Raw genomic sequence first — 144,179 nt, forward strand, 5'->3', positions numbered from 1 at the left:
TGATGCTCGGATGGCCAGCCGCATTGCTCCCTGGGCAGTATTGAATTATCCACAGCGAGGCTTTGGTTGCTACCCAGTTCCTTTGGATTGAATTTTCTGTCTCTAATATCCCTGATATATCTGTATTGAATTTGTTGCTCGTAAAAACAACTTATTAAATCAAATGTTTAGAGATGTTGGTAAACCATTTAGTTGGATGGTGGTTTGGCTCCAGATTTCTGAGGAAATAGTCGAGTTCACCTCACCTTTCCCCCACCACCTCCACCTCGTCTCCCCTTCTACAGATGTACTATCTTTGTGCATTCAATTAGATCAAATGATATCACCGCATGATGCTTGCCATTCAATAACTCAGACAAATGAAAAGCACTCCCACCGCTAGGCAAGTAGTCATTTTTTGTGTATCGCGGTCGATAGGGTGTGTGTGCACGTGGAGCTGCCCCATTGTGCCCGTCCTCGGCTCATCCCATGCGCAGCTGAGGCAGCCGAGGCTCCTTCTCCCCATGTCATCCATCTTTGTAATCCCACTCATCTGTAATTAATCCGCAAAGACAGGGGGCCAGATACTGGATTTGTAATGGGAAAAGCTCTATTAAAACCGTCGCCCCCCTGCTGAAATTGTCAATGAGCAGGTTTTTGTCCCCCTAACTGGATTCAGCCTGTTATTTCATTTACAGACAGTGGGGACTGATATAGCTGCGCCTTTTGATTTGCTGACACCACTTTTTCTTTGAACTGTGTCTCTCGTCCCCTTCGGGTAATGGCCCTTGAGAGATTTATATTAAGATGTGAAAGATGCTATTGGGAATTGTGCCATATTGTTAAAGACCTTGATGAAATGAGGGTGCATGCTCTGGGGATTTGCGAGTGGTTTACTGTGGTCTCTGTGGAGATGTTACTATAACCTGTACAATAGAATGTCCCATTCTCACTTGTGTTGTCACTTTAATTCTGATGTGTCATTCTGAGTCTGCATTACCTAAACTTTATAGAGATTCTCCCTATGAATACTTACTTGATCCCGGCAGCTTAATCCTTCCTCTTTTGCATTTAAATGCCTTATCACAGATGGTATACGCCATGAAGTGTGTGGTAAACATTTCTTTTCTTCATTGTGTCTTCAAAAAGCTATTTCCCGACAACTCAAGTATCATCCAATCCAGCATTCATGTTAGACATGCAAACCTCCTCTGACCTTTATTGGATACTATCTCACTATCTGTCCCTCATTATTCTCTCTCACTCTCTCTCTCTCTCTCTTTCTCTCTCTCTAGTCGCCTGCACTCCAACAGCCTGCACTGCGACTGCCACCTGTCCTGGCTGTCTGATTGGCTGCGGCAGAGAAGGGGGCTGGCCCCTTTCACACAGTGCATGGCCCCCGCCCATATGAGAGGTCTCAATGTCCCTGATGTTCAAAAGAGAGAATTTGTGTGCACAGGTATGACACTGAATTTACTTTCTCTTTCAGAATGTCCTTCTTTTGTCTCCCAACTCTAATGTTTATTATATTTATATTATTATAAATTATAGGTAATTTAAGACTGCTTTTAGCACCATCTTTTTATGTTTTAAATTTTTTTCATTGTTATATTATTTACATTGATGTTAATAACTAAACACAAATTTTCACAAATTTCCTAAATTCTCACCTTATTGCAAAAAATATGTCTAAGTCAGTATTGCAATACGATAATGAGAACCATGGCACAATATCTATTAATTTATTCTGTGAAAAACTAAATTCAGTCAGACTAATTCTACCATTATAAATACTCCTCTGACATACTTTTTTACATTATAGTACTGACGGTAATAGTAGAAGTATTATATATTTAACATGATAATAATTTTAGTTGAAAAAATCAAATGGTCTTTAAATAATAATAATAATAATAATAATAAGGTTAATTTTCTTAATATTGGCTATTTAATACAAGTGAACACTGATGACCTTTTCATTGTGTTGTTTTATAAAGCCACTTTATACATTTTGTATCTTAATGGACCTTTGGGTTTCATTGGTGAAAAAGTTCACGTTCAGCTCTTGTTAATTAAGCCCCCTTTTCCTCCCCCTCTGATTAATCAACTGATGAATATACTCCAACACAAACACAAAACAAGCTGCAAGAAAAGGCGTTTCTTAATTAAGCTGCACACAATAAAACAACAGGGAGCCTGTTCTTACTGATTATGTACTGTATTAAAAGCTATTTTCATTATATATGATGAATTAATGCTAAATTTACAGTCCTGAATGGAAGCTACATGACAGTTATAATACTATCAGAATTTGACTCAAAATGGTGTTAATGTTCCCTGTGATCTCCGTTTGCATTCTTGTGTCAGTAAACCTTGTTGTCTTTAGTCAATTTTCCTCCTGATATGTTATTTTACCATCTTTTCCTCCGCCCCAGGTCCTACTCAGACAGAGCCAAGGTCATGTGCTCCCCAGGTGTCCGTCTGCCCTGCCGCCTGCACCTGCAACAACAACAACGTCATAGACTGCCGTAGAAAAGGCCTGACGGAGATTCCTGCCAACCTGCCTGAGGGAATTATGGAAATGTATGGATTCCACTCCTTAAAATCATTTCTCTCTTCTATGTGTGTAAAAATCTTCCAGTGTGATTAGTACCTACCGCTGGTATTGTCTGTGCAGTGATCTGCCTTCTTCCTCCTGTCATATAACAAAGGCCATTAGCAGTGCAGTGTTGCAGCCTCATTAGCGAGTGTGTTAACGTTGCGCCGCAGTTGCAGATAGATCTTGCTCAGTGCTACTGGAGGTCTACCAGCCTGTCTGCTGGGTGTAGCCAATTAGAAAACCAGTCAAGGATCAAAACGTGACAAGTTATACAGAGCCCGATCTAATGTCTTATCAGCAGATTCAATCTGTGCTCAACCGAAGTTGTCTGTGATGTGATGGGATGTGGAATTGCACACTTTTTAAATATTAAGTATATACTTAATAAGTAGCCTACTCTTATACCAAGATTTTAATAGGATCTATGGCATTTCACATCAGCAAAAGCCAATATGCTAATGAGCACACCCCAATATTAGCTGTTACAAGTTCCTATTCAAGTAAACATAGAAATAAAATAAAGAGAAAGAGCTAGGGACATGAAGTGTTTTTCTCTTTTTCTTGTTAATTATTTGGTTTAATTAATATTAACAACATAATAGTCAGCAGCAGGTTTATTAGGTTGCATTTACCCTGCATTTAATATACATTGACTTAATACATAACTCACTGTTTTACATTACATTTACATTAATATCTCACCAAGATGTGCATTTTAATCAAGACCTAGAACTGAGTTGGCTCTCGTTACTGCCAATACTGTAGAATGAAGTTATTTTAGTACCCCAAATGTGGACATTTCTACACAGTCTTGCAAGGAAACTCTGCTCTTGTGAATGTTCATTTTAACCTCATTTACAGGGATATTCTCTAAAGCCTTGGTTGTCTTTGGATGTCTTTGATTACTGTGGCTTTTCGTGTGATTTGGTTACTTTATATGAGAAACCACTGTTTTTCTAAAGCAGCTATTAGATTAATGTTATTGTCAATGTTTCTGCCTATTAACTTTTTTATATGACCTTTACAACATTATGCTGTCCATGTTAGCTTGTGTAATGTTAATGTTATCTTATTAATCTTAGCTTTCCGAGTTAAAAGCAATCAAATTAATGTAACTCATACATTACTGCCATTTTAAATCTGACCTTGTTGTTGTTCCAGCTACTTCTGTATTCAGTGTCCTTCAAATACAAAAGAACATCCAAAAGAGGTTTAACGGTATCCTCCAAAAAACAAGGACGTTTTGGTTGTGCATGGAAAATTTGCAAGGCCGACATTTCCATTGTGCGAATAGGCTGGGACGTTGTGTTTAATGATCATATAGCAGTGCGGCAGGACGCTCACACACATGCATACTATTACAAAGAAAACACTCAAGTTTTTCAATGTGCTTTGGCTGTCTTGCCTCAGGCTTGAATGTTCTAGTGCTTTGGAGAATGTCCATATCGTCTTGGTCAGGGTATTTGGTGTCCATATTGATTCAGAGATCCTTGTTTGCACTAAAGGACAGGTAGGTAATTGCCCTGATATGTGCTGTTCCTCGCCGTTGTTGTTATGTCAATAGTGTATGACCTTTGCATAATAAATGGATATGCAGGCTAGGACACATTAGCCAAACCGAACCCATGGCCAAAAACAAATTGGGCTAATGAAATGATGTATAACCTGGAGCATGCAGTAGAGCTGCGCTTATTTCTCAGGGACTTGTTGTCGGTGCACTCTTATCCCAGAAAGCCAAAACACAAATTGAACACTTAATGTACAGGCTGCCATAAAGCATTTATTGATGGCTTTCTCTGTAGACCTCCTGAAGGAGCATTAAGCACCAGCCAGACTCTCAAAAATGAAAGGTTCTTCAATGAAAGACTCTTGTGAGCTCTTTAGGTTCAACAAACCATCCCTGTCTTGTCAAAAACAATGTTTTACTGAATGAGGTTCTTGCTCTGTGGTTCTTGGGTGATTTAAATAGAAATGCATTATGTTCTTCTGATTCTTCAGCATAATGGTTTCATCTATAGATATTTATATGAAGAACTAAAGAACAAAAGTTATTTGTGGAACTTAAAATCAGGCTTTTTGGTTTTAATTGGAGCGTTTCATTTTTAAAAGTGGGTCTACACATGCTTTCAGACTCTAAGAAATGAATTACCAACAGATCTGTGTCGAGGGGAATAAATGTTATATGTACTTTTGTGGTACACCTACAGGAATATTATGTTGTTTTCTTTTCTGTGCTGTGCCATATTTGTTTTGTAATTTTATTATATGCAATTACTTGGAAAATGGAAAATGGAAAAGTCAGTGTTGTATAACAAAACGTATCCATCTGTCTCCGTGTAGCCGTCTAGAGCAGAACATGATCAAGAGCATCCCAGCAGGAGCGTTCTCCACATACAAGAAACTGAAGAGAATGTAAGATCTTCCTCACACAACAACACAAACTAATACAAACATTCTGTTAAGAAACTCTAGATGGCGCTGTCTGAAGGGTCCTTAAATCAGCCTGTATGCAATCACATCATTCTCTATAGGGCGCAGCTGATTGGTTCCTGCTGTATCAGTAGCCAATCAGCTCGCTGCTCAACTTACCTGGTCTGCATTTGCTGTAGCAGTTGCAGCATGCTTTCAGAAACCCTCCACCTTCCCCAGCTCCACCTGTATAGATCTGCTATGGGTTATTCATGTATGCTATATTGTACAGAAGCAGCATTTCTTACTTGCTCAGCATATTAGAATGATTTCAGAAGGATCATGTGACACTAATGATGCTGAAAACTCTATTCCATCACAGGTTATTTTAAATTGTAATACAATTCCACAATCATAATATTTATGATTAAATACTTCTATCAAAATCAGTTGCACTTTATTTGACAGTAAATGCACTTTCAGTGTACTTTCCAAGAAAGTACTGAATAATTTAAGGTAACTACATGGGCTAAGATTGGGTTTAGGGGTATGTTCAGGACTAGTACCTAGTTATTACCAGTTATTGTTATTACTACAATAAGTAGACAGTAAAGTGCTACCAAAAAATCCGACTGACCCTAAACTTTTGAATGATAGTGTACGTCCAAAAAGCAATTTAAAATCAGCTTAACATTTCTTTTTTCATTTCAATTTGACAGATCTAGAGATATACACACTTTGTCTTTTTTACCCTATGAATGAACTCTTGCTGCAAGTGATCTCCTGTCAGACACTAGAAAATATAGTAGAAGGGTTCATAACATGCAGAGAAGTTTCTAGAGGGATGTCACCCTGCTCATCAAATATATATTTTGGACACAAATTCAGATATTTAATGAGAACTTCTCACCTCTGCTTTGGCAGTGATTCCTTGACGTGAAGAGTTCAGCATTTTTAGGAATATATTGAAAGAAATCCGGGCCTCCTGAGAAAAAAAAAACTGAGAAATAAATAAATAAATCTGTGCACCGTTTTTGACAACCACTTCACTGTGGAGTTCATTTCTACCCCAGCAACCTAAAATTGAGAAACACTGATACAGTATCTAGTATACATGACAGAAGACAAATGATTAGTTAATCACCCTCATGTAAAAATTAATAACTGGCCCACACAGCTAAATTGCTATATTTCAAGTCATGATACAGCTTGTGAGAAGAAGTAAATGGTTTTCAATTTTAGTTGAACTATCCTTTCAAAGATTAAATGCTAATGATGGCCACCAGTTTCTTATGTTCTTTTCCCCTCAGTATCGAGTTTGCTGGGTATTTATAGAGTATTGACGTCCTGTCAGACAAATGTGCAAACCATCCCTTTGTTGGTCTAACAGTCAACTGCATTATCTCTATTTGTGTGTTTTATGCTATTACAGAGACCTGAGCAAGAATCAGATATCCGAGATTGCGGAAGATGCGTTTAGTGGCCTGCGCTCGCTCACTTCACTGTAAGTGTTTCTCACACAAACATATTCATATTCATCGACCTGAGCTGCATAGCAATACATTTACAAAGATAATAAGCGTAAGTAAATGTAGACAGTCAGGTGAAAGGACAGGTGTCGAATAAATCAGCTGACAGGAGGCTGACAGAATGGAGATGAGACAGCCCACTGTCTGCCTGCGTGTGTTTCTTTCACCGTGTGTGTGTGTGTGTGTGTTTACTGACATCTGCAGCAGCGTGAACACGAGGGAGGACTTTCATTTAAATCACCTCAACAAGTCAGAATGAGACAGAAGACTCAGCGTGCGCATATTAATTTGGTCAGATCTATTTCCCTGCGACCGGCCCACACAGCTGTACACGAGACAGAGCTCATTTACACAAGCCGTGTGATTAAAGAGACGCCGAGGGGAGGACGATGGGCTCTAGTCTCTCAGGGAATAGGAATAAAGCAAAGAGGATGCACAAGTTGTCATAAACACACAACCACACATTTGCTTGGAAATTAGAGTGTGTTGAAGAAATAGTTCAGCCAAATGTGAACATTGTTCAGAACTTATTTGAACTCAACTCATTCTTTGTTCTGTGAAACACAAAAAGCAATTGCTATGAATGGAGACTGTCGCATTCAAACTTCAAAAGGACACAAAAACATCATAAATTATCACAAAAATAGTCTTTATGATTCATGTTTTGTGTCAGGAACACAGTTCGTTGTTGCCGGAAAATGTTGACATCTGCATGGCATGTTGATGAGAGAAGTATTAATGTGATTTTTTTTTTTTTATGATTTAATAATTAAATATTTGTTCTTAATCAGACCTTTTCAGTGGTTCACAAAACCAACTGATTTGTTCATCAATTAGACTGATCTGGTTCATGATCACATCTAACAAATAGCTCACTAAAGGTTAACATTATCAGTAAAACTGACTTTCTGACTTACAGCTATATTGTATTTGAAGTCTTGGGTTGAGTTTTATGAACCACATTTGATGATTCTTTTTTATGATTTTGCCTCTTTTTTTAAACATGAAAGTCCCAGACAGACATGTTCATGCTTGATGAGTTGCACATGGGTGACACATATTGAGACATTGTGGGTTGATTCATTGTTTTCTATTTGCATTGCATCTGTGTTTGTCTTCAGGGTCCTGTATGGAAATAAAATCACAGAGATCCCAAAGGGACTGTTTGATGGCCTGGTCTCCCTCCAACTGCTGTGAGTGTTGCATTTCTGACTCAATAACCTTCAATGTCAAGAATATTGTGTGTGTGTGTGTGTGGTCCTGGCCAATGTTGTGGGGACATTTTGTCTCCGTAAGTAATACCAGTCATTTTGGACCTTGTGGGGACATTTTTTTTGGGGTCCCCGTCAGTAAAACGGCTTATAAATCATATGAAATTAAGTAATATAAAAATGCTGAAAGTTTTGTGTGATGGGTATGTTTAGGGGTAGGGTTAGTGTAAGGGGATGTACAGTAATATACAGTTTGTATAGTATAAAAATCATGGTACTACTTTACTTTGTCCTGTTCCCTATGTACATACAATGTACTTATTACATGAACAACTCACGAACACGATGTTGAAGGCAAATGTAATCTTTAATAAATCCACAGGAAGATAAATCACACGAAGAGAACAGCTTACAACACATTTCACGAGACCCGAAAGCAAATTAATAGTCACAGAGGACTTATGCATACAAGCAAATGAGGATAATTAACGACACACACACTCCTGAACTAAATGACAACTAACTTAGTGGAAATGACGCAAACGGAAAGTCCAAACTAAATAAGAGTGTGACAATAATCAACTTGGATGTCATTTCAACTTTAATTACATTAAACTGACTTTAAAAAAATGAGTTGAATCTTTTATAACTTAACTTAACTTAACTTAACTTAACTTAACTTAACTTAATTTGATGAGTTAAAGCAATGTAAAAACATATGTTGTCATATCTTATTGATCAGTTTTTTACAATGTAGTTACCCAGTATTTCCTTAGGTAAGTACACTGTACACGTACTGTAAAATAAAGTGCAACCTGAAATCATTATGTCTATGGAAAGTCCCCATAAAACATGTTTCTGTTATTATATACTGTAGATAATATACAGCAAGGGTGCCTAGTAGAACTTTTACAAAAGATGCTGTTCTTTTGGAATTTTTATTCAACAAAGAATTGATGAATATAATAAATGTTTCTTGAGCAGCAAATCAGCATATTATTATGATTTCTGAAGGATTATGTGACACTGAAGACTGGTGTAAAGATGCTAAAAATACAACTTTACCATCACAGGAATAAATTACATTTTAAAATATATTCAAATAGAAAACAGTTATACTAATATTTCACAATATTACAGTTTTACTGTATTTTTGATCAAATAAATGCAGTCTTGGTGAACATAAGAGACTTATTTTATAAACATTACAATATTTTTACCAAACCCAAACTATTGATCGGAGGTGTACATTTATTTTTAAATAAATTTAAAAGCGCTTTATCGCATATAATTTTAGCACCATAACAATTAGGTATTTTCTATTTGTGGAAGACCTTAAAGTCAATGTTATCATTATTTGAGAACGTTTTATCAGTGACAGAGAAATAATGCAGAATATTAAATATTTCTTATTCGTTTTACATCACGCTCTACAATGTGTTTAGAGAAGAAGGTTTAACTATAAATGAAGGTACTGTAAAGCACTAAAAGAAGAGAGGAGAGCACGTACTGTTTTGGCTGAAGGGAGCATTTATTTTCAGTTCCTCATGGGGGAACACTCTCGACATCATTAGTATGTAAATTGGACTTGATTGCTAAACATGTCCCTCACACCTACTTATGTTTGTGTAGACATGGAAACATTGCTCAGACATAATTTCCGCATTTAATGGTCCAAATTGAGGTGAATCTGTCGGCTCTAATGGACCTGTTTCAGCTTATTCTAATGATTTGGGGAAATTCTGATGGCTTCTGATTTTCTTAACGTACACACTTCTGCCGCAGGCATAAACATAAGTTCACATTACCTGTTATTACGCTTCTAAAACACCATAGATTCACTGGAGCGGCCGACCCATGTTTTCACCGTCAACTGCCATAATGACACAAATTATCTTTGTTTTCAGCAATTATAGTTCTTCATCCTTAATGGATTTTCTTAATAAGACCCTTTCAAAGGAACACCTCAGGGCATTCCAGCCATTTCGCTTGGCTATTTTTGTGTTTCTGTGGTTCTTTCTGTTATATATGGTTTTATTCAAGCTTTTTTATCTTCTTTTTTTTGAGATACTCAAACCTAATTAGTTCACCCTGTGAGTAGACTAACGATGCATGCGTTTGCTCCAAGACAAAACCTCATTACAATGGCTTTCAGTAATTAAGCACACCACTGCGTTAGTCAATTGTCAGGCGGCCTGAACAGGAAAGACGTGAAGGCGGCTGGAAGTCAGGGAGGAGTGCGTGACATGACAGGAGTGATGGGTGCAACTCAGCAGCTGAATACTCCAGCGATTCATCGACAGCACATTCACTGCTGTTTTGATCACTTTTGTGATCTGTGAACCAAGTAAATTACAACTATAGATTTGAATATGTTTCTGATACTAACATCAAGTCCCACAGCTTTGAGCACTTTGTGGTTCCCACACACTGACTCAGGGACTGCACTGAAAGAGGGTTTAATATGGTCACTGAGGACTATGCAACAGCCACACATGCTCAACAGAGTTTACATGTAATGCCTTCTGTACAGAGCCTTCTGTAATGCAATTAACAATCATCAGTCATCAAGAACAGCATAACACAATGGCAAAATTACAGAAACTTAAAGGATTAGTTCACTTTTAAAAAAACTTTTGCTGATAATTTACTCACCCCCATGTCATCCAAGATGTCCAAGTCTTTCTTTCTTCAGTCGAAAAGAAATTAAGGTTTTTGATGAAAACATTTCTCCATATAATGGACTGCAATGGGCCCCAAACGGTTCAAGGTCCAATTGACAGTTTCAGTGCAGCTTCAAAGGGCTTTAAACGATACCAGACGATGAATAAGGGTCTTATCTAGCAAAACGATCTGTCATTTCAAAATAAAATAAAAAAGTTTAAGTTTTATAAGCAGAAATGCTCGCCTTGCTCTGTTCTGTGATGCGCTTTCGTGACTCATGTAATACGCAATTACGTTGAAAAGGTCATGCTTTTCGGTCCTGACGAAAATTTTCTTTTAGGCTTTTTAATATTAAAACATTCAGGATACGCATACGAAATGGCCATTTTAAACGATAAACTGACACAAAGACATTTGAATATGTGTATATGGTCCTCCTTCCGCACATTTGTAAACACTGACTCGGTAGTTCCGCCTACGTCAAGCGTGACTTTTTCAACGTAATTGCGTATTACGTGACGTCACGAACACGCATCACAGAACAGAGCAAGGCGAGCATTTGTGCTTATAAAACTTAAACTTGTTTATTTATTTTTTAAATGACTGATCATTTCGCTAGATTTCCCTTATTCATCGTCTGGTATCGTTTAACGCCCTTTGAAGCTGCACTGAAACTGTCATTTGGACCGTGAACCGTTTGGGTCCCATTGCAGTCCATTATACGGAGAAAATCCTGAAATGTTTACATCAAAAACCTTAATTTCTTTTCGACTGAAGAAAGAAAGACATGGACATCTTGGATGACATGGAGGTGAGTAAATTATCAGCAAAAGTTTTTTAAAAGTGAACTAATCCTTTAAGTATTTACGTTTTTTTTTTTTTTTTTTTGCTTTGCTTTTTGTTTCTTGTTTTGTTTTGTACTGCTTTACTTTTTTGTTTTGCTTTCATTTGCTGTCTTGTTTTACTTTTTGGTTCTTGTTTTGTTTTTTGGTTTGCTTTTCTTTAGTCTTTTTTGTTTATTTGTTCAGCTTTTTTGTTCATTTGTTTTGTTCTATGCTTTGCTTTGTTTGTTTTGCTTTTTGTTTCTTGTTTTCTTTTGCTTTTTTGCTTTGCTTTTCTTTTCTTTATCAATTTTGTTCGTTTGTTTAGCTTTTTTGCTCTTTTGTTTTGTTCTTTGCTTTTTGTTTTGCTTTGTTTTGCTTTTTGTTTCTTGTTTTCTTTTGCTTCGCTTTATTGCTTTGCTTTTCTTTTGTTTTGCTTTTTTGTTCTTTTGGTCATTTTCAATTGAATTTTTTTTCAATTGAATTTATTTATGTGTACTTTATTTTTTATTTTATGAATTAACAATTTTGACAGTGTCAGTATTTATTTCACAATATATTCGTGGGGGTTTTGTGTCATTTGAACAATACGTGCATTGTACTGTAAATCACTCTGTGAAGAGTGCAAATTTAAACAAATGTTATGGCAAAGCTTAATAAATATTTGTTTTTATTTTCCACTTGCTATATAGAGCTAAAGTGTGTTTATACTGATGAATAAAGCTTGTCATCGTAATGAAACTTCTGTTTACTCTTCCAGACTGCTGAACGCCAACAAGATCAACTGTCTTCGGGTGAACACTTTCAAAGACCTGCAGAACCTCAACCTGCTGTCCCTCTACGACAACAAGCTTCAGACCATCAGCAAAGGCCTGTTCGCCCCTCTGCGTGCCATCAAAACACTGTGAGTTAACACACACACACACAAACCCTCCATCCTTCACACCCACACTCAGTCCAAGAGACTCCGGTCTCTAAGCAACTGTTGAGCGGGACTGCCTTCACCTCGCAATTAATTAGCTCCAAGTAGACGGCAAAACAACAACACCATTAACAGCAGCAAGATAAATGTGAACTAAACAAATGAAGACCTTACACTGAAAATAGCAGTTCATGTTTATGAGTGCATAGCAATCGTATTGTTATCACAGGATATTACTGTTTGATTGCACAGACTCCCTCGACTCTAATTAAGCGTTTTGAGTTATTGTTATGTTCGCCCTCCACAGACACCTCGCTCAGAATCCCTTCATGTGTGACTGTCATCTGAAGTGGCTGGCCGACTACCTGTTTGACAATCCAATTGAGACCAGCGGAGCTCGATGCAGCCACCCGCGCCGGCTCGCCAACAAACGCATCAGCCAGGTCAAGGGCAAGAAGTTCCGCTGCACAGGTAGAGTTACACACGTGTGCACTGTTCAAAGAAGACTTTTTATTTAAAACAGGCCCTTTTACTTGGTATTTTGAGCTAAATGGGACAATATGCAACAGTAATGTGTGTAGACATACTTTAACATTCACAAGACTCCTTGATTAGTCCACTCTGAAAAGAATTTCAGACTAAGATGCAAAAATATGTCGTTGAATATGTTTTTGAAATCATAACATGATTGCCCACATTTAAATTCAGTAATCAGCTGTTTGGTGGCTGCTCATTTGTCAAAATATACTACCATTCAAAAGTTTGTTTTAAAATAATTTTAAAAGAAGGCTGCATTTATTTAATCAAAAATACAGTACAATGTTGTGAACTAGTATTAAAATTGAAAATAACTGTTTTCTATTTGAATATGTTGTAAAATGGAATTTATTCCTGAAATGACAAAGCTGTATTTTCAGCATCATTACTCCAGTCTTCAGTGTCACATGATCCTTCAGAAACCATTTCTTGTTATTATCAATATTGAAAACATTTGTGCTGCTTAATATTTTTGTGGAAACTATAAAAAAAATTTTTTTAGGATTCTGTGATTAATAGAAAGCGTTCCGCAGCATTCATTTAGAATGTAAAAGTAAAAGTCTTTACTGTCATTTTTGATCAGTTCAAAAGGTACAATACATAATGTATATAAAATCAGTAGTACAGTAACCAAAAAGCCGTGTTCTCAACTTTCAGTGAGTGGGTGGAAAATGACCCACTAAGTGATTGTTTTTGGTCCAAGATACATTGACTGACATTATAAGAGTACTTGTGCAATCTGAAAGACAGTCAATCAAGTGAATGAAGCAGAGTTCAGCTACTGCCGCCCACAGTGAGTCTGCAAGTCTCGTACACAGTGACTTGTTGATAGCTTGGGGTTCTGGCCAACCAATTGCTGCTCACATACTTCACACTGAGACTCCTTACATTCAACTACATACCTTTCCTTTTCTTATGTGTGTGTGTGGCATACTCTGGCCTGGAGCAGTTCTTCTCACACACTGCCAGGTTTCAGAGTGCTAATAGGACAATGCTGGCTGTTCTGAACCAGAATGAAGATGCCTTGTTAGAAGATGCTTTACGAGTCGGAGCTGGCCCCCACACGCAGCCAAAAGCGGGGGCCCCTTGAGGGAAATTATTTGGTGGGAGAAGTGCAACGGCTTTTTTCTTTGATATTAAGCTGCAGGTTTTTCTCATTAAAGTTCTGTCAGTATATCAGCACAATAACAAGTGCAACACCAGACCCCTAGTGTGTGTTTCCACAGGCGTTACAAGTGTTTGCACATGAAAATCTGTGTTTATGTGTGTGTACGTGTAGTGGCAGAGGGCTTTGCTCCACTCCTTTCTCCTCTGTGATGTCTTTATGTGTGTGTGTGTTTCTAGTCCCTGTCTGTCTGTCTCTCTGTCTGTCTTTTCGGGCCTTGTATTCCCGGTGGGCTAATGCCCCCGTGACCGTGCTGGGACGAGGGAAAGGGGCCGTGTGCATGGTGTCCCAGAGTTCTGGGCGGCTTCCTGGCTGCTGTGTCCTGGCTGTTCCCTCCTCATCCTCCTCCTCCTCCTCCTCCTCCTCCTACTCCTCCTCCTCTCCGTCCCGCTCCGCTCCGCTCCTCCACTCTGGCCTCTGGTGCAGCTGTCTCTTGTGCTTGATCTAACCATGTGCCGCCGCCTACACAAGCCTCACATGGTTCCGTCAAGCACCAGGGACCGCTGGACACACTCGCACACAGCATGGCATTCTGGGATATGTGCAGTGGCACCTTTCTTAGCCACCATGAGGAGCGAAGGTGGCGTTCTTTAACCCGGGAACAACGGATCGCTTGTGAAGAGCTCTAGCTATGTTCTCCGTCTGCATTTCAAAGGGCGTTTTTTGAGTTCGCTCTTGTAGACATTGGGCTTTGGCTAGAAGCATCAGGGCAGCCGAACAGAGATGGTGGGAAGAAGAAAAACAGTGGCAGGCGAGTGATGGCTGATGGGAAGCAGACTTAACGCAAAGCGGCCAGAACCTTGTGTGTTTTCCTGTCAAAACACTTCTTAGCGCCAGACCTCCAATACCTCCATTACCTGACCTGAGACGATGAGGTTGTGTTCGCAAACAAGTGCCTGTGAATGTTGGTTTATGTGGACCTATTTATTATGTGGGTCTCATGAAAACATGTCCAGTTTATGATTCAGGCCAATATTTGAAATCTGAACTATATTTGCAGCTCTTTTTTTATATAAATATCTGCATGATATGTACACATGTGCATATTTTATATAGAAAAAGATAACGTGTCCATATATTTTGCATATTTTTATAAAGATAACAGACTTATTAAGACAATTAAGCTGATTTCCCCCAATTTATCATTCTTGTAACACATTTCAGACATTGTATTGGTGTTTTTTGTAAGTCTCATTATTTGAAATTTGAACAGTTTAATATTTGCATGCTATGTACAAATTTGAAATTTTCATCTAGAAAAAAATATGTAAAATTGTGGTCAGATATTTTACATATTTTTATAAAGATTACTCATACTGTAATAGATTTCAGACATTTCACTTTGAGGTTTTTGTTTTCATTCATATTATTCGAAACTGTATTACAATCGTTTTTTATCTAAATATTTGCCTGATATGTACAAATTTATGCAAAAATGTGTTCATATATCTTGCATATTTTTAAAGATTACAAAGTCATTATTAAGACAGATAATAATTTTCTCCAATTTCACATTACTGTAATACATTTCAGATGTTTTTATTTGAGATTTTATTCTCAATTCCTATTATTTGAAATTTGAACAGATATTTTTTATTGTATTACTATAAAAATGACAGTATAAAGTCAGTACAACAAAAACCATGATGTATAAATATTGTACCATTTATTTTTGTACTATTCATTTTACATTACAATATGTGAATGTGGGGGGTACGGAGCCCCATCAGGAAAAAAAATATGAGATGGGGAAAATTTTTTTTTTAATTATTATCAATGCTTTTGCGTTTCCCCGAGAAACTTTGCGTTCGCTCACAAATAGCTCAAAAGGTTTTCTTGGGGGAATGCAAAATGTTTTGCGAGCGAAGGCAAAAGCATTGACTTATTATTTTTCCTCGCATCTCATATTTTTTTCCACCACCATGTCCCTTTATGGGCTTCGTGTTATGCAATTATTATTATTTTTTTTTTTTTAGGTGAGCTGGACATGTGATTGAGATTTACCCGTGTGTGTGATGAGTTGAATTAGCGGTTTGAATGTCCTTCTTTCTCTGTTTGTGTCTTCTGTGTTTGTTAGGTGCGGAGGACTACCGCAGCCGTCTTAGCGGCGAGTGTTTCCAGGACCTGGTTTGTCCCGAGCGTTGTCGGTGTGAAGGAACGGTGGTGGACTGCTCGAACCTCAAACTCACCAAAATACCCCCTCACCTACCCGAGCACACCACTGACCTGTAAGAGACAAGCATTTCAGCTTACAAACACACCTAGCGACCCCATCAATCATTCTCGAAAACATTCGTCTTTTACAATCCCACCTCACTAATTCTTTCGGTGTCCCTCTGTCCCAGAGGCCTCATCCTTCTCTCTTGTCCTCTGATTACGGGGTCTTGTCCCCGGCTGAGTTGTGGTGAATGAATCTCCGAGGCCTCTCCCAGGCCATTAACCACTCAGCTGCGTTTTCCCTGGGAAGAGCTTGTCAGGGTGACAATGCGTTTGTCCTTGTGTTCATGTGTAGAGGACACATCAGGGTTTTCCCTCTGCAGTCCCATCAACTCGAGTCATCGGTCACACTCTCTCTGTCTCTCTCTCTGTCTTTCTGCAGCTCAGTGACTACAGCTTGCACCCGCTAGCACAGCTGCTTATTTATAGAGCTCTTGCGGGAATGCTTGCAACTAGGAACCAGCACTTTATGTCTGATGTGCTTTCCCATGGCAGGCCCCGCTAGGGAAACCAACCCTGGGGGAAGCAAAAAAGACAGCAATGGTGCATTTACTAGACTCTACTCTTAATAATGTTTGGAAAGTCTCTCTCGACCTGTTCTAGACTTTCTTTGCACCTTGGTTTGGAATAGGAGTCTAGCATACTGCTAAATGCATGCTGTGCAGTATACTGCAGTCTACTTTATCTTTTTCTGGTTATACTCTACATTTGGTGCACTCAAGCCCTCCTGAGAAGTTTGTATTTATAAGCTGAGAAGTTGTATTTATGAAGCTTTGTCAGAGCATAATGTCGATGTACCTTTGCTACATAAAATTCATTTTAAACTTACAATTTGATGAATAAAGAATGCCTGTTTTTGCTTTGTTTATATTTAATTTATAAAGTTGCTGTATATTATATTGTTATATATTCTATTGTAATTGTACAATACTATGGTATTTTGTACATGCAACTTTTATTGTAAATGAAAAAAAAAAAAAAACATTTATTTGAACAGATGTACCATTAATACAGATGCTGCATTAATTGCATCCAAGTGTGCCGCACAAGCAGAAACATCCGTCTCTGGGACATTTTGGTTTTATTTTTCTACAGTGGAAGAAAGTGGAGACACACTGTACATATATTTTTACAGTCTTTGGGCCCTATCTTGCACCCAGCGCAAATGACTTTGTACAACGACGCATGTATCATTCCTATTTTGCACCCGCGCAAAGCGCGCTTTTCCCTCCACAGAAGCACGACGCTAAACTAGGGAATGAACTTGCGCTCCCTGGGCGGTTCAGCGCAAAAAAGGAGGCGTGTTCCGGCGCAAACATTCCTTCATGCTATTTTGCAGGTTTAGAAAACAATTGCGCCACTAACCAGGAAAAAAATGTTTAAAGCCAGTGCAGTTCATATGCTATTTTAAGGGCGCATGCTTGGCCATAATTAATGTAGCGTGTGCACAACGCGCATACACTTTGATTCTCTCATCTACACAGAAGCAGCAGTTTTCATTTTTGCAAATCATACATTATTACGATAGATAGAAGTTAATTTGGGTTGGTTTCTCCATCCCCAACATCCCAGACGATAGCGTTGCTCTCCTCGGCTGTGAACCGCTCCTGGCGCGCGCCTGGCAAATCCGCCGTTATAATAGAAATCCGCTTTAGAACAAGCGAGTCTGCTCTTAAAGGGAATGTGAGATGATGCTCTGATTGGTTTATTTCACGTTACGCCAAAACCACACCTATGAATAATGAAGCTACTTCAGACCAACCCCTTTTAGATTTGCGTCGGGCGCAAAAGTCATTTATCCCGCCGGGAAAATAGCAACAGCACCAAGACCCGCCCACAAAGTTACTTGCGCTTTGCGCTTTGACACTTGCATTTCAGATCGTTAAAATAGGGCCCTTTGATTGCGTCCGACATGTTTTCTCACTGACACGTCCTCACCTCAAAACTCAGGGCATGTAGAAAATCTTGAGCGTCCCACACGTAATTACAACTTTGTGGTTACATACACGTTCAACTCATAAAACAAATCTTGCCAACATGACTTGAATGCACCAATTTTGGCAGATGTGTTACATAACATTGTAAAAGCTTAAGCGTACTACATTCATAGAGAACATTTTACAGTATACAGCATAGTAGAACAGGGGTTTTCAAACTCTATATCTCTATGAATAAATGCCCAATTATACAGTAAGAATATCTGAAAATATTTAATTAATTCCTATTGAAATTACTGGAATTATTTTGTTTTATTTTATTTAAAATGTTATTGTATTTAAAATTTTATTTCATTTAAAATTTATTTTATTTTATTTTATTTTATTTTATTTTATTTTATTTTATTTTATTTATTTTCCATGGATCCCCCAACTCTTCCTTGCAGCCACAGTTTAAAACCCCTGATAAAAAGTAGAATGCCATTCCAAAATACGCCATATGTTTCTGTCATACTCTTTGCCTTCATTTATCTGCATAGCACAATAGCCCGTCTTCCACATGCACTGTTATTATTTGCAAAAGTGTCTGAGTATGTCCTTCATATTGATGTCACCGGTGATGAGGGGCAGATGAATGTGTATGAGAGTCACATATCCAGCACTCACACCAGAGAGAGCGATACTGATTTTTCATTACGTTGACATCACAGTCCTGATTATACAGCGTCTCCCACATAAGAGACTTGAAGACTGAAACAGAGACATCGTCTGAATGATAATCACTTTTAGCTCTTTTGTCTCCATCTCACTCCTACATGCTCCAGTGAGGTTTACTTTTTGCTGTGAGACTGTCTTATTATTATACCTTGTGAGGACTGTTGAACTATTAACCTCTGTCTCTCGATCTCTCTCTATTCCAGACGGCTGAACGACAATGAAATCCCCATCCTAGAGGCTACAGGAGCCTTCAAGAAGCTCCCAAACCTGCGCAAGATGTACAAACTGGTTTATTTCTTCTTTTCGTTTAAAGGGTTTTGGCTGCTGAATGACATTTGGGTATTTGGGAAATTCAGCTTTGTATGCAGGGAATGCTATGAACAATAGGACAAGAAAAGCTTCTGGAGTATTCCAACCTAGTGCGCAAAAGCATGCAGTGATTTACTGTCAGACAATATTTGCAGCTCACTCCAAAATTGGAAAAAGCAGTATTCGCTCAGGAAGAGGACCGGTGATTTATCATGCATGAAATTGCTTACTATCTAGCACAGTTATAAATTGGCCAGATCTAAAAGACTGACCTTACATTTTACTGTAGCATGGTTTAAAATTAAGCTGTGAATCATCATAAACGTGCGTTTAGGATACAACCACAACCTATTTATATGATGAAACAAAGAACTTTGCACTGTACCATTGCAACCTGTGCTTTCTGGCATTTGTCAAAATAATAAATAGTGCATTCGGGACACATTAAAGGGATAGTTCACCCAAAAATGAAAATTCTGTCGTCATTTACTCACCATCATGTCGTTCCAAACCTGTATGAGTTTCTTTCTTCTGTTGAGCACAAAATAAGAAATTTTGAAGAATGTTGGTAACTAGACAGTTGACGGTAGCCATTGACTTCCATAGTAGGAAAAAAACAAGTAATAAAAACTCAGTGAGTGTTTAAGCGCAATTTTCTGACGTCATGGGATCACAACACTAACGCCGCCTTCACACTGGCAGTTGAAATCAGCTCCGATACGACAGCGAAACGAGCGGAAGTCATTCATTTCCTATGGAGATTCGCAGACCGCATGCGAATGGGTCCGAACCAGGTGCGAACGAGTGCGGTGCGAAAACAATCGTGTCCGTTGGCCATCGGGATGCGTTCAAAAAATTGAACTCTTGCGAAAGGCTACGGACGGTTTCTATCTGAAAATCCCAAAGGAAGTTAGCGTTGCTATGGTACTGATAAACAAACCTGGATTTTTAACTTTTAATAAAATAAATAATGATTTTATAACGATTAGTTGTCATGTCATTTTTTTATTTTCGTGATGTTTTAACGTTATTAGGGCAGTTAATACAATTAAATAATTCAATATTTAAATATACTCGCTTCCGAGGCTTCCGACCACTGATCTATATAATGACATATATATATATAGGCCTATATATATATATAGAGAGAGAGAGAGATTAGACCTTCCTTAACATAATGCCGAAAACCTGAAGTCTCTAGGTGGTCTGGTTGAGGAGTAGATAGAAGTACAAGTTTGGTGCGCACAGACAGAACAGAAATCATGAGTTAACAATCGCAATTTTGTCCGGTGGAAAATTGCGCTAAAAATACTATGGAAGTCAATGGCTATCGTCAACTGTTTGGTTACCAATATTCTTCAAAATATCTTTTTTTTTTTGTGCTAAACAAGAAAGAAACTCATACAGGTTTGGAACAACATGAGGGTGAGTAAATAATGACAGATTATTTTTTGGGTGAACTATCCCTTTAAAAGAAGTGCTTGTGCGTCATGGGGAGTTGATGTTTTTCTTGAATTCCGTGTTTGCAGAAACTTGAGTAATAATAAACTCCGGGACATCCGTGAGGGGGCGTTTGATGGGGCCGGAGGTGTTTTGGAGTTGCTGTTGACCGGAAACAAGCTGCAGTCAGTCAGCGGACGGATGTTCAAGGGTTTGAGCGGCCTAAAAACACTGTGAGTATCACACCCCCGTTTCACGATAAAGCTCATTTTTTCAAAATCCAACCCTGCTTCTCCTGTTATCCTGCTCATTAAAATGAAGACATGTCTCCGAGCCACGTTCACCTTCATATATTCACACAACTCTGAATATAAATGCACAAAACATTAGTTACGGCATTGGAAATCTGCTCTAAGGAATTGCTCTTATAGGCTTATTAAGAAACAAATTTTCAAGAAAAATTGCCCACTCTCAGCAAAAACCAAACTGTGATCGTCAGGTCTAATCAAGATGTTAACCGGATGAAGTTATTCTGAGAAACTAACGGGCATAGACGTCGTCTATGCTGGTGTGCTATCGGGAACAAAGATGCTAATACAATGCACATTCTGAAGCCTGGTGGTTAAAAAAAAGCCTTCCGTAGGTCTGCTGTCGCTCTAATTAGCTTAATTGGAGAGAGAGGAGTGCACAGGAGCAAATGAATGGAATCATGGTCCTGCAATATTGGATTTAGTGGCTTTCAAATCCCAGTAGTATGTGTCCAAATTGAGTTTGCTCGTCTCAGATCCCTGTTTGTCAGAGTTTAATGCCGAATTTGCTGCTTTCAGGTTTTCATCACGGCAGACTCTGGTTTGCATTTAGCCTGTTTGTGCTGCTGAAGGCCTTTAGGAGACCCTGATTGTTTTGGGCTCCTCACCCCTCCCCAACCACACGCACACAGACTCATCTTATCTCGTGTCAAGCAGTGAGCTGCCTCAGCTGGCCACGTCTGCTGCACAGACAGAATCTCAGAGAGCAGACGCACGTGGTTACGGCACTGGCCGCGCTCGAAGATAATCGTCACACACAGACGCGTTTACATAGCAGTCTCACCGGCCAGAAAGCCTTAGACTAAACCAGAGACTTATGCTGTTTAAATAAAGCTGATTGTAATTAGTATACACAACCCAAAGTCTACACCTAAAACAAACCTTTTTTTTTTTTTGCATTTTCACAATAATAAACTTTTAAAATAAGAAAAAAACACGTGTAGATTCTAAGATAGTTAGATTAGAAACACCAGGTCCAGTTCATGGGCTTATTAGACCATGGGCTAGCTGGATTATGAATTTTTTTTGTATAGTCTATATAAAAATCAATGTGATAAGTGGGTTCTTCCTAAAAGGAGACACAAAAAATGTAATGTAATATAATATGTGACCCTGGATCACAAAACCAGTCTTATGTTGCACGGGTATATTTGTGGCAATAGCCAACAAAACATTGTATGGGTCAAAATTATATATTTTTCTTTTAAGCCAAAAATCATTAGGATATTAAGTAAAGATCATGTTCCATGAAAATATGTTGTAAATTTCCCACCTTAAATATATAAAACATTTATTTTTGTGAATGGATGCAGCACTATCGCCAATAGAAATGGACAACTTTAAAGGCGATTTTCTCAATATTTCGATTTTTCTGTACCCTCAGATTCCAGATTTTCAATAGTTGTATCTCGGCCAAATATTGTCCTATCTTAACAAACCATACATCAATGGAAAGATTATGTATTCAGCTTTCAGATGATGTATAAATCTCAATTTTAAAAAAATTACCCATAAGACTGGTTTTGGGGGTCACATATAATATAATATAATATAATATAATATAATATAATATAATATAATATATATAATATAATATATAATATAATATAATATAATATAATATAATATAATATAATGTAATATAATGATATAGCCTATTTAGGGTGCTCTGGTGTAAAAAAAAAATCTATATTTTATGATAATATATAATTATTATCATAATGTAGCCTCTAAAAAGTTATTTATAAATAGATATACATATTTTTAAATGTTTACAATATACTGTATGTAACAGACTTTTAAATAAAGGCTACAAATGAATAGCTCATTACTGTTGTTTCTCACAAAGTGTCCAACACAATGTAGACACAGCTTGACACAAACACACACATTGCCATATGCAGATCTTTGTCAGTTAAGCAATGTTTCACTTGAATACTCTGATACACAGTAAGTGCTTTCTGCTGAAGCCACATCAGATGTCCTTCTTATAATCTCACAATAAAAAAATCACTGCCAATCCATCATGCAGACTCACTTTAGATTCCTGTCTCTGATACAGCTACTTTCCTCCTTTATACTGGTGACTGTGTTCCTACCCTGCATGCATGGCACATCATCTCAAAAAATGTCAGCAATGATACCATAAAACCACCATTGACTTAATGCATAACAGCAGCCACAGAGTCTCATAAACACTATGTTCCTCCCTCCCCGTGAGCTGTGTGCTGCTGTCTGTCAGGGTCAATGTGATCCAACCTGCCTGTGTGTTCCCATCAGGATGCTGAGGAGTAATCAGATCAGCTGTGTGGATAACGCCACCTTCACTGGCCTGAGCTCCGTGCGCCTGCTTTCCCTGTACGATAACCGGATCTCCACCATCGCCCCTGGAGCTTTCAACACCCTGCATTCCCTCTCCACCATGTGAGTCCTCCACCCTCTCTCACACACACACACACACACACACACACACACACACACACACACACACACACACACACACCCCTCGTGTCATGGGTTCATTCTATCAGTTATGCATCCATAATCAACTGAATACTTTAGTGCTAAAAAAAAAATTGAAATAATAATACCTAAGAATTTGCTATTTGAAGCGAAACTATCTCTACTGCCTGATAAAAATATTCACTGAAGTTGCTGTGTCTGTACCAAACCCACAAACGAGTTAGTTCAAAAATTCACAAAGACGCAGGAAATCAAACACAGTCCGTCGGGTCACGCACCACCACCAATCAAGCGCCTATTATATCTTCATATGCAAAGCGGATGAGGATGTGGTTCAAGCAAAGAATTCTTATTGTTTGCAGATGTATTTTCAAAATTATGAGGTTATGTTTTCTTGTCTGGGTTGAAAACGGTTGTTCTCGAACCTCAGATGAGAACATTTTGGCTTGCCCCCCCCCGGGCAGGGTGAATTATTCAAAAAAATTGCTCTGCTGGCTAAAAATGAACTAAGATTTTGTGCAATGAGGTTGTCCATACAAAGGCAAATGTAAGGAATTAATTCTTCTGCCATCTCATTTTTGCTTTTGATTGTATGCTGTAAAAAAAAATAAAAATTGGGAACAGCTGGAGAAAATGAAGTGTGGTACATTTTTAATACAGATTAATATCTGCATAGCTTTTTGCAGGGGATGTAAACAAAGAACTGATAAACAAAAAGTGAACTCTAGTGTGTCACAGCCCTGAGGGGATGACAAGAAAGAGAAGGATCAACGGGGAAAACTGAAAGAGATCTCACAGATGTTCATAGATAAACAGATGCTGTTAAGCATTCAAAATAACTTCTGGTGGAATCATAATTTAGAAAAAAAAGAAAAGAAAGAAATGATGACTGCCAACACAGCAAGCATCTGTAACCATTTGAATTATCATATCAGGCTTTATTCTTGGCACACGTTACACTGTGCAACAATACACATGGTTCTCTTTTTCATTCTGTGAACCCTGCCTACTAACTGAAATATGTGAACAGATTCTGAGCAGAGACACTCAGACTGTTCTGATTTGCATGAAAGTCATTCCTTCCATTCTGACCATCTAATCAAGTTTAGCATGCACAAACAACAGAAAGAATTTACACAATGAAGTCATCCAATCAGTGTAACGTACATCTTTTTTTGTCAAGGCCATAAACAACCTTTAAATCCTCAAACCATACAAGTGCTTTTCGTAGCTTGCCACTATCATTACTGTTTTGCTTTGTGTGTGTGTGTGTGTTTATATATATATATATATATATATATATATATTTTTTTTTTTTTTTTTTTTTTTTTATATTTCCAACTACCTAAATTTATAGTTGTGTATATAGTAGTGCAAATAAATAAATGCACTAGGCTTTGTAACATGAATATTCAAAAAAAAAAAATTTTTTTTTTACAAATGAATCCTCCATGCACAGTGTCAATACGGCTAAGTGAACATAAAGAAACCTAAGTAATTATTTACTCAAAGCCTTTATATATAATGTTGCATTGTATGGTGTCATAAATAATTGTAAAGACAGTTATAACACATTATAATACTTATCTATTCATTGAACACACCTTTAAAATGTATAATGCATTAAAACAAATGACAAACAACAAATTTCAGATGTAACAAGGAATCTGTAAATATAATGCATTTTAACTTTGGTTATGTATGAAAAAATATAATGCATTATAACGTAGGCTACATTATGAATACCTTTATAATAATGCATTATACATAAAGGCTTCAAGTAAAGTGTTAGCGAAACCCTATTGGAAACTGCACAACACATTCAAGTCTTCCTCACTTCTTATGCCATAAGGCAACTTTTCCAATCAATCGGTTGTGCTATTTCTTTCAGAATCTTTATTTTCGTTCTCTTTTTCCTTTGCCAGCTCTCTAATTAGCCAGCGGCTGACACAGCCATGTCCATTTCAGCACAGGGCAGCTAAAAATATCCAGAGAGAGAGAGAGAGAGAGAGAGAGAGAGAGAGAGAGAGAGAGAGAGAGAGAGAGAGAGAGAGAGAGAGAGAGAGAGAGAGAGAGAGAGAGAGAGAGAGAGAGAGAGAGAGAGAGAGAGAGAGAGAGAGAGAGAGAGAGAGAGAGAGAGAGAGAGAGAGAGAGAGAGAGAGAGAGAGAGAGAGAGAGAGAGAGAGAGAGAGAGAGAGAGAGAGTAAGGCCTCCCCAGCTATTCTCTTCCCACAGTAGTGCAGCAGACATGTTGGGCACACTTCCCTCCTTTTTCTCTCTCACTCCATCATTCATCCCTCCACCTCCAAAATTAGAGCAGAGCGGGCGAGTGTTTCCGGTAGGAGAGTTTGCAGGGCTAAAGCGAGCAGTCAGGACAGAGGTTACTTTTGTGTGCTCGCATTTGTGATTATCACAGTAAAAATAGATGTGTTTTTGTTAGCAATGTCCAATTTATTAAATTTAGCAGGATAAGTAGTCTCTAATGTCTAGTTTTGTGATATCATTCCCAAAGCAAACGTCTGCCTCGCTTTTCTCTCTCTCAACCTGTCTTGTGTTTCTTTACCCTACCTTCATGTACAGGAATAATTAAAGGCAAACACATTTCTGGTGAGGGATATAGGGTAGTGTTAACATGAGCCCACCCCCTTAAGCTGCAAAGCATCTATTGGCAAAGCAACGGAAGGTCAACACGCTCAATTAATTTATCCCGCCGGCTGTAGTGTAGCAGACACTCTCAGCTACTGTATTAAAGAGCTCCTCTGTGCCTGTACTAGCACTGCTGCTCCTGCTCGTGTGTTTCAGCAATGCATTAGTAAGACGGCCTTCTGTATGGGCCGTCAACCGGTTCCCTGGTGGGCCTTCCAGAGTCATTGCCGGTGATGCTTTCAACTCAAGGATACAATTTTATGATTTTGGTCTGCGTGCCACCACCTGAACTTTCAGAACTCAGTAAGGACACATGAAAAATGAGCCAGTACGTTGATTCTGAAGCCTCTGATCCAGCGGTCCCAATAGCCATTGGTTGATGGATCTTTCTGTACCCAAAATGTGTCTGTGTCTTATTCTGAGCCTTCATCTTAGTTTTTTTAAAGCACTTTGCCTTTAGTGGCTGTTATAACAGTGTTATTGCAGCGTAATAACATGTGAACTAATGCAAAAGTTGCTATTGAACGTTGCCAGCATTGCAGGTTGCATCGCAGTCATAATATGCAATTGTATTGCTATTTAAATGCAAATTCACCCATGCAGTTCTCCTGCTGTGTTAAATGGGCTGAAGTTTGATTGTTTATGTGGTAATTTAACCCTGCTGATTGCTTTCCATTGTAATTTTACAGTAATGAGGGTTTTTTTCTTCTTTCTGTTTGTGTACAGTAACCTGCTGTCTAATCCCTACGTGTGTGACTGTCACCTAGCCTGGCTGGGACTGTGGCTTAAGAAGACCAGGGTGGTTAGTGGCAACCCACGCTGCCAGAAACCTGCCTTCCTGAAGGAGATCCCTATACAGGATGTAGCCATGCCTGATTTCTCCTGTGAAGGTACAACTCTCCTTTGAGCAACTTCCTCTTGTACAATATGTTCTGCTTGCTCTGTTCAGAAACTCAGTTAAAGGGATAGTTCACCCACAAAATTGTAATTCTGTCATCATTTACAAGTTGTTCCCACCGTGTATGAGTTTCTTTCTTCTATAGAACACAAAATAAGATATTTTGAAGAATATTGGTAACCAAACAGGCTCAAGGTCCCATTGACTCCCATCAAGTCAATGGGCTCCGTCAACTGATTGGTTACCAACATTCTTCAAAACATCTTCTTTTGTGTTCAATAGAAGAAGGAAACTCATACACGGATGGAACGACTTACTTGAGGGTGCGTAAAGGATGACAAAATTGTCATTTTTGGGTGAACTATCCCTTTAATGGCTGCATTAAAGAGTGCTTTAATGCAATAAACCACAACAAGTTGTGCATCACAGTGTTTTTACCATAGTAAAGGAGCATGGATAGCCTAACTCCTTTAACTGTTGTGCAATCACTGTAATTATATTACATTTTATTAAGTTATTATATTATGTTTATGATATAATTGTCATCATAAATATTTACATATGTATCACTTTGGGTGTTACTGTACATATACAGACTTAAAGGAGAACTCCGGTCAATTTTAACATTGAGCTCATTTTTTTGTACATTTGGAGTGCTGTCAATACAGAGAACAACGACAAAAATCGGTGTTGCCTACACCGAGTTATTCTATTTTTAAAATTTGCACCCTGTTGACTTCAATGGGGCAATGTTTAAACCTGCTTTTAGCCTCTTAACATCCTTGATGTGTCATTACAAGTGCACAGAAAATGTGAGTGATTCCTTCTGAGTGAACACGAGTGGATCTGACTGCAGTAGATTTAAAAGATATGTATAAAAATTATGTTATTTAAGCCAGCGCAAATACCTGTTTACATCCTGTTTTTCGGTTGAAGTCCAAAGTAGTCGATTGCCGAGTTCACGCGCATAGGTTTAGTTACCAATGATCACGCGCGTGAACTCGGCAATTGACTACTTTGGACTTCAACCGAAAAACAGGATGTAAACAGGTATTTGCGCTGGCTTAAATAACATAATTTTTATACATATCTTTTAAATCTACCGCAGTCAGATTCACTCGTGTTCACTCAGAAGGAATCACTCACATTTTCTGTGCACTTGTAATGACACATCAAGGATGTTAAGAGGCTAAAAGCAGGTTTAAACATTGCCCCATTGAAGTCAACAGGGTGCAAATTTTAAAAATAGAATAACTCGGTGTAGGCAACACCGATTTTTTCGTTGTTCTCTGTATTGACAGCACTCCAAATGTACAATAAAATGAGCTCAATGTTAAAATTGACCGGAGTTCTCCTTTAAAGATATAGATATATAGACTTATGTACAATGAAACCCAAAGTTACAGGGTAATGAACTCCATATATACAATGTATCTACAGTAAATTTCCCTCTGAAAGAGGTTTATCACCTTTTCCTCAACTACACTGAACATGGCATATGCAATGAGATGTTTTTAATATAAATACAAATGTACCAATCTATGCTCCCATGTCTCCATCAATACAGTGTTGATTCTCTTTTATACTCTTCAACTCCTCTGTTTCTACACTTCCCTGTTTAGAGGTTATATACTGTACCCCCTTTTGAGCAGTCCCTCATGAACCAGAGGCACATTGTCAGGACATTGAATAAGGGTTTGCAAACCTCAGCTACTATTTGCGCTGTAGCCTTTGCCATCCACACCACATCCATCTCCAGTTCCCATGAAATCACACTGCTTAGATCAGGCCACTGAATCAGCTCCTTCCAGACACCATTCCAGACCGAGGCTTGCTCTACGCTCCATCTCCTCGGATTTCCCACACCTTCATCCCCCTCTCCCTGCTTCCCAGCGTCAGGGTAAATCACACCCGGCCAACTTCCCACAAGGCCGCACCGAGAGGGCACCACGAGGACAAATTAAATGCTGAGCGTGGAGGCCTAAACATTATCTTCTCCCACTCTGGTTTTTATAGGGAAGAACTCGTGTCCATAAAGACAGGGGAAAACAGAACCTCTCGAGACTGACATAAAGTTTAATGGAGAAAAAGAAACTGCGGTTTGGCTTCTGTCTGGATTGGGTCCTGTGTTTCAGAAGGCCTCCCTGTCAAAGCTAGGGTGTTCTGGGTAGAAACAGCTCTTTTGCTGCTCCAGGACTTCAGGGAATATCGTGTTAAGAGAGCCTGCTCAGCTGTAGACGGCGAAGCACTTTGAAATAAAGAGGTTCAAAGTGAGAGAAATCACCCAGGCTCGAGGTCCATTAGTTAGAAGAGGCTGTCTGTCAGGGCTCATGTGTTGTTATTCCGCTCATTTCTTCCTCCTTGTGCGGGGCGCCGTCACTTCACCTCCAAAAAACTCACCAGCACAACATCTAGCTATTTCAGTGCCCTGCAATTACATTTAGAGTAACAAAGTCAAGCTAAATTGATTTACGGGAAGATATTTTTGGTTGTTTGAAGTAGTCATTGTAAAACAAGCCCCCTTGGCACTTCTGCATTTGCAGGCACATCTAGGTCCAGCGTTCCCTTTTCCAGACTCGGTCTGTGAGTTATTCTTGGAGCATATCTCAGTCTCCATTACCTCCCATTAATGGCTTAATTCACTGTTTCTTTTTAATCTACAGGGTAATTCAGCATTTTACAGATAGCATCTTACAGAGCTTGGATGAAAGCAGCTCGGGAGGAGGCTACAAGTATTGCTTGCAGGAAATGTGGAGCAAGCGAGGCCAAAAGCAATATTTAGCTGCTGATTTTAAACTCCTGTGCACTGTTTCAGTTATTATGAGTGAGCGTGCTCTGTAATAATGATACCCATGTTTGGAGAACACACTGGAGAAAGGGCTATTTTCAGAGAGGGTGCCATGCATTTCGGTGCTCACAGCACCTGTGCTCTTTCATCTATTCTCCCTCTTTCTCCATCCTCCATTACTCCCTTTTAAAGAATTGATGAGTTTCTATATTAGATCTTTTAGCAACGCATATTAAATTTTTCTCTTGCATGATGTAAAGGAGCATAAAATATGCATGTATTTTTCTCTCAGGTATGGAAGAGAATGTCTGTCTGCCGTCGGCCCCTCGCTGTCCGGATTCCTGCACATGCTCGGACACAGTAGTGCGCTGTAGTAACCGAGGGCTGCGTTCCCTGCCTAAGGGCATCCCTAAAGATACAACTGAACTGTGAGTTTCTTCTTCTAACTCCCTTTATTTTTACCTTAATCACCTTAGGACAGAATCACAGCTGGTGGATTTTGTTGCCACAAAGTTCACGTCACATCCAGTGTTCTTTTTCTACTTGGTCAGTTTATTAAAATGGTAACAATCAGCCCAATAGGTTGAGTTACAAGAGTTAAAATTGGGGTCAGATTAAACTGTGTGAGGTTGGGAGTGTTTAAATAGAGGAGACGTACAACAGTAATAAAGTGAATAAATGAAGTTTATTTACAGCATGAAACTGAATCATAAAACAGTCCTTAAGAGTCCATGGGCCCTATTTTAACGATCTAAAACGCAAGTATCAAGCGCAAAACGCAAGTAACTTTGTGGGCGGGTCTTGGGCGCTGTTGCTATTATACCGGCGGGATAAATGACTCTTTCGCCCGGCGCAAATCTAAAATGGTTTGGTCTGAAGTAGCTTCATTATTCATAGGTGTGGTTAGGGCGTAATGTGAAATAAACCAATCAGAGAGTCATCTCACATTCCCTTTAAGAGCAGGCGCGCTTGTTCTATAGCTTGTTCTCGCGCCAGGAGCGGTTCACAGCCAAGGAGACAGACGTTCTCGTCAGGGCCGTAAAAGACAGAGAAGTGACGTTGGGGATGGAGAAACCCACCCAAATTAACTTCGGTTAAACAGGCGTATGATAATTTGGGTTAATGTGTAAGCTAGATGTATTTATAATAAACTATCTATCTATCTATCTATCTATCTATCTATCTATCTATCTATCTATCTATCTATCTATCTATCTATCTATCTATCTATCTATCTATCTATCTATCTATCTATCTATCTATCTATCTATCTATCTATCTATAATAATGTATGATTTGCAAAAATGAAAACTGCTGCTTCTGTGAAGATGAGAGAATCAAAGTGCGCGTTGTGCACACGCTACATTGATTATGGCCAAGCATGCGCCCTTAAAATTGCATATGAATAACATGCGCAATGCGCCACTGACTTTAAAATAGTTTTTTTCGGTCAGTGGCGGAATTGTTTTCTAAACCTGCAAAATAGCATGAAGGAACGTTTGCGCCGGAACACGCCTTCTCTTTGCGCTGAACCGCCCCGGGGAGCGCAAGTGTATTTCTTAGTTAACCGCCGTGCGTCTGTGGAGGGAAAAGTCCGCTGTGTGCGGGTGCAACATAGGAATGATACATGCGTCGTCAATTGCGCTGGGTGCAAGATAGGGCCCCTAGTGTGTTGAATGTGTCCACCGGTGTATATACTGTACAATCTACAAAAGTGATAATCAATAAAGTGTGCTCTCTTGAAAGGTAAGATTTAATCCATTGTCAGACAAATTGATTGATGGGATGTATTTGTACAAGAAGACTAGAACAAATGCACACATAAACACTTTTATCACAGCCAAAAGAATTCATGATAACTATATTATTGCAATATCTATAGAAATTGAGGGTACGTTTACACGACAATGATGTACTAAAAACAGAAATGTTTTTCACATACAGACAACAACGTTGTCAAAACTATCCCAGTTCACACGGATCCGCGAAAACGACTAAAAACGCTGTATTATTAGGGTTGCAAAGGGGTGGAAAAATTTCCGGTAAATTTCCGGAAACTTTCCGGTAAATTTCCATGGGAAGTTAAGCTGGGGAATTTTGGAAATATTCATTACCACGGCAACCGCTTGCGCGTCCACTCTGAAAGTAACTCTACACATAAGAGACGGATAAATACATTATTTAAGGTTCCTCTTGGTCTTTCTTCATGTTTCTTTGACAAATATCAGTCTCTCAGTCTCACGCACACTGCATGTGAGTTAACCACGCCTACTTATTTACATGTTGCGGTATACACAGAATAAAAAAATCTGTTACGGATGACATTTTCTTCTGCGGTAACGATATATACCGTCATTCCGCCCAGCCCTACTTATGTGGTAAATAAAGTTATGCTAGCTTATTTAGCATCTAACTTATCAGCTTGCTATCTACTAGATGAATACATTTGTATGTGATATTTGCAATTTAAACATTTAATAAATATATTTCCCCATAATATCATCAAAACTTACTTTACTTTTAGTCCACAGGCTCAAATGTGTGCCTTCAATAGTCTTGTGCTTTGAGCTTCTGTACATGTGATGGAGGCATACACAGTGCCAGTAGGGGGTGTGGTCTCAGCCATGCAGTAAGCAGTGTGCTATGTGCATGTGATTGAGGAATGGCATGGATATTCAAGTGTATTTGAATGGCATCTGTTTGTTTTAGTCAAGATTATGCTAAAATATACTTTCCTCAACTATATTTAAGTTCCCTATGAAGAGCCAACCTTCAACTATGAAAATTCCCAGTTTATTCCTGTTTATTCCCATAAATTCCTGTTAATTCCCTTAAATTCCCTTAAATTCCCATTAATTCCCATGGAAAGTTTCCATCTTTGAAAATTCCCAGAATTTTGCAACCCTATGTATTATTCATGCCAGGCCAGTAGTTGGCGATGTCACTTTGTAAAGAAACACTACACACCTATGGACTGAACACATAATACGCATGACGTCACAGTTTTCACAAATTCGCGTTTTTGTAAAACACACTCGTTTTTGTAGTTTACACGGAGATTATAACTTTTATTTTAAAACTTGCACTTTGAAACCCTTTTTCAAAAGTTTGCGTTTTCAGGCCCCCAAAACGCTGAAGTCGTGTTAATGAACAGCCAAAAAGCATAGAAAGTTTTCCATTTTTAGTTGAAAACGGTGTCTTGTAAGCAGCTCCTTTGAAAAAAAATATATAAATAAACAATACTATCAGTCAAATTCATCGTAAACTTTATTTTTTGTGTTGTCTCACTTTTTTTCTCCAATGAATCACACTCAAAATATGAATGTAGGAAGGAGGAGAGAGAGTTTGTATGTATAACTGTACAAAAGCACACAAAAATAACTTACTGTTGATTGGCACTTCCTGCAGACTGGGGTGTCTTTCTTTTATGGAATCCAAAAAGATAGCTAACAAGTTAACTTTTAAGTTTTGAGTGGATGTATTACAACATCTTGTAAGAGGTGTGTCAAGGACACAGTGGTAATATCTCATGGCTTTATACACTACATCACACAACCCCGGTTTTCAAGCTGTCGTTAGATATATTGACAACTTTGACAGTGACAGTATTGACCTTCATTACAAGAGTCTACATGTACTGTGAATCTGCCTGCCATGAGCAATACAGTTTCTGAAACATACCCATTTTTAAAGAATAAAAAAGCCCATGAGATGTCACGTGCTGGCCATGATCCAGCTCAGACTGTATGAGGGTCAATGAGTTTGATGCACAGTGTAAAGGTGTCCGTCATAGTCTAATGGACCAGTCAGATGAAGAGAGAGTACAGCGCCTTCATAGAACTGCTGACACACAGGCTGTTTACACTCGACAAGAGCTGCTCACACTCCCACTTAAACGAGTGAGAGCGAGAGACGGGGAAGCAATAGAACAAGTCGACAGCGACAAAGACGAGAAAGAAAGCACAAGATATCAAACAAACGACAAAGTGAGACTGATATAACAAGCGGTTATATTACAGAGTGTAGTGAACCGGAAAATCTTGCTGTTGGTTTTTCAGCAGAAGGACAGTGATTGGATCGTACAGGAAAACTCCAGAAGGACCGACCTCTTCTTCTGTGTTGTAGTTTTGAAGACCGTATCACTGATCACTGACAGACCCCATTATCAGCTGGCTTTGATAGCAGACCCTGAAGTCCCTATCAAAGCGCCATCTATCTGTGTCCTGTCGTCTTGCATTGGTCTGGTCTGCTGACGTTCTGCTGGGCTCAACTGAGAACAGCCTTCACATCAAAAAGTGGAAAAATAAGGATGAAAGAAATGTTGTAGATAAGCAATGCAAGCAGCTACACTTCAGGCCTGATCTTTAGCTCTTAAGCTCCTTTAGCTCACTGAAATTTCTCTGAATTTATAGCCACTTTGAGGTTATAAATGTCTTCTCCTTTTTTACTTTTTTTTATACGCATGAAATGAAATTTAAAACGAAATCTGGTTTTGCTTTGTACCTTGTCTGAGGAGTGAAATTTGTCTGTTAACAGGATTTTTTTTACCGTTTCAGATACTTGGAAGGAAACCTCCTCACATCCGTGCCCAAAGAGCTTCCTAATCTGAAACAACTGACACTGCTGTATGTATTTCTCCTCTTTTCTTATTGATTGTATTCATTTGGCATGCACATTTAGACAAAGGAACCTACTGTGCATTGAATGTCTTCATTTGTATGTATGTTTTAAGCATTCCCATTTGTGACCCTGGATCACAAAACCAGTAGCACGGGTATATTTGTGGCAATAGCCAGCAATACATTGTATGGGTCAAAATTATCGATTTTTCTTTTATGCCAAAAATCATTAGGATTTTAAGTAAAGATTATGTTCCATGAAGATATTTTGTACATTTCCAACCGTAAATATATAAAAAATTTACTTTTGTGAGTGAATGCAGCATTTTTTTGTCATCGATTTTTTTGCACCCTCAGATTCCAGATTTTTAAATAGTCAAATACTGTCCTATCCTAACAAACCATACATCAATGGGAAGTTTATTTATTCAGCTAAAATAAATTTACCCATGTGACTGGTTTTGTGATCCAGCGTAATTTTTCCTGAAGCTGAAGGATATATGAGGCACCTCTGTACAATACAAATCTCACACTGTAAAAATAAGTAAATAAATAATAACCTACAGTAAAAACGTCTTAATTGATTAACTGGAAGTTACCTTACCTACAAATGTATGGCTTTTGCAAGTGAAAGCTATGAATTGCTGTATAGTTTACAGTGAAATAACATTCCCAGAAGTGATGCATCACATACAAAATTGAAATGCATTAAACATCACAAACCAGTATTATTATATTTTATTTAAATGAATAGGTTTCTGCTAGCTTTGGTTGTATATTAAGGTGTTTTGTGTTAGATTTTATGTTTTAGGTCATGTTTTTTGCATTATTTTAGAATCATGTTTGCTATCCTGATGGTGTTTTGTCTCTGTGTGTATATGACTCTATGTATGAGCATTGGCCATGGTTTATGTAAAATTCACCAAAAAAAGTCACCAATATAATTATAATCCCATAATACCTGAAACATTTTTACTATATTTTTCCCCAAAATGAATATCTGGCAACCGCAACTTCCAGTTCTTTAGCGAAAATTTAACAGGATACAGTTTAGTTTTTATGCATGTTTTAAGCCATTTTTTATAACCATTTTTTTTAACCAGGTTAAAACTAACTAAGATTAAATGTCTTTTCTAAGAGTAAATTGGCCAGGGTTGTGAAGGTATGTTGTATACTTTGTTCTGAGGGTGTGTAATTGAATCTGCTGTGTGTTTGTGTGTGTTTCCTCTGCAGAGACCTCAGTAATAACAGCATCAGTCTTCTTGCCCCTCTCACCTTCAGCAACATGACGCAGCTCGCAACCCTGTAAGTTAACACCATAATCCAGCAATCAAACACAGTTTCTATGTCGACATTGTTCCGTCATGCGAACATTACTACTACTGACTAAAACATTTTGGCAGAATTGTTGACATTAAATGACAGTTTTGTCTCCATCTGTCTGCAGGATCCTGAGCTATAATCAAATTCGCTGTGTCCCGGTTCATTCATTTGATGGCTTGCGTTCTCTCCGCTTGCTGTAAGACTCCTTTTTGTATTTTACCTGATGAACCAGCGATCTGCTGCACAGCAACATCAATCTCTCTCTCTCTCTCTCTCTCTCTCTCTCTCTCTCTCTCTCTCTCTCTCTCTCTCTCTCTCTCTCTCTCTCTCTCTCTCTCTCTCTCACACACACACACACACACACACACACACACACACACACACACACACACACACACACACACACACACACACACACACACACACACACTCCCCATGCACCACAACACCTCTCTGAGATCCCAATAACCTGACTTATGAACTTAACGTCAGGAGATTAGTGCCTGAACAAAGCAGCTTTAGAACAACACGTTCACAGCATCAGCAAGTTTTGAAGGAACAAAGCTTTTTTTAAGAAAGCAGATTTTAAGAGCTCTTTTAAGTCCCATGGGTTTCTTTCTTGTAATTAAAAGTAACAGATTTTAACTTTATATATATATATATATATATATATATATATATATATATATATATATATATATATATATATACATATATATTGGAAGCTTTTTACCATACCCTCATCATTTATTTTTTGCTACCATAACCCTTATCCCATTCTCAAACTATGAAAATGCCATTATAAAATGTTAATTATTGCTATAATTTAAAAGTATAAAAAGAGTCAAATAAACGTAATTACTTTCAGTATTTATTATGTGAAAATAAAAGTACATTTCAAAAGTTTGGAAATAGAAATCTGCTGTAACATTATCAATGTCTTTACTGTCACTTATGATCAATCTAATAAAAGTAATTAATTAATGAAAGGTAATGTACTATATGTCCCTCAAATTATTCCTGTCCTTTAGTCAAGACAATTCCAGGTAAATATCAATTGTGAACAAAATATTTTTTTATTGAGCTGTAATTTTGTTAAGATTGTCTCAAGTAAAAAGTGGTAAATATTGTGCATTTGTGATACATATTGTGATACATTGTGTATTTTTTATACATAAAATGTTAGATATGAAATTAGTAAGACAAAGTCAGACAGTTTATATTTTTAAAATATCATTTCTACCCCATATTTAATGGTAATTTGAGATGTGGTAGAAATGACATTTGTCCATGGCAGGTGTAAAAATTGATATATAAAAAAAGACAGTTCTCCTTAGATATTTGTATAATCTCTCTTGCAATTTATTAGTAGACAAGTAAACAAACCATTGTGTGGCCATAGTTGAAGAAACAACCTTAAATGTCTCTCAGCATATAACTAGATGGTTAGCTTTGTGGCTCTGGGCAGGATAGGTTATCAACACCCTGTGTGCACAGATATGTTAAACAGACCAAAGGACGCCCACCTTATTCCGGCCTCTTCATGTTTAGTCTGCCAGGCAGTCATCATTGTCACTTTTTAATTTCCCAGAATGCCTCAGGGCCACCGCTGACTTGGCCTCATGGGTCTTTAGCTGTCCAATCATGCTCTCAGGTTGCAGTCTGGGTGTATATGTGTGGGCCGAGCGCCCTGTAATAGAACAGGATAAATTATTAAACAGAACTGACACAGCATACAATGAAATCTCAATGCAAATCTGCCGTTCCCACTGGTGTCTCACAAAATTGGCTGAGGTTTTCTATAATTCGTGCTAAATGCCTTGAATGACTGACCCTTTCTTTCTTTCTCTATCTCCCCTCTTTGATTCTTTCATCATTTATAGTGCGGAAAACAATGAAACCAACTCCCAGAGCTCAGTGCTTTTTTTCATTTTCTTTTCACTCTTCTCTTTCAGAACCCTCCACGGAAATGACCTTTCAACTATTCCGGAGGGAGCCTTCAGCCACTTGACATCTCTGTCTCATCTGTAAGTGTGTGTGTGCGTGTGTGTGTGTGTGTGTGTGTCAGTGTGAGAACGTTCTCTCTCTGCCTCTATTATTGATGGACTCCCAGTCTCAACCTTAGAGACCAACTCAGGTCTTTAGACTCAATGTAAGTTTTACCTCATTACCGTGTGCAACCTAGAGAGAGTGCAGCCTTGTGCTCCGCGCTCGGAGACCGAGCCCCACAGGAAATCTTTGTAAATTTTATTACTGCTAAAAGGCATCTATTATGAAGGCTTATGGCCGTGTTGTTTTTTTCCTCTCCGGCTGTAGTTCCTGTTGCCGGTTTGGAGTGGGGATACTGTAGCTCCTTGTGTCCTCATTGAAAAGAACTGTCAGGATAAAAAATCCATTGAGGAATAAAGGCCCTGTTGAACTGAAGGAAGTGCGATTGGGATTTCTGTAGTAAATTAAGATGTCAGCTTTGTAATGTACTGTAGTGTAGTATGGTGCATTCAAGTCATGTCGGAACAATTGTATTTACGAGTTGAACGGACATGAACGCCACCACAAAGTCATAATTACAAATAAGGAACTCAAAATTGTCTTTGAGCTCAGAGTTTCAGAGTTGGGGGATTGTGGAAAACATGTGCATGTTCTCATCTACCATCTCTAGTTGATGGTTCCAACTCGTAAATACGAACTTCTCAGGAGGACTTGAATGCACCACTAAGGAAAAAACAAAAAGTGTTAGGGCTGTCCAACCCTGCTCCTTGAGAGCTACTGTCCCTAAAGTTTAGCTCCAACCCCAGTCAAACACACCTGAACCAGCTAATCAAGGTGTTCAGGGTTACTTGAACATTACAGGCGTGTGTTGGAGCAGGGATGGAACTGAAGTCTACAGGAAGGTAACATTCCAGGAGCAGGGTTGGAGATCCTTCTTTTCTAACAAAGTGTAACACTCGTCTCCCCTCATGCAGGGCTCTTGGAGCGAATCCCCTATACTGTGACTGCGAGCTGCGCTGGTTGTCTCAGTGGGTGAAGGCTGGGTTTAAAGAGCCTGGCATCGCCCGCTGCACTGGACCACCTGACATGGCGGACCGACTGCTGCTTACCACCCCCCTCAATCGATTCCAGTGCAAGGGTGAGTCTCATTTCTGCCTCGTCTTCTCTTCTGCTGGTTAGTCTGCTTCAGACACATTGAGCCATGACGCCCGCATGGGAAATGCAGATTCGAATTTGGTCTGCGTCATTTCCTGATCTAAATCCCCCCCGCCCTCTCTCTCTTTCTCTCTCTCTCTCTCTCTCTCTCTCTCTCTCTCTCTCTCTCTCTCTCTCTCTCTCTCTCTCTCTCTCTCTCTCTCTCTCTCTCTCTCTCTCTCTCTCTCTCTCTCTCCCCCCCTCCCCCACTTCCTAAATAATATTCTGTCTCCTTCTCTGTTGTTTCTATGAGTAAAAATTCTCCAAAAATCAAAATTCCAAAAAGAAAGTGTGAGAGTGTTTAATGTCTAGCATCTCAGCCAACACTAAGCGGCATTTACAATGGCATTGTCTCTGTAATAATTCATATTTCAGAATGATATTTGGGAGAGTAAAAATTTAGGGTGGGACTTTGTGTTATCCGATCAGAATTGATTGGATCATGAATAGTGTTATGATGGAGTTAGGGTGAAGGAAAGAGGTTGAAAAGTAAGAGCAGTTTTTTTGGTTACACTTTATCTTAAGCTAAATTATAGTTACATTGTACTTACTCGTATAAGTACTAAGTAATATTAATTAACAACATGTACTATAGAGTTACGTAATTATGCATGATGTACTGTTATTACTAGTAAGTAAATGTAGTAACGTGTAACTACTGTACGTCACATTAAATTAAAGTGTTACCCCTTTTATCACAAACTAAAACTATTTTAAATTGTTTTTGTTAATTGTTAATTCTTTTTGTTATTTGTTAATTTAAATGAAGCTTAAATAAAATAAAATACAAATATTAAATGCAAAACTTTAAAAATGAAAATTAGATGTTGCCCTGGCAGCTTAAAGAAAAAACAAAATGTTGTACTAAAGTAACTAAAGCTAAAACTGAAATAAATATAAATTAAAGTTAAATAGAAATATTTATTATAAAATACTAATAGAAATATTAACATTTAAACTAAAATTAAAATAAAAAAATTAATATAAAAATAAAAGCTAATACAAAATATTAATAAATAAATCATATAATAGTATATAAATAATAAAAAAATTAACTGAATTTCAGAGTTAATAAATAAATAGATAAATAGTTTCACAAGTAAAGGGTCAGCTTATTTTTCATGCTGACCTTAATGTCACCTCCATTCCCTTTGATTTCTCATTCTCCTGCTTTCTTCTCTTCCACACATTTATTCTTCACATTTTGTGTCGTGTGCGTTTCAGGTCCAGCTGATTTGAATCTGATGTCCAAGTGCGCCCCCTGTCTGGCGGCTCCCTGTCAGAACAACGGCACATGTGTGAGTGATGTCACAGGCTCCTACCACTGCACCTGCCCTTTTGGCTACAAGGTGAGTGAACAGCCAATGGCCCACATATATCATCGGGTAGCATCTATCCTGTCCTCCTGCACACGTGTGCAGAATATACAGAATATTCCTTTGAGTTATGTGCATCATTACATGCAAGAGAGCCTCATCATCCATCTTCCCAAGCTCAACTTCCTGTATCTGAATTTCTTGATTAGTTCCTATTGTACTCAAGGCAGGCGTTTGTGAGGCGATGTTTGCGTAGCAGACTCATACTCAGCAGGAACCGTATGACCTTGGGGGTGAAGCCTTGGACCGCATTGCAAGAGATGTGAAGAATGTGAGCTGCTTTCAAAGGCAATTTATTTCCAGACAAGAAGCCATGAGAAATGAGAAGTGTGACAGAGAGTGTACAAAAATGCAAATCTTACGGCATCAAGCAGTTCCTTCCATGAGCTAAAACAAACTGCTTTTATAAACATACCATAGTACACATGAACCAAATTTTAGACCACCTTTTCAAGCAAATTGGGCTGCAGATTTACAAAAAAAAAACACTTGAACAGCTTCGAAAACCAAGTGAACCACAGTCTGACATCCAACAGACTCTGTTCCACACAAAAAGTACTTTGAGAATGTGTGTGTGTCCTGACTGCGGTGTGAAATCATTACCCTTTTGTTTGGTTATGGGATTCCTGTCAGTGTTGTTCTGTTGAAAAACAGATAAGAGCTTAACCCTTCGCCCTCTACAAGACAGAACCGATGGGCTGTCTTTTAATTAAAACCGCAGCTCTCAAGGTCAGTTGCAGGTGTGTGTCTGTCCTCGAAGTAAGTGAAGATTAATTAGAATGTTCAAGAGTACTGAATTAAATGAAACATGGGAGGAAGAAAGAGAAAAAACAGAGGGACACAGAGAGAGAGAAAACAGAGGCATATGGGCCCTTTGAGGGGAGCAGAGGAAACAGGCATATCAGTGGCAAATGCCTTTGTCTGAAACTGAAATGGAGAATGTTAGTCATGGAGTTACAGCCCCGGAGTGTAAAAGGATCAGAGCACGACATACATCTTCCATAAACCATGGTATTAAACTAAACCTGGCTCTGGGCCTGGATATAGAACTAGTAAACAAATAAGATTTATATATTTTCTGAAGAAAATGTGAGTGGTGCTTGTCAGTGCAAAACTACAATGTTACTAGTAGGTGATTACTAGGCTAAACAGTTGCTAATATGTTCTAAATGTTTATATTATTTTGCTATGTGGTTGCTAGGGTGTTCTGGGTGGTAGTTTACTATTTATGGTTAAGGGATTAGAATAGATTCCTAATTCTAAGTATGAGCAACAAGAATAACCATAGCAAGCGCCGCTAATCATTGCCCTTAATGTCCACTCCTTAACCCTGTTTGAATGGTAAATTGCGGTTAACATTTACGTTGACATTTTACTCAGAACTCATTATGTTATATTGTAGATGATGCTTTTATTCCTTTCACCTCTTCATCTTTTAAAGTAGCCATCTGATTGTGATGGCTCAGGATCTAAGGGTCAGACATGTTAAAACCCAAGCTCTTTCTTTCTTAATCTATGCTCAATCTTTTCTTTCCTTAGGGTCGTAACTGTGAGATTCCCATTAACGCCTGCATCAGCCTGCCGTGTATTAACGGAGGCACGTGCCATCTCACACCTGGACTGGACGGGCATTACAGGTACATCCAGACCTGTACAAATTATATTTTGTCATGTTGAGTTGTGGTGCTAATTCTGGTAACATAAGTCTGAATGTAGCCTGCACAGTGTTTCCACTATCGCTATGAATACAAGTGTCAAAAGGATATAAATAATACATTTAATTTGAATGTCCTATGTTAAAATGCACATCTGGACAAAATCTGTGCATTAAAAATTTAAATCTTGTAATACCCCTAGACATTTGAAAGAAGCAAGAGGCAGGCAGATTGTTGTAATGGCACAATAAATGTCCCCTGCGCCCTATAAATCACCCGGCAACTTTGGTAATGTCATATTAGACCATTTTTGTAGGGCAGCCGCTTCACATCCAGAAGAAAACAGAATTGCACAATGACTTTACAAAAAACAGCTAGCAAATGAGCCCAGAGATTTGTGTGTTTTATGTGTCTGTGGGTGGAATATATCAGTTTCTGGCGTAGCCCCTGAGTGTTGGCAGCCAGAGGGCAGGGACTGGGTGGAAGGGTACAAACGGGTGTTGGTTCTGCTAAACGCTGAGATAAGTTTTACTGCTATTGCTCAACAAGTCACCATGGAGATGGAGGTTTATCAAACACTGAGCCTCAGTCACTGATGGGTCAGACCCACAAGACTTACGGATAGCAACAGAAAGACAAAACAACAGAGAAAAAATACATATATTAAGGGCTGCTTGGGATTTCAGCAGGTGATGTAGTCGAGACCAGCTCATTTGAGTTTGAGTCAAGACCGAGATCAGAAGAGGGTTGAGTTTGAGTCAAGACCGAGTCCTTGTGCTCTCAACAAGACAAGACCATGAAAATAAGGTCTTTGGTTTGGACTTGAGGACCAAGACCATGAAAATATGGTATATATATAAATAATAGGAGCATGTGGACCCTGTCTTACCTCAGACTCGACCCTTTTCTGGTCTCGATCTTTAGACTACGACACTGGATATATGAGCTCCATCTTAAAAGAATAACAGTGCTTCCATCATCTGCTCACCATCATATTGCTTGTTTTTTGGTGGAATGCAAAAGGAGGCATTTTGCAGAATATTAAGGCTGCTCTTTTCCTCAAAGAAAGTGCATGGTGACCAGAGACTGTCCAGCTTAATAGCTCAGAGAAGGACAAACCGTTCCATAAAAGTGATCCATATAACTAATATGCTATATTCCTTCTGAATAAGTCTTCTACGCTCACCTAAAGGATTATTAGGAACACCTGTTCAATTTCTCATTAATGTAATTGAATATCTAATCAACCAATCACATGGCAGTTGCTTCAATGCATTTAGGGGTGTGGTCCTGGTCAAGACAATCTCCTGAACTCCAAACTGAATGTCAGAATGGGAAAGAAAGGTGATTTAAGCAATTTTGAGCGTGGCATGGTTGTTGGTGCCAGACGGGTCGGTCTGAGTATTTCACAGTCTGCTCAGTTACTGGGATTTTCACGCACAACCATTTCTAGGGTTTACAAAGAATGGTGTGAAAAGGGAAAAACATCCAGTATGCGGCAGTCCTGTGGGCGAAAATGCCTTGTTGATGCTAGAGGTCAGAGGAGAATGGACCGATTGATTCAAGCTGATAGAAGAGCAACTTTGACTGAAATAACCACTCGTTACAACCGAGGTATGCAGCAAAGCATTTGTGAAGCCACAACACACACAACCTTGAGGCGGGTGGGCTACAACAGCAGAAGACCCCACCGGGTACCACTCATCTCCACTACAAATAGGAAAAAGAGGCTACAATTTGCACGAGCTCACCAAAATTTGACAGTTGAAGACTGGAAAAATTGCCTGGTCTGATGAGCCTCGATTTCTGTTGAGACATTCAGATGGTAGAGTCAGAATTTGGCGTAAACAGAATGAGAACATGGATCCATCATGCCTTGTTACCACTGTGCAGGCTGGTGGTGGTGGTGTAATGGTGTGGGGGATGTTTTCTTGGCACACTTTAGGCCCCTTAGTGCCAATTGGGCATCGTTTAAATGCCACGGCCTACCTGAGCATTGTTTCTGACCATGTCCATCCCTTTATGACCACCATGTACCCATCCTCTGATGGCTACTTCCAGCAGGATAATGCACCATGTCACAAAGCTCGAATCATTTCAAATTGGTTTCTTGAACATGACAATGAGTTCACTGTACTAAAATGGCCCCCACAGTCACCAGATCTCAACCCAATAGAGCATCTTTGGGATGTGGTGGAACGGGAGCTTCGTGCCCTGGATGTGCATCCCACAAATCTCCATCAACTGCAAGATGCTATCCTATCAATATGGGCCAACATTTCTAAAGAATGCGTTCAGCACCTTGTTGAATCAATGCCACGTAGAATTAAGGCCGTTCTGAAGGCGAAAGAGGGTCAAACACAGTATTAGTATGGTGTTCCTAATAATCCTTTAGGTGAGTGTAAAGCCATACAATAGCTTTGTTTTCATTGTCCTCCATAGTTATCATGGTGCATTTAAGCCATGTCTCATTTCGAAGGCGGAGTCCTCCGGAGGTTGCATTGCATTTGTCGGCCGCATTCGTCATTGAGGCTGCTTCATTCCAGTAAACTGACCACTACATTCCAAAGTCATTAAGAAATGACAGCGATTTATACTTCACTTAGAATAATAGTTACTGTTCCGCATATGACGTATGCAGCCGACAAATGCCACCTCCAGAGGACACAGCCTTCGAAACGAGGCATAGCTTTAGAGACCAAACAATGAGACATGAATAGCAACAAATGACACTGGTATTGCTGCAGGACTAAAGAAAAACAGTCTGGCAGGTCTCAGGGCTAAATCACTGAAACCCATGTGTTTTCTTTTGTTCTAACATTTGAAGTATTGATCATTGTCTTCTGCCTTAACATTCCTGTAGCTGTGTGTGTCCACCTGGGTATGAGGGCCAGCAGTGTGAGCTGAATCCTGATGACTGTGAAGACAACGACTGTGAGAATAACTCCACCTGTGTGGACGGCATCAACAACTACACCTGTGTCTGCCCTCCTAACTACAAAGGTACCAGTTTAACCTCATTGAACCAGCCTGTAAATGCACTCAGTGTCTCAGACTCTGATACAATTTTCTGAGTCATATTACCCTATTTGTCTGTTTCAGTCGTACCGCAATGAGGCCATTTCACTGGCCAGACTGAGCCAATTGCATTTATATCCTCCAGCCACAACTGAGGTGGCTAAGAAAACATTAGGAAACCAAAATAATATACATGTTAAGGCTGGTTGAGGGCAGTTTTACTAAACAAACCAGCTTTTGACAAAGGTTCTGACTCAGCGGATTTAGAGTTCAGCTGTTGTTAAAACTGTCTGTTCATTTCCACTTCTGATCTGCCAAGTGCTGAGCAGTGGCACCACTGCTCTGGTCCTCCCTTCTTTTCTGCCCTCCGCTCTTCTCCTTCCTCAAAATAGGAAGTGCAACTGCTCCTAGCGGGCCCTGTCATTATAACGGCATTCCTCTTTGCCACCTCCCCTGGAGCGGGTACATTTGGTGTGTAGAGAGTGTGTACTTGCTGCGGTCCAGGCCTGGCCACATCCATAAGCTTGTAGGGCACAAACAGCTGTCTGCTTAAAGGGCACAGCCTTAAACTGAGTTTTAAACCAAGAAAGAGAAAAATTTTATTGCTCAGAGGTTGATCTTAGTGGAGTTCTCAGTTAAGTTTCATGTAAGGATCAACTTTAGCTCAGAGGTTTCCCCTGAAAGTCCTAGGAGTTAGATATAGGAACTCTAGAGGAGACGTGTGGGATTACTGAGGTCTTTTAAAGCTAGAGTCTTCATTTGCTCCCAGAAACAACTGTGATATTTGAATAAAAATCTAATTTGAGACTTTTCTTGCATGCAGGAAGCTGGTGCTGCTCATCTTACTCTTTTTGTCTGTCATCTGTAACAGACTGGCTAGAGCTCATCAGCAAATATATTTGTTAGTACTTTCATATAAAAAGTGGAGAGTTGGAGATTTAATAGACTGGTGATGTTTTCTCTCCTTTTTAAACATTGTGTCCATTTACAGTTATACTGGGACTTACACTACCTTTCAAAAGTTTGTGGGCAGGTTTTATTTTATTTTATAGAAATTAGAACTTTTATTCATCAAGGATGCATTGAAATGATGACAAACAGTGACAGTTAAGTTAATGTTACAAAATATTTTTATTTCAAATAAATACTGTTCTTTCTATTCATTAAAACATTCTGAAAAACAGCATCAACGTTTCCACATAAGCAGCACATCATTGGTAATAATACGAAATGTTTCTTGAGCATGAAATTAGTATTAATTAGGATCATGTGACACTGAAGACTGGAGTAATGAATATGAAAATCCAGCTTTGTCACAGGAATAAATTACATTTTGAATATATCTATTTGAATTTATTTTAAAATGTAATTTATTCCTGTGACGAAGCTGGATTTTCATATTGTGAGTGTCACATAATCCTTCAGTGTCACTTGATCTCTAATATACTCATTTCACAATATTACTGTTTCACTGTATTTTTGATCAAATAAATTTAGTTTTAAATCGTACAGAACCCAAACGGTAGTTTAAAAGTTAGCAGACCATCAGAAAAATGTCCCAAAATGTCATTATCCAAACTATGCAAGGCAACGTTGTTTCAGCCCTCGTTTAATGTGGTCAAGTCTCTTAAGCATTCATTCCTTCTCCATTGTCATTGTATTTCTGTATCTCTGTGTGCATTTTAACAGCTGTTGCAAATTCTACTGAAGATTGTTCTGTATTAACCTCAGTCTGTACTAGTCTTACCAACAACATTCAGATTTGATTTAAAACTCTACAGCCTGAGCTGTTTGCCAGATCCCAGCCTGTGAGGTGCATGCAGGAAACACAGGCAGTCGTGTGTGACCTGTAGACACAGACTGTACTGATTCCCTGAAGAACACACACAGTTGCTGCAGAAAGGGGTCTAGAGGAAATTGGCCTGGCAGCAGACCACCTAAACCTCGTCTCGAGGGCCGGAGCACAGAGAGGGTACATCTGTTTCTGAGCGGCTGCTGCTGTGCCATGCAGCCAGCAACACCAACACAAGTGTGCTGGACAGGAAATGCTAGGAATCCGGGTGAATGAGTACAGGGATGTGGAGTTTGGATCAGACCTAGCACTGCCTGTTGCAAAGCCGGACGTCCTACAGCAGGTGGACGGGAACAGGCAATGTATTGAAGGTTCTGGTTGGCAGTGATTTAGTGCCTTCGATTGGACCCCGCTGAGCTGAGTGCTCAAGAAAGACTTTGCCATCACACAAAGATGTGTTTTCAGTTGAGCCTGTTGGAGAAAAGCCTCACAGTCTAAATGCTGGCAGATGGTGTGTGGGGCGAAAACACCTCAAGGAGGGTCACACATGCTGAATGTTCAGTCAAAGAGTTCCTTTAGCCAACTGTGAGCTTCACCCAGTAGAGGCCCTGAGTGTTTCAGCATGTGATCAAATCCGGACAACTGTTAGAGTGATTTGTTCCTTTTCTTTGTGTGTCTCTTAGGTGATCTGTGCGAGGAGGTGGTTGACCCCTGTCTGCCTGGGTTTGACCTCTGCCAACATGACTCCAAGTGTGTTCCTCTCAGTAAGGGCTACAGGTGAGTGCCTATGGGAAGTGGAACATGGGAAAACACAGAATATAGCTCATAATTCCACAGGAAAGTCAACATGACCGGCCTGTAATGAAATAATGGCCTATAGTTGTAGTCAGAAGTGTCATTATCACTACCAAGTAGCATTTAACTCACCTAGTGCCAGAGCTGCCTCTTTTGCTGGTCATCTCTAGCATTTAAATCGTTTTTATTGTTTTATTTTTCAGGTGTGAATGTTTGCCAGGTTATGTTGGCCAGCAGTGTGAGCAGGATTACAACGACTGTCTGGAGAACAAATGCCAGCACGGGGCTGAGTGTGTCGACGCCATCAATGGATACACGTGTGTGTGTAGGGAGGGGTTCAGGTGAGACACGTGCATTGTTCACACTCAGGTGTGTTTACTTTACCTATGTAAGGAACACAGCATAGACGTCTGTTGTTTGTTAAGCTGATTATAACTACTATAATAATTGACAGATGTAGAACTGATGAGAACCATTTTGGTCTTGAATAATAATGATAATAATGATGATAATAATAACTATTAATTAACATTTTTATTATTTTAAATAATACATTAATATATATTAGATATTATTATAAATGTAATTTTTTCAAAGTTTCAAATATTATTTATTATATAATTGATGCCACATTTTTTCTTTCTTTCTTATAAAATATCATTCAAATATAAAAACTACAGATAAATACTGATCCTGACATTTTTTAGCTGTCAATAAAGAGGCCATTTAATCAGGTACACGCACACACACACACACACACACACACACACACACACACACACACACACACACACACACACACACACACAGCTTCTGTTGGTGCTTTATTATATGCTAGTGTAGATGCACAGAAGATGAATCTCCTTGTGTCTAATTATAACACTGGCATGTATGTGTGTGCATGTGTGGCAGAACAATCGCTCTCTCCCCAGCATCCCTCACTCCAACACAGCTACTGATTAAGGGCCTGATGGTGTCTTGAGCCCAGCATTAATCTGGCTTACCACCCATCCTGACACTCTATCAATATTCTAACACCATCTTCTTCTCCTGTGTGAATTAGATTTAAGAAAGAAAGAAAGAAAGTTCAATTAAAAGTGCTTGAAAAATTGTGGTTACCCTTTATTTGACGGTGTCCGTGTTACAGTGTAATTATACATTTATGTACTTTGAGTGTAATATTAATTAACTACATATTTACTAAAGGGTTAACGTTAGGATTAGGGTTTGGTTCATGGTTAGTTGTATGTAATTATGCAACATTTTTAGCAATTAATATAGAAACTACATGTAACATGTATAACAAAGACACTGTAGAATAAGTGTTACCAAATTTGCTTATATATTCCTGTTCAATAATATACTGCAGTATTCAATTATGATTTCTGAAGGATCATGTGACACTGAAGACTGGAGTAATGGCTGCTGAAAATTCAACTTTGCCATCACAGGAATAAATTTCATTGTTAAACATATTCAAATTATTATTTTACAGTATTTTGATCAAATAAGAGCAGCCTTGGTGAGAATAAAATACTTTGAAAAAGACATAAAAGACAAATACTAATTATTCCGTACTTTTGACCGGTAGTGTAAATGCCTTATATCTCTATTTCCTTAGCGGGTTGTTCTGTGAGAATCATCCACCAATGGTATTGCTCCAAAAGACGAGTCCATGTGATCAATCTGACTGCCAAAACGGAGCCCAGTGTCTGGTCGTGGAGGGAGAGCCCGTGTGCCGTTGTCTACCTGGCTTCTTCGGCATCAAGTGCCATAAAATGGTCACAGTGCACTTCCTCGGCAAAGATACCTACGTAGAGCTCTCCGGCGCCAAGATCCGACCACCCATGCACATATCCCTCCAGGTACACCTACAACCACTTCCTGCAATGCTTAACAATAGGTCCCAGATCAGTTTCTGTAATATAGACTTAACATATCACTAGCCTCAGGACAGTCCGCATATCAACCAAACTCTCATCAGCGGCCATGAGAAGCGATCTGCCTCTCTGTCATCTATTCTAGGTCTTTTTTTTTTTCATCCGCAGTGCATGGTTTAAGCCAGCTTTGGCCTCTCTGACATTATGCGAATGTCACCTCTTGTCCACCTGTGTGAATAATTCCTCTCCTGAGGACATATATTATGGTAATAGAGGTTGAGCTGGGCTGTTATCCGTTGCAATCAGGGGTACTGCGTGACCGCTAGATCTGCTACAAATGAGCCTATATCTTCTCACTGTCGGGAGGGCACACTAATGTTAATTAAAGTAGGAGAAATTAAAAAGAGCTCAGTAGATGTTTATATCCTTGTGAGAAATAGTGCATTGGTTATACTCTGTGTTGCTTTCTAAACCAAGTCTTTGTCAATTTTTCGCAAGAAAACATGAACAATGAGGTTTTAAAATGAAACGGTGCATCTGTATGAACATTTTTACACTAATTTCAAACTGCAATGTTACATTGTTTGTTTATTCAGAAGCTGGGTCAATTTTTTCATTGTTCAGATACTCACAAACCATTCAGATAAGTGATGCCAGTTTTCAGGAATTTTCATAGATGATTTGAAAATTAATGAATTACTTAAAGGAACTGTGTGTAAGATTGTGGCCAACACTGGTACTGCAATCACTTTCAAATTACTGTAGAGCGGTGTGTCCCCTCCCCCTCCCCCCTGACTCGAGGTTGCCAGTTAAGCCCCGTTCACATTACAAGCGACTTTATCGCTGCATGTCGCCAGTGGCTGGCGATGAGGTCGTTAGTGGGCGTTTTCACTTCTGGTTGCCTAGGTAATGTTTGTGAGTGACATTCACGGATGTTACGTGTTGTAGACAACAAATCTGTTTTCTTGCACTACAAGCTAACATTTTGGAAGGTAAAAACTAAATATAAATGGGATCAGTACATAAAATGCATAATATTAAAGATGAATGAGAAACAGCGAGTGCCCTGTGCTATCGTGGCTATTTAACTGCAGAAAATGGGCAAATACTGGTATTTCTGAGTTCCCGAAACCATTCGGGCTCGGAGTCAGCACGGCGAGTACCACTGTATGTACAGAGACATATCATAAATTATTGGACAGTTTCTGACTGCTAAAATAAACTTCTCATTCATCTTGCCTCGTCAGACGCTGCACTGGAGAGTGACGGATCACGTTTGCTCCACTGACTTCACTCCTATTGGTTGTCGCTCGCGAAAGTCGCTCCTCATTTGCATAAAGTTAAACATTTCTCAACTTTGTCGCGTCGCCAGACACGCCCCATCCAGTCGCTAACGGTCGTGACCGCGCGTGTCGCCGGAAGTCGCCCGCTCCCCATTGAAAATGAATGGTATCGCGTCGCTTGGTCGCGTGTAGTGTGAACGTACCTTTAGGCTGCAGGATCCAGCAGGAACGTAGGCTGACATGTTTTTTATCTGCAGCTGTGGTATCTAGAGCAGAGCTGGCAACCCGGATGCCGAAACACTACTGAGTTTGTGATTGGTAGATAGGTGGAGGGTGGGGCATCAGGCCAAAACACAACATGACAACATCAACATCAGTTGAGGGCTGCAACTTCACTTTTAAAATGACAATATCCTGGCCGGACTACTGTTGTCAGTGATATAGGTATTTGAAATGAACATGATTTCTTAATGTCTAGTGACATATCATGGCCATTTTATGATTAATTGAAATACATTTCTTACATACAGCTCCTTTAAGTCATTAATTATGTAAATTGTTTGACGGAATCCAAATACCATGTGCACAAAGCCTATTCTAACAAAACGCATTTTCACTTTCCTCTAAATTTCCATCTTAATTTACCTTTGATTGTCAAAAAAACAACAAAAAAAACGGATTAAATATTAAATTGTTGTGTGGATTAAACATTTTGGACTTTTCCATTAAGTCAAATCTAAGAGAACGACATTATTTCATCTTTAGACTTGATGCCAAATATTTCAGAATATGTTACACTTTCGCTCTCTTCAGTCACATCAGACTGAGCGTGAACGGGCCCTAAAAGGCAACACGCAGAGGCTGGGCACTTGGGAGCAGCAAATATAGAAAAGCAATCAAATTAGGTTAATTTTTATTATCAGCGTTCTTAGTAAAACTGTGCTAAACAGAGTTAATGGCTTGGTCCTCCTGTGACATATTCACTGACAGAAACCGAATACAGGGACACATTAACTGCTCATATGCCTCCAGGCTATGAGTGTAAGCAGTCCACTCGATCTTAACTGATGTGTAGAGAGGCTTCTACACTCCATAAGCCATCAACTGTCCTCCCGTCCTACTGCTTATATATAAACGTGAGCTGTTTTCCATCACAGCTTGCTCGCAGGCGTATCGTTTGATGCCCTCGACTAAACAGGAGTTAAGTGCCAGGCCTACGGCGGTTCTCTCGGTGTGAATGTTGTGTTGAAATAGTGTGCTTATCGCGCACTCTTGATTGTTTTCTACATCCTTCTTTTACTTCTTCAAAAGTATTCCTGCTGTTCTCCTTCACTAATCTTTTGCTGTCTATTTCCCATTTTCTGCCTCTCTGACTTTGTAGATGGCCACAGATAAGGACAATGGCATTCTGTTGTATAAAGAGGACCATGATCCACTCGCCCTAGAGCTGTACCAGGGACACATTCGTTTGATCTATGATGTTGCCAAGTACCCCCCAACCACAGTGTACAGGTGAGCAGACACACACACACACACACACACACTATTTTAAGGCATCCTACACTCTCAAATAATATGTGCAATAAGTGTACCTTTAGGGGCACAATACTTTTAGGGGCAGTACCCTCAAAGGGACAACTCTGTACTTTATTAACCCTCAAAAGGATCATAGTAGTACCTTAGAAGGCAGTATTCAAAGGTACTAATAAGCACGTGTTGGGGTAAATACAACAAAGTTGTCCCTTTAATGGTACTGCAGGGAAGTATGATCTGTAGTTCTAACAAAAGCCATGAAGCTGTCAAAGGTTTTGACACATTTTACTGTACGCCATCCAGCTGACTTTAGTTGAAAAAAGTTTTTTCATGTGAGTGTAGGCTCTCTCGACATAATAGGTAGCATAATTATAATTATTACCCCTTAAGGCGGGCATACACTGTGCGATTTTCGTCCGATTTTGAGCCAAATTCTGACGACTCTTCTGTGCGACTCTTTTTCGGGTCGGGCCGAATTTCAGCTTTGTCGTGCGTCATTTGTCGTGCAGTGTTCGTGCAGTGTACAGGAAGAAACGAGAGGCGATTAACCTCTCCCGACAGGCAATCGGATGGTCGGATGAGTTTCTGGCATGTCAGAAATGTTGGTCGCTCCTCGTGACTATATCGCATAGTTGAAGCAGAGCTACGAACCGATTGCCCTAAACTCAAAGTTTTTTCCCTCAATGCGCCTGCGCGAAAACAGAAGTTTAACCATTTCATCTGCAGCAAGAAAGAAAATGAATAGAGGGAGATCTTAAAGTTCTTTAGCTCAAGCTACAAATTACTGTTGCTTACCTCCAGTTGTGTTGCAAAATGGATTAATCATATTACCCACGTTTTCCAAGCCACCTGAAATAACTCCAAGAAATAAAGCTGTTTTTAATTTTCATTGATGACTAATTATTGCAGTGTTCACACATATTATACACTGTTAATAATTTTAATTATATTCCTATAATTCATTGTAATTGACATAAATGTTTTAGACAATTTTCAAAGATGAGGAGCTCCTATGTGATATATATATTTTTTTTATCCACAGCTTAATTATAATAGCCAATCAATTTAATAATAAAAGTAGCCTAGGCCTTCCCTAATTATAATAATAATACAATAATAATAATAATAATAATTTAATACATAAATTGGAAATGCTAATCACTTGATATTGATAGCTGATGCTTGTTTTGTGTATAGTGTGAGCACATAAATCCTGAGCTTTGGCTTTACATCACATGCGATCTACTCGTTCAGTGTGAGTAGGTAACCTGAAATCACACAGATATCGCACGGTGTATGCCCGCCTTTAGGGTCCTTCATTTTGAAAATCCTTGAATTTTACCAATCCCAGAATGCACTATGCCAAACTCCAAGATGGTGAATGCGTTGAGGGGAATGTTGAAATTGAATTAAATTAATTCATTTATATGTGTACTATGTACACATGTTTATTTGAGTATTTCATTGTTAGCTTAGTAACATGCTATTGGCAGATTATTGAAATCAGTTGCAGGTCTCCAGTGGTTCCATTTCAGTTATGATTTTCCCTAAGAAGTCAGCTGCCTGTGTAGTTCACTAGGTTTTGTACCAACACAATCACACTTCTGTTCTTCACAATAAATAAACCCATACAACTAGCTGTTTTTGCTGCACCATAATCTAAACCAGTCTAATCAATACCACTCTAAATTATTTCCATACATCAAAAATACAGACTCATTCATCTTCCATAAAAATGATTGAGTTTCAAAGGAGGCACCCTGCTCTCATTCAGAATAGTTTGAGGTGAAAAAGGCGTGTTTGTGGGGACGTTTTCTCCCTGTTCTCAGGGAAGTTTAATCCCTGTAAGCTCATGGCACATCATAAAACCATATAGGAGCCCCGGGTTTACATGACTGCTTGAATCTGCCTCAGGCGAGAGCTTGCTTCTCTGGTCTGTTCCCATGTGAACGCTTCTGTGCTGCAGCCGCCATGATTTCTATGCTCATTGGAGCCCCCATAAACACAGAGCTCTTAGCCCTCACCTTCTGCCCTTTCAGCAGACAACTGGCTTGTTGAGTCTGGCGCAGATGGTGCCTGACTCCGGCCTGGTGGGTCACTGCGGATGTCATTAAGCTTGCACAGGCTCTGTAATGGGTTTCAAGAGCCCAGATTCAAGCTTTTAAATCCAGTCTACACACAAACAATGAAAGCCTACAGTTCCTCTGCATTCTTGTCTATGTCTGTTAAGAATGGGTATGTGGCATATATCAGGGTCTCCGGCATTTACGTCTGCAGAAGCAGAGTGTGAACATTTGTGACTGGCAGCTGTTTTAGCAGGCAGTAGAAGTGAACAGCGGTGAGCTGGGTGCCTGCCTGCCTGATGACTTCGTATTGATCGTTCCTGCTGCATAGGGCCACTCTTCCCTTCTGTCTGCAGAAAGGGCTGAATCGATTGCTGTATGAGGGAGTCTCAGCATGGAAAATAACATTTCAACCAGATTCCTTGTCTTTGCAGACCAAGGATGCATACAATTAAAATTAGAAACACCGGAATTAAAGGCAGGGTAGGCAGGTTTTTACTAAAAAACTTTTTCCCAAATTTGTTTAAACTGTCTTTATATACCAATACATAATTAAAATGTAAGTACTCTGAAAAAGAGAGTTTACAAATCGAGTGTCTGTAGTCCTCTCAGGGCTGCAATAAACACAGCTACTTACTCCATTCACTCCCACCCCCTCCCTTCTGGGCTCCTTCCAAAGCCACGCCCCCAAAACACATGAACGCGAGATGCCGACCACTCAGCTTGGAGGACGCGTTTGCCAGCGCCGAGCGGAGAGGAGCACAGTGCATGTAGTGACATCATGTCAGAATCACATGTAATAAAATACCTAACTTTATCATTATGAATATAAACAACTAACATGGCTGTTAGTACTCACTATCAAGCTAGCATATCGATACTGGTAAAGTTTAAAATATATTGAGTTTGATTCGGTAACGAGCTAGTAACATAAGGCAAAGCTAAAAACAGGTTGCATTGATATACGTTTTCCCATTACCATCAGTTACACTGTGATGAAGGTAAATTTCATGTAAGATTCATAACATATATACGGTGTTTTGCATGTAAGAGCTTCCACGATGAAAGCACTGTTGGCCGATATTGACTCTCGTCTGACTTCTTGCTTTATCCAAAGACTTTTTGGTCAGAGCCTTTTTCGAATACTGTCTTCCTTTTTTTGCCTTGTTTGCCTTCGCTGACTGTATATGCAGGTACTGGGAATTTTTACTGCTCTTTCTCTGCCATAATTGTGATTCTTCCTAGCTTCCGTGCCTCTTTGCCTCCTCGAGTCAAACGGGTGCGCACATGTGGGCAGCTCCTGTAGCAGCAGGGGTGGTAGCCATGGTAGCGAGGGAGAGTGACAGTCGCCCAGCCAATCATTTCATTCGTTCCGAATGGAAATAAGTAGCTGTGTTTATTGCAGCCCTGAGAGGACTACAGACACTCAATTTTTATACTCTCCTTTTCAGAGTACTTACATTTTAATTATGTACTGGTATATAAAGACAGTTTAAACAAATTTGGGGAAAAGTTTTTTTTAAAAAAAAACCTACCTACCCTGCCTTTAACAGTTAATTGTATGTATTTAGAGCAATTGCACTTTTTTGACATTTTATTTAGTGGAAGAAAAAGAGTGGAACAGACCGAACATACATTTCCCATATGACCTTCATAGCTCAAAATGTCTGTAGCATGGGTGCTAAAAACTAAATTATGACTCCAAAAACTTGGCTTTATTTTAAGGCCTTGGCATTGCCACTATTGTTCCGAGTCTGCAGTCATCTTGAAATGTACTGTCAGCTTCTTTCTTTGTAGGCAATTGGCATACAAGAACAGATATAATATATCATTAATTTTGCTTCCTTATCTAAACCCTGCTAAAAAAAAAAAAAAAACAGGAGAGATGAGCAGCACCATCTATGAACACCAGCACTTAACTCATGGGTGTCCAAACCTGCTCCTTGAGGGCCAATATCTTGCAAAGTATAGCTCCACCTTGCCTCAATACACGTGCCTTGAATTTTCTAGTATGACTGAAGTCCTGGATTAGCTGGTTCAGGTGTGTTTGATTAGGGTTGCAGCTAAAGTCTGGCCCTCTAGGCGCAGGATTGGTCATCCCTGGTTTAATGTGTCATAGCACATGTATTAACTGCTAGACCAAGACTCCATTGTGTCCTTGAACAGTTCAATTAGTATGCAGAGGTCTGACTGAATTAAGTACATTTTGATGTCAAGCTTTTTGTAGACCATTAGACCCTACTAAATCCAAGATCATGGCACCCTCAGTTAATCATAGGTCTCCAACCCTGCTCCTTGAGGGCTAACATCCTGCAGAGTTTAGCTCCAACCCTAATCAAACACACCTGAACTAGCTAATCAAGGTGTTCGAGGTATAACAGGTGTGTTGGAGCAGGGTTGGAACTGAAGTCTGCAGGAAGGTACCCCTCCAGGAGCAGGGTTGGCTACCCCCGTCATAGATCCATGCTCACCCTCTAATTATCTTGTTTTTCCCCAAGTGACATTATGATGTGTGGCTTTGGCATGTCTGCAGCCCATTGTCTTGGGGTAAAGAACAGAGTTCACATGTGAGGAGAGGAAATGCAAGGAGAGAAATTATACTTCCATCTTAATTTAGCTGATTTGGCCATGGCACTACACGGCACACCCCGGTCTGGCAAACATGCTCCTGAGGTCTCCATGTCATAGTTAGTGCTAACAATGTGGAACCAGAGCTAACAGAGCCCCTGAAGAGCCAGCTGCTCAATTTGTAACCCGTCCTACGCCACAATGCTTGGACGTGGGTGCAGCGTATGGGCAGTTCCCTTGCTTTGGTTTTCCCACCATGGAAGCTGCAGTTTTGAGGCTGTGGTTGGAGCATTCCTGAGCCAAGTCTGGTTCAGTGGCTCTCTGCGGGTGCTTGACTTCAAATGTGGAACTGGGTCATAAAGACTCTGTGGGGCGAAGATCAGAGGGGAAAAACTGTAAGATTCCCACACCATCTACAGGTCCCACTCAGCTCTTCTTACACCTTGCCCCTGCTGAACTTCAGCGAGAGAAGAGATCCCTGACAGGAAAAACAAGGAAATATTATGAAGAAAATGGAAAAGGTGAGAGGGAAAGGGAGGTTCTGGGCGGTGGGAAAGAAGACAGATCAGACCCCAGAGAGATGAAGAGTGACTGAGAGCCAATGAAGAGTGAAGGACACTTATCTCTGCAATGTGATCCTGCCTCGATGGAAGGTGTGGGTGTGGGTGAGGGGATAAGAGAGATGAGAGACTGATATATGCACTGGGGAGGAGAGTGAAGGAAGCTCTTAACTAGCAGTAATGCCTCATTACCATGAGATGAATGCTTAGGTCCATGCAGCGTGTTAATGCGCTGCCCTTTACTAAATGTCACGCTAATCTGAGTATTAGTTTAAGCAGCGGCATGGGCAGTTCCTCAGTGTCGGTTTGTAGAAACATTGCAGGAAATTGAATGAGAATGTTAGAATTGCAGTGTTCCCTGCCCCCAGCTCCTCAGCGTGGGCTCGCCATCCTGCACCACACCTAACCACAGCTCTAAAAGCAGCTAATGTTTGGCATGTCAACTGGGTTTAACGCTGAACAGTGCTAGGATGAATGGGGAAGGGTCAGAGTATGTTTTTTAAGGCCTGTTTTCGTTTCACCCGCACTAAGTTCCTGTGTGAGCAGAATGTCTGAATGGAGGGAAAGTAGTGGTAATCCAGCCTGAGTAAGATGAGTCAGTAAGATGTTTCCTTGTTGTTGCTATGTGCAACAACGCTAATACTATAATAGCTGAAAGAATAGTCAAAGCTGAGGGATGCTAATGCTAATGGTCCATACACAAAGATTTAGTGTAGCATTAGCATAGGCCTATATAATTTACATTTACGCATTTGGCTGATACTTTTATACAAAGACTTGTGTTGCATTCAAGGTACAGATATTATCAGCTCTTGCATTCCCTGACAATCGAACCAATGACCGCGGCGTTGCCGTGTCAATGACCAATTGCCGTGGCGTTGCCAGTGCCATGCTTTACTGTTTGATCTTTAGGAAGGCTACATTATTCTCATCCCAAGGATGAGACTCTTGTCCTTTGCTACTTACAAATGTTTTGATGTTAGCACTTTACTTCAGTCCATATGTAAAGCTATTTCTTCCACCCCATGATATCTTAAATGCTACATAACCTTGTTTAGCAATTCACGCTCCAAAAAGGCGTAATTGACTTTACATCTGCAGTCTGTTACTCGTAGCTAGTGTAAGCAAATGATAGTGCCGTGTAATTGAATCTGGAAAATGTAAATATGTCTACAGGTCTGCTGATCTAGATAACTCTCCAAGATGAAGGAGTCTGTAATAGTTCCTAACTTTGTGTATGTGTCATTTATAATGCGGTTTTGCTCAAGGAAAAATAGAGTATTTTATTTTCAGCTGACAGGAAATTGACTTCCCCTCGTGTGAGAGGGGTGACATGAGGTTGCTGAAATCTTCCACGGGTTTCTGTTTGTTTTTATTGAGTTCCATAATGGGCTGCTTGAAGCTAATATGCAGGCTAGCCGCACATCAAAGACACTCCACCTTCTCAACCCCCCATTCTAAAAATATTATGGCCTCAGGATATTTTCTGTCTGTCAGAATATGAACAAAAGGCCAATAGTTGCTTTGCTACATCTTGAGGAGTTGTTTTCTACTGCCCCCTAGTGGTGCTAGACCTTCACTGCATAGATTCAAGAACATTTTGTCAGTTCCAAATGACGGCTTCTGTCTCCCGTAGTGAGATTTATGTTCTGATTAAGTCTGTTTTCATTCTTGTAATAGACCCTTCCTCTTTGTTCCATTACATTCCCACTCTCACCCCCTTTTCCACAAAATACTCTTCCGATTTCCTTCCCAGCCAGCATGTAGGCCCTCAGAGCGACTTAATGAAAGACGGCTGTCAAAACCAGAGACAGTGTATGAAAATGTCCTTATATTATAAAAAAGTTGTTCATCTCTGGTGGTACTGATGTATCAAATGGACAGGCTTGAGATGTTTGGGGGGGTCTCAGCCGGCAGACAGTAGTGTTTGTTGCAAAAGCCTATTTTGAAACAGGAATTGAATTATGGGCCTGTAATGCAAACCACACGTGTGCCTGTGTTGGGTCTTTGTTCAGCCAAGACCTCCGTGAACCGTACCCCCTATATCTGGGGACACTGATCTCTATCCGCACCTATGGCCTCAGCATTTCAGCAATGGAAATTTGCATTGCAAGCCAGCGCAAATACTAGCTGCCTACCCACAAAGCAACAATTAGTTCATTTTAATGCTAGCCTTTGTTTGCTTAATGTATTTGCTGGCAATGCTCTGTTGTTTTAGGTGTTTTACCGTTTAGTACATATATACGTACATATATTAAATATAGATACAAATAAATATTTTCATTCATTCATTTATTTTTTATTCCCCCAATGACAGAAAAAGAGGAAAACCTTGTTTAATGCTGAGGGGAGATTAAGATACACTCTACTCACCACAATATCATTTCTTTCACCCCCTTCTCCTCTCTCTGTTGGTCTCTGGTCTTCTTTGCCAAACCACTGTCTCTAGCTGTCTGTAACTGCTTGCGCTCCATCCAGCAATAACTACTACAATACAGAACCAGGGTTTCTACAGCCGAGCAGACCAAATTCTCATGATCTGTTGTTAGTTCAGAGGATAGTGATAAGTTCATAACCTTAAATCTCACCTTTAAACAAAAGACAATCCTAGAAGTCAGCAGAATCTGGGCCAAACAGCTCGCTACAGTCACTGCAATGTCAGAAACAGGAAAAAATCACCCAGCTGTGCCGGTCAGATGTTTCATGGAGGTTTCATGGAACTTGGGAACAAACGGCACTCTTCAATGGTTTAAAAATGACCGTGTGAAACAGAAACGCTCTCAGGCGTTCGCACAGTCACAGTGCCAAACTCAGCAGGATGTGATTTGAGCGTGCTAACTCAAAGAAAGAGTGAACTTATGGCCAACACAAGCTCTCCTTTTCCCACAACATAAGCGCTCCCCATGTCAGTGCCAAATTCACTGGAAATACACCTGACGGAGTGTAATGTGGAAACCATAGCATTTTCAGACAGTGGGGAGATATTCTATATTGCATATTCAGACTTTTCACTTGGGCTTAAAACAATAATTTTAAAAAGTTAATTTACCCCAGTGGTGACATGATACGGTCAGTTAAAAATGCCGCTAAGGCTAATTTAATAGCTAGCATTTTATGTATCCTAAATACACACATTTAAATAATATTTTTGCAAAATGTGACAAAATATAAGCTTGATGGGAAATGTTTTTTTTTTTTTTTTTCACACATGTAACATTTAATGATTAATGCAAAATAAGTTTTCTGCAATAAGTTTTCTACCGTTTTGTGGTTGAAATTCTGTCTGAGAGACAGTAGTAATTTGTGTAAAAAATTCTATAAATAAATATTCAAATGGTTTATTTAACACTAAGTTCAGATAATCATAGTTATATATATATATATATATATATTAGGGCTGTCAAAAGATTAATCGCGATTAATCGCATCCAAAATAAAAGTTTGTGTTTACATAATATATGTGTGTGTACTGTGTATAATTAAATTTGTATATATAAATACACACACATGCATGTATATATTTAAGAAATATTTGCATACATATACTGTATATATTTATATATAATTTATATTATATATAAATATTTTTTTTTATATATAAATTACTAATTTTTCTTAAATATATACAAGCATGTGTGTGTATTTATATATACAAATTTAATTACACACAGTACACACACATATATTATTTAAACACAAACTTTTATTTTGGATGCGATTAATTGCGATTAATCTTTTGACAGCCCTAATATATATATATATATATATATATATATATATATATATATATATATATATATATAATTTATTATTATTATTAAATTATAAATGTATTAATATAATTATACATTTATATACCACTACTACTGTATATTATATAAATATAATATTATTATTAAATTATATAAATGTAACAGATTTATATTTTTGTCTGTCTTCTGCTTTCTGCCAGTGTGGAGTCCGTGAATGATGGTCTTTTCCACATGGTGGAGGTGCAGATCCAGAATCAGACCCTGAGTTTGGTGGTGGATAAAGGGGCACCAAAAAGCCTGGGCAAACTGCCCCGCCCCCCTGCTGTGGACCACAACACACAACTCTATATAGGCGGTGAGAGTCAAAGACACCTCAGTGTATTCCAAAGGTTTCATAGTGGCTTGCTTTGAACATACAAAATGCTGCCCAAATGTTTGAATACATAATGATTGTAATGTAAAGCATTTGCAGGCCCTCTCTATATTGTATGAGTGTGTTAATATTTACCCGTTGTTCATATTTTAGGGGTTCCCTCTCTGATTGACACGGCAGGCCTGCGACCGGGTCCAGACCGTCCATTCCAGTCCTTTAACGGCTGTATTCATGACGTACGGCTCAATGGGGAACCCCAAGACCTCGGCGGTGGACCGGCAGGGGTTGATGGCGTCCTGCCGGGCTGTCACTCCTGCGCCGTTTGTGTTCAAGGGGCCTGCAGACAGAGAGGAGAGGCAGGGGTGTCCTGCGAGTGTCCCACCGGCCACAACGGCCCACTGTGTGAACAGATGACCTCCCAGAGCCCCTGTCAGAGCAGCAGGTACACAAACACGCATGTACACAAACACTCACGGTTGTGCTTGTATCAGGCAGTAATACCCTCTCTCTTCCCGTGCAGGTGTGTGCATGGTGTGTGTGTGCCTAAAGGCTCCTCATACAGCTGCTCATGTGCAGATGGATACTCTGGCCAATCCTGTGACAGACGGGAGGAGGCCGCCGCATGTAAGGGGCAGCACTGTGTGCACGGAGAGTGCAGAGCGACGGAGAGCGGAGAGCCGGTGTGCCACTGCCAGCCTGGGTACAGCGGGCCGACCTGTGAAACTGGTGAGACACTGCACTGCAAAACATATTATTCTTGATCAGAATTTAAAAGCTTGCTACTTATACCACTTCAAAACAAGATCGTTAATAAATGTTTCTGGTTCTACTGTGCACAATTCATCAGTGAACGTTATTTTACAGGGACAAAAATGCTTCCAGCTAGGTTGTGTTTACACTGTTATCTATCTTTTCTTTTGTTACATTCTTTTGGTTTGTTGATCCCTTTAGCAATAGTTATTTAGCAAGATGATGATCCACACTGAAATACTTTATTACTTTTGCGGTTCTCATAATCTTAAAGGTATAGCGGCGGATTTTTTACTTCCGGGTGGATCACCTATACTATTGGTCCTCCTAATTGTCAATCATTCTGGTGAATCAATCAAACTTTTCAAAAAGTGGAGAGGGCGGGTCTTATCTAAAATTCGGAAAGATCCTCCGCTATACCTTTAAGGATTTAATAATGTAGGCCACTCTACTTTTCAGATCACTATTTTCATTCAAACTTTATCGGGTGGTGAAGAATATTACAATAACATCACATACAATAATATCTCGTTTCAACAGAGCGCAACAATAACCATCATTTTTATTTGGTTGTTCTTTTTCTCCATGAGATCTCAAAAAGTAAAAACACTGTTTTACATTTATGACAAAATAGATAAATATTGCATATTCTCTACTGTTAAAAAGTTTGAAGTCAAAAAAAGAAAAGAAAGAAATTAGCCTACTACTTTTATTCATCAAGAATGCATTAAGTGCGTCAAAAGTGACAAAGACTCACACTGTTACAAAAAAATCTATTTCAAATAAATGCTGTACTTTTGAACTTTCTGTTCAAAGAATCCACAAAAAAAATGTCTTGTGGTTTTCACAAAAATATTAATCAGCACTATCTTTAACATTGATCATAGGTTATGTTTCTTGAGCAGCAAATCAGCATATTATTATGATTTCTGAAGGATCATGTGATTGTCATGTGGAAGGAGAGAGGACCCAAAAGCAGAAGGCAGTTTGCAAAGTTTAATGGGTGAGAAAACAGTTCTGATAAATAACACAGGTGGCCGTCAGGCATATGAATCAAACAGAAAGTCTCTTTGCGTGAAATCCAAAGTCATTTAGCATCAAACTCAATAGATGAATCTCTCAGTCAAATAGGAACAGAAAGTCTCTTTGAAGAACAGTAACGGAAAACTCGGACAGGGCCGGATCTCGGGAATACCCGGAGGTAGAGAGAGAGGATGTGTCACAGAGACCACGGGAACGCCAAACAGTAGACCACTCACGTAGCTGGAGATGGCAGAGCAGAGATGAGGCAATAATGCAGTTAGTCAGATGATGCACCACACAGGACACGACACGATACAACACGACAGGGTAGAACAGCGCTGGATAGCAAGCGAACAGGTACGTATCATGAGGTAATAATCTGACAAAGAACAAAGGAAAGGAAAGCCAAGAAATAGAGAGTCTAATCAGAGAGAGTGGGAAACAGGTGGGGAGAGAGAGTGTGTGGAGATGAGGTAACGAGTAACAGCTGAATGGGATGATGAAGAGGATGTGTGTGCGTGAAAGGGTGTAAATATGCGTGTGACCAGGAGAGGGAGAAAGAGAGAAAGAGAAAGAAACCAGGATCATGACAGTACCCCCTTCTCAAAGAGCGCCTCCTGGCGCAACAGAGGAGGACTGACGGGAGCGGTAGAAGTCATCAATCAGCGAGCGGTCCAGGACGTCTCGGGAAGGAATCCAACTTCTCTCCTCAGGACCGTATCCCTCCCAGTCGACCAGGAATTGATGACCACGACCCCGAGGACGAACATCAAGAAGCTTACGAACCCTATAGGTGGGAGCGCCCTCCACACGGATAGGAGGGGAGACAGGACGAGGCGGGGCCCGAACAACGGGTTTAATACACGATACATGAAAGACAGGGTGGATGCGTCGGAGATTAGTAGATAGCTTTAGTTTGACTGAGACAGGACTGAGAACCTTAAGGACACGGAATGGTCCGATGAATTTAGGAGCCAACTTACGCGACGTGGATTGAAGAGGTAGATTAAGGGTGGAAAGCCAGACCCTCTGCCCAACTGAATAACGGGGGCTCTTTGTACGTCGTCTATTAGCGGCACGGCGAGTACGGGAACGAGTCTTGCAAAGGATGGATCTGACCCCTCTCCATGTACGCTTAGCACGTTGAATGAAGGCTGTGACGGACGGCATCTTGGAATCAGCGTCTTGTGAGGAAAAAAGCGGAGGCTGATAACCAAGACAACATTGAAAGGGGGACAAACCAGTGGCAGACGACGGGGCGGAATTGTGAGCGTACTCTGCCCAGGAGAGCTGTTCAGACCAGGAAGCAGGATTACGGAAAGCAAGACTACGGAGAATACGTCCGATATTCTGATTAGCCCGCTCGGCCTGGCCATTGGTCTGAGGGTGAAAACCGGACGAGAGACTAGCCGACGCTCCAATAAGACGACAAAACTCCTTCCAAAATAAGGAAGAGAATTGGGGACCCCTATCAGACACGACGTCAGTGGGTAGACCATGAATCTTAAAAATCTGATCGACGACAATTTGGGCTGTCTCCCTGGCGGAAGGGAGCTTAGGTAAAGGAATAAAGCGAGCAGCTTTAGAAAAGCGGTCGACGACTATGAGTATCACGGTGTTTCCCTCGGAGGGAGGAAGACCCGTGATAAAATCCATGGCGATGTGAGACCAAGGGCGAGACGGTAATGGGAGTGGACGCAGTAATCCCACGGGGGGAGAATTACTAGCCTTAGTCTGGGCGCAGACAGAACACGAAGCGACGAAACGGCGAATGTCGCGCTCATGAGAGGGCCACCAGAATCTTTGACGGATAGCGGCGATGGTGCCCCTAACTCCGGGATGGGCAAATAATTTGGAGGAGTGACCCCATTGAAGAACAGCGAGACGAGCGGAAGGCGGAACGAACAAAAGGCCCCTTGGACAAAGACGAGGAGTAACAACGTGAGCCAGGGAGCGTTTGACCAATCGTTCTATTCCCCAGATTGCTGCGCCCACAACCATACTCTGAGGAAGAATCTCCTCCTTTGTGGGAACAACCTCTGGAGAAGCGAACTGTCGCGAAAGCGCATCAGGTTTAAGGTTCTTAGAACCAGGGCGGTAGGAAATGGAAAAGTCGAAGCGCGTAAAAAAGAGTGCCCAACGAGCCTGACGAGCGTTGAGTCTCTTAGCGGTCCGAATGTACTCTAGGTTTCTGTGATCTGTCCAAACAATGAATGGAACAGAGGTACCCTCTAGCCAGTGACGCCACTCGCCGAGGGCTAGACGGATAGCCAGCAATTCGCGATTACCGACGTCGTAATTGCGTTCGGCGGGAGTAAGGCGATGAGAAAAGTAAGCGCACGGATGAACCTTTTCATCAGAGGATGAGCGTTGGGAGAGGACGGCTCCCACGCCCACCTCTGATGCATCTACCTCAACAATGAATTGTTTGGAGATGTCAGGAGTTCTTAAGATAGGCGCGGAAGAAAAAAGGGATTTGAGACGGTCAAAAGCGGTTTGGGCCTCCTTAGTCCAAGAAAAACGAATCTTGGCCGAAGTGAGAGCAGAAAGAGGAGCGGCGATCTGACTAAAGTTACGAATGAACCGTCGATAAAAATTCGCAAACCCTAAAAAACGTTGAAGAGCAACTCGCGAATCAGGAACAGGCCATTCGGTAACCGCACTGACTTTGGAGAGATCCATGCTGATTCCCTCCGCGGATATAACGGATCCCAGAAAGGAGACGGAATGAGCATGGAAAATACATTTCTCAGCCTTGACAAACAATCGATTCTCGAGCAGACGCTGGAGTACTTGACGAACGTGCTGAGTATGTACTTGGAGAGAGGGGGAGAAAATTAGAATATCGTCGAGATAGACGAATACGAAAATGTTCAACATGTCTCTGAGGACATCGTTAATCAACGCTTGAAACACGGCAGGAGCGTTGACCAACCCGAAAGGAAGAACGCGATATTCAAAGTGCCCTAAGGGTGTGTTAAACGCCGTCTTCCACTCGTCCCCCTCCTTAATGCGGACAAGGTGGTAAGCATTACGAAGATCTAGTTTAGAAAAGATCTTAGCCCCCTGCAGGATTTCAAAGGCGGATGACATGAGCGGCAAAGGATACCGATTCTTAACCGTGATGTCATTTAACCCCCTATAATCTATGCAGGGGCGTAATGAACCATCCTTCTTCTTAACGAAGAAAAAACCCGCACCGGCTGGGGAGGAGGAAGCGACGATAGTACCAGCATTGAGCGAATCTGATAGATATTTCTCTAATGCTTCGCGCTCGGGAGTAGAGAGAGAGTAAAGTCTCTCGCGAGGTGGAGTGGTACCCGGAAAAAGGTCGATGCAACAGTCATAAGGTCGATGAGGAGGTAGAGAAGTGGCCCTGGAACGACTAAAAACCGCTCGCAGATCATGGTACTCCTCCGGAACCCCAGACAAATCACCCGGTTCCTCCTGAAAAACAGAAACAGAAGAGACAGGAGGAACAGCAGACACCAAACACTTAACATGACAAGACAAACTCCACGAAAGAATGGAGCCTCTAGACCAGTTAATCTGAGGGTTATGTTCAACTAACCAGGGATGTCCTAAAACAACAGGACTATAAGGAGACTGAAAAACAAGAAAAGAAATAGTCTCTTGATGATTCCCAGAGATGGTGAGACTCACCGGAACAGTGGCAAAGCGCACTCTAGAGAGGATACTACCATCGAGGGCGTGGACAGGGGTGGAGTCCTTGCGTTCAATGAGGGGAATCCCCTGTTTACGAGCCCAGACCTCATCCACAAAGTTTCCCTCGGCTCCTGAGTCGATCAAAGCCGAGCAGGAGACGGAGTTATCCGGCCAGCGGAGGAGGATAGAGAAAGTAGTGCGTGCGCGTGATGGAGGGTCTAAAGTTGAAGCGCTCACCAGTAACCCTCTCTCTACTGGTGAGCTTTGGCTTTTAACGGGCAGGTGGAAACTTGATGAGACGCAGCAGCGCAGTACATGCAGAGGCGAGCCATGATGCGACGCTGACGCTCGGCCGCGGAGATACGTAATCCTCCCAGCTGCATGGGTTCAGACTCAGCGGTGGAAGGAAGTGCAGAAAAAGGAGCTGGAGAAGTGTTGACGGGTCTTTCGAGGTTGCGACTGCGGCGGCGAACTTCAAAGCGTTTATCCACCCGAATGGCCATGTCCATGAGAGGATCCAGATGAGTGGGAACTTCGCGGGCAAGGATCTCGTCCTTTATATCAGCATTAAGTCCTTCGAGAAAACGAGCTACCAGAGCTGACTCGTTCCAGTCACAGGAAGCAGATATAGTACGAAACTCAATCGAGAAATCTGCTACTGACCTCCTTCCTTGGCGAAGTATAGACAGAAGACGGGAAGCCTCAGCACCGAAGGCAGAACGATCAAAGACCCGCAGCATCTCTTCCTTGAAGAGGGTGTAACGAGAAAGACAGTCAGCGTCCGAATTCCACACAGCGGTTCCCCACTCTCGCGCACGGCCAGACAGCAGGGAGATGACGAAAGCGATGCGAGAACGGTCGCTGGCATAAGTGGATGACTGTAGTGAAAAGACAACCTCGCACTGGGTCAAAAATGATCGACACTCCTTGGGCTCACCGGAATAACACGGCGGGTTGTTGACCCTAGGCTCTGGGACTGTGGAAGCTCTGGAAGAGGAAGACTCAACATGGATGAGATGGAGCTGTTGCGAAATCTCAGTCATACGAGCTGCAAGGGAATCCATGGCATTACGAGTGACGGCCAGCTCTTCCTCATGACGGCCCAGCATTGCTCCCTGGAGCTCGAGCGCAGACTGAAGAGGAATCTCCTTCGCTGGGTCCATACTGGTCAGATTATTCTGTCATGTGGAAGGAGAGAGGACCCAAAAGCAGAAGGCAGTTTGCAAAGTTTAATGGGTGAGAAAACAGTTCTGATAAATAACACAGGTGGCCGTCAGGCATATGAATCAAACAGAAAGTCTCTTTGCGTGAAATCCAAAGTCATTTAGCATCAAACTCAATAGATGAATCTCTCAGTCAAATAGGAACAGAAAGTCTCTTTGAAGAACAGTAACGGAAAACTCGGACAGGGCCGGATCTCGGGAATACCCGGAGGTAGAGAGAGAGGATGTGTCACAGAGACCACGGGAACGCCAAACAGTAGACCACTCACGTAGCTGGAGATGGCAGAGCAGAGATGAGGCAATAATGCAGTTAGTCAGATGATGCACCACACAGGACACGACACGATACAACACGACAGGGTAGAACAGCGCTGGATAGCAAGCGAACAGGTACGTATCATGAGGTAATAATCTGACAAAGAACAAAGGAAAGGAAAGCCAAGAAATAGAGTCTAATCAGAGAGAGTGGGAAACAGGTGGGGAGAGAGAGTGTGTGGAGATGAGGTAACGAGTAACAGCTGAATGGGATGATGAAGAGGATGTGTGTGCGTGAAAGGGTGTAAATATGCGTGTGACCAGGAGAGGGAGAAAGAGAGAAAGAGAAAGAAACCAGGATCATGACAGTGACGCTGAAGACTGGAGTAATGATGCTGAAAATTCAGCTTTGTCATCACAAGAATAAATTCCACTTCAAAATATATTAAAAGAGAAAATTTGAAATTGTAATGATATTTCACTATATTTACTATATTTTAGATCAAATAAATGCAGCCTTGGGGAGCATAAGAGACCCCAGGCTCAGTTAAATGCATTGCAAATGTCGTTTCATTACCATGCCGTATACAGAATCCAGAAGAGTGAAGCAACAAGTCAATATGTGACCTGAAAGTCCTTATGTTTATTAATATATTATATAAATGCTTTATCTGATGGCCTGTCCTCTGTCCCCTCCTCCACACAGAGCTGACGTGCCAAGGAGAGATGGTTCGCGAGCTCCTCAAGCGTCACATGGGTCATAAAAACTGCACCTCCACCAGTAAAATCCCCCGGGTGGAGTGTCCTCACGCCTGCCACTCGGGCCTGTGCTGCGCCCCCACCAAGAGCCGGAGACGGAAGATCAGCTTCAAGTGCTCCGACGGATCGTCCTTTTCCGAGGAGATCGAGACCACCGTGGAGTGCGGCTGCACAAAGTGCCTATTGTAATAATAGAGCGGAAGATGGAGCGGAAAAGAAAATATATTGTAAAATAAAACAAAACACAAATAGAACTTATTTTTATTAAGGGATGTTTTTTTAATAAAAAAAAAGAAAGAGACTGTTTTTATGATGTTGCTTATATGTGTCAGATGAAAAGTAATTTTTGTATCGTCAAACAAAAACACACAGATTAACATTCCTGAAAATATATGAATTATATAAATATGTATAAATCTATATAAATGTACAACCTAACCTTAAGAATTAATTTGGTCTGTGTATTGCATGTCTATTGTGAAGTGTGAGCGCAGAGACTTTTTGCTGGAGAAGAAGCAGGAGGGCTGAAATGAGCCTGTGTAGCCAATCAGGGGAGGACTGTCTAGACTCTCTATCACAGGAAGTGGTGAGCCAGCTTCCTGTGCTCTGGTGGCAAAAAAAAAAAAAAAGAAAAAAAGGAACTGCTTCCTAACGGACCTCAGAGAACTCGCCTGCAGATTTCAAGGACAGAGCTTCCAGTGGGATGGGCTGATATTTTGTACTTTGGGTGTTTTATGTTTTTTTTGTTTTTTTTGTTTGCTTTGGTCCATCAGAGAAAGACGTGGAAAGCTCATCAGTGTGGCTCTGGTTTACAAGCTGCAACTCATCCGAGTGAATTGTTTGCATGACTGCATGGAAAAGTTAAATGTGAACTTGTGACATGCTGCGGTCATGCAGTAAAGCTATTGTAGTAACTATGATAGTTACATGCTCTAAAACTGTTTTACTTGTACAGTTAAACTCCACATGCATTCCCATTGTCCCAGCATCGGCAGGTGATACAGGTTACCGCATCTCTGGTGCAAAGCACTTCATACTGACGTAGTATTCCGTCATAACCGTCCTTTACTAAAATATTAAATGCAAATATATTACACCCATTACTACTGTATTGTTTTATGTGTACCATTTTTATTTGTTTCTTACTCAGAGAGAGCGAGGTCTATGGATTTTCCAAAGGAAAAGCTAAGCAGTGTTAATGAATTTTCAACCTCGTTCTGTCTCGCCCCCGTTCGTCACATGCTGTTTTATAAAGGTACAAGCAGATTTAGGAATCTCCAGTGAACAATGTAACTGAGCTTGTGCAAGAAGTGTCATGTTAGCACCACTAATCAGAGGACTGGTGGTTATGCGGTGCATTTTCTAATTATGTTTTGTTAAATATGAATTAGAGAGTGGTGATTAACTTACAGTGAATGTTGAATTAAAATTGTAATGAAATACCGGGTTGGACTTTTTGTGATTCTTTTTTGTGTAAGCTTTTTTTATTTTTTTACCTGGTAAATTTGAACTTCATGTTCAAAACCTGAAACCAGTATCGAGTTCAAAAAAAGAGAAGAAAAGAAAAAAATCTATAATTTGATGGTCAAATAAGATAAAGAGTGTAATTTTTTCTCTGTTAAAATGATTGTTCCTTTTCCAGTATTATAGTAAGACAACACAGTTCCCTAAAGAGTAATTACTGTGGCACTCATACTTCCCTCGGGTCATTTTGACCCGAAACTATTTTTTTTTTAAATTGAGTGTTCATTACAGTGGTCCAAGACCTAGGGACTTTAGTCGCACTTGAACCACGAATACACACAAAAAAAATTGACTGGATTCGAGGAGTTAATGTGGTTGTAATAAAAAAAAGTAACAAATCCTTCCCTCGTGGTTCAATTTGATTCTCTTAGGAAGAAATGGAATGTGAGGAATGCTTCAGTATACGTAGAAAAACCTAAAAAATGCTTAAAATTTAAACTAAAAGTGTATCTGAATACATACTGAAAAGATAAACTCAAAAATTGACTTTAGCACCCAGTGGAACAGCTCATTTGCTCCAAATAGAGCTTTAAGGCCATCTAGTGGCAAGAGCCATGAAATATCATGTTATATTTTTTTTTTGTTCCACAAGAGGTCGTCAGAGACACCCAAATTGACCCCATGTGAGATATTTTGAGCTGGTTGTGCATGTATTGAAGAGATATTTTAAATTTAACTTGCAAGAATGTGGATACGGTAATGTGCTTAAATTATATTATTTATTGATACAATCTAGTAATTTAAGGCACATAAAAAAAAATCTCCAAAAAATTAATTAAACATGAAATTATATTTTCTAGAAAGATATATAATTGTAAGGCTTCTGGTCATTTTTACAGTCACAGTTCTGCATAGTTTAGTTCCAACCCTGCGCCAACACACACACAGGTAGTTTTGAAGGACTTGGTTACCTGGATCAGGTGCAGTTAATTAGGGTTGAAGCCATAGGCGTAATTTGCGGGTGGGACGGGTGGGACATGTCCCCACCACTTTTTGCTAAGGTCGATATTTTCCCCACCACTTTTGAAACATCTCGCGGCACGAATGTACCAATACAAATAAATAAAACATCTCCAGTTAACTAGCAGAGCATTCATTTAGTTCGTTTGTAAGAGGCGATCTACCGCTGAAATGTGTTGTTTTTGAAATCAAGTGGTCAAAGACAGTGCTCGTTGCCGCTGCGATCAGTGGCGCGGATACTGTGTTCTCTTGTGGCTCGCGCACAGTCTTCACTCGGACGCGCGCTTCAATCCGTTGTGGAGATCTCTATTCGTTCCGGTGAAATTACCAAACAAAATGCATACAAACGTATGCTTGCCTGATATACAACCACTGATAAACATAATCGGTTTTAATGAGAAGAGAAAAAAAAAAACCTATACGATTGTGGATTAGAACCCACAACCTCTGACACGCTTGGCAAAAAATCTACCACTGGACCATTTCAATATACACATTTATATTATGGATTTACTCACACCAACATATCAAACTTCATTAAACGACAAATTAAACCCATGCACTATTTCAATCGATTGCTGGACATCGTAATGTTATTGTACATACATCGATTTATGATTCAGCATTCATAACCCCCCCCCCGTTAAAAAAAAAAATAAACCGTCCCACCCACTTTTTAAAACAAAGTTACGCCACTGGTTGAAGCTAAACTCTGCAGGGCTGTGGTCCTCCAGGAATTGAGTTTGACACCATTTTTTAGACAGGGGCTTTAATTTGTGCGCTCTGTGAAGAGAATGTGTATTTAGGAGTTTTGTCCACTAGATGGAGGTATACACCAATTTGCTGTGAGTCAGAATGTCTCGCGGGCATTGAGAGGGTTAGTGCCTGAATACTGTTGATCGTTTTGGTCGAGGTTAGGAGGATTTGGCCGTCACTAATCTGGACAAAAAGGAAGAATCTGATTACAGCTGTGTTCTTGATAGGCAGACTGTTCTATAGGGCTGTTTAATTTCCAATTAGTCAGTGAACTCTGATATTTTTTCTTGAATTTTTATGTTTTTCCTACAGTAGCCTAGCCTATGTAGACCACAAAACCTGTGTGACCTGTTGTTGAATTACTGGATCCTGACCCTTTTTTTTTTCCTTGATGGTGCTCTCAGTAAGTTTATGATTTTGTTCACTTGTTCTTTGCCCCAGTGGTCTGCTTTATATTGACACATACTGATATGGATGCATTAAGTTTCAGATCTCATACTACATTATTATACAACAGTAACCTTCAGTTTCTCGAATCTGTTCTGAGCGGACTTCCGTACTAACTATTTCCTCAATTAAAGCAATGGCAGAAATAGTAAGAATAGGCTAGTATGCTACTCCGAATTCAGCTTAGCCTACTGTTTGTATTATACCTCTTCTCTGTGTTTGTTCAATTCAGACAGACTGTCAGTGTACAGTATTAGTGGTGGAGATTTTCAATGACTCTTTCTGCAGGTTACATCGCTACGCCAGTTGGTGGCAACTGTCTTTAAGACTGAGTCGTTGAGCCATTCACTCCAATTATTTGTTCAAAACACTGATTCATTCAGGAACGCAATGGGCCTATATCACGGAAAAATTGATGACCGGAAGTACGTCTTTTAGTAGGGATACGGCTCAACCTGCCTGAAGTAACATATGACAATGTGGTTCGGATGGTAAATGAAAACTCTCAAGTGGAAATGAAAACCTCGTGGTGTGGTCGTAGTGGCTGTCTTGATGGCATTAGTTGTCGATCTGCATGGGACGTTTGTTTCATTGCTCCTGCTGCAACTGCTTGTTTGGACTTTTTTTTTCCATTCTTAATATTTTTTTTAGACCAGTGGATCTACCAGACCATGCAGTGAACATTATGTTGTGTCTGTAGCGTAGGCCTATTGTTTGGTGTGCTTGGTTTGTTTTGTTTAACTTTATGGTTCGTGAAGTGCCTTGAGTACTGTCTTAAAGTGCTAAAGTAAACTCACTGTAACTTGGTCATTGTATGATCATATCCACCTGGCAATGTTATGGATCCAGGTTATGGATTCTTATTTTTGTGGAATATTGCACTATTATAAATTATTCATCAGTTGCACATGAATAATCAGTTTTATTTCTCCACATCATTCACATAGCAGACCAGAACTCTAGTTACTTGAACTCACTGTGTCTGTCATTTAGATCTAAAGAACACTTTGTCAATAAACTTCCATGTGCTGATCTCTCTTCAGACCAGCTGTGTTCTCAACAGTAATTCCAGTATAACGTGTAGGCCTAATTATTAGTGCAGAATTTAAAGCCAAACCCTTTAAATGTGTGTAATGAACTTGAGAAGCCATTTTTCCATAGAGTTATTCATGTCATGTGGCATATTTACTTTTCAAGGTGTCATTTATGGCTCTTAAAGTGATGTAATAAAGTCTTAAACTATTCAAAATTGACCAATGATATAGGATGAGGCATAATTACACTAGACTTAATTTGATGTTGAGTTCCTGTAGTTCAAAAGGTAAAGTATGACTAGGGAAAGGTCATGAGTTTGATTCCCAGGGAAGACATAACCTCATAAAACATGACTTGAATTTAACTTGAGTTTTCTCCATAAATGCTGCTAAAGACGACTGTAATGACCCTGCATTCAATGTGAATAATTCAACAGGCAGTATAATCTCTAGTTTCTGGAGATGCAAAGGCCTGAAAGTACAATATAATTTTCCCTCAGTTTTTGTAACTGTAAAGGATAAAGTAGAATAATCAAACGTTCAATTACATGTCACTTTATACGTTTTATAACCGTATACTGCTGCTCACTTCAAAACGATAAATATAGCTGCGAGCAGCGATTACGGGCCCAAGCCGGTGGCACCGCAACCCCGGTGCCTTTAGTTACCTAAAGGCACCGGGGTGGCGGTACCGCCGGCTTTGGCCCTCCATCGCTGCTCGCAGCTATATATATATATATATATATATATTTTTATATATATATATATATATATATATATATATACATACATACATACATACATACATACATACATACATACATACATACATACATACATACATACACACACACACACCCACACATACATATATATGTATATATATATATATATATATATATATATATATATATATATATATATATATATATATATATATATATATATATATTATTGTTCAAAAGTTTGGGGTCAGTAAGATTTTTAATGTTTTTAGGAGAAGTCTCTTCTGCTCACCAAGGCTGCATTTATTGATTAAAAATACAAACAAAAACAGTAATATTGTGAAATATTATTCCAATTTAAAACAGCTGTTTTCAATTTTTAAATATTTTACATAGTAATTCATTTCTGTGATCAAAGTTGAGTTTTCAGCATCATTACTCCAGTCTTCAGTGCCACATGATCCTTCAGAAATCATACTAATATGATGATTGATGCTCAATAAATATTCATTATTATTTTCAATGTTGAAAACAGTTGTGTACAGATTTTTTTTTTTCAAAATGCTTTGATGAATGTAAAGTTCAAAAGAACAGCATATATTTCAAATATATATATTTTTAACATTATAAATGTCTTTACTGTAACTGTTGATCAGTTTAACTCATCCTTCATAAATAAAAGTACTGATTTATTTTATTTATTTCCCCAAAAAATAAAAATTTTATTATTACTAACCCAAAACTTTTGAGCGGTAGTGTTTAACGTTACAAAAGCTTTAGATTTCAGATAAATGCTGTTCTTTTGAACTTTCTATTCATCAAAGACTGTACACAACTGTTTTCGACATTTAAAATAATAATGAATGTTTCTTGAGTATCAATCATCATATTAGAATAATTTATGAAGGATCATGTGACAGTGACGACTGGAGTAATGATGCTGAAAACTCAGCTTTGATCCATGGCCGTAGCCAGCTATGAGGTCACCGAGGTCCGGACCTCGGTCATTTTTTTATATTCAAAAATAAAATTTCAAGCTCTCTGAATGATTAATTAGCCGTTTAAACCGCGTCATATGTGTGTTTGCAATTTATGTCGCTGCGAGAAGGTAGATCAGTGAACGGGGCTTGAGAGCGTGTTGTGAGCATAGACTGTAAAAAATGCGGCAGAGCGCTTTATGTCACTTTATTATAATTTATAAATAAAGCGCAAAAGAAACTACAAGCATGATGCAACAGCATCGTAGTTGATGTCAATTTGAAAGTCATGAAATGACCAAAAAGTGCCAATAAACTTTTTTTTCTTTTACATTTCCGATAATGGCGCGTATAATTTGCACTAAGTGCCTGTCTTTTTAGCAAAAAAGGCACCCACAACTAAATAGCTACAGTTGCACGGGTCGTTGGGCGTGCGTGAGGTGCTTGAAACTAAGTAGCTTTTGACGCGTTCGACTCGAGTTCGAATCCGCCTTTTGCCGAACTCGCTCTTCTCCCTCTTCTCCCTTTTCCCAATACACATGAGATGTAAAATGTATAGCCTAACATAAAGGTCTCTAGCGTTATATTTTGCCAACGAACTAATATCGAAACCGTGATATGGTTTTGTGCTTTATAAAACAGCACAAGACTTTAAGTATCCTATATAGGCATTATGTTTGTGCTGCGTGATTTAAAGAAAAGTGCGCACTTTGCTCACGCGATCAAAGGGTTTATTTCTTGCAAGTGAAGACATTAGGACAAAAGTATTGTAATTTTCCTATAGTGTAATGTAAAATATACTTTTGAAATATTCATTTTCATTTATTAGGCTATATGGATTTTATGTCATAGGAATAATTATAGAAATCATTATTATATTATTATACTAATTGTTTGGCATACTAAAACACCAGTTATAATGTAATGTAGACTGAAACTCCATATCATAACTAAAAAATATGTTTGAGCCCCCTTTAATGTCCAGGTACAAGTCAATGTTTTTTATTTGTGCACAGTTCATGGGTTGAAGCCCGTTGAAGCTCTTAATTTTGAGCTCTCAAAGAGCACCAGATTGATGCATTTAACCTTAAAATGTACAAAATTTTCTTGCGGGGGAGCATGCCCCCGAACCCCCCTAGAGGGACAGAGGTTTACCCAACATAGTTTTACAAAATCCTATATGGGAAAGATCTATCATTTATGAACTTTACTCCAGCATAGTACAACAAAGTTCCTTTTAAGTCAGTAAACTAAAACTCTTAATGCAAAATTAAAATGTCCTTGGACAAACTATACATTAGGCCTGCCTAAGGGGGGGCCTACAAGACATTGATTGTGCCCAGGGGCCTCTGAATTCTTAATCCGGCCCTGCACCTCACCTCGGACCTCACTAATTTTCAAACCCTGGTTACGGCCTTGCTTTGATCACAGGAATAAATAACAGTTTAAAATATATTAAAATAGAAAGCAGCTGTTTTAAATTGGAATAATATTTTACAATATTACTGTTTTTGTTTGTATTTTTAATCAAATAAATGCAGCCTTGGTGAGCAGAAGAAACTTCTCTGTTATGTGCGCGCCACAGACTGCACGCACGTCCGCTTAGAGTTCCGCCTTTTGCCTTCCGTCAATATTACGTTATTAGAAAAATATTTTTTTAGAGAATCGATTTTTTGACATTTGTGAATCGATTCATAATCGTCCACGTCCGCATCGCGATGCATCTAAGAATAAATTTTTTCTCCCACCCCTAGATTTCATACAACAGGTTAATAAACAGTTACAATTAAGTCACTTACATTTTAGATGCAATGTTGACTGTTTTTGTTCTGTTTCAGCAGCGAAAATAGTTAAACAAAGATCACGGCAGAACCATCACGCATCACATGTTTTCTCATAACTGAACGATTCAGCATTTTTAACGAATCGGTTGACTCAAAGATTGAATGATCAATCCATAAACATCTGTCTTAATCATGATCGACTCATTCGAACAAATCGTTTGAACGAATGAATTAATGACTCGCTTATTAAGATGGATGCCTGGCGACACCTAATGGCGGTTTAGTGTTGTTTAAAAGCATCATTCTTTCCCACATGTGTGTGATTTGTGTGTGCAACATTATCATTATTTTTCTTACACTATTATATTAGCGATTTAAAAGCACCCACTCGTGTCACACGTCGATTAACCGGTGGGAAAATATCCTCAGACACATACCTAATACATGTATATTTAAATACAATATTGGCCTACCTGGTAAAAAGTTTTATATACTATTTTGATGTCCTTTTGGACACAAGAGGGCAGTATAGCCCTATGTTTGCTTTTTTTGTTGAACCAAATAGCACTAAATAGCCTGTTTTAACTTTTACATTCTTCTTGAATTGCAAAAACAGAATAAAATGGGTTTAGTTGTGATATTTGTATACTTTTATATAGAAATAAATGGTATATAATTACATTTTTAGAAGATTTTTAGTGTTTCCTTTTTGGACATTATTTAATCCCTCGCCATAGCAAAACCGTTTGAGATATCTATTATCCATTCACAATTTAGCATATTTAATGTAGTTTCATCATGTTGAAAAAGTTTGGTACGAATAAAATAAATAGTTTAAGAGGAGTGGCTAAACATTCAGAGGCTGATTTTGCAAAAAAAATCACATTCAGACCAAAATATCTGACTTCCTGGTGGCCAGAGCTATTGAATGTAAATTAGAAAGTTGTCCGGCTTGATGAGAACAATATACAAACTATTTTTTCTTTACTGTAGTTAAAACTAACCCCCCCACTTTTGTCAAAAGCATGTTGAAAGTGACACACTTCCTGCTGCCAGTTGGTGGCGCTATAACTTTGACTCACAATAGCTACATCCATCTGATCGGCCTCTTACCACGAACACACTGCTGAAGTTTCATCAAGATCAGTTAATGTATGCAGAACTTATTCCACTTCCGTGTTTCTCTTTTCTCGCCATAAATTCAATTCCTCGCCACAGCCAAACCGTTCGAGATATCAAAAATCCGTCCGCAATTTAGCATCCTCAAAGTCTTGACTACATGCACACCGAGTTTGAAGGGGACACGGTGAATTTTCTAGGAGGAGTATTTCACATTCCACAGCAAGCGTTTTCCAAACAACCCATAATAGCCGACTTCCTGTTGGGCTGGCGTAAAACTTGACCGGGGTAAAGTTGTTCGGCCCGATGAGATCTATATGTGTACCGAGTTTCATATTAATTCATGCGAGCGTGTTTGATATATGGATCAAGTTTTAGAACCCCGTTCAAGGGGGCGCTGTTGAGCCCCCCAGCCACGCCCGGGTACCAGCTTCAGCCCGGCCCTGATGGCCGTGGGTTCTGACCTGTGTGCAAAGTTTCAAGAGTTTTTGAGCACGTTAAGGACCCCAAAAGCCCCTGAAACCTTGATTAACAATATAAAAGCAATAGTCAAATCCCCCCCTCCCCTCACACACACACAGACACAGAGAGAGGGAGAGAAAATTCTTCAGAAAATCCACATTCAAACCAAAATATCTCTCTTCCTGTTGGTCGGAGATGGTTCATGTAAATTAGAAAGTTGTCCGTCTTGATGAGAACAATACACATACCAAGTTTTGTTGCTGTTGATAAAACTAACCCCCCCACTTATGACTAAAGGTGGCGCTACTGAGCCCCTCACCACGCCCGTTTCTGAAACTTTGCACATGTCTACTGGATAATAAATGTGATGTGTCTGTCGAGTTTCATGCAATTTCAAGTATGTTAAGAGTCTCAAAAGCATAAAAAAAGAATATTAAAGTTTGATGCGTTGCCACGGCAACAGTATCTAAGATATCAATAATCCTTTCACAGGTCTACATCTGCCGTGTGTCTACATTGTACACATAAAGTTTGAAGCAAATCTGGGAAAAATAAGACAGTGATTTCAAAGCATTTTGAAAGTGATGTACTTCCTGCTGCCTGTTGGTGGCGCTATAACTTTGACTCACAATAGTCACATCAGTGCGATCGGCCTCTTACAACGAACACACTGCTGAAGTTTCATCAAGATCAGTTAATGTATGCAGAAGTTATAACACACTTCCTGTTTCATTTTTTCGCCATAAATTCGTTTCCTCGCCACGGCCAAACCGTTCGAGATATCAAAAATCCGTCCGCAATTTAGCATCCTCAATGTCTTGACTTCATGCACACCGAGTTTGGAGGCGAATCGATGAATTCCCTAGGAGGAGTACATTAAATTCCACAGCATGCGTTTCCAAACAACCCTAAATAGCCGACTTCCTGTTGGGCTGGCGTAAAACTTAGAGCACGAAAGTTGTTCGGCCCGATGAGATCTATATGTGTACCGAGTTTCATATTATTACATGCAAGCGTGTCTGATTGATGGACAAGTGTTCGGATCCCGTTCCAGGGGGCGCTGTCGAGCCCCCCTGCCACGCCCGGGTACCAGCTTCAGTCCGGCCCTGATGGCCGCGGGTTCTGACCTGTGTGCAAAATTTCAAGAGTTTTCGAGCATGTTAAGGGCCCCAAAAGTGGCCGAAAGGTTGACAAAATAATAATAATAATAATAATAATAATAATAATAAATATAGCTGCGAGCAGCGATTACGGGCCCAAGCCGGTGGCACCGCAACCCCGGTGCCTTTGGCAACGGGGTGGCGGTACCGCCGGCTTTGGCCCTTCATCGCTGCTCGCAGCTATATTATATATATATATATATATATATATATATATATATATATATATATATATATATATATATATATATATATATATATACACACATATATAAACATATAAAAGACAGAAAATATTACTTGACTTACCTTATTCTGATTTTATGATACACTCAAAATATTCCACAACAAATCCTTTAAATTTAATGTAAAAATAAAAATGAAAGTAAGCAGTGTTGGGTTCACGTAACCCTCTGATTAGAATCAAAATGTTTCAACATTTGCCATGTATTTGGATGCTAAACTATTCTTTATTATAGGCTTTGTTCTTCACTCGTGTTCCAATATTGATGGAAAAAATCATCCTCTTCACATGCGCAAAAATGTGCTTGGAAACATCACAGTGGAGCGGTGCTTACTGTGAATGTACGAATTGTACTACTGACTATTTAGAGCAGTGTAATTTTTATATGTTAGGTTGACTATTTTATTATTATATTTTATTAAGGCTATAATTATCAGGCTGTAATGTCAAGATTGCAATGCTGGAATGTGTGTGTGTGTGTGTGTGTGTGTGTGTGTGTGTGTGTGTGTGTGTGTGTGTGTGTGTGTGTGTGTGTGTGTGTGTGTGTGTGTGTGTGTGTGTGTGTGTGTGTGTATGTGTGTTCATGTTTTTCTATCCCGGTGGGGACTTCAACCTGAATGCACACAGACTCATGGGGACTCGTGTCACAGTGGGGACCTAAATAGAGGTCCCCATGGGTAAACAAGCTTATAAATCATACAGAATGATTTTTTTTTGGAAATGTAAAAATGCAGAAAGTTTTCTGGGATAGGTAGGTTTAGGAGTAGGGTTAGTGTGAGGAGATAGAATATACAGTTTGTACAGTATAAAAACCATTAAGTCTATGGAGAGTCCCCACAAAGATAGTAAACCGTGTGTGTGTGTGTGGCGTGGGCGCGATTGAACAGTGGACACGTAAAAACATACTCCGTCATTATACAGGACGACATTCAAACTGCAAAGTGTTAACTTATATTTGTGTACAGTTGCAATAAAACATTGTGCTTTTGTAAAATCATTTCAAGCAATCCACCCCCCGAAAGGTGCTAATTTTAAAATTAAACTAAAATGCTCATGGCTGCACGGGCATTCATAACGGTGCGCGTCCACGGCGAGGAACGAGCAGAACAGAGTGAACGTTTTTCAGTTAATTCCTACTTCCATAGGAATTCATTTGAAATGCTTGCTCTACCACTATCAATGTCAGTGCGGACGAACATATTTTACTTTCGTTTTTAAGTTGGAGATTCAAAAGCCCCCAGCGGTGTCACACGTCGATTAACCGGTGGCAAAACATTCTCAAAGTCACATATTACCTAGTATATTTTTATATAGATACAATAGGCCTACCTGATTTTGAACACAAGAGGGCAGTATAGCCCTATGTATAAGGAGGAGTAACTAAAAACTCAGAGTCTGAAATATCCAAAAAATCCACATTCAGACCAAAATATCTGACTTCCAGATGGCCGGAGCTAATGAATGTAAATTAGAAAGTTGTCCGGCTTGATGAGTACAATATAGAAACTATTTATTTCTTACTGTAGTTAAAACTAACCCGCCCACTTTTGTCAAAAGCATGTTGAAAGTGACACACTTCCTGCTGCCAGTTGGTGGCGCTATAACTTTGACTCACAATAGTTACATCCATCTGATCGGCCTCTTACCACGAACACACTGCTGAAGTTTCATCAAGATCAGTTAATGTATGCATAAGTTATTCCACTTCGTGTTTCTCTTTTCTCGCCATAAATTCGTTTCCTCGCCACGGCCAAACCGTTCGAGATATCAAAAATCCGTCTGCAATTTAGAATCCTCAATGTCTTGACTTCATGCACCCCGAAGTTTGGTGGGGATTGGATGAATTGTCTAGGAGGAGTACTTCGCATTCCACAGCAAGCGTTTTCCAAACAACCCATAATAGCCGACTTCCTGTTGGGCTGGCGTAAAACTTGACAGGGGTAAAGTTGTTCGGCCCGATGAGATCTATATGTGTACCGAGTTTCATATTAATTCATGCGAGCGTGTTTGATATATGGATCAAGTTTTAGAACCCCGTTCAAGGGGGCGCTGTTGAGCCCCCCAGCCACGCCCGGGTACCAGCTTCAGCCCGGCCCTGATGGCCGTGGGTTCTGACCTGTGTGCAAAGTTTCAAGAGTTTTTGAGCACGTTAAGGACCCCAAAAGCCCCTGAAACCTTGATTAACAATATAAAAGCAATAGTCAAATCCCCCCCTCCCCTCACACACACACAGACACAGAGAGAGGGAGAGAAAATTCTTCAGAAAATCCACATTCAAACCAAAATATCTCTCTTCCTGTTGGTCAGAGATGGTTCATGTAAATTAGAAAGTTGTCCGTCTTGATGAGAACAATACACATACCAAGTTTTGTTGCTGTTGATAAAACTAACCCCCCCACTTATGACTAAAGGTGGCGCTACTGAGCCATTCCACCACGCCCGTTTCTGAAACTTTGCACATGTCTACTGGATAATAAATGTGATGTGTCTGTCGAGTTTCATGCAATTTCAAGTATGTTAAGAGTCTCAAAAGCATAAAAAAAGAATATTAAAGATTGATGCGTTGCCACGGCAACAGTATCTAAGATATCAATAATCCTTTCACAGGTTTACATCTGCCGTGTGTCTACATTGTACACATAAAGTTTGAAGCAAATCTGGTAAAAATAAGACAGTGATTTCAAAGCATTTTAATAGTGATGTACTTCCTGCTGCCTGTTGGTGGCGCTATAACTTTGACTCACAATAGTCACATCTGTGCGATCGGCCTCTTACAACGAACACACTGCTGAAGTTTCATCAAGATCAGTTAATGTATGCAGAAGTTATAACACACTTCCTGTTTCATTTTTTCGCCATAAATTCGTTTCCTCGCCACGGCCAAACCGTTCAAGATATCAAAAATCCGTCCGCAATTTAGCATCCTCAATGTCTTGACTTCATGCACACCGAGTTTGGAGGCGAATCGATGAATTCCCTAGGAGGAGTACATTAAATTCCACAGCATGCGTTTCCAAACAACCCTAAATAGCCAACTTCCTGTTGGGCTGGCGTAAAACTTAGAGCACGAAAGTTGTTCGGCCCGATGAGTTCTATATGTGTACCGAGTTTCATATTATTACATGCAAGCGTGTCTGATTTATGGACAAGTGTTCGGATCCCGTTCCAGGGGGCGCTGTCGAGCCCCCCTGCCACGCCCGGGTACCAGCTTCAGTCCGGCCCTGATGGCCGCGGGTTCTGACCTGTGTGCAAAATTTCAAGAGTTTTCGAGCATGTTAAGGGCCCCAAAAGTGGCCGAAAGGTTGACAAAATAATAATAATAATAATAATAATAATAATAAATATAGCTGCGAGCAGCGATTACGGGCCCAAGCCGGTGGCACCGCAACCCCGGTGCCTTTAGTTACCTAAAGGTACCGGGGATGGCGGTGCCACCGGCTTTGGCCCTCCATCGCTGCTCGCAGCTATATTTATATATATATATATCAGTGGCGATTTCTTTAAGACTGCAAGGGAAGCTCGGCTTCCCCTATAATGTCAAAAAATGAATGGTCAAATATGTACTATTGTATTAACATTTTATTGACTAAAAATGCGTTAGAAAACGTTCATCTCAAAGACGAGTTCGTTCAGAATCAATTACATACAGCAGGTCGGCTGACTCGATTTCCTTCTCATACACTCCCGTAGCGTCAGTGCATTTCCCTGTTGAAGCCCAGCTTCCATTGACTTCAATGGGGCTGCTTCGAACAGTTTTTTTCAGCGCTTCGAAACTAGACGGTCATTGGATAAATGCTGCGATTATGTCCCGCCCATGGAAGCTCAGCTTCTCTGGGGGTGAACGGGGAGTGGGCTGGCCTGGACTCCGGGCTTCCCCGTGATGATTGGAGGGTCTGTCGAAAGACTGCATCTCCTTTTGATTGACAGCGATTTCATACAATAAAAAGTCGCTGATGTTGAAGCTGTTCGAGCTCAGTCCCATCGCGGATTTTTCAAAGACAAACTGCTGCAACCTATTTCCTATAACCTATTGGTATTTGCTTGTCGAAATTGCTAGCCAATTTTTATAATACATTTCACACAATTATACATTTATACCTTTATTATATTATCACTTATTATATATTTTTATATTATTATTATTAGTAATAATTCAAAAATAATTAGTAAAATAATTAAAAACAAATCTTATTATTAGTAGCATTATTATTATACTTTATTAAATTATTATTTATACCTTTATTATATTATTACATTCATTTTTCACAGAGCATTTTCTTGAAAAGGAACGTAGAATTTACGTATAAATAAATGAATAATTTTTATGATGTAGGCCGAAAATGAGCTTCCCCTCTTTGAAAGACCAGCAGCCGCCACTGATATATATATATATATCTATCTATATCTATCTATATATATATATATATATATATATATACACACACACACACACACACACATATATATATATATATATATATATATATATATTTATTTATTTATAAGACAGAAAATATTACTTGTCTTACCTTATTCTGATTTTATGATACACTCAAAATATTCCACAACAAATCCTTTAAATTTAATGTAAAAATAAAAACGAAAGTAAGCAGTGTTGGTCTCACGTAACCCTCTCATTAGAATCAAAATGTTTCAATATTTGAGATGTATTTGGATGCTAAACTATTCTTTATTATAGGCTTTGTACTTCACTCGTGTTCCAATATCGATGGAAAAAATCATCCTCTTCACACGCGCAAAAATGTGCTTGGAAACATCACAGTGGAGCTCTGCTTACTGTGAATGGTACAGATTGTACTACTGACTATTTAAACAGAGCAGTGTAATTCGTTTATGTTAGGTTGACTATTTTTATTATTATATTGTATTAGGGCTATAATGAACAGGCTGCGATGTTAAGATTGCAATTCTGGAATGTGTGTGTGTGTGTGTGACGCGGTTGCGGTTGAACAGTGGACACAAAACATAAATAAAATGTTTTAGTTAATTCCTACATCCATAGGAATACATTGAAAATGCTCGCTCTACTCCGCACCATTATCAATGTCTGTGCGGACGTCTGTATTTTACTAGTATATAGTATACTATAGTTAGCGATTTAAAAGCCCTCAGCGGTGTCACATGTCGATTAACCGGTGGAAAAATTTTATCACAGTCACATCCCTAATATATTTATATATAAATACAATAGGCCTACCTGAAAGAGAATTTTACTTGCCCGACCAGAGCATAGCCTGTTTAGAACGTCAATAACAAAAAAATAACTTGGGAATCACTAAAACGAGAGATTATTCTAATTTTATTACATTCATTTTAAGTTGCAATCAGCAGTTAATAATAAATGTATTACTGATCAATGGTAACAAGGTTGCACTGCTGAGGCTCATGCTGCTTCTCCAGGAGAATTGTAAACAAATGAGCGCAGCACACAAAAAAGCAACACAGTTAACAACATACTGACTATAAAAATTACAAATATGGAGTTTTTATATATTTTATAACATATGATAGAGTTAAGCAACCTCACTTGACGAGTAGGCAACTATTTCCTGAATACAATCACGATTGAAACTGTGACATTGATTTCATACAACAGGTTAATAAACAGTTACAATTAAGTCACTTACATTTTAGATGCAATATTGACTGTTTTTGTTCTGTTTCAGCAGCAAAAATAGTTAAACAAAGATCACAGCAGAACCATCGCGCATCTAGGGATGGCTCGATACCACAATTTTGGTTTCGGTACGGTACCAGAACCTAATACCTCGGTATCGATACTAAATCGATACCACAGGTGACAAATAACCAGCCTCAAAATTTAAGTGAATTGAAACAGTTTTATTAAAAAACACTGCTTGAAACTCTGCTGCACCGAATGTGCAAACAAAAAGTTATCAAAATGTAAAAAAAAAAAAAATGTAATAAATAAAAAACAGTCAGGGAACTTACAGTAGGTTAAATTTTGATTTAAAAAAAAAAGAAAAAAAAGAAAAGGACACCTGAAATGATACAATTAAAATAGGTTAATATCTATTATCTATAATAATTGATTAATATAGAATAATAATAGAATAATGAAATGAAATGTAAACCATTAGCTGTCATGCATCAACAGAATTATCAACATTTATAGCATTTATTCATCTTGGTTTGATTACTGTTTGGTTTGGGTTCATATTAGTTTAATGCATAAAGTAATGTTAACATGCTAAACATGTATTAGTATATTTAAATAATAATTACGGATTGATCTATTCTAGATTAATAAATGCTATAATACTGTCAGGTCAGGTTACCTAATGAATGTTGACAAATGTAGCTTAAATGTAAAGTGTTACTCTAACATTCATATTAGTATCCATATTACTACTATTACTCTCTCTCAGCTGATTCCTCAGTCGGTCGCCACAGCAGCAGTGATAGATATGCCTTTCATTTTACTATCACCAATACTAAAATTAATATCACTTATCTCTTTATTCATTCAAATTCAATTAATATATGATTGTTTGAAAGGGCAAAAAAATTATGAGAACTAAACTTCATTGGTTCTAGCGTGTCATGAAAGCACATTTGAGCTTTCGTGTTTACCATGTCATATTTAATTGATAAGCTCTATGTGCGCTGTGAATAAAAGTCTAAATTAAATCAGTTGAATGATGGACTCACGTGTCGATCTCTGAACTCTTTGAACAAGTCAGGATGATCAAGTGACAAGTGGTCAACGTTAGCCAGATTTGATGTGTTGCCTCCCGTGGCAAATTTAAAGCAGCGTTTGTACAGTGGTGCATTGAGGTCTGTTGCTTCACCTTTCTCATTACTTTTGTAGGCAAAGTAATGCCATATTTCACTCCTATTGCTCTCTTTATTTATTAATTTCGGGCGTGTAGAATGAGCTTCATCTGTTTGATCCATCGTGTTCCTCCGTTGTCACCGTTTGCCGGTTTTGCGTGACCCGCGTCAGTTTGGGTAGCGCACTGCCGCCGAGCGGTGAACTTCGAAACAGCAGCGCATCAAATACCGAAGTGAGCAAAATTATGATATTGTACCGTTTGAAATATAATATATACCGGTATTTTTGCAGTACCGGTATACCGCGCATCCCTACGCGCATCTCACCGCAACTTGTTTTCTCATTACTGAATGATTCAGCATTTTGAAACGAATCGCTTGACTCAAAGATTCAAGGGTCAATCCATAAACATCTGTCTCAATCATGAATGACTCAGTCATTGGAACGAATCGTTTGAACGAATGAATCAATGACTCGCTCATTAAGATGGTCGCCTGGCGACACCTAATGGCGGTTTAGTGTTATGTTTAAAAGTATCATTTTTTCCAACGTGCACCATTATCAATGTCCGTGCGGACGTCCGTTTTTTTACTTTCACTTTTATATTAGCGATTTAAAAGCACCCGCTTGTGTCACACGTCGCTTAACCGATGGGAAAATATCCTCACAGTCATATACCTAATAAATTTATATTTAAATACAATAGGCCTACCTAGTAAAACGTTTTATATACTATTTTGATATCCTTTTGGACACAAGAGGGCAGTATAGCCCTATGTTTGCTTTTTTGTTGAACCAAATAGCACTAAATAGCCTGTTTTTTTACTTTTTCATACTTCTTGAATTGCAAAAACAGAATAAAATAGGTTTAGTTCTAATATTTGTATAATTTTATATAAAAATAAATGGTGTATAATTAATTTTTTTAAAGATATGAGATGTTTTCTGATTCCTTTTTTGACATTATTTTAATCCCTCGCCATATCAAAACCGTTTGAGATATTCAATATCCGTTCACAATTTAGCATCTTTAATGTATTTTCATCATGTTGAAAAAGTTTGGTGTGAATAAAAAAAAAAACACTTAGCAGGAGTGGGTAAAAAGCAGAGGCTGAATTTGCAAATAAATCCACATTCAAACCAAAATATCTGACTTCCTATTGGTCGAAGCTAATAACTGTATATTAGAAAGTTGTCCGGCTCGATGAGACCAATGTACATACTGATTTTTAAAACTGTGGGTAAAACTAACCCCCCCACTTTTGTCAAAAGCATTTTGAAAGTGACACACTTCCTGCTGCCAGTTGGTGGCGCTATAACTTTGACTCACAATAGTTACATCCATCTGATCGGCCTCTTACCACGAACACACTGGTGAAGTTTCATCAAGATCCGTTAATGTATGCAGAAGTTATACCACTTCGTGTTTCTCTTTTCTCGCCATAAATTCGTTTCCTCGCCACGGCCAAACCGTTCGAGATATCAAAAATCCGTCCGCAATTTAGAATCCTCAATGTCTTGATTTCATGCACACCGAGTTTGGTGGGGATTGGATGAATTCTCTAGGAGGAGTACTTCGCATTCCACAGCAAGCGTTCTCCAAACAACCCATAATTGCCGACTTCCTGTTGGGCTGGCGTAAAACTTCGAGCACGAAAGTTGTTCAGCCCGATGTGATCTATATGTGTACCGAGTTTCATATCATTACATGCAAGTGTGTTTGATTTATGGACAAGTGTTCGGATCCTGTTCCAGGGGGCGCTGTTGAGCCCCCCTGCCACGCCCGGGTACCAGATTCAGCCCGGCCCTGATGGCCGCGGGTTCTGACCTGTGTGCAAAGTTTCAAGAGTTTTCGAGCACATTAAAGGCCCCAAAAGCCCCTGAAACCTTGAAAAACAGGAATTTTAAACAAATCTCACTCAAAAGACAAATCCCCCCACCCCTCACACACACAGAGACGCAGAGGCAGAGAGAGAGAGGGAGAGAATTCTACAAAAAATCACATTCAAACCAAAATATCTCACTTCCTGTTGGTCACAGCTTATGACTATAAATTAGAAAGTTGTCCGGCTTGATGAGAACAATATACATAACGATTTTTGTGACTCTACTTAAAACTAAGCCCCCATTTTTGACTAAAGGTGGCGCTACTGAGCCCCTCACCACGCCCGTTTCTGAAATTTTGCACATGTCTACCGGCTAATAAATGTGATGTGTCTGTCGAGTTTCATCCAATTTCAAGTATGTTAAGAGTCTCAAAAGCATCTGAAAAGAATATTAAAGTTTGATGCGTTGCCACGGCAACAGTATTTAAGATATCAATAAACCTTTCACAGGTCTACATCTGCCGTGTGTCTACATTATACACATAACGTTTGAAGCAAATCGGGTAAAAATAAGAGGGTGATTTCAAAGCATTTTGAAAGTGACACACTTCCTGCTGCCAGTTGGTGGCGCTATAACTTTCACTCACAATAGTCACATCCATGTGATCGGCATCTTACATCGAACACACTGCAGAAGTTTCAACAAGATCAGTCAATGTATGCAGAAGTTATAACACACTTCCTGTTTCTCTTTTCTCGCCATAAATTTGTTTCCTCGCCACGGCCAAACCGTTCGAGATATCAAAAATCCCCTGGCAATTTTTCATCCTCAATGTCTTGACTTCATGCACACCGAGTTTGGTGGTTATCGGGTGAATTCTCTAGGAGGAGTATTTCAAATTCCAGAGGATGCATTTTTCAAACAACCCATAATAGCTGACTTCCTGTTGGGCGGAGCTAATAACATAGAGTGTGGAAGTTGTTCAGCCCGATGAGATCTATATGTGTACCGAGTTTCATATTATTTCATATAAGCGTGTTTGATATATGGACCAAGTTTTCGGACCCCGTTCCAGGGGGCGCTGTTGAGCCCCCCTGCCACGCCCGGGTACCAGCTTCAGCCCGGCCCTGATGGCCGCGGGTTCTGACCTGTGTGCAAAGTTTCAAGAGTTTTTGAGCATGTTAAGGGCCCCAAAAGTGCCCGAGAAGTAGGAAAAAATAATAATAATAATAATAACAAATAATCCTACCGAAAACAATAGGGCCTTCGCCCTTTCAGGGCTTGGGCCCTAAATATAGCTGCGAGCAGCGATTACGGGCCCAAGCCGGTGGTACCGCAACCCCGGTGCCTTTAGTTACCTAAAGGCACCGGGGTGGCGGTACCCCCGGCTTGGGCCCTTCATCGCTGCTCGCAGCTATATTTATTAGGGCTGTTTTCGACTAAGGATTTTCATAGTCGAATCTGATTCGTTAGATTTTGCCGTAGTCGACTGATAGTCGAACCTTTTTTTTTTTCTTTTTTTTTTTAGATAGCAGCTAGATTTTTTCCATTTCAAACAAAAGAGCTAAAAAAACACATATATATCACACATATATCATAACATTTCATAAACATGAGGAGCAATATGAGAGAGAAATTTGGTGATGGTTGTTTAGGTACATTAAACCACGTAAAGCTTTTTCACGCCCATGAGAACCGCGTGGAGTCAACTCACAGCCGCTCCGCTGCCCTGCTGAAAATGTGAAGCAGAAACGCTTAATATCAGATAACGTCCATAATAATTGGACTCTGGGTTCGATTTTTTGACCATTTTCAGTGGTTATGAGGAGCAATATGAGAGGGAAATTTGGTAATCTTGTTTAGGTACATTAAACAACGTAAAGCTTTTTAACGCACATGAGAACCGTGTGGAGTCAGCTTTTTAACGCACATGAGAACCGTGTGGAGTCAGCTTTTTAACGCACATGAGAACCGTGTGGAGTCAGCTTTTTAACGCACATGAGAACCGTGTGGAGTCAGCTTTTTAACGCACATGAGAAGCGTGTGGAGTCAACTCACAGCCGCTCCGCAGCCCTGCTGAAAATGTGAAGCAGAAACGCTTAATATCAGATAACGTCCATAATAATTGGACTCTGGGTTCGATTTTTTTTTTATCATTTTAAGTGGTTATGTGGAGCAACATGAGAGGGGAATTTGGTTATCATTGTTTAGGTACATTAAACCATGTAAAGCTTTTTAACGCACATGAGAACCGTGTGGAGTCAACTCACAGCCGCTCCGCAGCCCTGCTGAAAATGTGAAGCAGATTTTTGAATACATTTTTATTTATTTACATTAGTAAGCTACAGGACATCGTCTTTCAAAACATGACCTGAAAAAATAAAATAAAAATGGTACCCAGCCCTTCTGAAAATGCGAATGCGTCTCTGTCCCCAGCACATTTCAAACCAAACTGACGCCCATGTATTCGACTATGAGGTTCATAGTCGAATCAGACCTCTCCGAATCGAATCGTCGAATCCTCGACTATTAGAAGTCAGCCCTAATATTATATATATATATATATATATATATATATATATATATATATATATATATATATATATATATATATATATACATACACACACATACATATATATGTATATATATATATATATATATATGGGTGGGAGACATGACATGCAATTCTACCCGTCCATGATGTCATAACCTAATAAAAATGGGTATTTTAAAAAAATATAAATCTTCATGTTGTTCCTCAGACAAGATATTATTACAGCATACCATAACTGTAGTTGGTGTATAAAGACCTCTACTTCAAATTTTTATCTAAACATCAAAATTGTCATGTGGTGTGACTGTCCGGGATATGTGTGACCTTACTAATATGACAATATATATCAGCAAAGTATAAATAATTGATAGATTTACAGTTTAAGTAACAGAATTAGGCCATTTCAACAGACACAGAAAGTGTTGATGTCTGTGTATGATTTTAAAGCAAGTTCTGGCCAAATACATTTTGTCCGCAAAATGGGCTTTCTATGATGAGACACTGCAATCTATATTTTGAACGGGTAATAATTTGGATATCATTATGATGAAGAGGTCCACACTCAACCAGGAAGTTGCAGTTTCATCTCTGGAGTGGTTTGCAAGGTCAAGAGTTGAGTTCTGGCTTTTTAATTTTTAATTAAAAAGCTCTGTATCTGACATGCTCACTAGTGGTCAGTGTTTTGTGTCTTATGGTGTGACATTATTTACATAAAAATGAAACACTTTTATACAAATTTTACTTATTAATTCTTAAAAATCATTCCTGCCATGTGGCAATTTACATGCTAAGTATAAGCTAGCTGTTTTTAGTTAACCAAAAGATTAGCCTAACTGAGCAAAACGTCATATGGTGTGACACTGTATCATATGGTTTGACTGTTTTTCTAAGTCACACCAAATGATATTTTTGTCACACAATATTACATACACCTTTTTTAATGATAAATAAATAAGTATTCAAAACATATTCAATGATAATAGTGAATGTTTAATAGTGATCATTAAATTACCTATACAATGAATGTATTTCTTTTCAATTTTATACTTAATTTAATGTTATTGAAGTGAGATGGTGTTTGATTTACTCATATTTATGGGTTTCTTATAATTTTAAAAGTTTTAAAACAATGTTAGTATGTTTTTTGATGAATGTTAACTGAATTGAATTAATTGAATGTTGAATGCAAATAAAATACAGTTTTTTGCATTGACAAATTATGGAGTGGTGCAGTTTATCATATAGCGTGACACTATATAATTTGGTGTGACATTCAGAATTGTGCCAGTAAAAATACTTTCTTAATTATAAATCATAAAAAGGTCAACAGAACACAAGAGAAATAGTATCAGCAAGAGTCACAAGCATTTTCATAGATTTATAACTGGGTTTAACATAATTAATCTAAAATATCTGGAAAGGCTGAGGAGAGATGACTTACTTTGCATGATGGTTTAGAAAAACAATACAAAATCTAATGAATCTGCAAAAAAGAAATGTTAAATCTTAAGAGAGTAATGAAAACTATTTATGTTGAAGTTAGTTAATTAGGAAGAGTATATCCCATTTTCATTTTATATAGAATAACTTTTATGTCACACCATATGACAATTTTAGGCACGAATGCAACAAATTGGTGAATAAATCCAATTACAAATACAAAATCTAAAAGACCACATATGTTGTGGGAAAAGCAAGAGTCAGTACAACACAACTCAATATTTTTTATGCCTAATATTTGAAGTAAAAAATAAAAACTTTTTTCAGGCTTATATGTCTCCCACCCATATATATATATATATATATATATATATTATTGTTCAAAAGTTTGAGGTCAGTAAGATTTTTAATGTTTTTAGGAGAAGTCTCTTCTGCTCACCAAGGCTGCATTTATTGATTAAAAATACAAACAAAAACAGTAATATTGTGAAATATTATTCCAATTTAAAACAGCTGTTTTCAATTTTTAAATATTTTACATAGTAATTCATTTCTGTGATCAAAGTTGAGTTTTCAGCATCATTACTCCAGTCTTCAGTGTCACATGATCCTTCAGAAATCATACTAATATGATGATTGATGCTCAATTCATTATTATTTTCAATGTTGAAAACAGTTGTGTACAGATTTTTTTTTTTCAAAATGCTTTGATGAATGTAAAGTTCAAAAGAACAGCATATATTTCAAATATATATATTTTTAACATTATAAATGTCTTTACTGTAACTGTTGATCAGTTTAACTCATCCTTCATAAATAAAAGTACTGATTTATTTTATTTATTTCCCCCCAAAATAAAATTTTAATTATTACTAACCCAAAACTTTTGAGCGGTAGTGTTTAACGTTACAAAAGCTTTAGATTTCAGATAAATGCTGTTCTTTTGAACTTTCTATTCATCAAAGACTGTACACAACTGTTTTCGACATTTAAAATAATAATGAATGTTTCTTGAGTATCAATCATCATATTAGAATAATTTCTGAAGGATCATGTGACAGTGACGACTGGAGTAATGATGCTGAAAACTCAGCTTTGATCACAGGAATAAATAACAGCTGCTTTCTATTTTAATATATTTTAAACTGTTTTAAATTGGAATGATATTTTACAATATTACTGTTTTTGTTTGTATTTTTAATCAAATAAATGCAGCCTTGGTGAGCAGAAGAAACTTCTGTTATGTGCGCGCCACAGACTGCACGCACGTCCGCTTAGAGTTCCGCCTTTTGCCTTCCGTCAATATTACGTTATTAGAAAAATATTTTTTTAGAGAATCGATTTTTTGACATTTGTGAATCGATTCAGAATCGTCCACGTCCGCATCGCGATGCATCTAAGAATACATTTTTTCTCCCACCCCTAGATTTCATACAACAGGTTAATAAACAGTTACAATTAAGTCACTTACTGTACATTTTAGATGCAATGTTGACTGTTTTTGTTCTGTTTCAGCAGCGAAAATAGTTAAACAAAGATCACGGCAGAACCATCACGCATCACGTGTTTTCTCATAACTGAACGATTCAGCATTTTTAACGAATCGGTTGACTCAAAGATTGAATGATCAATCCATAAACATCTGTCTTAATCATGATCGACTCATTCGAACGAATCGTTTGAACGAATGAATCAATGACTCGCTTATTAAGATGGATGCCTGGCGACACCTAATGGCGGTTTAGTGTTGTTTAAAAGCATCATTCTTTCCCACATGTGTGTGATTTGTGTGTGCAACATTATCATTATTTTTCTTTCACTATTATATTAGCGATTTAAAAGCACCCACTCGTGTCACACGTCGATTAACCGGTGGGAAAATATCCTCAGACACATACCTAATAAATGTATATTTAAATACAATATTGGCCTACCTGGTAAAAAGTTTTATATACTATTTTGATGTCCTTTTGGACACAAGAGGGCAGTATAGCCCTATGTTTGCTTTTTTGTTGAACCAAATAGCACTAAATAGCCTGTTTTAACTTTTTCATTCTTCTTGAATTGCAAAAACAGAATAAAATGGGTTTAGTTGTGATATTTGTATTCTTTTATATAGAAATAAATGGTATATAATTACATTTTTAGAAGATTTTTAGTGTTTCCTTTTTGGACATTACTTTAATCCCTCGCCATAGCAAAACCGTTTGAGATATTTATTATCCATTCACAATTTAGCATATTTAATGTAGTTTCATCATGTTGAAAAAGTTTGGTACGAATAAAATAAATAGTTTAAGAGGAGTGGCTAAAAATTCAGAGGCTGATTTTGCAAAAAAATTCACATTCAGACCAAAATATCTGACTTCCTGATGGCCAGAGCTATTGAATGTAAATTAGAAAGTTGTCCGGCTTGATGAGAACAATATAAAAACTGTTTTTTCTTTACTGTAGTTAAAACTAACCCCCCCACTTTTGTCAAAAGCATGTTGAAAGTGACACACTTCCTGCTGCCAGTTGGTGGCGCTATAACTTTGACTCACAATAGCTACATCCATCTAATCGGCCTCTTACCACGAACACACTGCTGAAGTTTCATCAAGATCAGTTAATGTATGCAGAAGTTATTCCACTTCCGTGTTTCTCTTTTCTCGCCATAAATTCGATTCCTCGCCACAGCCAAACCGTTCGAGATATCAAAAATCCGTCCGCAATTTAGCATCCTCAAAGTCTTGACTACATGCACACCGAGTTTGAAGGGGACACGGTGAATTTTCTAGGAGGAGTATTTCACATTCCACAGCAAGCGTTTTCCAAACAACCCATAATAGCCGACTTCCTGTTGGGCTGGCGTAAAACTTGACGGGGGTAAAGTTGTTCAGCCCGATGAGATCTATATGTGTACCGAGTTTCATATTAATTCATGCGAGCGTGTTTGATATATGGATCAAGTTTTAGAACCCCGTTCAAGGGGGCGCTGTTGAGCCCCCCAGCCACGCCCGGGTACCAGCTTCAGCCCGTCCCTGATGGCCGTGGGTTCTGACCTGTGTGCAAAGTTTCAAGAGTTTTTGAGCACGTTAAGGACCCCAAAAGCCCCTGAAACCTTGATTAACAATATAAAAGCAATAGTCAAATCCCCCCCTCCCCTCACACACACACAGACACAGAGAGAGGGAGAGAAAATTCTTCAGAAAATCCACATTCAAACCAAAATATCTCTCTTCCTGTTGGTCGGAGATGGTTCATGTAAATTAGAAAGTTGTCCGTCTTGATGAGAACAATACACATACCAAGTTTTGTGATTCTAGGAAAAACTAAGCCCCCATTTTTGACTAAAGGTGGCGCTACTGAGCCATTCCACCACGCCCGTTTCTGAAACTTTGCACATGTCTACGGGCTAATAAATGTGATGTGTCTGTTGAGTTTCATGCAATTTCAAGTATGTTAAGAGTCTCAAAAGCATCAAAAAATAATATTAAAGTTTGATGCGTTGCCACGGCAACAGTATCTAAGATATCAATAATCCTTTCACAGGTTTACATCTGCCGTGTGTCTACATTGTACACATAAAGTTTGAAGCAAATCGGGTAAAAATAAGACACTGATTTCAAAGCATTTTGAAAGTGATGTACTTCCTGCTGCCTGTTGGTGGCGCTATAACTTTGACTCACAATAGTCACATCCATGTGATCGGCCTCTTACAACGAACACACTGCTGAAGTTTCATCAAGATCAGTTAATGTATGCAGAAGTTATAACACACTTCCTGTTTCATTTTTTCGCCATAAATTTGTTTCCTCGCCACGGCCAAACCGTTCGAGATATCAAAAATCCGTCCGCAATTTAGCATCCTCAATGTCTTGACTTCATGCACACCGAGTTTGGAGGCGAATCGATGAATTCCCTAGGAGGAGTACATTAAATTCCACAGCATGCGTTTCCAAACAACGCTAAATAGCCAACTTCCTGTTTGGCTGGCGTAAAACTTAGAGCACGAAAGTTGTTCGGCCCGATGAGATCTATATGTGTACCGAGTTTCATATTATTACATGCAAGCGTGTTTGATTTATGGACACGTGTTTGGATCCCGTTCCAGGGGGCGCTGTCGAGCCCCCCTGCCACGCCCGGGTACCAGCTTCAGTCCGGCCCTGATGGCCGCGGGTTCTGACGTGTGTGCAAAATTTCAAGAGTTTTCGAGCATGTTAAGGGCCCCAAAAGTGCCCGAAAGGTTGACAAAATAATAATAATAATAATAAATATAGCTGCGAGCAGCGATTGCGGGCCCAAGCCGGTGGCACCACCACCCTGGTGCCTTTAGTTACACTAAAGGCACCGGGGTGGCGGTGTCACCGGCTTGGGCCCTCCATCGCTGCTCGCAGCTATATTTATATATATATATATATATTTATATATACGGTATATGTATATGTATGTATATATATATATATATATATATATATATATATATATATATATATATATACACACACACTTCAAAAAATAAATAAAGGTGTACAAAAAGCTATATTTATATATATATATATATATATATATATATATATATACACACACACTTAAAAAATATATATATATATATATATATATATATATATATATATATATATATATATATATATATATATATATATATATAATTAAATTTTTTGGATGCTAAACATTTGTGTATTAAAGGCTTTGTACTTCACTCACGTTCCACTATTGAAGGGAAAAATTATCCTCTTCACATGCGCAAAAATGTGCTTGGAAACATCACAGTGGAGCGGTGATTACTGTGAATAGTATGAATTGTACTACTGACTATTTAAACAGAGCAGTGTAATTTTTATATGTTAGGTTGACTATTTTATTATTATATTTTATTAAGGCTATAATGAACAGACTGCGATGTCAAGACTGCAATGCTGGAGTGTGTGTGTGTGTGTGTGTGTGTGTGTGTGTGTGTGTGTGTGTGTGTGTGTGTGTGTGTGTGTGTGTGTGTGTGTGTGTGTGTGTGTGTGTGTGTGTGTGTGTGTGTGTGTGTGTGTGTGTGTGTGTTCATGTTTTTCTATCCCGGTGGGGACTTCAACCTGAATGCACACAGACTCCTGGGGACTCGTGTCACAGTGGGGACCTAAATAGAGGTCCCCATGGGTAAACAAGCTTATAAACCATACAGAATGAGTTTTTTTGGATATGTAAAAATGCAGAAAGTTTTCTTTGATGGGTAGGTTTAGGGGTAGGGTTGGTGTTAGGAGATAGAATATACAGTTTGTACAGTATAAAAACCATTAAGTCTATGGAGAGTCCCCACAAAGATAGTAAACCCTGTGTGGCGTGGGCGCGATTGAACAGTGGACACATAAAAACATACTCCGTCATTATACAGGACGACATTCAAACTGCAAAGTTTTAACTTATATTTGTTTACAGTCGCAATAAAACACAACATTGAGCTTTTGTAAAATAATTTCAAGCAATCCACCCCCCGAAAGGCGCTAATTTTAAAATTAAACTAAAATGTACACGGCTGCACAGGCATTCATAACAGTGCGCGTCCACGGCGAGGAACGAGCAGAACAGAGTGAACGTTTTTCAGATAATTCCTACTTCCATAGGAATTCATTTGAAACGCTCGCTCAACCACTATCAATGTCAGTGCGGACGAACATATATTACTTTCCTTTTTAAGTTAGCGATTCGAAAGCCCCCAGCGGTGTCACACGTCGATTAACCGGTGGTAAAATATTCTCACCGTCACATACCTAGTATATTTTTATTTAGATACAATAGGCCTACCTGATTTTGAACACACGAGGGCAGTATAGCCCTATGTATGACTTGACATTTATGGGACTAAAGAGTACAATTGCTATTTTTAAATGTATAAGTAATTCTTAAATTGAAAAAGAAAAAAGAATAAAATGGGTTTAGTTGTGATATTTGTATACTTTTATATAGAAATAAATGGTGTATAATTACATTATTAGAAGATGAGGCTTTTAGCAGTTCCTTTTTGTACATTACTTTAATCCCTCACTATATCAAAACCGTTTGAAATATTTAATATCCGTTCACAATTTAGCATCTTTAATGTATTTTCATCGTGTTGAAAAAGTTTGGTGTGAAAAAAATAAACCAGTTAGGAGTAGCTAAAAACTCAGAGTCTGAAATATCCCAAAAATCCACATTCAGACCTAAATATCTGACTTTCTGTTGGTCGGAGCTAATTACTTTAAATAAGAAAGTTGTCCGGCTCGATGAGACCAATGTACGTACTGATTTTTGTTACTGTATATACAACTACCCCCCCCCCACTTTTGTCAAAAGCATTTTGAAAGTGACACACTTCCTGCTACCAGTTGGTGGCGCTATAACTTTGACTCACAATAGTTACATCCATCTGATCGGCCTCTTACCACGAACACATTGGTGAAGTTCCATCAAGATCAGTTAATGTGTGCAGAAGTTATAACACTTCGTGTTTCTCTTTTCTCGCCATAAATTCGTGTCCTCGCCACAGCCAAACCGTTCGAGATATCAAAAATCCGTCCGCAATTTAGCATCCTCAATGTCTTGACTTCACGCTGACCGAGTTTGGAGGCGATTGGATGAATTCTCTAGGATGAGTACATCAAATTCCACAGCATGCGTTTTTCAAACAACCCATAATAGCCGACTTCCTGTTGGGCGGAGCTAATAACTTAGAGTGCGGAAATTGTTCGGCCCGATGAGATCTATATGTGTACCGAGTTTCATATTAATTCATGCAAGCGTGTTTGATATATGGACCAAGTTTTCAGACCGTGTTCAAGGGGGCGCTGTTGAGCCCCCCTGCCACGCCCGGGTACCAGCTTCAGCCTGGCCCTGATGACCGTGGGTTCTGACCTGTGTGAAAAGTTTCAAGAGTTTTTGAGCACGTTAAGGGCCCCAAAAGCCCCTGAAACCTTGAAAAACAAAGATTAAATGGAACAGACAAATCCCCCCCACCCCCTCCACTCACACACACACACACACACAGAGAGAGAGAGAAAATTCTCCAGAAAATCCACATTCAAACCAAAATATCTGACTTCCTGTTGGTCTGAGCTAATGACAATAAATTAGAAAGTTGTCCGTCTTGATGAGAACAATACACATACCAAGTTTTGTGATTCTAGGAAAAACTAAGCCCCCATTTTTGACTAAAGGTGGCGCTACTGAGCCATTCCACCACGCCCGTTTCTGAAACTTTGCACATGTCTACGGGCTAATAAATGTGATGTGTCTGTTGAGTTTCATGCAATTTCAAGTATGTTAAGAGTCTCAAAAGCATCAAAAAATAATATTAAAGTTTGATGCGTTGCCACGGCAACAGTATCTAAGATATCAATAATCCTTTCACAGGTTTACATCTGCCGTGTGTCTACATTGTACACATAAAGTTTGAAGCAAATCGGGTAAAAATAAGACACTGATTTCAAAGCATTTTGAAAGTGATGTACTTCCTGCTGCCTGTTGGTGGCGCTATAACTTTGACTCACAATAGTCACATCCATGTGATCGGCCTCTTACAACGAACACACTGCTGAAGTTTCATCAAGATCAGTTAATGTATGCAGAAGTTATAACACACTTCCTGTTTCATTTTTTCGCCATAAATTTGTTTCCTCGCCACGGCCAAACCGTTCGAGATATCAAAAATCCGTCCGCAATTTAGCATCCTCAATGTCTTGACTTCATGCACACCGAGTTTGGAGGCGAATCGATGAATTCCCTAGGAGGAGTACATTAAATTCCACAGCATGCGTTTCCAAACAACGCTAAATAGCCAACTTCCTGTTTGGCTGGCGTAAAACTTAGAGCACGAAAGTTGTTCGGCCCGATGAGATCTATATGTGTACCGAGTTTCATATTATTACATGCAAGCGTGTTTGATTTATGGACACGTGTTTGGATCCCGTTCCAGGGGGCGCTGTCGAGGCCCCCTGCCACGCCCGGGTACCAGCTTCAGTCCGGCCCTGATGGCCGCGGGTTCTGACGTGTGTGCAAAATTTCAAGAGTTTTCGAGCATGTTAAGGGCCCCAAAAGTGCCTGAAAGGTTGACAAAATAATAATAATAATAATAATAATAATAATAATAATAATCCTACCGGAAACAATAGGGCCTTCGCCCTTTCAGGGCTTGGGCCCTAATAATAATAATAATCCTACCGGAAACAATAGGGCCTTCGCCCTTTCAGGGCTTGGGCCCTAATAATAATAATCCTACCGAAAACAATAGGGCCTTCGCCCTTTCAGGGCTTGGGCCCTAATAATCCTACCGAAAACAATAGGGCCTTCGCCCTTTCAGGGCTTGGGCCCTAATAAGCCATAAATATATAGCTATATAAAAAAGCTCTGCCAAGGCCTATACACTAGCGCTGTAAAGAAACAAAATACAGGGTTAGTTCATCCAAAAATGAAAATTATCCCATAATTTACTCAACCTCAAGAGCACACCCATTTTAGGTGTATATGACTTTCTTCAGAGAAACACAATCAGAGTTATATTAAAAATATCCTGGCTCTTCCAAGCTTCCAATATTGGGAGTGAGTGGTTCCCTATTATTAAGCCCAACAAAGCACATCCATCCAAAAGAAAAGTATCCATATTTATAACTTTATAAACTAGAATCACTGGCTTCCGGTAATGGCTATATGTGAGTCTTTTTCCAGCGGAAGAGTGACGTCTGACTCTGATTGTGTTTGAAGAAAAAAGAAAGTCATAGACACCTATGGCTTGAGGGTGAGTACATTTTGGGATAGTTTTCATTTTTGTGTGAACTAACCCTTAAATAAACTTTATTTAATGCGCTCAATTTATTTAAAGTGTCATCTTCAGTTTCCATTACAACAAATTTCCCAAAATAATTTGGGAGTGGCTTGCAAGGCGCAACATGAAAACAAGTTAAAACTCTTCTTCAAACTGCGAGAAATACATGAGGACAGAGACCAAGGAAACAAAACAGTCCAGTTATGATACTAACATTTGAAAAATATTTATGTAATCAGTACTTTGGGATGGTTTCCTGGAAGAGAAATACTATAAATTTTAAATATGTACATGCTTAATGTAATTCTTTGAAGGTCAGGACGACCTGCTAGCTCTATTATCTCTCCTAGTAATCCATAGGAAAAGAGAGATTTTAATAGCATTCAGATTAAATGGCAAGCATCCCAGATTATCCGGAACAATGGTGCAGTAATACCCAGCTGCACCGGGTTTGCAGCGTGATACATCCACTTGTTTTTTGAAGGGGCTAATCTCTCTGTAAGTCTAGTCCCCGTGAGAATCTGTGTTTACAAAAGGACAGATCTGCGCCTCTTTCATGCCATTCAAATCCTTTCAAGTGCTCAGTCATTATGTTCAGTAGCTTGCCTCTTAACCCTATTTCCTAACATGTGGCTCTTCCTCCTGCCAGAGAAGATGGAGAGGTAAAACTGCTGGGGCATGTCAAGTTATTGATGCATGTTGATGTATAATACTTGCAATTCCTCAGAATTAGCCACACATTGTGGTCGTGTGCAAAATGCTTCTGAGGAAGAAGACTAGAGGAAATTGCCACAGATTTCAAACAGAGAAGCAGGAAATGAATGTAAATACTTCTAGGGAATAGTTCAGCCAAAATTGACAGTCCTGTCCTCATTTACTTTCTGTGTAACAAAAAAGAAGATATTGTCAAGAATGTACTAGTTGTGCTTTTTCTTGAAAAAAGATGATGAATGGAGCTTTTCGGCTTAAAAAGGACTGAAAAAATCCCCAAAAGTGCTCCATATGATATCATTGAATAGGTTCAACTCACTCATGGATCAGATATTAGTATATTTCTTTTGAACTCTATGACCAGTATAGCTGCAAGAGACTTATATTTAATGTGCAATCATACCAGTTTATTTTTAATATTCAGTCATTCACAAGTTGGATTGTTGAGTTAAATTTCTAATGTCCATAATGCCTCCATCAGTTTTCCGAAGTGACATTCAGCAACAATGATTCATGAGGAAAGGGTATCTTGACATTATTGGATGTGATAGTGGAATATGGCATTGACAGGGAGCATGACACTGTGTGAAAGAAAGTTCACACCACACAGCTGGTTATAATCAGGCTGAGAAAGCAAACAGATGGTGCCAAACTGGCATGGCAGCCACACACCAGAATGTTGTGCAATATGTCAAACAGAACATATTTGAGACAATTTGTTTTTGTACCTATTGCTTTATTTTGAAAGGATTTTTTTTTATTTTTTTTTTATCAATAGCTTTTTTATTATTAATATTAATAGCCTATTATTGCTTAAATTTGGGGTTAGGTATTTTTTTCATTCTGTGTGTTGGGATTTGCCCCACTGAATGTTGGTGAATATGTTATTGACCGCTGCAGAACTCTGGTCAGGGAGTCAGAGTCATCAGATTGAGTTTGGCTGTTTATTGTACAAGATTTGACCACATACACATGTTAGTGTACTTGAGGTATAGTTTCTGAAACTAGATAAACAAGATACATAAATACAGACTGTTTGCATAATTACAATAGTAAATTAAAGCCTCAATAATAACCAACTTCACATAATGCACTGATACATGAAATATAACAGAAATATATCAGTATTAGTCTATTTCTAATAAGAAACTTCATAGTGCAATGAAGATTGCAAAAACAAATAAATAGATATTATATAGAGAAATTATACTGTAGCATTAATACAGGCAGTAATGATGACAACTGGTGAAAGGTATGGAGAAATGTTACACTTATTGGAGGTAATAACTTTGTAAACATTAACAATACAAGCAGTGATACTAGCAGGGCTAATCCGCTCATTAAAATGGATGAAATTGCACTCAGAAAGATCGCTAAACATCATAAATCTATGTCAAGGTTAAGCATGTTGCGATACAGTGTAACAATCGGTGTTATAAACAATATATAAGTAAAACTTACTTTGTCACAAACTTTCTCTTGCACATAAACGCTGCACAGTGCATGAATGTTGCACACTAGTGCCAGCACGCGATACGATCACTCCTCTGGAGTAACATAGTGAATAGGCAATTAGTTTGTACGTGCTCGAAACACTACACTACGTTACTTACGCACATCATAACCTAGAACGTCACCTGATTATGAACTTTAAACTTAAAGGGGAGAATTCACAACACCATGAAAGTCAATGGGGCCCATCAACTGTTTGGTTACCCATATTCTTCAAAAATCTTTTCTTTTGTGTTCAACAGAAGAAAGAAATCCATAAAGGTTTGGAACAACTTGAGGGTGAGTCAGTGGTGGCGAGTTTTCCATGGGCAAGCTCTCTTATTATTTCTTCAGAGTCAAAAGTCAAAATCTGGTTTATATTTTACTTTTTGTAAAGCATGTTGTTGAATCTCGAATTCAAATTCAAATTTAACCAATAGAACAATAAATGTAGTGTTCTCTTACGAGAGTCCTCTCGTACTGCGTTTTTGTAAAAATGCTACGGGAAAAACTCTTTTTTCACGAAATACTAAAGCAAAAAATTATCCTTAATTTTTATACATGTAAAGCGCGTTGCAGCACTACACAGCTATGGCGAGACGGCTTGCTCGCTCATTGGCTGCTCTGCGGCAACTGCATCAGCCTATCGAGCGAGGCCTGAAGTGACGTCAGGCCTCCTTGCCACTTCCCGCCGAGACGGGTGTGGCTAACCTCTATAAAAAGAGCTCGAAAAGGCTGATTCACTTGATTTTCATCTCTTCAGCGAAGCGCACGCATCGCTGGATCACGAGGAAGCACGCGTCGTCTGAGGCAAGCACTTCAGCGCGACGAGCCCTCGAAGCCGCTGGCCAACGCCGCCTTCTACAGCCGTACCTGCTGCGCTTTCCGACGCCATATCCTTTACTATTATTACTGTTCTTGTGTGTGTGTGTGTGTTCGCCTTGCAACACTCACCCCCTAAAAGAGCTGCGTCTTTTTAAAGATGCCTTCATGCAGCTCGTGCCGAGCCCCACTCACCGAGGGAGACCGTCATGTCGTGTCTCCTGTTTGGGTGAGGACCATGCAGCGCTCGCGCTCGCTGATGGCGGCTGCCCTCACTGCGAGCTTTTGCTGATGGTGACTCTGCGGACTCGCCTGGCATTTTTCTCAGAGCCTGCTTTCCCCGCCGCGCTGCCGCGCTGTAAGTCCCGGAACCCGCTCCAGCTTCCTGATGCTCAGCGCCCGCAGTCTGCCGCCGCTTCATCAGAGGAAGTCGTTTCCGAAGCCGCGTCAGGGGAGAAAGATTCCTGCTCTCTGCTAGCTTCAGGTAGCGAGGACTGGGCGAGCTCCGAGGATCTCACGCCTCCTGCCCATAGGCCCACGACAAGAGCTAACATTGAGAAGGAGCTCATGCGAGTACTTGCGTTGGCCGCGGCGAGCCTCGGCCTCGAGTGGTCTGCACCGGAACTCCCCTCTCGCACCCGGCTGGATGGTAGCTTCCTCCCTGGTGAGCGCACCTCTCCGGAATCAAAGCCCGCTCCTTTTCTTCCTGAGCTTCATGAAGAAGTTGCGAAGGCCTGGAACGCTCCCTATTCTGCACGAACGCGTTCGTCTGTGTCGCCAGCATTTTCCTCCCTGGATAATGCGAAAGACCGAGGCTACCTTTCACTTCCGCCGGTGGAACAGGCGATAGCGACCCACCATTGCCCGCCCTCTGCTGGACGGCGGACTAAACCGGTGTTGCCTTCCAAAGCCTGCCGCATGACGTCGACGCTGCTCGCGCGAATTTTCTCCGCCGCTGGGCAGGCTGCGTCAGCACTACACACCATGGCTACGCTGCAGATATTCCAGGGTGATCTCCTCCGTAAGCTGGACGAGATGGGACCTGACGCTATCTGCATCGCGGATTTGAGAAGCGCTTCAGATCTCACCCTACGCGCTACCAAGTCTGCTGCACAAGCCATGGGACGGTGTATGTCTTCCGCCACTGTTGCTGAGAGGCATTTATGGCTGACGCTCACGGAGATGGCTGATTCCGAGCGCACCGCGTTTCTCGACGCCCCGCTGTCTTCCGCTGGCCTTTTCGGATCTTTTCTCTCCGAGTTCGTGGAGAGATTTACCGAAGCCCAGAAAGCGTCTCAAGCCTTCAAGCACTTCCTCCCGAAGTGCTCCGGTTCTGCAGCGAGTCGTGAAAAACAGACCCCGCGGAGCTCTCAGCCTCAGCTCCCACCTTCGGCCGCCTCTTCACAGCAGCAAAAGCAGCGCAGCTCGAGGCCCCGCTCTCGCTCTAGCAACCGACGCCCCACTCAGCGCGGGCCGCTGCCGAGGATTGTGGTGAAGCCGGAAGCCCCGAAGAAGTCCTAGCATGCCTAGGAAAGTGCAGGTGTGTGAGTCCCGTTGCGGCCGGTCTCTCACCCAAGCGCGCCGCTGTTTCAGTCCCAAGATTTGCGACTGTTCCAGCGTTTTCTGCAAAAAAAAAGTGTATTTTCTGGTGTCCCGGCCACGGCCGATGGTGCTATAAATGTAGTGTCGATGCCCACTCCTCAGTGCCCATCCCTACACACAAGCACAGCCCTACACTTAGGGCTCGCGCACATAAAATCGACTCAGGTCGATTGCACTTCCAACATAGTAAAAGTGCCCACTTCCCAGTGCCCACGAACACTATGTCTCACAGATCACAGGCTCTCTGTAAAAACGGGACCTGTGCGCGCTCGCTCGCTCTGCTCAGGCAGACAGCGCGTCCAAAGCAGTGAATGTGCCCGCTTCCCGCCCACATTTACTCGCAGACATGAGTCCCACGAGACTTTCTCAGCCCTCCCTCACGCAGTTAGGCGCTGTAGTAAGGTCGAGGGCGAGCGTTCTCCCCGCTGTAATGAGCGCGCTCCCCGCCTCGAATGCCACAGGCGTAACGCCTATGTTATTGCGCCCCGAAGCACCTCTGTCGCACGGCGAACAGAGCGCGCTTCGCATCCAGCCATGTTCACCGTGCGACAGCGCTCTGTTCGCCGTGCGACAGAGGTGCTTCGGGGCGCAATAACATAGGCGTTACGCCTGTGGCATTCGAGGCGGGGAGCGCGCTCATTACAGCGGGGAGAACGCTCGCCCTCGACCTTACTACAGTGCCTAACTGAGTGAGGGAGGGCTGAGAAAGTCTCGTGGGACTCGCGCTTAGCCAGCCATGCAGAGGCTGCGCTTCCAGGGGTTTCGGACTGGGTGCTAGGCATTATAAAGAGAGGCTTCTTGCTACAGTTTTGTCGACGCCCTCCCCGCTTCACAGCGCGCATCGAAACTACAGTGACTTTAGAAGTAGCACACCTACTTCGCGCCGAAATATCAAAACTGATGAGCAAAGGGGCGATAGAGCATGTATCCCAAGCTCAAAGCGAAGGGGGGCTATACATCACGTTCACGTTCAGGTTCTCTCCTTCCTACAGGAGCTGTTGGATAAGGGCAGATCCCCTTCCACGCTCAAAGTTTATGTGGCGGCTATTACAGCGTTCTCTGGAACAACGCTAGGTCAGTCACTAGGAAGGAACGATTTAGTCATCCGCTTCCTCAGGGGAGCTAGGAGGCTGAATCCTCCCAGACCTCCTTCAGTCCCTATGTGGGACCTTTCTACGGTTTTGGCGGCCATGAAAGGTGCCTTTCGAGCCTATCCAATCTATTAGCCTCAAACATTTGTCTTTCAAAACAGTGTTTTTGATGGCTCTCGCTTCGGTGAAGCGCATAGGCGACCTGCACGCGCTCTCCGTGAGCCCAGCGTGCTTAGAGTTTGGACCTAATGACTCTAAAGTCATACTCAAACCTAAGCATGGCTATGTGCCAAAATCCCTCAACACGCCGTTTCGGGCTCAGGTTATCTCCCTGTCTGCCCTGCCGGGATCAAGTGAGGAAGGGGACTCAAGTTTTCTTTGCCCCATTAGGGCTTTAAGAGCTTACGTGTCCCGCTCTGCTGTCTTCAGACAGACTGAGCAGCTCTTTGTCTTGTTCAGTGGACGTTCCAAGGGAATGGCTGTTTCGAAACAGAGCCTATCCAGATGGATAGTTGACGCCATAGCGCTGGCTTATACTGTCAAGGGCCTCCAGTGCCCATTGGGAGTTAGAGCGCACTCCACGAGAGGTGTTGCCTCCTCGTGGGCTTGGTCCAGCGGGATTTCCTTACAGGATATATGTACGGCGGCAGGCTGGGCCTCGCCATCTACATTTATTAGGTTTTACAACCTAGAGGTTCCCGCCTTGCAGGCTAAGCTACTATCGGTGTAGTTGATTCAGCTGTCTAACTAGAACACTGAAATCGCATGCGCAGGGCGCTACCGACTGTCTTATGGGCAGAATTGTGTAAGACCCACATTTCCCACATTAGTTCAGGTTCCCCACCCTGTCTATGTGATGTCATATTAGCGTCTGCGGACGTGGCCATATAAGGACGGAGGGAATCCCCTCTTGTCTCTAGACTCTCTCTGTGAGGTCATGTTTTACGTCTGCGGACGCTACAGTATAGGGAATTAAGGTCCCCCTCCCTTATTCCCAGACTCTTTGTGAGTCTATCTGGTGGTTATGCACTGGATACCTGGATTAGCTTCCAGTGATCGGTGTTTTTATCCCAGCACGCACAGCGTTTTAAAAGGGGTTCCCGTAGCGTTTTTACAAAAACGCAGTACGAGAGGACTCTCGTAAGAGAACGTACTCGGTTACTAACGTAACCTTGGTTCTCTCTAGAAGAGGAAACGAGTACTGCGTTCTCTGCCATGCGTACGGTTCACTCTGGTTCGCTTCTGCGATGAAAATCAAGTGAATCAGCCTTTTCGAGCTCCTTTTATAGAGGTTAGCCACACCCGTCTCGGCGGGAAGTGGCAAGGAGGGCGCAAAGCGCCCTCATTGGCCTGACGTCACTTCAGGCCTTGCTCGATAGGCTTATGCAGTTTCCGCAGAGCAGCCAATGAGCGAGCAAGCCGTCTTGCCATAGCTGTGTACTGCTGCAACGTGCTTTACATGTATGAAAATTAAGGATAATTTTTTGCTTCAGTATTTCGTGAAAAAAGATTTTTTCCCGTAGCGTTTTTACAAAAACGCAGTACTTGTTCCCTCTTCTAGAGAGAACCGAGGTTACGTTAGTAACCGAGTACGTTTCCTAGTGTCTATGTCTAAGAAGAATTTCAGAAAAATTTTCCATACCTCAAGGTTTCGGGACAGCATGACTTGCATGTTTGCAGGATGTTTGTGGTTTGATTTAACACCACCGCTGAGGGCACGTTTTTTTTTCCATTTACTGGGGTTAATGAGCAGACTATAAAGTGAGCCGCAAAGCCTCAGAACAAATGAAGTCTGTTTTGCTAAGGACACTTTCCTGGGTCCTTTTGGAAAGTGAAATTATAAAGATTAAATGAATGTTTTGAGGATGCTGGAAAAAAAAGGAGAAATGCAGAGCAACAAATACCAGGAAAGAAAACTCCTGGATCAGATTCATTTTTCCTTTTGTTCGGTGGTCACCGGAGACGTTTGGTATTTGAGTGTTTCTAGGAGTGTGACCGTAGAGGGGTGGCAGCCTGTCCTGGCATGCAGGCGAGACTAACTGCTGCTCTGCCCTCAGATCATTGACAGCTGTGCGCTTTCCAGTCCGATAATTCCTTCCAGCATGGAACGGAAAACCAGCTAACATGGCACGGGTTGCCCTCTTTCCCTAGCAGGCTCCCATCAACAACTAAAACATGCAGTGTACACGTTTACCTGACTATCACAGAGCAAAACAAGTCAGAGCCATTTGAACTGTTTAGCCTTAAAAACCCAATCTGCACAACAAGTGAGAAGCGTAACAACTATCACTCTCATTATAAATGAAGCTGTTTAGCTGAAAGTGTGCAATGTCTCTAATTGTAGACTTGGCATTAATCAATTTTTTTACCATATTTGAACTGCACCTTATATCCACCAAGGGGTCCTTGGTCTTTAAAAGTTTGAAGACCCCCGGTGTAAACAGCTAAGTGCTTTGTACTGAGTTGCCCTGATGGACGTGGACATAAAGTGGCCTCAAACTTTTCTAATTGAAACAGCCGTCCCAGCGGGGTTAAACTCACCTGCCTGCAGCCAGTTTGCATGTGAAGACACCTAATCACGTCCCAACAGACCACCATCTGCCCGTTTCTGCTCTTCAGTCACACACCCACCCGCTGCCCGTCAATCTCACAGTCCAGCACACAGCGCCTGGGCATCTCGGTGCCATGCAAGCTTCATTTATCTGCAGATTTGGGTCTGGGAAGAGGCAACGTCCTTGACTGTAAAGTAAACATGTCGGCAGAGAGTACTTTTCAACAGTCTTATTGTGTTGGACGACAGCACTTTGTTCTGGTGCAATTCATCATTCATTCACAGCTCCCTGTCAGGGATGAAACACTTGAGTTGGTGTTCAAAGGCACTGAGAGGTCATGGGGAGAATGCTTTGTTAAAGGAGGAAATCCCACAGTGATATAATAGACAATTTGAGCATGTGGTCTATGGGGTCTTTTGATGGCACTGCAAACAGCCAGTCCTTCTCATAACCTGTAATGAACTATGGGGAAAAAGCACCAGCAAGTCTGGGCAATTTCTGTCTGAGTCCTTCTATGTGCACACCAGTCTTAAAATGAGCTATTTTCTTTGTTTCAGATACGTTGTGCAGAATGAATTTATCCTACGAGCTTGACAATTCACACATTGATGCGTTTTTCTCAGGAAATGCTTTTACTATGTGTGTCCCCAATGACTTAAGCCACTAATTATATTAGTAATGATCAGGATATTGAAATTAGTCACAGTGTACACATAAACCTTGTTTAGTGCTTAATGCACTTATGCACATAACATCTTATTTTCTCTTGCAGTCTTTATCAATTATACGTTTGCATATCTGTTGGTCTGGAAAAGCTCAGTAGTTCAACTCTGTTATACGGAAAAATCATTGTGATCCATTTTTTACAGAAACAAAAAACAAAGGCCAAGTATTCCGACTCTATATTGTGCAATGATTTATGCTATTTTTTTGCACTGATATTAAAACATAACGTTCTGAAACATACTTAAATAAGAAGTTGGCACAAAAGATGAGCTATTCAAACAAAAGGAACAAACCGACAACCCATTTTTTTGGGCCCTCATGAGTTATGTTTTTTGACTTTTATGTGATGGGTAGGTTTAGGGGTAGGGTTAGTGTAAGGGCATAGAAGATACAGTAACAGTATAAAAATCATTATGTCGATGGAAAGTCCCAATAAAACATGAAAACAACAAATTTACTATCCTTGTATATCCAATATATCCAAATCAGCTGATTTAATAGATTTAATTTATTGATCAATATTGGATATTTTATTGTGCATGAATAATTCTTTTCTCTTTTTTAAATTAATATTACCTAATTTAATATTACCTAATTTTACCTATTTTAAAACATGAACATGACATAATTTAATAACACTATTAAGTTGAACCTTTAGCTAAATAAATGCAAACTGTCATATTGTACTTTATAATGTTGTTATGCCTAAATATCCTTGAACATTTAAAAAAAAATCAATGATTTTATTTTTTTGTTTTTTTTTATTATCATTTATGTAAAGGGTTTTAACATGAAAATAACTTGTCGGCATGAAATCAAACCCTATTTACTTTGTTAGTGCACATTACTAGTCTGGTGAACAATTCATCCGTGCAAGTTCATTTTTTTGTTTTCGTTATCTTTAATCAAAATCAGAAAATGTTCTTCCCCTCTAGAATGGCCTGCAAAATAGAGAGAGCTACTCTCTCTGTTTCTACTCTCTACCCTCACTTTTTCTTTTGAAACTCGTTTATTGCTTGACCTACATATTTGTTTGTATGGTCATCTATAACACAAAACAGACGTATTTCAAGGCAACATGTACCTATGAGGCTTTAAAAAATATATCTCCAAATATAGAAACTCATTCATACAATGCCAAACCGATCCATTTATCAACATTAGGCACTTAACATCTGTCTGTTCCTGCCCTGTGGAGACACATTTTGCCAGGTTATTGTTTGCTGACTGAAAAACAACTCCCTTGTCTTTCACTAGGCTCTATTAATTGTCTAGTTGAGAGTGAAAGATGTGCAGAAATCACATGCTTCATTGTGAATATTCATAGGCCACACGCACAAATAATTTAACACTGTTAACTGTGGTAGGGAAGGCTATTTCAGAGAGGCTAGCAATAGCAAGTTAGCTTTAATAGCATGAGATGCACCCTCCCTTCAGAGCAAGCGTGCCGCACAAGCCCTGAAAAGTGAAGCCAAAACGTCTCGATCGCCCCCCCGGTGACTGGTCCTAGTATAGGTCATAAGCCCCGCCTCCCTGTGTTATTCAACGGGACGTGAAACCAACTAAACAATTTAATACACTTCAAATATCTTTTTTTCTAAAGGTGGTTTCTTTCATTTGCTGTCGTTTTTATCACGCTGATGTAAGTTCAAGTGTCTGTTTCAAAAATAAGTTGGTTTTTAGTTAGTTACGTGATGTGGTGCTCACTAGTGCGCAGGTCTGGTCCCGAGATCGCTACTGCGCAGACTCAAGTTCCAATATGTCAGCGCCATATCGGGACACTGGCGGCTTCAGTTCTTATCAATGGAAGAGAGCGAAGGGGCGTAGTCCATCTTTTTTTACAGTCTATGCTTCAGAGAGTCTCCAAAGCCACGCCTCCTTCAAAACACATGAACACACACAGCAGAGTCTGCAAAGCGTCACGAGAGACGGCGTTAAATTACCTCATGTCTCAAAGCACATAAAATTACAATAATAATGATTGTAAACAACTTGCAGAGCTCTTACTTGTACCACCTGACTGCTGCAGATTCATTTTGGGTGTGAGCAGCTCAGGGTGTGAACAGCTCCGGGTAGAACGTCACAGGTTTGTATCTCGTAATTATGAATGCAATGACTGACTTTCTGACTTTCACAGAAAATATATATGTAAATGTTTTAATATTTAGACCATTTATATTATACCTGTAAAACAAAAAGGTTGCCTACCCTACCTTTAAAGTCATGGAGTGCTTTGAGTCATGTGACATGGCTCATGGCTTAAATCATCCAGCTGCAATTATAGGAGTTCAGGTTCTCGATTATACATATATATATATATATATATATATATGTGTCTTAATGACAACTGCATAGTGGAGATCTGGCTCATTCCCATCAATTTCTCCACAGTTCACCACTCATGGGTGTCAGCAGGCTATTCTAGAGGATTTTATGACTTTTGGCTATAATTGAAGTTCTAATATTGCTCCCAGGATCCCTCCCATCATACCTCTCCCTGTCATCTTTCTCTTCTCCATCTCTTCTCATTCATCACGCGTTTGTTTTTTTCCACCGATGACTGTCTCCCTATGCCTCAGCTAATGAATTTTGCCTCGGTCTTAAGACTTTTGCAGTGTTTTGTCTGCATAAAAAATGTATTTATTTCTCAAACATGTTTGTGTGGAAAAAAAGGGTGTCTCATTTCCTCTAATGAGGGATCTTCAACTCTTTGTGACCTTTTACTGACATTTTCATCTCGCCTGAACCGTGGGGTGCTGGCTGTCAGCGTGAGGATCTTATGCTGTGTGAGAGTTGGGCAACAGGTACGACACAATGCCCTCTCTTTGTGCATGACCTCTAGGTGCACGCCCCCTTCGCTGATGATCTGTTACCCTCATCTTCTTCTTGATTGATCCTCTAATCCCTTCAGCTGGCCGCCTGCCTTCCATCCAGCTGCTCTCAAAGAGCGAGGAAAGAGCTTGTCACGGCTTATTGTTGGGAAATAAAGGAATTCTTCTCGGTGGAGAGAGAAGCAGAATTTCTCACACACTTCCTTGATTATCACTTTCATTTGAAGCTAAACTTCAAGAAATTATATTTATATAAGATTTATATTCAAATTAGAGCTATGAATCGATTAAAAAATATTCATTGACTTATAAATTCATTGACAATAAAAGGAAACTAATGCTGTCATCATTAATTAGATGTTTTATAATATTTTAATAATGTGTGTGTGTGTATACATACATATATATATATATATACACAGCACACCTAAAGGATTATTAGGAACACCTGTTCAATTTCTCATTAATGCAATTATCTAATCAACCAATCACATGGCAGTTTCTTTCATTGCATTTAGCGGTGTGGTCGTGGTCAAGACAATCTCCTGAACTCCAAACTGAATGTCAGAATGGGAAAGAAAGGTGATTTAAGCCATTTTGAGCGTGGCATGGTTGTTGGTGCCAGACGGGCCGGTCTGAGTATTTCACAATCTGCTCAGTTACTGGGATTTTCACGCACAACCATATCTAGGGTTTACAAAGAATGGTGTGAAAAGGGAAAAACATCCAGTATGCGGCAGTCCTGTGGGCGAAAATGCCTTGTTGATGCTAGAGGTCAGAGGAGAATGGACCGATTGATTCAAGCTGATAGAAGAGCAACTTTGACTGAAATAACCACTCGTTACAACCGAGGTATGCAGCAAAGCATTTGTGAAGCAACAACACGCACAACCTTGAGGCGGATGGGCTACAACAGCAGAAGACCCCACCGGGTACCACTCATTTCCACTACAAATAGGAAAAAGAGGCTACAATTTGCACAAGCTCACCAAAATTGGACAGTTGAAGACTGGAAAAATGTTGTCTGGTCTGATGAGTCTCGATTTCTGTTGAGATATTCAGATGGTAGAGTCAGAATTTGGCGTAACAGAATGAGAACATGGATCCATCATGCCTTGTTACCACTGTGCAGGCTGGTGGTGGTGGTGTAATGGTGTGGGGGATGTTTTCTTGGCACACTTTAGGCCCCTTAGTGCCAATTGGCCATCGTTTAAATGCCACGGCCTACCTGAGCATTGTTTCTGACCATGTCCATCCCTTTATGACCACCATGTACCCATCCTCTGATGGCTACTTCCAGCAGGATAATGCACCATGTCACAAAGCTCAAATCATTTCAAATTGGTTTCTTGAACATGACAATGAGTTCACTGTACTAAAATGGCCCCCACAGTCACCAGATCTCAACCCAATAGAGCATCTTTGGGATGTGGTGGAACGGGAGCTTCGTGCCCTGGATGTGCATCCCACAAATCTCCATCAACTGCAAGATGCTATCCTATCAATATGGACCAACATTACTAAAGAATGCTTTCAGCACCTTGTTGAATCAATGCCACGTAGAATTAAGGCAGTTTTGAAGGTGAAAGGGGGTCAAACACAGTATTAGTATGGTGTTCCTAATAATCCTTTAGGTGAGTGTATATATATATATATATATATATATATATATATATATATGTATACACATACATTAGTGCTGTCAAATCAATTAATCGCATCTAACAAAAGTTTTTTAGGTAATATATGTGTATATATTATATTTATATATATATGTATGAATGCACATATATACACACACATATACATTAATGTGTTTGTGTGTACATGTGTATTTGTATTATTATTTATACCATCTTATTTACCTTATTTACAGAGTGGGTGGAAACTAGCAAGTAGCTAAATCTGGTGCAAAGCATTTCTTGTCTTGTGAGATGTGTTTTTTGTGTATGGTCCCTGGCAAATAAATACATAAAAAATAAATTCACATTCCTATTTGAAATTATTCAAAGAAAAACAAAAATAAAATTACCATTTCAATGATAATGTTGTTATTTGGCATTGAATGAATCTAGAGGAAATGGTTTAAACTCTGCTACACAGTCACATGATCTTTCAGTGTATGAGTATTTTGTGCTAGTTATGAATGGTTTTGAATCTCTCTTTGAATATCTTTCCAGGTTTTAAATAAACATTTCAGATTGTGATCCAGGAAGTCTTTTAGGACTGCCATTCAGTGTATATTCTATGAATGACTTTTCTATGCAAAGCGTTACATGATACAACCACAAAACAACTTGACAGTTTGAACATCTGAAACACAATTTGGGCTGTCATGGTTCACGTGACCTCTGCTGGGCTCTACTCGCTTTGATTTGTTGACTTACTCCCATTTCTTCTCTCAGGGACTTGGCAGAGAGAGGAGACCTGTTTTACCACCTATCAAGTGTGCCAAAGAGGGGGGAAAAACGTGTGTATTATGAAGTATGAAGTATAGACTAACAGCAGGGTAATGTGTTCTCTGTGCTTGATCAGATTTGGGCAGGTGAACATAAGGTGATATAGTTTTGTGTGCATTTACATTTAATGATCATGAGCCACTGGGCCAATGGATCATGATATGATAAGTCATAGTGAATAATGTCACAATCTGGGTCCGGTTTCACAAAGCTATTTTAGACCGGTCTATAGTGTTAGACAAGTCTAAAATGTGCTCTTAGACTAGTCTAATGCAAGTTAGACTGTTTCACAAAAATAAAGACTGACTTCATTTAGATCAAAAAAATTAGACACCTTACCCCCAGGCTAACTTAGGTCTAAGACTCTATGTTACCTTGGCAACCAGCAGTAACAATCAGTTACATTACAAACAGCCAAAAGAAAAGGGAAAATGGCTCATAATTTAAACATTTCTTCTTGTTATACTGTATATTCTCTGCTAAATTTCCAAAGTAAAATGTCCTTGTAACTGTTATACTCCTCCATATATTTTCCGCTGGGGTAAACTGCACTGAGCGGTTGAATGCGCTTACTCGATCCGCCATGTTTTTTGTTTTTAAAAGTGTCTTATTTTACCCAGAATGCATTGCAGTGTAGTCCTAGATAGTCAGAGTCTTAAGTGCTTTGTGCAACGGTCTGATTTAGATGTAAAGTCTGACTATCTACTAGCCTGGTTAAAACCAGACCATTCTCAGTAGTAACTGAGTTATGGTCTGGCAAAGCTCCTTTAATAACTCATTTCCAAAGGGGCGTCACCAACGGACGTCGCTCAAATATCTATGGCTCAAATGCATCTGGGCGCAATTGGATAGACCTAAAACCAATCAGAGCGGTCGTCATGTGTAAAGCCATATGCTGCGTCCCAATTCGCCTGTTGCACTCTATTTTTTTTACAGTCTATGGTTACACTACGCCATATGTACTCTTTTTGTGAAGAAAATGTATTTACTTTTAAATGTGTAGCAAAAAAGTAGGCAACTTTGGGACATACTACTTCGTCATCTTTATCGGACGGATCTGTCGCGTGCATCCTGTCACGTAAACTGCCCTGTCAATCATCTTGTCACAGTTAAAATCCTCTATTAAATCTAATTTAATTTCCTACCTTTTCGGAGATAAATGTAGTAGCACGTTCATGTGCCAGTGGGTCTTTCATGGAGACTGTCCTCATGTGTTTGCAATTTGAATATAATAATGCATTTAAAAGTTGGTGCGCTTCACCAACGGACGTCGGAGTGGACGTCGCTCAAATGCCTCTGGATAGGCTAGACCTAAAACCAATCAGAGCGATCGTCATGTGTAAAGCCCGCCTCAACGTTTCTGATTGGTGCCTTGATTTCTCGGCATGGGGAAATGGACTTGAATGAGCTCTTTGCCAGACTTACTTGCAGAGCAAATCTAAATTTGCCAGAAGTTATCTGGGTTTTCCCAGGCTAACTATCTACTATATCTAAGTCATAGTCAAAATCTATCTTTGTGAAACCGGCCCCTGAGGACTGAGCTGTCAGATCTCATAGGACGGTAGCATACTTTCTAAAATACCACTGTAAATGTCAGTTACAGAAAATATTTGAGGACGTGTTTTGATGAAAGCACATTAACCTTACGATACCCATAACCTGCTAAGAAGATCAAGCATTTATAACTGACAAAACAAGACTTGTCATTCTGCCCTCAGGATCCCTGCTTTATGCTTCCCAAGATTATTGCTTTTAGAGGTGTCAGTGGAAACTTCCACCCGGTTTCTTTGTAAAAGATTTTTGTAACCTATATGAAGATTGTCTGCCCTGCCTGTTGTAAGTCTTTTAAAGGGATAGTTCACCCAAAAAATATGTCATCCTTTATTCACCCTTGTCTTTCCAGAAAGCATGAGTAAAGTAACACTGTAGAATACAGTTCCGTCATCATTAATGAATAACTACACAGGAACAAATGAGTAACACACTATTAACACTCAAGTAACTACTATTTACTGACAAGAAACTCTGATTAACAAATTTATAAGTACTAGTGCTCAGTTAAATGAGGTAGTTCACTATTAGTTAATCAATAACTACTATTTTTTTCATACATACCTCCCGGACTAAGAAGAGGTTCATAATTAATGAAAATGATGCACAATGCAACATTTATTTTAAAGTGAAGATCATGGTAACCCACTAGTAATGACAATAGTAATGACTGAAGTCATTGTAAGCTCTTGAGGTTTTTGTAAGGTTTTGGATAGTAATTGATTCGTATTTGGTACACAAGTCATTACTAGTGGGTTACCATGATGTTCACTTTGGAATTAATTATATTGAGCATTACTCTCATAACCTGTTGCTATACAGTTCTTTGGAGTCATCCAGGAGGTATGAAAAAAAGTAGTTACTGATTAGCTAATAATGAACTACCATTTCTAACTGAGTGTGATTACTTACTAATTCATTAATCAGAGTTTCTTGTTAATTCTTTATAGTTACCAGAATGTAAATATTAAGCATTTTTAATATTAGGCATTCTCTGTTAATGTTAATATCATGACAATAACAGTATTCTAAAGTGTTAACAAGGCATTGTGAAGTGTGTGTGTGTGTGTGTGTGTGTGTGTGTGTGTGTGTGTGTGTGTGTGTGTGTGTGTGTGGTCCTTGCATTCCCTACATTATGGGGACAACATGTCTGCACAAGTATAATACCAATACTTGTGGGGAAGTTTTTTGGTCCCCATGAGGAAACAAGCTAATAAATCATACAGAATGATGACAGAATTGTAATATTTGAGTGAACAATCATTTAATTTCTCTGTATGTTGACATGATTCTTGGCAAGTTGTTTCCGAGTTCTATTCACGCCTGAGTGATTTTTCACCATTAATAATTTGATTGATGTTTAAAGGCATGTAGGTGGAGTAACTTTGAACATGGGAGCGTCATTGTTGGTTGAACGATTTTATTTACGTATACCAAGTAGGTTATAATTATAAGGTCTAATTCCACATTTTGCTGACAATTAAAAACAACTATAGTAACCACAAGTGGCGCATGCATTGTACCTGGCGCCAAATTGACGCTCATGAACAAAAGTCGCACCTGAATAAAATGACTGAGCACTTTCTATTGGGACCATTTTTGGACTGTACATCGACAATATATTTGTAGACCTAATGTGTTTATTTATCCATCAATTTCATATTATAAAAAGCGTTAGTCTTTAAAATTGACTTTTTAAATATCCTTAATATGTAAATTACAAAATGCATGTTGGTTAAGCAGTTGATGTTAATGTAGCCGGCTGTGCAAGAAAAAAACCTCCACAATTCCCAAAACAGTCCCAAAAGGTACCATACTGTATTTTTATATTTCATAATAATATGTTTTATAATTATTTAAAGGAATATAAATATGCTTTTATATTTGTGTTATTTACATTGTAGATTTACACTATATTGCCAAATGTTTTAGGACGTCTGCCTTTACATGCACATGAACTTTAATGACATCCCATTCTTAATCCGTAGGGTTTAATATGAAGTTGGCCCACCCTTTGCAGCTATAACAGCTTCAACTCTTCTGAGAAGGCTTTCCACAAGGTTTAGGAGTGTGTTTATGGGAACTTTTGACCATTCTTCTAGAAGCGCATTTAGTGAGGTCAGGCAAGTTGCCATTGATACAACTGTGGCCAAGGAAGTGATTGGAACTCCTGAATTCAATGATTTGGAGGGGTGTCATAATACTTTATATCTAATATAGTGTATATTTTGAATATAGATGAATGGATGTGTAAAAGGAAAAAGTATCCACCGATCCATTTTTGTTGGGATTGCCGCTGATCAGCCACGTTTTGATATGAAACGTTTCCAGACATGCTCAATATTGACGCCCCCATATGTTTCACATGCAAATAAATCTTCAGAAGTGCTCCAAGCATTCATTAAAACCCTCACAATGATAGGCTTGAGAGAAAGCGAGTTCTGCTTTCACAACAGGTGTTGAAAGGAACACAGTTATGTGTGTGTTTACACGCGTATCTTTGTGTCATAGCTGGATTTGGAGGGGACTGTGAACCCAGATTGCCTTCCAGGCATAGCCATCTGGCCCTGCCACTGAAACCCACTCCAGTGCATTTATCAGGCAAACACAAAGCACCTAATAAACTCCATACTATGGGATAATTAGCCAAGCGAGAACTCCAAATGAGAGCAAATTAATGTTAAAGAACTTCCATTGGTTGTACAGAAACAGCAGGAGCGGGCTGGTTGTTAGGACGCTGGCCGTGGCGGAGGCAGGAATGCTGCTGGAAAGGAGGAAGGCATAGTGTGAGGCGGCTTCAGCGAGGTGGGGGCAGCACAGCGTGTCGCCTCTGTTTGTTAGTTTTGATGTATAGGCCTACGTTGAGTTCTCACTTTTTTCAACGTTTTACATCAGCACACAGGTCCCGTCATATTCTGAGTGGTGTCTATATAGATGCCATCTGTCTTGCACATGCTGTCTTATTGTCATATCTGCAAGGATTTCCAACAGAATCATCCTTGTTAACTCTGTCAAAACGCACAGCCAGAGTACAAAACAATCTTTTTCCCTCTCCCTTGGTTCTTCACCCTGACCTCTTTCTCTCCCAGCAGATGGCATTTATTTAGGGGGTATTTATCAGGGTATAAATGTATTAATGAGTTTTCCATGTCCTTTGCTCTAGGCTTTGAGGAGTTGTATCATCCTTACGAAAGAGAGCCATGCTTCAGTCCTGCAGCACTACACTTATTTTATAATAGGGCTGGGTTGAAAATATCAATTTCTCAATTTTAATCGATTCTCATTTTGATTAACCAATATACATTACCTGTTAAGATTTCGCTGTATTCAGTTGATGCGTGAACAAAACTTCCACAGGGGAGTTCATCAACAACCAATAAATCACTTCATTATTTGTGATATTAAGCAAAGTCTAGGCTTTCGAATTCTGTCAATTTTTTTTAAATGAAATTCAAACAATAAATACCGTTTTGGCGCTCTTTAATGTGGCGTGTGAACTAATCGTCTATTTCCCTTTTTACTACTAGTTACAGCATAACAAACATGAATGAACATTAAAAGGTTCATTAAAAAATGATAGTACAACTTACCGAAACGTAATATGTAGGCTATTATGTGATTGCAAAATCAAAGAAGGCAAAAACAGCCAATATGGCATTAAAATGACATGCTAGACATGCAACATCTAACTAGATAGTAAACAGACAAGTACAATACAGTATTTTTCTTCTACATTGCGAAAACATTTTTTTAAGCAGTATTAATGTTTTGGTTTCCAGTAAAAATTGTCTAAATTTAAGACAATATAGGCTAAATATGTATGAGAAACATTAATAACATAAATTATATGTACATATACATATTTTTTAGCTTTATTTTTATAAACCCATTGGTGTTTTTTTTTTTTACATATATCTGTCACATCCACCGTCTGTCTTCCTCACCTGTGTGTGCACTACACTTCCCATCATCCGCCTTGGCACTGCTGCACACCTGCACTCTATCAGCCATCATCATCATCATCACCTGCACTCCCTCGTTAACTAGCCCTATATATTCAGCACTCTCCCTTCACTCTTTGTCTGGTCTTGTCAATACATGTCTATGCTTGATACAGATTCTCTGCCATACTTACCTGTATTCCTACCTACGATCCCAATCTTCTCAGCCAGTCATCATTCCGTCTTCTAAGGAACTCCTTCATCATCATCTGCAAGTGAAAGAGAGAGAGAGACTTGGTTACACTTCAGTTAAGCTATCATCTGATATTCAACTTCCTGTTTTCTCACCTGTTACGCTGTACCGATCCATTCTGCAAATGAAAGCATTTAACTTACCATTCTGTCTGCTTCGTCTATGCCAAACCTGACAATATCAAGATTGATGATAAAAACAACAACAAATGAAATAAAATCTGCTAGTTGTTTGCGAACAGCATGTTGTTGTCAGGTACTGAAATTTGCAAAATGATGGTCAAATAAAATAAAAAATAAAATAAAAATATTATACATATAAATTCAGTAAACTTTGTACTGTAACGCTGTCATTGATCACCTACGCACAGTGGCAATTGCACAAGATGCTTCTCATGTTTTACAAAAAAAAGGATCTGATCTAAAGGCTTATGAGTATTGTAGAGTATTGTAAAACAAATTGCCAACATATGAATTTCTTTACAAAAACAATAATTTTAAATGAAGGAGTTAAATTAGAGCGAAAAGTTCAAGTAAAACCAGTAGTAGGCTACTAATTTACTTGACAAAGGAACTGATTCTGGTTCAGATTCTCCGGTCATTTTTAACAATGGTGAAGCTTTCAGTTATGTTTGTAGTGCTGTGCTCGAGGACACAGCAGTTGATGATCGCTTTGGGAGAATATAACAGCTGGTTTGGATCTTTTCCATGCTTTTATCATCACAGAGTCAGGTTGCATAACTCTCTGATCTCCTCCTGCGGCTCCTCATTTGCCCTACATTCCACCAGAGCTTTAAGGCGCTGCATGCTTTCTCTCTTCTTTAAAAAAAAAACACTACAAATCTTTTTATTTTCGTATAATCCATGTCCAGCAAACCTGCCAGACATTTGATGGCAAAGCACTGAAAATAGTCAGGTGGTGTGACAGACTACCGCTAATTTCATTAGCATACAGCACGGAAGCATCTCCACAACAGCCTCAGGGAGAACCAGACGTGTATCATAGTCACGGAGGAATCTGCAGTGACAGCCATGTACGGTCTGAGAAGAACGTGTGAAGAGAGGAGAAGAGACAGGACGAAAACATTCAAACGAACATTACACTGTGTATGCTTCTGGGTGGTCTTTGATACAGGATATTCCAGATAAAATAAGACATGACAACTCTTAATTGCTGACATGTTTATCTTGGACTGCGTCTGTTGATATTGAATGTTTTGCAACACGTTGCATCATTCAAACTTACCTTTTAATTACAGCACGCCCTATGCGGTTCAGTGCCAATGTTTTACATCGTTGAAACAGACACTTCATGTTTTCAAGAGAGAAGGGAATGCATTGAATTTGATGTAGGCCTACATTAAAGCTCTGAAGAATAACAGATCCTCCAGAACGCGCTCATTAAAGTCGGCATTAAATGGAAACACTTTTTTTTATCACAACGGGGCACAGTTCGCATGAAAAATCGCTAATGTGGACGCTGTCATGCGGACCCAGGTGCGCACTGGGGTACCGAACCCGAGACTACCTGGAGTTCGGTTGCACTCCAACCATGCTGCAGTTCGCGTGAATGTGAAAGCAACATGGATTCGGGTTCGCACTTGTTCAGGAAGTAAAGTTACCTGCGCATGTGTTTTAGCTGATTATGATGTATTTAGTTAAATAAAACACATGTAAGGGATGACAGTGTTGATGATTTACCTTCGATACTAGCAAGAGTGAGCCTGCAGTGTATTCGCGCATAGCGTGTGGTATCAGGGCAACAAATTAATGGAAATGTCTCCTCAAAAGAGTCCGTTTGCAAGCAGCAGAAAGCCACCTTATGCAACACACACACACACACAGTAAACCTGTGTTGTTCACTCAGCTGCTCATAATAGCACAGAATTAATAAAAAACACAATATATTGACCCGCGTTGTTTTCTATTATGCGCCATGCACGTTTGCGATGACGTAATATGCATGCAAACGCACTATAGGGTTCGATAGAATCAAGTTGAGTGTGAAACCAGACCAAGACGCCGGGAGCAATCGCGCTCGTGCAGCAAACGAGCCCAGTGTGAAAGCACCCTTAAGGCCGATTTATACTTCTGCGTCGGGTGCGCGCAGTAGGTACGGCGTAGCATACGCATAGAGGTGTATCATACGTCGTACCCTTCGCCGTACCCTGACGCGCACCTCCTCAAAAATGTAACTACACGTCGCGACGACGTGGACCACAAGATCTGTGATTGGTCGGCTTGGTAGCATCACATTAGCCTGGTAATACCAAACTCTGCTACTTCGCTTTGCTTCGTAGACAGAGTCTGGAATGGGATAATAGAAAAGTGTTTTCTCTCTCGCGGGGGGTCGCTTGTCTGAAGTTTAAAATCATTGGTTACCCGTAAGCCAATCACATGACGTTTGGTTATGGCATGTGTTATGTGCATGCTCAGCCGCATCTAACTTCCACTGTAAACACATGTATGATGCGAAAACAAAACCATTGAGCGAAGTACCGGAGTAAAAATGGCTGTGAACGACTTTTGCAGATTATGTGAAGTAAATCTACGCATCCACGGTACAATCAGCATCTACGTCACGGCTCAGCCCGCCCTCTGTTCGTTGATTGGCCCGGCCGTCCGAATGCCGCTGGAAAACTGAAAGATAGGCTGCTATCTCAGACTGACTACAGAAGCGAAATGAAATTGAGCGGAAGTAGGAAGTCTGACGTAGTCAGGCTAGCATCACATTTCCTCCTACGCATTTCCGGCGTGTTCTTCTGCACCGCCCGTCATTTTTTAATTCGGTTCAACCGTCAACAGGTTCACGGGTCGCATGTACCATCTCCTCCAACGCCTTCTCTCGTTTCTACCTTTTAGTTTTAGTAATTTCACTACAATTAACTGTTTTTCCACCTCGATAAGCTCCAACTCCAACATTATCCGCTCTCATTCAGTCGCTTAGTAGCCTAAACTCAAAACAGCCGCGAGGAATCTAAACACAGTGGAACAATAAAACCCGCCCCCGCCAACTAGCGTTTCGGCAGTGTAACTGCAGAGCAACACAGACATAACGCAGAAGTATAAATGCTCACGACGGCGTCGCCTACGTGCGTAGCCTACGACGTACACTACAGCGTACACTCAACGCAGAAGTATAAATTGGCCTTTAGTCACCTAAACCCAAGCTTATGTTCATCTGCCTCTACTTTTGAGTGCCACGCCCACATCGTAATATCCAATCAACAACCAATTGAACCAAGTCTACTTTTATTTTATTTATTTTTTGATTAAACCTTTAAACTCGGATGTATGTGACAATAGAGATGTTGCTACTTCCTTTTTTTATTGCAACTTTAAAAAACAGTTATTGGTCTGGTTTCACAGACAAGGATTAGATAAAGCCAGGATTATGGCATCAGTTAAATTAGGACATTTAAAGTCTGTGTAAAACAATATTAAATATGTGTCCTGAGTTGGTCACACCACAAATTTGAATTACCAAGTAAATAATATAAATGATCAAAATCTTGAAAAAATAAGCAGTATTCTATGCTCTAAAATACTTGTGGCATGTCTGCCTGTTGGCACTGAAACCATGCCCACTCGCGGGAAACTTACACTCATTGGTGGGCACCAGATGTCAGCAGGATGGGAGGATGAAGGCTGGGATGGGAGATAGTCTGTCCGGCCCCATCACCACCAGTTGCCGGGGGGACAGGAGGATGAAGGCCGGGGCAGGAGATAGTCAGTTCGTCCCCATTCACCAGTAACAGTGGATTATCAGTGAATCCCATTTGTCTCTGATGAAAGTTTGTAAAACTATTTGGTGTAAATGTTCAATGCAGAGGTGGGTTTGGTGGTGATCCTTAGCTCTCCATCAAGGTGGTTCTTTACAAAATGAATCCACCTCTTTTTGAAATAGTTTTTAGGGGATTTAAATGAGACTGAGCTGTTTTGTAAATTATCGCAACCAGGTAATATGCATTTACGGGACGAAGGCATAGCTTGCTAGCAAACTGTAGGCTGTAGTAACTAATGATAATAACAGTAACTCTCGATTGAGCGTGCGAACCACTAATGCTAATGTACTCTATTTATTATAGTGTTAGGGGAGGGGCCATGTTCAGTGACTCCAGTGTGTCATCGAGCCATTTATTTCAGGCCCGCTCAAAAAATCCTGAACACAAAAATTGTGAAAAAACTGTTTAACGGTCTAACTCCACAATTCATTTCTACATAGATCACAGTCTTTATAACGTCTTTTCAGCAACACATTTCTAACATTTAAAATGTGTTTAGAAACAATTCTCTGAACAATTCTCAATTGCCTTCACACTGACTTCAAGTAGCTTTAATAATTATGCCTTAGAAAAAAACATTACTGGAATGCATCTTGAGACAAAACAATGGCACTGACATAATTTAAGATGTGTCAGTGCAAGTTGCTTTCAGTTAAAACAGCTCAAACATGCATTTTAGTCTAGGACTAGGCTTAAACCAAGGCAATGGTCTTTTTAAAGTTTGGGTGGATGGGTTGATATACCCTGTCCTTGAACCATTTAAATGCGCAGTCCCTAACCTACATGTCTTGAGGCAATGTTGCAGCCATGATAAGGGGCTGCCGTAAATGTCACTCTAATGATGTTGAACAAATCTCAGTTCATGGGTAGGGCAGACATGCTAACCGTACTTCTCATTACACCCACCCGAAGGAGGCTAGCAGAGATTATGAGAGTAAAGCAGTAATTATATAGTCACCCTCAAGCTGTTTCATTATCTTGAGGTATTATTTAAACCTACACCATTACATTTGTTCTATTTAGGATTTCCTCTCAAATTTGCGGCTGTGCTAAACTTTTACAGTAAACAATAACATATCAAGGGTTTAATCAAGATTTAAATGTGGTTAAATAACAGATTTGGGTGGAATGGTTGAAATGTTGGCGACGTGACCTGCTGGGTAGTACACATGCTCCAACATGATGTGTAGTGGTGCTCATGCAGGTCATCTAGTTTAAAATCCAATCCTGTCCTCCCTTCATCTCCTCCCTATTTTTTTTTACATTTTACTCCCTCACAAAAGTGCCAAAAATATTAAAAGGAGATTTTTACATTTTCTAAAATGTAATGAGGGTGTTTATTGACACTGAGTGAAAATAACCAACATTGTTGGCAGTTTCTTTTTTTACTAACTCTCCCTACCATGGTTCACATTTATTTTGCCTTCAGTAAAATTTGATTTTATACCTAAAATCACAGTGATTAGCATGTATCTGTAGCAAATTCCAAACACCATCAGCACCGAACCCCACAGCTCCACCCATTTGGTCATTATCTCCAGAATTAGAACTGTTAACTCCTGTTGCAGCTCATCAAGGACACCTTTATAAACTCACACTTCACCACCTCTCTTTGTCTGGTCTCGTCAGCAACTTCAGTGCGTTAACCTACCTGATGCTTACCTTCTACAATGCCTTGCCTTCAGCAATCCCAACCTACTGCTCATCCATTTTCAACTGTCTGTCTGTCTGTCTGTCTGTATGTCTGTCTTCATCATCTTCTGCACAAGCCATCATCCTACAACTGAAAGAAAGACATTTGAGTTAAGTGAAGTGGTGACTGAACATTGTCTGCATTTTTTACTTACCAGTGAGATTCCTGCTACTGTGATATCCGTTCAATAAACTGCTGTTTGCTGTGCATACCTGAGTCTGTTCTTCTGTTCGTGAGAGAAGATCAGACCTCAAGGAAGGAGAGATGGATATTGAAGATTCAAGTAATCCACCAGCCGATCCATTTGCCTATCTCGTGAAGGATCTCCAGGATCAAACGCTTCAACCACCAGTCGACGCTTCTTTACCCGATGTCTCTGCTAGTCCCATGGCCCAACCAGCGACATATGCAGGCGCGGCGGAGGATTGTAGCGGTTTCATATTACAGTGTGTGCTGTATTTTGATATGTAGACCCAGCAATTTCAATCAGACCAAGAGAAAATTGCCTACATAATCACTTTGCTCACCGGATGTGCTCTGCAATAGGCAAAATCCATTAAGGAGCAAAATGGCCTGAAAACCCATTCCTTGGATGTTTTCCTTGTAGAGTTCCTTCAAGATGCCAAACTGCCAATCCCTGTCAGTTCATGATCAGTTGTATCACCTGCGTCAGGGACGTTCCTCCATTTCTAATTATGCAGCCAGTGGGTGGAACGAAGTGGCGCTCATAACATATCGGGTGGTTGCATGGTAGGTAGTTGCATAACGCACCTGTCTCATATCTCTCACGGAGGAGCGGAAGCATAAAAGGAGGAGTGACAACGGTGAAGGGCGAGAGAGGCCAGGCCTGGATTTATGTTGTGTTTTGTTATATGTGACAGCAGTCGTCCATGAGGGGCTGCTGTTTTTACTTTCATTTTTTTTTTTTTTTTTTTTTTACGTTTATTAAAGTTTTTGAATGTTCGCCGGTTCCCGCCTCCTTCTTCCCACAACATCTAACCTTGCTACACTGGTGCCGAAACCCGGGAGGAAGGAGGGACACGCTATCGGAGAGCCCTCGCTGCTGTGGGGGATCGCGGTACTGAGGAGGTCGGGCAGCAAAGGAGACCGCCGATGGTTGCCTGAGGCGATAGTGCTGGAGCGAATGTCTCTCTGAACAGCAGGTGGGACTAAGCGCTCGCTGCCGTGCTCCTGGGTCGAAGGAGGGGTGGCTGCCATCCGAAAGGGAGCGGAGGAGTCGCTCCTGTTTATCGTGAGCCGGAGCCATCGCCGTCAGCCAAGAGGTGGAGGAGCGTCGAGCCGTCCCCCAACGGATGTCTAGTACTATGGCATGGCACCGCGAGTGAGTCTCTCAGCTGGCTGAAGACCGAGCGACAGTGTGTCCGGGAACCGGACCAAGATTTTTTTCCTCTCTCCCCTCTCTGTCGTTCCTCTTGCTTCCGTCTCCTTTTCTCTCGCCTCGTCTGTCCATACCCCCAGGCGCCATTATGAGTACCTCAGTATGCTGTACAGGCAGGCAAACTCCCCTTCCATATTACATGGGTTCATGAATTAGGTGTTTTAGGTGTTAAAAATGTGAGTTCCACATATCCAGATGCACGCCATCTTATATCTTCTAACCCTCGTCAAGCCCGCTATGCCCTTTTCTTCACCTGATTCCATTTCACAGTTACCTATTCTGCCCTACAAAGCAAAAAGGCAGTAACTACGCAGAGTGCAGAACTGAGAAAAATGACTTTAAAGTTATCCTGTCATCCAGCCTAAGTAGTTGTAGGTAGATTATTGGACATGTGGCTGTTTTGTTACTTTATGTTAGCTTATTCTTTGTACATATCAATCCTCATATTTAATTTGATATTTTACCCCTATTTTGCAGTTACTGTATTCTTGCTTTGTATTACTTACTAAAATCGTGGCACCATACCAAGGAAAAAAGCAGTAACTACAGATTCTCCAAAAACTATTTTGCCACAACTTGGGCTCTGGGTGTGTTAGATACACTGTATTTGAATTAATTGGAACCATTTGTTTTCCTGAACATGGATATACCAATCCCAAACTAATTTGACCATTTTAGGTAAATATTTTCCACCCGGAAGCTGTTCTGGTGCTGAAACGGCTGCTTAAAGTCGCACATTGCTAAGCTGTATCAAGGTCCAAATGGGGACCATTTATTTTAAAAAGGACCACATTATTATGTGTGAGTATTAGATTAATGTGTGTCTGGGGGTGTTTCTGTATCTGTAATGTAGTATCTGCTATACCTACAAATCACATTAATGTTAAAGCACTGCAAAACAACTTTTCTTTAGAGCAAAACAAAATCATTTTGCCTACGTGTTTCTAATTTGTGTGAAGTTAGAAGGGTGAAATCGCAAATGTTAAAACCGTCCCGTGAGTAGGCCTATGTCTCGATACCAAAATTCCAGTAGTCGGTACCGATACCATTCAAATTTTACGGTTCTCGGTACCAATTTCGGTACCACAGCAAAATCTGTTGAAATTTTTCTATTTTATTTAACTGTTTGGGAAAAAAAAATATTTATGACGGTGATCATAAGTAAATAATACATAAGCATTGAAGGCTACATGCTGTTTAAACGTAAATATTGCTTATAAAAAAATCAAGTGAAAATTAAGCAACCTTCTATGCACACATTATTTTTAGTAGTAGTAGTAGTATTTTTAATACATGGAGACGTGGCTAAATCTAGTGTACAGTAGCCTAATATAATTATTTCTGTCAATTTCTTCAAGTTAAACCGAACTTTTATTTTGACGGGTTGCCGTGAAGACCTTTGAGTTTCTGTGTGTGTATGATATGACGATAGTTTTTCTCAAATTAAACGGTAAAATGCTCATGAAGTGACTCTCAGAGCGGCTCTGGATATGAATTTCATCATGCCATCATATCGTGAGGCAGCAGAGACTGAAAACAGCGCGAGCGTCACTCATGCTTGTGTGTGTGTGTGTGTGTGTGTGAGAGAGAGAGAGAGAGAGAGAGAGAGAGAGAGGTACCGTAAATACCGCGCGTCTGCGCCATTCATTCACAGAGACAAGCAGAACATGCAGGGTTAATGTTTAAATTGTCTTTTTGCGGTTTAATATATTATACACAGACACTATATCGTGGTATATGTCGGCTACGTCAATATGCACTTAGATAAACATAGAAGCAACTGCAGCTCCTATTACAGAAATGCTGGTATCGTCACATTTAAAAAAATTCAGTACCGAAGTACCGGTACTTTTGACAACACTACCCGTGAAGATGCCGCGAAATCAGCTGTGTGTGTTCACCATGGCAACAGTAACTTCACTGCGCAGCAACACGGTTATTTTTTTGTTAGGTAAAACATAACAAGAACACAGTAATGGATGTTACTGTACTCATGCTTTGTTTCACGAGGGCTTTTTGCAGTTACTGTACAAACGACTACCATTTTTCTCCAAAACGACACACATTTGAGATAAAATGTTTTGTCACATAACAAAGGATGCCTTGAATGTCATGAAAATGATAATAACTAATTTTTGACCAAAAATGCAGTTACTGCCTTTTTGCTTTGTAGGGCAGTATTGATCAGGACACAAAAATCTGAAGGCTGATACTCTATCCCATCTGCCCTCTCCTGAAGTATCCACCAACCAACCTGAAACCATACTCCCTCCACCTCTCATTGTAAATTCCATCCAGTGCTCCTTGGATGACCAGATCACTGAGGTAGCACGCTCCAAGCCAGCTCCGCCAGGAGGTCCTGAGCGATGGACATATGTACCATCAGCCTTAAGCGTGTCCCTCATGGACTCAGTTCATACCTATCCAGGATCCAGACACCCAAGCAGCCAGCAAACCCTCTCACTTCTTCGTAACCGTTACTGGTGGTCCAGTATGACCCAGGATGTTGCTCGGTATGTACAAGGCTGCTCCACATGTGTAATCTCCAAGACCCCCTCCCATCACTTACCTGAAGGAAAACTTGTACCACTTCCCACTTTTGATCAGTAGTGAACTTCATACAAACAGTATATACTTGCTTTTACCCTCTGTGTAATTAGTATCTTTTATTTTAACATTTAAAAAAGGTGTAAATAGCCACTGCCGAAAATGTGTGTAATGCTTGCCTGTGCAAAAGTTGCTGACACTGTATTAGGGTGTTACTATGCAGTTGCTAACATGTCCTGGGTGGTTGCTAGGGTATTGCTATGTGGTTGCTTGACTGTTGGTGGTTGCTAGGTGTCTGGCACAAGTGGCAAAATAGTCAACTCTGAAATCTGGTCCTTAGATATGGCTACGGTCATATATTAAATGGAAGTCAATGAGACTCAGCTTAGTTTTATCATTTGCCATGTAAAGAGTCTAAACACTTATAGCAACATTAATAGCACACCTATCTTTAACGAGCTGCTTTGAGCCATCATCTATGCCCACAGAGCAAATGGTGTGGGACGAGTTCCTAAGTTTAAACCTAGGATTAGAGGTTTGCTCACATAAGCTAACCCTGAGCAATAGTTATAGTGGTTGCTAAATATTGTTATCTGTTAACAAATACCTGCATTTACAGTCCCAGAAAACAGACACTGCTGAGCTCCAGTTGGTGGGGGCGTTGTCTCAGGGTACACAACAGCCTGTGTTTATCATACAGCATTTAACACACCATTCACAGATAAATAAATGCTCCAACCTCTCATTGACAGCTGGCCCAAACAATGTCTGTAACATCCTTCTGACTCACTGTCTCTTTTGCACGATATATTGTGCAATGTCAGTTTCACTGCACAACACTTTCAAGTCACATGGCAACAGCAGTGACACTTTCAGACTTTTCAAACCTCCAGTTTTATGTGGCTCATCCTATGCTGTTTGTGCTACAGACATTAATTATGTTGAAGAGAGTGTGTTGTTTTCCTTTTGTGTTTGGAATTTATATAAAGAAATAAAGCCATATCTAAGGACCTAAATATCAGTTGCTGAGTATTTTTCAGGCAAATTTTGGAATTAGTGCGAATGGGAAAAAAATTGGCTAAAAGTTTGTTAAGGTGAGGGTCACATTAGCGCGACTTTGAATTTTGTGTGCAAAAAGGTCCATTGTCTATAGTGTAGAGATGAAGCACAACTCACACAGAAGTCGCTTTCAAACCAAGCAACTTTCTGTTGGTCAACACACTGAATTCACGTGAATCTTTTTGCGAATTTGAAGGTGAATCAGTATGGGGAAAGCTTTCGCCCTCACGCAGAATTCCCGATCACATGGATTTATATTCAAAAGACTGGATTTTGCCAGTGAACATATGCAAAATATCGATTCTCAATACCAATAGGAAATGACTGAGGTGCCTTTGAGCAAGGCATCTAACCCCCAATCACTCCTTGGGCGCCACAGTAAATGGCTGCCCACTGCTCTGGGTGTGTGGATGGGTTAAATGCAGAGGACAATTTCAAATACCAAGTATTACCCTAAACCTAAAAGAAGTTATTTTAAAGGTCCCGTTGCATGCGATTCCATGTTTCAAACTTTAGTTAGTGTGTAATGTTGCTGTTAGAGCATAAATAATATCTGTAAAATTATAAAGCTCAAAGTTCAATGCCAAGCGAGATATTTTATTTAACAGAAGTTGACTACAAAAAACGGCTCGATTGGACTACACCCCTCTACTTCCTTCTTTAGTGACATCACCAGAACCGTGTTTAGACTAACCTCCGCCCACAGGAATGCTCCCTCAACTCTACTGGCTACTTGCGCACTTCTTATAACTTAGCCTACTGTGTTTACTCAGCTCTTACGGTGATTTTCTGAAGTAAAACTGACGCTTCATCTTTTGTGTGATGTACAATAAACTTTATTAAACTCATCAGTACATGTTTGATCATCATTCAGACAGCAGACTTGTAGGCTATTAATAAATAATGGATACATAGCCTACAAGCAGATGACAAATACGTTATAATAACCATAATTAAACTACTAAACCATACCTGTTTCATCTCTATACAGCAATCTGACTCTGTAGGCATTATTGTCCGACTCGAAATGAACGCCGTTACTGAGAGTTTCTGATATTATCATCATTCCGTGAGATGAATTTTTCCTGACAGACTGAGCACGAGCTCATGAAGCTCCGCCCCCTGTGTCGTCCGGCAGCAGCTCATTTGCATTTAAAGGGGACACACTGAAACGGCTCGTTTTTCTGAGCCCCAAAAAATGTCAATTTAAACATGCTGTAAAAAATGATCTGTGGGTATTTTGAGCTGAAACTTCATATACACACTCTGGGGACATCAGAGAGTTATTTTACATCTTGTGAAATGGGGCATAGAACGGGACCTTTAAAGAATGTTTCAGCTGAGACATTTTTCAAAATGTCATCTTTTCTGTCTGGTATGCTGAGTTAAAATTTTTGTTCAAACTATCCCTTTAAGACAAAAAGCACATTAAGGTAATGGAAAAAGTTTGTTTTCTCTCGCATAAAATGTTGGTTAGAAACCATCCACCTAGCAACGACATAGCAATGATGCGTCATCATTAACACCCTAGCAAGTGCACAGAAATTTGCTATGAGTCATATTTCAGGTGTGGTATAAAAAAGCCTGACTGTACACATTTGCTGACCTGTCATTCATATTCACCTTCAGGACTTCTTAAGAAGAATGTCAAGTTGTTATCACATTGATTTAATGTTACCACATTCTTGCTTTGAAATTCCGGTGTAGCACACTGCATCTGTAATACTGAGGAAAAGTGTATCAGAATCATCTCAATTCTCCCTAATAGAGATGTTGCACAAGGGTGCAGTCACAGGACATTAAAGCAGAATGTTATGAAGAGCTGCATGTGGTTGGGAATGACACACCTCCATGGGACCTCCAGATTGAAGCGAGACCCATGCATGTGCATGTGAATCGGGTTCTCATGCTTGAGAAGGCGGGCGCTCCGGAGCTGCCGCTCTACTTTCTGCAGTGCCTCTGGAGTCGCACAACACGCTTTCACACCCCCTGCCACGCTGGGCGAGGAGACAGTCATTAGCGCCCTGCTGAGGTTGGCAGCTTTAAGCGAGACCCCCCTGCTGTGAGTGAGAGGGTATGGACACCCTCACCCCGACACACGTGGTCAGATGGATGAGCGGCCGCTGCACCATGGGACCACATAATTTCATTGAAGAGTAAACAAAACGTCCTGTTTATGTGGAAATTTGAGGGAAAAGTGCTATATTGTTTCTGCTTGTAATAGCATTGCTAATCCAAAGGGCTCGGTTATATAACATTCCAGAGGATTCCTGACGACACTTATTGTCCTGGGAGTCTCTTTTGAGCATTATCATGTATGATTCATCAGTAAAAGGACACCAATGCACAAGGCCTTTCTCTGTCTTGAGTCTTCAGTGGAGGGATGGGGAACTTTCTGTGTTAAACTTGCCTTGTCATCTGTGACTCTTCCACCTGTTCTTTTCGTAACTGCTTATGGAAATGTTTGCGTTATTTGCCAAAGAAACAGGGAACAATGCCCTTCCCTGCTACTGTAATATAATCTCCATGAGGGAGGGATGGGATCCGCTCTGTTTGCGTTGTGATGATGGCTTGTTCTGGAAAGAAAAGAGTGGTTTGTCTGGCACTGAATGAAGGGATGAACCTTTCCTGTGCATTACAGGTGTGGTGAGTTTTTAGCTTCAGAATGATTTAACCACACATGTAGGCCAACCTTTGCGGGGGAAAAATGCACACTTAAGCATAGCTTATATGCTTAATAATATACTTTAAACGAATATACTTAAATGTGAACTGAATGTTTTTGGACACTTAATTGCATGTTAAATCATCTTAAATGCAGTTATAGCTGAACTGTAGCTTTTCTGACCACCTTTGAATGTACTGACAAGCTCGTTTTTGTAAATTCTGTACAAATTATTAAAAATATCGTCTTTCTATTTGCAATTATAATGTAAAAAAAAAAAAGTTGCTGCCTTTAAGTACAATCAACTTGCATTTGTAATTAATTTCAACTTAAATTACATTAAACAGTTTTAAAAATGAGTTGAATCTTGTATAACTTGTTGAAAATTGCTTGACTTCTTTTGATGAGTTAAAGCAATGTAAAAACATGCTATCATAACCTTTTTAGTGTACAAATGACTAATGATGATGCAACTATATCAACTTTAAATGTAATATTGAATAACACACTACACTTCAAGTGCTTTACATCTGCTTTAATAACACATCAAAATAACTGCACTTATTTAAAGCACGACAAAAGACTATTAACATGATCAAAATGTACTTTAAAGTAACACTTAATTACAAAGTGCACTTTAAGTGTGTTTATAAATTGTACACTATTTAAGTACATTCAAGTGGCCTTATTTCATTAATATATCTGAGAGTTTAAAAAATATACATATTTAAAATTTGAAGTAGCCTACACAAGTGCACATTCAATACAATTAAGCAAACTTTTTTTTTGCAAGGGTCTCTTTATAAAGACCTAATTTATTCTCTTTTGTTGGACTTTTCTTTTACCACAGAACTACTATCAGTAGACATTCAGTGACTCATGTATTCCCTGATGATGAAAAAATAAAATATATTTTGGCATTCAAATTGCCATTATGCTATATCAGTATGTGGGTTGACGTGATTAAATGCTTCCGGCAAGCGATGACGCATTTCCCTGTAGAACAATGAAGTTTAAAGTGGTTCACGAAATATCTCAGTTTCGCATTGTTCTCCCCAGTGAAATACAGATTAGCGCCAGACCTTCCAAACCAGAAGAAATCTCTACAGTCTATCTATTGTGTGGTTTCACTGTGATCTCTCCCCCTCACAGTTTTGCATTTCAGTCACCCAGCTGTGTTGAGCCCTATTTGCTTATTTGTCATTCTTGATCCAGAACAAAACAACCTCTGCACATTTCCCTTAATCCTCAGCACATGAATCCTGATGTAATCACTAAGAGGATTTTGTTTAGTTACAACAATTAGCTTCTAAAGCTCCAGTGAATCTCTCACCCTTTATTTGATCATTTTTGCAGTGTGCTGTATTGAGCGGCTTTTGTTGAAAATACTAAACAAATGTTCAGTTTTGCCGTGGTTCTGTTGTGTGAAGCCACAGTTCAGGAGTTTTGAGTTTCCAACGTCACTATTCAAATGTGTCATTATTATTCATATATTGTAAGCATGTCATGCGCCTCTGTATGTAATAACGGGGATGTTTTGTGACTCAGAATATGTCACTGCCTCCTTTTCCATCAGAACAATAGGACCGTTGTCTTGCATTTATCAACTTTTCTCTCATAATCCCACAATGGAGTGAGTCGATTTGTCAGTCTGATGTTGAATGACGTCTTCTGGTGTTTTAACAGATGCCCATGACATGTGCCATTCATAACCACAGCAAAGGCTAAGGATATATATATTTAAACAGGCCCACATGTATTTTTTTATGCAATGGAATAAAAAAAATGCATTTTGCCCATTTCCTTCATTACACAACAGTTGTGGTGCACTACGGTATGCCACTATTGGTGCAATTACACCAGCGGGCATCTGCTTTGTCTCCCGTGATTCTCATCCCAAGTAGGGTCCTCCAGGCCTGCAGATAATGTGTGCACAAAGCCACTATTATGGCCCATGAAAAAATGGCCCTATACCCTGGGTGCAAACTTGTCTCAGGACTTGTGCCTCATTCACACATAGTTTCCGCAGCAGGTCAATGGCAGTTGCTAAGATGCTGGGTTGGCTGCCCATTACCAGTTCAACTTCCCAGCCAAGGTTGAGCCCTAAGCTTAAAGGAAGGTGCCTGATTCTTCTGCCCGAGCAAAATGCACTCCTCTGGGTTCTCATACTTGGACGCAGTTTTTACCTGCATGTGTTCTGTGCTAATAACAATGACTATGAAGTGCTCCGATTAAATACAGAATGAAGTTAAAAAACATCGGAAAACAAATAAATATTGCACTGTGTCAATGTTTGCCAGAAACATCTTGAGGGAGGACTGAGACGAGTGGAAGATTTTAAATATTCACCATACACGTCAATACCCCATAGCAATGAATTGGTGCGCAGCCAAGAGCATTTTTTTTTGGATGGTAGCACATTCTCTTTGGGTTGTATACCTTACATAGGCTATCTTGAGGCTGTTTTAGATATCCATTTACATGTCCCTTTAACTATTTAACACTTTAGTCACGTTATTCTTTTGTTGTCTTATACCGGCTTTAAAACACAATGCCAGAGTGACCCATATTCTATTTACAGCTTACAGCTCATCCTCAGTATACAGATGCATGTCCTTAGTGTTCTTCTGTACCTCGCATAAACAAATCAATTTTGAGATTTTATATGAATATACATAAATTACATGTTTTTGTAACTGTAAAATCGACAACTAGTTAGTGTTATTCATTTTCTTAAACCAATTTCTTAAACTATATTTTATTAATATTTAAAATATGAAAACAATAAATGACAATGTTGATCAGTAAATTAGAAAAGACCCCTGAAACCAAGTGTTCAATATTTAAAAGTTTCATTCTGCAAAATCCTCACAAGGATAGTAAAATGTGAATGTGTGGTGTGTGTGTGTGTGTGTGTGTGTGTGTGTGTGTGTGTGTGTGTGTGTGTGTGTGTGTGTGTGTGTGTGTGTGTGTGTGTGTGTGTGTGTGTGTGTGTGTGTGTTTTTAACTTACATTGAGAGAACCAAATGTCCTCACAAGGATAGTAAGATGTGAAAATGTTGTCATTGTTGGGCCATTTGGTCTGGTAAGGGTGGGTTTAGGGGTAGGGGTAGAGTAAGGGTATAGAATGTGCAGTTTATACAGTATAAAAACCACTATGTCTATGGAAAGTCCCCATAAAACATGGAAACCCATGTATGTGTGCATGTGTGTGAGAGAGAGAGTGCTAGGACTTGTGGGATTAATCAGGTTATTTAACTGCTGTTTATTTACACTGTAGTGGGATGATTTTCTGGACAGCACTCTCTGACAGCTATAATCAGCCAAGCTTTATTTTCCCAAGAACCATTCTAAGCTCATGACACATGCAGTCTGGATTAAACACCAGCCTTTCGTTGGTACTCCTGCCTCTGGCCTAGGCCTTCAAATGTGTTCCCTGCTTTGGCAGATTTGATGAGTAAGGCATGTGATGTTTGGACAAAGTTCTTAAAAGACATGAGTTTATCACATGGGTGCTGGTGTATTACATCAGTCTCACCAAGTCAAATAAACCTCCTGGTTTCAACAGAGCAATTACGCTTGGAAAAACAGCCGAAAGGTCTTGGTGAAAGCGATGGGCTTCTCTACTGTGCCAGATTTGGTCAAAACACATTTCTCTCCATGTTACACCATCAGCCTGTTATGTGCTCTGTCTGATGGACCTTAGTGCTCTAGAGGTTCCTTAATGAAAAAAGAAAACGTATTTTGGACTGTCTGTCAAAGAACATCACATAATTGACTAAAAGGGGTCATATAATGTCATTTTTGTACAAGCTAATATGATTCTTTAGGGTCTAAATTAAAAGTTTGTGATATACTTTAATTAAAAATTCTCAGTAGTATTGTAAGAAAACACTAATTTTACCTGGTCAAAAACAGCTCTGTTTTCAGCACGCCGTTTCAGTACATGTGTCTTTAAATGATAATGAGCTTTGCTCACACTGTTCTGTGCGGACACCGTTTGTAACACAATAACCATAATGCGTTGTTCATTATAAACATGGGATTACGAATTATATTGAGAACGTCATGCCGTAATGTACCCTGAGTGTAAAAATAGCCGCATTCATCGTGAAGCGTGCTAACGATTTGCAAAGATTAATATAAAGATTAATATAAAGGTCAATAAAACGTTACACTCACTTCTTCTGGAGGTGCAGCAGGAACACGAATAGTTGGTACCGATCCTTTTTTCAGGAGCAGCTTCTTAGCAAATAACCAGCTTTTTACTCATCCTCGTTTGTAAAGCAGTCTGGTGTGTGAAATGATTCGCGCAAACATGAAAGCATGGACGTTGATCGTGGGGAATATGCCTTTCGAAAACAAACTCAACCACTGCGTCTTCAGCTGTACGGATTTAGAAACATCATCAATATGACTGCTGTGTTCGTTATTACACCCAAGAGCAGAACACCACAATCACTTAGACGCCATTCTACTCAGTGCTCCAGCTATCAACAATGAACGCGCGTCGGTGCATGCTATGATTGACAGCTCGCTCACGAGGGCGGGTCTGTGTTTGAAACGCTGCTGTCAATCAACCATCGTGGGAGGGGCGTCGATTTTGTGACGTCACAAAATCGAACAGCTTGATTTGAGATGAGAGGAAACATATGAAGATTAAATAATAACCACTGGATGGATTTTTATCATTTTATGATGGTTGTGTACAGGCACTGCCAACACACATTTCAGTACAATCAACTTGTAAAAGTGCATGTACCATTATATGACCCCTTTAAGCTGTCCAGTGCTTTAATCTGGACTCCAAACCCTTACAAAAAATAAGTATACTTGAGTAAAGTTCTTTATGTAGTCAAGTATACTAATACCAATGTACTAGAAGTATACTTGTAAGTGTCCTGTTTCAATAATACTTGGGTAATACCCACTTTTTAGTGTATAAAAGTGTAACATAAGCAAACTTTGAGTAGACAAGTTTCTCAGTTGTACTGCAACTATAGTACAAATAAACTTATGATAGTTTACTAGTAAAATACTTGTAGCACTTTTTTAGGTATACTAGTTTAGTAGTTTTATACTGCAAGTATACATGTAAGTTTTTTTTTTTAAGTGAACATAATATCATACTGTCATGGACTGTCAGTTTAGTTTTCATTCCCATGGACTTAGTTTGCTTATCATTATTTCCTGTTGTCTTTGTTCATGTTTTTCATATCAAATTCTATAGATAAAGAAAGAAAAAAATTGGCCTAAGCATAGTAATGAGGAGCCATCAATAGTCTTACTTAATTAGGTCCTTATTGTAACAAATGCTATAGTTAAACAATTACAAAATGTAGGCCAAGCACAAGTTAAAAAGAGCTTTAAAATATGGATCTTCTTGAATTATCGACTAAACAATTGGTTTTCCCCATGTGTAAAATGTGTTCTGCTAATAATGACAGATATTAGGAAAAACCTGCTTTCAGATATTCCAAGAGATGACAGGAAATGAATGTTCAATTTAAGACAATTTTAAGTAAAGTTAGTTTGACTTCCCATTGCACTTTGTAAACAATTGATTGTTAACTATAGACTTTATTGCAGTTACGTTATCAACCACTTTGCATGTTTGGACCATTTTGCAAAAGACCAATACTACAGAGGGAGACAACCAATCCCCCCATTATTATATTTTTGTGGAAGAGACCAGATCAGATTCCAATTAATACTGTATAACGCCATCCATTTAAAAGAGGCTGCTGGAATAGATTTTGGGAACGGTTTAGATGACAGCCCGGAAAGTACTGTGTAATTGAGACAAATTTACAGCGTAACTTTCAGTAATTATAGTGTACCTAAAAAGTACTTGCATGTAAGTATAAGGGAACAATATGTAAAGTTTGGGGAATAAAGGGGTAACAACCTAGCCTGGCTCCGCCCTCCTACGTACTTCCGCTCAATTTCATTTTCCTTCAGTACTACGTCTGGGACTGCTGTATATTCTTAGGTTTCCAGAAACAAATTTTTTGTAGGACCAATCAGCGAATAGAGGGAGTGGCTGAGAACGATGACGTTGATGTGATCACACACATGACTAGCGTCGGCCAATAGTGAGCCTACGTGTGACGTACAACACACAGACGCGCTGCTTTATCAAGACTCGAGGAACAGAGAGAAGGAAATGAATAATGGAATAAAGTCGTTTTTTTTTGTTTGTTTTTGCGCACAAAAAGTATTCTCGTCGCTTTATAAACTTTATAAAAGACAGACATCTTATTCTAAACATAATCCTCTGATCATTCGGACGACCACACGTTAGCGATTGGCTATGGCAGATCCTGAGTGACTCTGGGCAGATCCAATAGTTTTGAACTTTAACAGAGAACCCGCCTACAAGGAAGTAAACGTTTCTCAATGGAGCGAGGCCAGACTCTCTGTACAAATGAAATGTACGAGAGTCTGGTAGAACCAGGCTAGTAACAACCAGGATAATTTAAAAAAAGATTTATACTTTAAGTATTATAGAAAGAACTAAGGGGTACTTATTCTACTATTATCATATAACAATTTTACATTTGGGTGCAATTTAGCGAGAACATACACTGCATTGTAATAATTGTGTAGCAATAAATACTGTATAGGCTTTTTTTATTACAGGGGTACATATCTTTTTTTTTTTTTTTTTATAGCAAAAGTGCAGATGTTTAAGTTTGAGCTTACATTTTTCAAGGCAAGTAAAGCTAAAACTATTGCAATTTTTTTTTAAATACTGGGAAATATACTCTTGCTCCATGTAGTTACAGGGTAAGTGTGACATTGCGGGCCGTAAATTAAAGTGGTGCTTGTTACCCTCTTGTTCCATGTAGTTACAGGGTAAGTACAATAAAAATATGTACACACAATCTTATATCACTGACTCAGAAACCTTTATTTGAAAAACAATTTATTACAGTCGGTCTGAAGCGATAGTCTACAGTTTAAAAAGTTTCAAATATTGTAATTTTTCTTACAAACACCTATTGTTTCACTTCAGAAGATATTGATCCATCCATTGGGGTCATATGGATTTTTCTCAAAACCTTCATTTGTGTTAATCTGAAGAAGGAAAGTCGTATACATCTTGGATGGCATGAGGGTAAAAGATGAGTATGGTGAGGACATATTTCTGGGTGTACTGCATTTTCTTTTAATACATAATACAGAATAGCAAGAGACATGATTTCTTTTTCAGATTCATCAGTGGAAAGAAAGAAAAAGAAGAGGAACAAAAGGAAGAAGCCAAGCAAGAGAAAAAAGGGGGGACAAAACCTGCTACTTTCTGTCAAGACTTAAGCATTTGAAATGAATTGTTGATTTAAAAAAGCATTTTTAAACCAAAAAGTGTTGTAAATCTGTTTTGAATGAAGTTGTTTTTCAAATAAAGGTTTCAGAGTCAGTGATATAAGATTGTGTATATATTTTTATTGTACTTAGCCTGTAACACTAGAGGGTAACACGCACCACTTTAATTTATGGCCCGCAACGTCACACTTACCCTGTAACTATATGGAACAAGAGGGTAACAAGCACCACTATATGAAACAAGAGTATATTTCCCCAAGATTTAAGCAAAAGTTGTTACCCCTTTATTCCCCAAACTTTACATAATGTTCCCTTATACTTACATGCAAGTACTTTATAGGTACACTATAATTACTGATTACTACATACAAGTAATACATGCATGTAATGCAAGTAATACAATACATCCATACATGTAGTACTAATTACTACATACAAGCTGACTGAAGAGAGAGCCCGGTGGAACCGTAAGGCCGAAGGTCTCTGGTGGAGCTGAGGGAGGAGCCAAGGTGGAGTCGACAGGTCGATGGGCTGAGGTGGAGTGACGGGATCAGCGGCTGGAGGCGGAGTCAGGGGATCCACTTTCTTTGGCGAAGCTGGCAACCTTAAGACCAGAGGCTTTTCCACACCATGTACCATGTTAATGTTTCATGGTAAAAGACAAGGAACTGAAGGGAACCAGCAAAGAGAGAGACTGAGCGTGACCAGCGACAACAAAATCTCATTATAGGGCGATGACCAGTGGTGTAGTCTATGTGATACAGGTATACGCTGTATACCCTCTAGGAAAGGTCAAGGATTTCCATATACCCTCTTAAAAAAAGTGCGAGGATATGTAACAACTTTGTTTTGTGACAGAACTTTCACTCTTTCATTCATAAATTCACCCTGTGTTGCAAAGCACTTACTTTTAGACCATTGGGGCTTCCGAGGTCTGTGACAGTGACCTGCATCTGACGTCACCTAGGAACAATGCTTGGCGCAATTTTGGCGCAAGTTTAAAATTAACTAAGGTGACTCACTAAAGGAGATACAAAACAAAAGTAAACTCAAACTATACTCTTTCAGTGTTTTCTTAAACCTGCCCGTGAAGCTACTGCCGCTTAGATACTGTGTGCGTGTGTGTGCGTGCGTGCGGGTGACTGTGTACAGTAGTAAACAGAATACTATGTTCAATTTCTATTTCCTTGTTTCAGATGATGAGAGAGATAAGAACTAAATATGAAATTTAAAAACAGGCATCCTTGGTTTGAGTGGAGGGACAGAAAGTTAGATAGATATCAGCACACATGCAAAGCTGATATAAACAATTGAAATTCATAAAGTCATGAACTATGCAAATAAGAGTTAATTCATGATCATCTTAAATTTGCATTAATTTAGAACATTTACACCCTAAAATTACTATATAATAATGTTAGTTATCAATAGTTGTCAGATAATTAGCTATTGGAAGAGTGGAAAGTTTTTCTCCTTTTCGCCTGCTTTTCATGCATTTGTTAGCCATGGTGTGAAGATTGTAAACAGTTTATTAAATACTTTTGAGTAAATTTTGGCCCTATTCGGCAGATGTCATTGCTAATAGAGATACAACAATTGTATAATGATGCTAATTAGTCATTGTTTTGTTTACTTCCAGGTTGTGCGGTTTACAGCACGACAAAATCAACTGGCATCCTCACAGAAAAAAAAAAGAAAAAAAATGTCCTATCTGAGAAGTGGGTGTACTTTAAGATCCAGGCCTCAAACGCAAACAGATCAACATCTCTGACCTCTTTGAGGAACAAGATACAATGACATGAAACATCCAGGGCACACGAAAAGCCCAGGAGATTCAGGAAAAAAAAAATTGTCAACATGGGCTCAAGGTTCAGTTCCACAACAATTGTGGAACACAGCAAAAGAAATACAGAAAAAAAATAGTTCAGTATTGTGTCATCTTCAAGCAAGTTGTCTCTTCTCATTGACAAGGCTACATCTCTCAGCCGCAGATCTGCCTTGATTGTAAATGTGAAAGCCTCAGTAGATGGAGCTACTCCTGAAT

The 144,179-nt window shown here is 39.7% G+C and overlaps 1 protein-coding gene across 1 annotated transcript; it reads left to right on the forward strand.

The window, feature by feature from the left end:
- Positions 1 to 1,280: 1,280 nt before the first annotated feature.
- LOC308700969 (slit homolog 3 protein-like) lies at positions 1,281 to 70,452 on the forward strand. Its single transcript, XM_081382919.1, has 29 exons — positions 1,281 to 1,438; positions 2,415 to 2,562; positions 4,919 to 4,990; positions 6,420 to 6,491; positions 7,638 to 7,709; positions 11,973 to 12,116; positions 12,442 to 12,605; positions 15,914 to 16,064; positions 18,911 to 18,985; positions 20,546 to 20,689; positions 23,045 to 23,188; positions 26,600 to 26,763; positions 29,852 to 29,987; positions 34,116 to 34,184; positions 35,412 to 35,483; positions 35,626 to 35,697; positions 37,457 to 37,528; positions 38,465 to 38,628; positions 39,909 to 40,033; positions 41,600 to 41,697; positions 44,579 to 44,718; positions 47,209 to 47,302; positions 47,524 to 47,661; positions 48,942 to 49,185; positions 51,865 to 51,995; positions 61,160 to 61,314; positions 61,486 to 61,774; positions 61,853 to 62,058; positions 68,956 to 70,452. The coding sequence occupies exons 1-29, from the start codon at positions 1,372 to 1,374 to the stop codon at positions 69,195 to 69,197; spliced, it is 3,864 nt and encodes a 1,287-aa protein (XP_081239045.1). The 5' UTR covers positions 1,281 to 1,371; the 3' UTR covers positions 69,198 to 70,452.
- The last annotated feature ends 73,727 nt before the right edge of the window (positions 70,453 to 144,179 follow it).

This window comes from Scardinius erythrophthalmus (assembly GCF_964197995.2).
Source record: "Scardinius erythrophthalmus genome assembly, chromosome: 13".
NCBI classification, from domain to species: domain Eukaryota; kingdom Metazoa; phylum Chordata; class Actinopteri; order Cypriniformes; family Leuciscidae; genus Scardinius; species Scardinius erythrophthalmus.

Coding starts and splice junctions, on each gene's coding strand:
- LOC308700969 (XM_081382919.1), top strand. CDS start 1,372: ATGGCCCCCGCCCATATGAGAGGTCTCAATGTCCCTGATGTTCAAAAG. Junction 51,996..61,159: donor CCCCCAACCACAGTGTACAG/GTGAGCAGACAC, acceptor GCTTTCTGCCAG/TGTGGAGTCCGTGAATGATG. Junction 61,775..61,852: donor AGCCCCTGTCAGAGCAGCAG/GTACACAAACAC, acceptor CTTCCCGTGCAG/GTGTGTGCATGGTGTGTGTG.